Source organism: Pempheris klunzingeri, chromosome 6, assembly GCF_042242105.1.
Source record: "Pempheris klunzingeri isolate RE-2024b chromosome 6, fPemKlu1.hap1, whole genome shotgun sequence".
In the NCBI taxonomy this organism is placed as follows: domain Eukaryota; kingdom Metazoa; phylum Chordata; class Actinopteri; order Acropomatiformes; family Pempheridae; genus Pempheris; species Pempheris klunzingeri.
This window is the reverse complement of record NC_092017.1, coordinates 9,849,388-9,993,566: the sequence shown is the minus strand read 5'-3', so window position 1 is coordinate 9,993,566 and position 144,179 is coordinate 9,849,388. Positions and strand designations below refer to the sequence as shown.

At 42.6% G+C, this 144,179-nt stretch overlaps 1 protein-coding gene across 1 annotated transcript; it reads left to right on the top strand.

Moving 5' to 3' along the window:
- The first annotated feature begins 48,392 nt into the window (after positions 1-48,392).
- ncanb (neurocan b) lies at positions 48,393-143,304 on the top strand. The gene is made up of 15 exons (XM_070832165.1): positions 48,393-48,465; positions 58,721-58,944; positions 59,053-59,221; positions 63,688-63,862; positions 66,008-66,135; positions 69,429-69,722; positions 70,803-71,675; positions 75,710-76,924; positions 94,340-94,456; positions 115,430-115,543; positions 130,222-130,380; positions 133,187-133,269; positions 133,650-133,794; positions 141,569-141,751; positions 143,168-143,304. Exons 1-15 carry the CDS (start codon positions 48,393-48,395, stop codon positions 143,302-143,304), a joined length of 4,089 nt encoding a protein of 1,362 aa, XP_070688266.1.
- The last annotated feature ends 875 nt before the right edge of the window (positions 143,305-144,179 follow it).

The window sequence follows — 144,179 nt, the reverse complement described above, 5'->3', positions numbered from 1 at the left end:
CAATGTGGACAGCACAGGACAGAAAGGGAGAAACGGAAAGAGGGCTCGAAATTAGTGGAATTACATAAATCATCACCAGGAGGTAATTAATGACGGATGGAAGCGATCAATATTATATTCTGATCTGTCACTGCACTTTTAGAACTCAGCCAAGGAACCTCGTGCAGCACTATCTGTGATATTTCCTGTAACTCAAATGGATCGTTCCTCTCTCTCTCTCTCTCTCTCTCGCCCAATGGAAACTCTTTGTTCAGAGGAAACAATTTGTTTAATTACCCCCAGCGGTGGAGCCAGTTAGGAATTTAAACTCAATTAAGTCTTAAGCGTGAATTTTTTACTCGGATTTAGATAATGATGTGTCTCAGACAGGAGCTCCTGTGGAGCGTACAGCCATTCATATGGAGGATTGTGTATTGTGTTTAATTACTCTCTATGGATTTTTCCAACACAAATAAAATATAGTCAGAGGAAACCATTCACATAATTTTTTCAACTTCAACACATTTATTATATTAAACATTGAGTCAGATTATACTTCCTGAGACAATGACAGTGTTTTTTTTACAGCACTGCCTTGATTAGACTTTTATATATGTATTTTTGTATATATATACATATATATATATATTTCCCTCTAACTTTCAAGTCATTGCTAAGGGTTCCTGTGTTGAAGCGTCCCCTCTGAACCCACTGAATCTGATCTCACTCTGTGTAGCTGCACCAACATCCTGATTCTTCATTCAGCCTGCCAAGACCTACATCGCATTGCAGCTGTCTTCAAGCAGCGGATTTCCAGTGGTACCAATCAGCTACTTCATCAACTCTATCGATAATATACGAGACACAAAGTTACGCTAGTACATGGCTGCATATTTTCTACATTTTCCTGGCCAGTAAATGGAAAAAAAAAAACTGTTACCCTGGATGTGCAACACTAATGGACTCCTGGCATCGTGGCTGTGGAGCTGCTGCCAGTGTGTGTATATGCATGATAATGGTAGTGAGTAGAACGACTCTAATGAGCTTTTTTCCCCCTTTGATTACCACCTTTAATCAGCTGGATTGGATAAAGAAGCACCTAGAGTATCAGCCAATTGGATTAGTGATGGCTATATATTTTGTTAAAGTGAATGACCTCTGGCCCTACAGTAGCTGTCTTATGTCCGCCCACACATACTTTCCGTTTTTATGAATCATGCCTCCATGTTGGGGCATAATAAAGTCAAAATATGCCTTTTCAAAAAGCCTGTGCTAGCTGGACTGTAACAGCTGTACAGCCACCAGCTATGGCAGAAATAGACACTTGCAGCAGTCATCGTCATCTGGCCAGGAGCTTTTTATGAAACACATGACGTAATAGTGTAACTGTTTGTTTGCTAAATCCTCCCTGAACAGAGATAGTATCCTGTAATTTATTCCAGCATCTCTGCACTCTGCAGCATCACACTATTCTCTCTGCAGCATCACACTGTTATTATTCACAATTTTCATACCATATTTTTTTCACATATATACTCAGTACATGAGAGGAGTGAAAAGAATTCTTCGTATGTGTCCACGTACTCGGCAAATTAAGCTAATTATGATTGTGATCATAGCTAAACAACCATAAGTAGATATGGGAGCTTCACATTTTTATCTACATGCTGAAGCAGCGTGCATAGGGATGCATATTTAATCGCTGCGTCTCAAGAGTTCAAGGGTTTTTCTTTTTCTTTTTAGCCTTTCAAAAACTATGGTGCACAGGTGGGGCAGGGCTTAACAAGTGGTCAATAAAAGATTATGGTATTGCAACAGCCAAACAAATTGGTATACTGCCAATACCTGCCACTCTCCCTACTTATGACAGAGTATACAGACTATCATGAAATGAATGGTTGGCATGAAACAGTGGCTGCTTACGAGGGTTTAAATTATGTTTCTGGTGCCAGTCATGTTACTCGAGCCGTTTTAGGCTTCAGTATTGAGCCTAAGTATTTGCATTAGTCAGGGCAGATAAAAGCATCAGGACTTAGACTGTGATGTAAACACAACATATTCTGTCCCTCATGTTAATTCACCCTGACAAACACCTCTTTCAGACCGCTCTCCCGACGATTACACAATGCTAAAATGGGGTGAAACACAGTGTGAAGAGGGGGCTCTGCGTGCGAAGATTAAAGCTATGTTGATTTGACAGAAAGTGGAGGTTGTCTGGAGTTTAGCAAGTCAGGCAGACACACACACACACACACACACACATATATATACACACATGCAGCACTGTGGCTGTTTTAGGACAGGACTACAAAGAGTAATACTGGTCCCAGTGGACCCAAATTGTGGATTCCCTTCTGCCACTTCTGTCTCACCATCTCTTTGCCTTTTACCCCCTCTCTCCTTCTACTTCCCCGAACCAAGTCCCCTGCCACCTACCCTCTTACTCATCTTCTGTCTCCTTTCTTCACAATGTTTCTTTTCTCTCTGCCTTCTCTTCTCAGCCAGCGGCATTTGTTTTTTTTTTCTTTTTACCCTCTTGGCTCCCCTCGAGCCTCTCCTCTCCTTCTTATTCCTCTCTGTCCATCTTGCCTTTTGAGCTTTTTAGCTCTCACACTCCCCAAATATAATTAGCTTCATTTAGACGATTGTGGTTTGTCAATATGAGGAATAATCCAGTGAGACAACAAAAGTGTGTCTACCTTCAGAGATGTTTCTATGCCATTTATACTGAGGTAACCATCCCTTCAATACCTCTCTGTACATTTTGCACCAGTATGATGAAGCACATTGAAATCTGCCCAAAACAGACCCATTCCCAGTCGATGATGATTTTATCTCTTGCTCTGTTTTATATATTATGCGTGTCATTGCATATTTAAACAATTAAGGTACTTGTTCAGCATCTTGTTTAACTCGCAAAGCAAAGGTACAGTTTTCCACTGAATACATTTCCTGAACAATATGGAGTCATAGATATTAGCTGAGATTCCCATTAGTTTTTCATGTGTACCACTGGCCTCCCTCTGCTTTCCCCTAAGGTTTGGTAAAAGGCTGACATGACCCAATGTTTAACCTTTCATATAGTCCCAATAGTAAATAATAAATCTAAAGAAACCTTGATGTAAGTTTTTCTTACATTTATCACTGCACTCTGTACATCTGGGGAAGGAGTTCCAGCCAAATCCTTGTGATTGCTCCCAAAAGCTTGTTATTGCACTGCTATGATCAGAAACTAATTAACAATAATGTAAACAGAGATTTCTAAGCACTTCCTCTGTGGTACGTGTGATATTCATTCACCTAGGGGACAATATTATAAAGCTATGACATTTAATACTCCAGGCAGAGTCCTAATATAAATCAAGCCTCCCTTCCAAAGACCCTTTCAAACACTCACAGCGTCATTCACCAGCAGCGTCATTCACAGAGATGTAATTCTCAACACACTTAGATCTTCACATATACAAGACACCTCACTCATGCCTGGGAAGTTTCAAAGGTTATGCAAAAGGGGAAGTGACAGCTTAACAAACAGGGCATGAAGAGGGATCACAACATAAGAAAATGTCAGTTCTGAAGGTGTGGGGTGACTCAAATATGTAAATAGGTGTGTATGTGTATGTGTGTGTGTGTGTGTGTGTGTGAGTGAGAGAGAATGAGACAGAGAGAAGCAGAGCCATTACAACAACCAAAAACTACAACTGACGAGTGTTATTTGCCCGGATGTTTGTTTTAGTTAAGGACAGTTGTGTTGAAAAGTGAGAGGTTCCCCTAAAATGATCCCCTCATGTGTCAGAGAAGTGGTTTACACCTGCTCTCCTGAAGGTCTCTATTGAACCAGAACACGGTGACATAAATCCCTTCCTAAGAAAGAAGAGGGTACTCAACTCTATCTGTGAGCCTCTACCCCCGTGAGCGTCTGAGTCCCGATATTTATTCTCCAATGAGATCATTAGAGGAGGAAGAGCTTGAGGCGACCATATGGACACGACTGCTGCTCAGCACAGTCCATTATTTGAAAAAAGATCCTGATAGACGCCACCAGTAGGCTCTCTCCATGTGTTGGCACGAGCACATATGTGGGATGCATGACAGCGACTTGAGGGCCAAACAAAGTGAAATTTGGAAAGTCAGATTATTTATTTTTGGCATAATTCTGGTTTAATGTTGAAGACAAAAGAACTACAGGATATTTTTTTCTACCGATGGGGGTCACATTGACTTGCAGGATGGAATATTTTTCCAGTTAGAAAGATGAAAACCACAGAGCCGAGATACAAGAGCTGAATAACAATTACATGCAATACTGGTGCAAGCGAGCGCAGTCACTTTTATTAGAAATGCCATGAACAGACAGACGTAACTGTCTGAAAGAAAGCAAAAATGTTGCAAATTTGCCCTGAAACTGCTGCTAGACGTGACATAGCTGTGTTCACAATATTCTCTTTCTTTTTGAGTCATCAGCCCAGAAGTATGTTTAGAGATCAGAGTTTTTTTTCCCTTTAATTGTGCATAAACTGCTCATTTGAGCAGATGTTTTAACATTTAGATTCCAACATGCGTACAGATGTACGTGACATCTGACATTATACATTACTGTAACAACATGATCACCATTTCATCAACAGTGGCATCACCATAATGGAGTCAGTAAAATAGCAACTTGGCTGCTCTTTTGTTTCGTTTGACTCCGGAAGACAAGAGAAAGATCGACATGAAAAAGAAGCAAATTCATATGGCCCCAGGCATGCTTTGCCATGCTAAAATATGCATAGGAAGCTGTGATTATTATGCTTGCCTCTCTCTATGGAAACTAATGGAGCAAGATTATTTGGTTTTACATAAAGTGCAGTTTAGGATGGTGGTTATCAGTATATTTCTGTATGACACACTGTATCTCTTTGTTAGCGAAGGTAACTGGATGAGTATATCCCTATCGCACAAACAAAATTATGTATTTTAATAAGATTATTTATGGTATAGCACATAGATTTGCTGCATTATTTATCATGCTTGAACCAACAACTATTCATTAACATATTTTATGTTTGACAGTGTGACCTGTATGTCAATTTATGCACATTATGAATCTACGAAACTTGAACTGTATTGGGAACTGCTGGAGGTCAGGGAAAGCTAAAGTGTGATGCAAGGGAAATGGAAAAAGAGGGCAGGAGTGAAACGATACGCGTGAAGTAATTATAGAGTCTGAAGTGAATAGATGAATAGAGCCAACCGCCTCCCAATCTCAAATGAATGAGGGGCCCTACAGCTGGGCATCAGGCCTGTGGGCAGAAATATATCCACTCTTTTTCTGGCCCCCGATTGTACAAATTGTTCCCTGCACTGGTCTATCTACACATGCTGTCTTTTCAGATAAAGCCAAGCCAGAGGGGGGTAGGGATGGTGCGCTGCGTTTTGAGGCTTGATTATGCCGAACGACAGACTGAGAGAGGCATTTGGAGACGCTTCAGCAGGCAGATCACTCCTGGGCCTCTACGGGTTGTGTGTTTGCCGTTCAGCATCCGAGCGTCACCGTCAGAACTGCTTCCTTGTTGACTGGCGACACTCAAAACGCCTCCCCCTGGACCGACTGAGCTCTCTGCGGGGAACGTTGAGAAGATAAGGAGGGAAATGGGTGAAGAGATGACTGGGGATTAACAAAGGATGGAAGAAGAAAAAGAGAAAAGTATACACAGGACTGAGAGATGTTAGGAAGGGGTGGAGAGAGGAGCACACTATGGTGGTGAAAAGCACTCTTTAGAAAACCAAAAGCAGGTTCTCCTTCACTTGTTTTCATGCCATTTACCTTTCCGTTTTCCCCTGGAGTCCAACTGTACTACTTTCATCCTTTACAATGCAGTGAACAATGCTAAATACTGCTTGGTTGTTGACTTCCATTTATGAGATTTTTTTTCTCTCATCACTGTCCTGCCCTCAAACTCATCAGAGTCACTGGCGTGTTTGTGGATGAGTCTTCCGCAGTACAGAACTGTGGCAGGCGCCGTCCGTATCGCTCTCTGCGCTGGCACTTGCGATTTGTAGAAGTCACACAGCACACTGATTGCCAATAATGATGAGCTGGCGAAGAGAGGCACACAGAGAGATGAGGTGGCGATTGCTGCTTCTCTGTGTGAGTCAATAATGGAGAATATATGTCATGTGCCATTATGTATCTTACTGTGTGCCTGTAACCCATATGCTAATTAAAGCTGAGCTATGCCTCATTATGTTGATTTATAACAGGTCTGTTGACTGACTGTAGAAAAAAAAAAGAAAGAGTTGGGTCCATTAAAAGACACGATTTTCAGAGAAGCTTTGTTTCACTCCTAAAATGAATTCTACTTCTAGATTTTTTGGAGCGTTATGATGATAAATCTATATCATAAAAATCGGAAACTGAACCAGTGAAGTACCATTCCAGTGGTTTTTACATTTCAGCCCATTAACTACAAATTATGTGTACTTAACATTACTGCTGGCCATTTTTTCTAAACCATAACTTTGACTTCCTACCTCCCAGTCAGTCAGTGGTCTCCCTTCATTCCAGTACACTATGCAAATTAGAGACTTGAAACTTTCTTGAGTTAGGCAGTCTTTCACAGTGAACATTTAGTCGCTGATATGTTTTGATCACACATTCGTAGTGCAAAAACTTTTCTTGGTGGTGCCTTTAGGGTTGCTCTGACATTCAAGATTTGACAGTCAGCTACTAAAAACATCAAACCTCTGCAGTTAAGGAAATGTAAAAGTTAACAGAATGATGTAATGTATGTTGGTAATTACCTCCACTGAAAAATACTGTGCAGGCTGTACTGCTGTCTGCCACAGTGTCTTTTCTTGCCACGACCACTTGGTGTGGCAAAGTTGGGGATTTGGCCTGGCTTTAAACCTGGATTAAAGTCACTACATGCACACTGCCCCAAAGAGGCAACACAACACTGGTATATTATTACCGCATGCAGTTCATATGGCATTCAGGTTGGCAAACAGTTGCCTATTTTCATTGATTTTGAGGTGTATTTGAGGTCACTTGAGAAAAGGAGAGTTCAGTATTTGCTCTCTCTATAGCTTAGTTTTGGTCTCCACCAACTCCTGAGAGAAATATCTGGCGGTATGAGAGCGGTGAGACTGAACCAAAACAGAAAAGTTGTGGCCAGTAAAACCAAAACAATGAGCTGAAAGATGCTAAAACAGAGAGCTTATCGGACTGTGGTAATTCTTTGTAGGTTTGACAGTATGAGCAACACTTTTCACATTTGACAGTGTAATTTGATCAATTGTTAATGTAAAAATCTGGATTAGATCAGCTGTAAAGAAGAGTTTTTAATATTTGGAAACATAGTTTGTGTATTGAATGGTTACATTGCATGTCCACAATAGGATGATAAATGTATCATCCGAATTAGAGACTTGAAACTTTCTTGAGTTAGGCAGCTCATCACATTATCATAGGATGATATGTATGATATGATGATATATAATGTGTCATCCTATGGTTGAGGTGGAATTGTGGCTTCCATTGTTCCATCTCTCACGGAAAATTTGAATATTGAAATAAATCGAAACCAATTACCTGCCATTTGGGAAATCAGTGTAAAATACTTAAGAAAATGTTTTGCAATAATGTAAAACATATGTGATTTGTAGTTAATGGGCTAAAATATGCAAATTCCTGAGATGACTTAACATTAACAACAGCTGCTGCTTTGTAATCCCTTCGAGAAGCAATTTGCGCCACCAAATGATCATACATACGTTGAATTCTAAAATAGGATTTCATTTTGGGCAGCAGACTGGACTTTTGCAAATTAGACGTGACAAGTATGTTGATATTCTGTAAAAAACCTGATCTGGTCTGATCTTTCCACTGTCTTATGACCACGATTCCTCGATTCATAGCTCGAAAGATCGGCTAACGTCGAGCCTTCAGCCCTCCGCACCATGACACACACACTTACAGCCGGCCTTCTCACTGAACCGTCCCTTTGCAGTTTACTGTAACAGTCAGTACCTGTGCATTTGAAGGCTGTGTGGGATTGTTGGGGTGACAAGGCACCTTTTAAACAGTGAGATGATGGCATGGCTCGTAGAGGTGTGGCGAAATGAAACGGAGCGAGGATAGTCTGTTCTCGGGAGAGGAAGGGCTCACCAGTGTCAGGGCTGACAGGGCTGTAGAAGCTAAGCACCTCCTGGTTTAGTTTGTAATACAACCAGGCCTCAGGACTTAGTCTTTGATCATGACATTGTCTTTCTGCTCACAGCTATTGTGTGGAATCGAGGTTTGTCTGCAGCAATGAACAGCAGTCTGTCAGTTATGGAATCTCTCAGTATTGGCCAGAGCCTTTTAGCAGCATTTTTGTTCCAGAGGGGCTGCCATAATTGTGGTATGGCTGACGCTATTAATTGCTAATTGCTAGTAATTGCGTTGATAAGGGCAACAGATAATATCAGCTTGGCTCACAGTAAGGCAAATTAGAAAGCGAGTCTGTTTCCAGGGAATCACAATTGAATATATTGCTGTTATTTATGCGCAGGGTGTGATTTTCTCTGATCACACTTTCCATCTGTCAGCCAGCGAGACGGAATGGAGAGAACTGTCGTGAGTTTTGGATAAGGGCTGCTGGTAGAAACACAGCCAAGAGGTGGTTGCAAAGTACTACCCTCAAAATGGAAAAGACATGTGCTACTTTTTGAGTCCCAAAAGATTAGATCTGGCAAATCGACTTTCTGACTCGATATGCCAAAACATGAAATCATCTATAACATTGCTGGCCTTTGATTTGCCAGGAAATTGTTCCTTTGAGTTAAAATATTGAGCATGAAGATTCATTCTTGATGTTGGCAACGGAAGAAAATCTTGGCGCGGTCATGACCTATAGCACATCCCGACATTCATCTCCATGGCAACTGAGCAAACCTGACCTGACCTCGTGAATCTTATTCACCTTATGCTTCATTGTGAAACTTTCTATCCACACCAGAAGGGGGAGTGTATTGTGTTGTGTACATTGGCATCTGATGCAGGTGCATTTTAGCAGACATTTGACTAGTTTATAGCATCAAGAACTGCTACAACTGGAAGAGGATGAGACACTTACTTACACTGACAATAATTAGCAATCATAGCCGGGCAAATTAGATCAGCACTTCATTCCTCCATTCATTATTAACATCATTGCGCTGATTAGTTGAGTATCGGTGCTCTTGACATTTGTTATGATAAAAAGTTACTGCTAGTTGCTGCTACAGCACAGAGTAAACCAGCTGAAGAGAGCGTGGACGATTAACACCACAGATCGTATTTTTAGACTAGTAGTTTAAACTGGTGGGTTAAAAATACAATAAGTAGTTTCGGCCCATGTGACCACCCCCACATTGTGCATGTTTGTTCCCAACTTTGAGAAATGTATACTGTGCTGTGTTCAGCAATCAGGCCTGCGACTTCTGACTTGTGTTTAGTAGTTTGCTGTAGCTGGCAATGGCAGGAGAGACACATGCAGAAATGGAGCAAACATGAAAACGGGCAAGCAGCACAAGTTTGGTCAAGCTAAAACTTGTTTGAACTGGGTCAGAGAGGTTTTGATTTAAGTCTGCAATCATTTTGAGGCTGTATAATGCAGGATTACCTTATTATGTCTACCCCTGCAGAATTGTACAAAGGACACATCATATTGATATAGTCTGGTTTTGAAAGGAAAATACTGGAAATTATTACAGGCTTTTGTCAATATCCACCATTTTAAACTCTCTCAGCACATCTCTGCTTTGTATTAAGCTCATACCCTGCTGGGGAACATCATTAAACATCAAGCCAAACATTCTCTGCTCCCTGCCTCTCCACCAGGTCAGTCAGAGATTCTCTGATTGGTCGTCTGATTATTATAGACCAAGCAAAGCCCAGCTAACAGCCTCTTGTCTCGCCCCCTCTCAGCTTCATTCATTATGGATCACCTGCCCCCACCTGCACGGCTTCATTACTCCCTCATTTACAGCTTCTCTGGTCTGCTGACTCTTCTTTTTTCCACAGTGCTTCACAGCCCTCCTGGTGCATTTGTCTCAAACCTCACCAGCATCTCTCCACTCTTTGTCTGCCTCCCCTCTCTCCCGCCCTCTTTCACTCTCTACCCCCATCCGTCCTTCTCGTTTTCGCCATTAGGTAATTTAACCCTTCATGGGTCGGTCATTCTCAGTGATGGCAAATGACCGCGTGCAGTTTGTTGATTGCCTTTAATGCTCGTGTCACTTGTTTCTGGGTCAGTGGGCCGCAGAGTCTGGATCGGCACAATGAGTGACCCCCTAACATCTGATACAGACACATCCCTCCCTTTTCCACACACACACACATACATACACTTTGTAACCTAAAATCCAGCACTGTTTTCCTTACCCACTGCTGAGTTACTCACCAGTGTTGCTAACGACAAAGGCAATAAAGTCGATTTAAAAAGCACCTACAGTTATTGGCACAGGAACACAGGAAGGAAGAATCCCTCTCCTGCCTTGTTGAGCGTGTCAATTCAACATGCACTTGGGAGCATAAGAACAACACTATTGTAATAAGACTAACAAACTAATTGGCCTATGATCAAGCTTAATTATTACTTTGACTGACACTTTTCACCAAGCTCCCCGTACAGAATCCACTCTGTTTCTGAGAGTTGGTTTCATTCATTGGCTTTTTCCTTGACCTTGTGTTGTACTCAGCAGAAAAAACATCCAGAGAAAATCACAAATACAAACATAGAATAAGCAAACAGATAGCTGTGCAAGGTTGCCAGTGTGTTTGTACTTTTGTTGATGGAAAATAATTAAAGTATGAGGAATCTATTCAGTTTTCATGCTGTCTCTAACGCGCACGCACACACGCACACACGCACACACTCACATTCAAATACATTAAAACACACCCCAACCTCCTCAAGCATTCATTTGGTTGTTAACACAGGCTAGATGAGCATCCATTTCAGCTTTCTTAAAATGAAGGCAGCTATTGTGAGTTTATATCCTGCCCTTTAAAGGATTAACATCCTTTGTTCAGGATGGTTATGCAACTTATTAAATTATGCCTCACAGAGGCGCTAACATGGCTGAATACTTCTAATGTTGTTGACGTAATGTGGACCAAATGCACAAGGAGGTACACTGTGTATAAGCTCACAGCCAAAATGAGTCATTGGTGCTTTCAAGCGAACTCAGTGGGTGATCAAATGCACATTTGTTGTTTTTGATTAAGACTACAGAGAGGACAAAGCATCTGAGATTGAAAAACAAAAGTGAATATAAAGCTTGAACAGCAGAAGCAGTTTGCCAGGGCGTCTGTATGTCTGCTGACCTTTTCATCCATTTCCACTCTGTCCTGTCAGAAACGTAAAACAAGCAACAGTCAATAACAATGTTTACTTACCTAACAAATGTGTCTTCGTTATATATGGATGTCGTGACTTTGTTGCTCTTTGTCTTGACGACTTTTTTCACAGACATTAAAGATATTTGCACACGTACTTTTTCGGCAGGTATTTCCAGGCAGTTTGTGTGGATGTGAAATGCTGTATTTTTGTCAGTGAAGCTGATTTGGGCTTTATGATTGCTACGCCTTCAGAATTGAATCTTTGTGCAAACAAAAGACAACAACCCCTGTCTCGGACAAGGAGGTAGGAGTAAACTTTATTCCAAAATCCTCTCAGGGACGCATTTCTGTGTTGTGCCTAATTATTCTGTTGGGTTTTAGGGGTGGCTGGACAGTGTTTTAAGAAGCCAGTTTCTCAAGGGATTAATTTCTCTTATGGTTTGCCTAATTAAGACATTAACAAAATGTAATAAACTCTTGCCAGTGGATGCTTCCAAGTAGCGCAGTGCTCATAGCTCCAGCTACCACATCAAATATGTATTTAATCTAAGTATAATGTAGTGGCTACACAAGATAAACACATTTACCCAGAGCTATAAAGCTCAGGGATCAATATAAGCTGTTTCTTTGTTTACTCTCTTGTTTGTAGTTTGATTGCCTTCTGGTCATTCGGGAAGTGGAGAAGCAGAGAGAGAAGGGAGCTTAAGAGAGAAAGGAAGCGCTGTTTTGGTAGTCTTCATCATCTCAGCCATCGTCACCACTAAAAGCAGAGGTGTACGTTAACACAGGCATATATACCTACTAAGCTGCAGGATTTCTGTATTACCACTTAAAAATATCCAAGGATGCATAGCAATATAATTTTGTGAGAGAACCGTCACTTTTTTGAAATGCTCTGTACCCTATCCGCTCACTACGCAAGTTGCGTAGGGCTTCACAAATTACGCCAGGGCCCCACCTCCCCCTGGCATCAAAGCGGGTGTCAGTGTTTACAGCTTCTATGAGGGGATGAAGCGGAACAGTCCTTTTATTTACAAAAAACAGAAAAAACACCTTGCGAGTGAATTGTGGGAGCAAGTTTCCAAGTTTAATGTCAGCTAATAACAGTGACATTAAGTTGATGTTGTCTGTGTCTGTGTCCTGCTGGTTTGTTCTGGGACTTTGCACCTGATAAAATTGTGAGTGAAATACGACTATTTATTACATTGGATAAACGCCAACGGGCAACTGTGTTTATGAACTGCAGCTCTGAAGAGATAACTGCGAGCACGTGTCTATAATTCACGTGCACACAATGAAAGCCGGCCATACTGGGCAATATAGATGCACATCTCTCAGTAAATAATAACAATACCCAGCGAAAAGCCACACTATAAATATTATTTTATATTTAAAAATGTAAAAGGAAATCAGGGGGAACCAGTATGATGCAGCTGATAAAGTGAATAATAGTATTCTTATCTTTAATTTACAGGTGATGTGCTTAAGTTTGTCAGTAGAGGTGATGCTGGATCATCAGTCAGTACGGCATAGACTCAGCTGATCCACATGCAGCCTCTGCCTCATTTTTATTTGACTATTTTTGAGAGATAAAGCTGCAGCCATAGCGCACAGGCTTGTGTTTACTCTGTATAGCTAAAGCCAATTGTACAATATTGTGACGACTGGACTAATTAACAGGCAGCAGAGCCAAAGCTCAATTTTATATGCTCTAAAGTTTCTTGTTAATGTGAATATTCAGTTATTGCAAAAAAAACCCCCACATTCTATCCAATAAATACTGGCTCTGTGTGAATGTGTGCACTGTAATGTATGGGGTGTCGCTCTGGGACAGGTGTGCCCATTGGGGGAAGGGGCGGCGGTAATCACTGTATATCCACTACAATAAACTAGAGTACACCACTGATCAAAAGGTCTTGCCCTTTTGAAGAGTGTGTGTGTAAAGAGATCTGATAAGCACGAGCTTAGGGTGTGTGGAATCCTTTTGGTGTCAAACCCACTGGAGAGTCTGGCCGGCTTCAGCTACTCTTTAATGCTGGAGACCGTCTCAAGCACACAGCCAACAATCGCCGGAGTGTAACTCTCATGTGCTGCTTTGAACAGAATGAGGACTTCAGCCGTCCCCGCAGCACAGCAATTAAGCCATCAATGAAGTGTCTGAAAACATCAGATGATTTGTGCTAAGTGATGAGTTGCGTCTTTAAAAGCCTTCTCCCGGCTGTGATCATTAAAGTCTTGTCTCATGTTGTTTCATCTCATCTTGAATCACATAATACTCCCAATGTCTCTCCTCTGTATATAGACATATCTGCTGCATGCTTGGACTACCATGCATTTCAAAGTGTGATTGGCTAACAAATATTATCATATTTGGCGTATCATACTTGGAATTACTGCACCTCGATCACCAAGACAGACCTATGAGCAGTTTACAGTGATTTATACAATTCAGCGTTTAATGTCTTTCTTCTTGATCTGAGTTTTCATCCCAAAAATGTCTTTTGTAGTTTTAGAAATATGCGTTTCTCTCACAGACAGTTACCAAATAACTTTTGCATGCTTTCAAGTCTACCAGGCTCGAATAACGGTTCCTTTTCTGCCCTAATAAAGCTTTAAATAAACTGCAGACAATACAAAATGCAGCATTACAAGTGCTGACTATGGCCAGAGGAATAGAATACATTATACCAGTCCCTTTATTTGCTGTTATTTTTGTAATATACTTGAAGATACTGCTCATTCTTTAAATAATTCACGGGACTAGTGGCCTGATAGATATATGTTTTTAAAGGGTAAGTCCCATCTAAATCTCTTCAGTATTTGGCCTGTTAGTCGTTCTCTTGGTCAGGACTGATACCTGTGTTGAAGCCTGGTCAGGGACAGGAGACAAGGCTCTTTGTCAGTATGGTAATGTTATATGTTGGAAGCCATATTATAGTCTGACTAATGTTTTACCAGTGCACGTGGGCTATGCACTTTCATGTTTACTATAATGCTACCATGTATATGCAAAATAGAAGCTTGAAAAGTGGAACACACTTAGCAGATGCACAGTTTTGAAAGATGTGATTTTTACGGTGAATCACAAATAGCTTTGTTTCAAATCGGTGCTTTAATGTAGTCGTGTTTTTAAGGCGTGTGATGCATTTTACAGTCCATACAACCTTAGACAAAAAAAAAAAAAACAACAACCATTTCCAACTAAGATGATGGATGACATTTCGTGGTGCAACTTTATTCGTGATTTATTAGATGCTCATGCTCGGCTTACGCACTTTATCTATATTCATGTGAACTTACGTTAAACCAAAGTGGCTCAGCACCACGGACAGCTCCTGAGTCCTGAGAGGCTGCAGTGATTCACTGCTTTTCATGCCTTCACTGACCTTCATTACAACAGTTATAAAAAGCATACTGCTGCTTATGGTGAAAATACGCTCTGCCTATGGAGAAAAAAAAAAATGCTGGTTTTTGTTAAACCAACAAAAAAAAAAAAAAAAAAGAATCATGCCAGCAGCCCCAGCTATGCTTAAATTATAAACTACAACTCTGCTGAACAAAGCGTTAATCTCCCAGCGCGCTGCGCGGCGTCTCACGGGGGATCATTATTCTTTATGTGCAACAAAGCGGTGGGTCTGTGAATGTATACCGGCACCAGTTTTTGCAAGTGACTGCAGGCATCACTCTCCGACTGAGTTTGTACAAGGACCACATAAATGATCTGCATGTCAGCTGCCACGCAAAGAAAGACAACAATACCCAGAAGGCAAAGTTGCTGGAAGTTTTAGGCCAAATTCTCAATCAGGTGAAAAATGTTGATTCAACGTTGCCTGCCAACTAAACCCTGGGCCATCTGAGCGCTGGGCTGATCTGATTTGATAGCCGAAGCTTTGCATTGCACGCGTGTCTCAGGTCGAGGTCATTGCATCGCTGCCAAACAAGGTAATTCTGTCCCTGAGGTTATTAATTACAGCGCGCAGACAAAAGGCAAAATGGGATTATGGGCCCTACGGTGGGGCAGAGATGCCAAATCACGTTTTACTCACCAAACCCTCTCCCTCCCCTCCCGACTCCCGTAAATTACAGCAGGGGATCAGGGCTAATAGTTTTGTGGGTGTCCCACATCAGATCATTTATCACGCTGGATAAACAATAACGCATCGGCAGGTCATCAGTCAGCCGGCCCGAGGGAATTTAGTTGGATAATGCGGTTTTGAGTGAAGTTTTGGTGGCGTTTGGTGTAGGAACTTCTGGTCTTTACGTCAACCTCGGGACCAAAGGCACCCCCCCTCCTCATCCTCATCCCCATCCCTCTCCTCTTGCTATTTGAATAGAGCGCCTGCGGAGCACTCTTTTGTTCAGTAGCGCTCAGCTGCTGGAGAGGTGAGCACCACTCTGGCGCTCATCCACTCGTCGCGGCAGCTGCCTCGGCTCGTCTCCGAAAGAAGCGCGGACGCCTCTCGACACAGTCACCCAACTGCATGCCAAACGACACCGCGCTCCCCGGTCTCCGCCTCCCCCAGTCGACACCCCAGAGCTGCTCCGTTTTCACCCGCACTCGCAGGGCTTTTACGCGTCGTTGGATGGTTCAGCTCCCGGTTCGTGGCGCTACCACCTGCACCGTATCAGACCCGACGCTCCCGTAAGGCTACGGCGCTACATTCCTCTGGACTGGACCTCACTTCATCCCTAAAGGTGAGGGCGAGTTGTTTTAGCTGCTTTTTCTGTTTGGCTTTTTTTTTTTTTTTAATTATAGAATCAGCAAAGTCTGTTTAATGTTGCTGTTGTCCCACACACACGGAAAAAAATGGTGTTTCACAGCTTCTGTCCACTACAGTCAGAGGTGAATTGGAGATGAGCTTGTCAGTGCAGTTGAAAGACAAAGATCTACAGCCATGATCAGAATTACATGTTAAGTGTGTAACTATTGTTAGAGTATGTCTCATACATAAGCAGCTTTTCAGACAAATCACATGTTTTGCCATGTTTTTTTCTACCATTTGATCATTTTCTTGTAACCAAATTCATCCTACCGCCTAACTCGGGGGAATGAATGGTTTTCTTTTTGAAACATACAAGCTTCTGTTGTCTTAACACAGTGTGCCAGTTTGCATTATGTCATGATTATCCAGTTATGCTGCGTCTTTTAAGAAATTCTAAATGTAATCCTCTTAACCTTGTGTTGAGCAACTTAAAAAAAGGATGCTCAACCTCACAAGGTCACTTTAGGATTTGGATCTGCATGACCATCTTTCCACCTCCCCCCCCTGTGAAAGCCCCCTTTCTCCCCCCTGTAAGCGTCCAGGTGAGGCAGATAGGGGACAGAGGGAGCTGTTGGCCTGGGCGAAAGTCGTTAGGCAGCGCAGGCAGGGCTGTCAGCGCCGTCAGCGAACCAAAGGGGGAAACCTGAGACATTATCTTGGATGGCGCTTACACTCCACCAAATGGGTCTCTCAGTTATTTTCTTTTGGAGGAAACTTTGCCGCCGCGCAGCAGCACCTCAAGGCTACAGACTGGTCAAAGTGGAGGAGGTCCGGGCACGGCTGGGTAGCCACAGCGGTGTGCTGCAACATGCCTTCAGTGGGCTGTCTTGCAACAGGGGACGTTGTTGAGGATGGAAAAGAAAACAACGCTGGACTTTGCTTTTTCTCTGTTTGTCTTAATTTTAGGAGTGCATGGCAGTGTGTCAGATAGAGAATGGCAGCGAGAGCAGGAGCCGAGTTGCTCATGATCCCCTGGGAAATTAAGCAGGGATTCAACCAAGCAGTTTGTGAAATGGTTACCAGTCTCTCCCTCTCTTGCTTTCTGTTAGCCTCTCATTCCTGCTCTCAGTGTATGTGTCTGGCTAACCCTAACACACACACATACACACACACAGTCACTCAGACAGACTACCCACAGTATCTAAAGCTGCTCTTGGCAGGATGCATCCCGCACTCCGCCTCTCTGATATTTTATCTCTCTGGCCGTGTCATCGTCAGAGTGATCCTTAATGTGCAAGGCCGAGCCGGTACCTGCAGAGAGGTTGGCTGATGGGATCTGGAGCTTTAGTTTCCCAGCAGATTCAGAGCGGCACTAGATCAGAAAACACCCGGCTTCATTTTCATTCTGCGACTGACTGTAGATAAAATGTTCCCCCTCGCACCGGTTGAGCAGCCATGTGTGTGTTTGTGTGTGTGTGTGTCTGTAATACTTGTGTGTGAGCGTCTGGTCACCCCTGTTGCCAATTCCTGAATTGTGTGAGTGGACTATGGGCATCATCGGCCCCTGTTGCACTTAAAGGAACTCCACATTTAACTGCTGTTTAAATCATTCTGTTGCCTCTTGCCTCTTTCTCCCTCTTGCACGCTCATGCATATTGTAGAAGGTCTCTGTGTTTGTCTTTCTGTCGTTCTCCCCCTCTCATCTGTCTGTTTCTTTCTCTCGTCTCGCTCTATTTGGACTCTATCGCTCTTGCACTGGATCACAGACTCTGCTGTTAACACCATTGTTCTCAGAAGAGGTGCCCCTTTCTGTGGTATTGCCAGTTCACTGCCCCTATTTTCACATTTTCTGTGTGATGAGGCATTACAATGGATGAACAATATTCCTTTAGAGAGGGGTTCACTGCCTCTTAGTGGCTCTGCTCCAACTGTGGTCAAGGCCAGAAGCTCCTCTGAAATGTTGTCATTACACCTCAGGAGAAAGAAAGAAGAGAGAGAGAAAGTGAGGGAGGGATGAAGGGGGAGAAGGACGTAACCGACTGGGAGAATTTCACAGAATTATCTACTCTTTGCATGAGGTTGTGTTGTCACATATTTCAATGATGTCTTTTTTGTGCCTGCCTGCGCTCAGCTTAGTACAGACACTTGTAGCGGAAGACGTGAATGGGCAAGAATTCAATTTTGCACTTGAGTAGTGTCCAAACAAGTGAATAGAAAACTGTGAAATTTAGCAAATGTAAGACATTAATACAATCAACCTTCTGCTATGCTTAAAACAAACAAAGCCACTCTGGCTCGGGATGAAACAAGGGAGAGCAGCCAAGCAACTGCACAGTATCAGTACAGAGGATCTCTGGGCTTGGGTTAGGCTGTCTGACTGGTGAGGGCCTCCAGTTACAAATCCTATAGTTGGAAGCGTGTCCTGCTATGAGTCAGTTGCGATCCTGCTGTTGCTAATAGCTGGCGTCGATCCTTGTTATTCTGCAGTCGGAAAAAAAAAAAGATATTTATTATTGAGTGTTTTTTGAGATTTCAGTGCTGAAGGCTCACTGTATATGTTACAAATGGGTGCAGCTTTTTTGTGTTTTGATATAGTGGTGGGATGGATGATGGTAGATTCCTGCAGAGAGAGACTAATTTACAGACTTAGATAACCCTGATCCAATTAAGCAGTGAAAACACACACAGCGGCTTACACACATATTCAATTCTGTTTGTATAGAGGATCTAGAGAGTGCCTGCTTTGTGCTGTCTGTTAAAGTTCAGATTTGTCTGCGCGCATGCATGTGTATGTGGCAGTAGAGCCCGTTGGCACATGTATGATCACAGTTGGTCTTTTAGGCTCGGCACGCCCGTTCCCCCACTTACAGGGTCATTTCATCAGCTTAATGAAGGCTGTACCTTTGCTCCCCAGAAGACGTCAATCCGCTTGATCGACAGCTCTGCGTCCTTCCGCTCCTCTAGCCTGACACAAGCGAACAGATGGAGCACGGCCTAAGTGGGCTGCTGCTAGCTTTGCCTTGGCTAATAATATAATAGCCTGGCATTAGCCATATTGAACTAGCCACCGCACATAGAGCCAAGCAAATGAGCAGCGCAGCTGGGCCATTGCGGCCAGAGGCTGAGCAGACAAAGCCCAGGAGGCACAGAGGCAGGGAAAAAAAGGTAGTTTACCACAATCCCTCCAGACGCAGCTCGTGAATATTCATCAGTGACCCCCCCCCCCCCCCCTCCAAACCCAGCACTGCACCCCTCTCTTACCAAATGTATTATTCAAAGGAAGCATTTTCCCTATTAAATACTATAAATAAATAATGACATCTGGTAACAGTTTTTGTCTGCTGAATTAATGACAGGGGCACATTTGAGTATCTTCCAGAGATTGGAGGGACGGGGGGGGCGGGGGGTTGGATTTCCTTTCAGCTACCTTCCCTCTCCTGGCCTTTCCTTTGTCTCACCACTTGGGTTATGATGCTTCCTTTGTTCAAATCAGGTGGCATGTCAATAGATCTGAATTGGATTGTGTCTCTATCAGTCACCTCCTAAAACGCCCTGCGGGAGAAGCAAATACTAAATAGCTGTTTGTTTTACCATTATGCCAGTGTTTTCCTGTCTGAATTAATCCTGAGAAAAAGAAAAGCTCCCCGTGGGCTCTTTATGTGGTTTCAGCACCGGACAGCTCCTGAGGAATCGCTCTCATTGCAACTCATAGTTTTTCTTTCCTGGTTAACAAAAGCTCGACAGGGCACATCTTCACACGCAGTGAATGACTGAGCGATGCATCACTCAAAGATATCAAGAATGTAATGCTGGCATTCACTGTTGTACAAACTCTATCTGTCAGGCTCTGATGAGCTGGTAAACAAGGAGTTCTTGAGAGGCCTACAGATGGCCAATGTTTTCCACTCTCGTGTGCCACGGTTCCCGAAAGAGAAGCGCATTTTGTTATGTGTGCGAGAGTGTTCAATTTTAATTTGTAGAGGCACAAAGGAATCCCCAGGATCTGAGAAAAATGGGAGCTAAAGCGAAAGGGAAGCAAGACATAAGCGGCAAGAAGAAGAGAAACGTTAAGCCATTGTCGGTGACAGTGACTTCTGTCTTTCTCTACCTCACCCTGCCTGTATACAACACAGCGGGGCTATTTATGAAGCCAAGGTACCAGTGTGATACTTATAAATCTCTCCTCGCTAATCACAAATCTTGCACTGGGGTTGCCGAAACCAATCACAGGGTTTTATGGGAGAGAATGGAAAAGTGGTATAATTAATTTCATTTAGATCTCCTGCACCCAGGTCGGGCGATTTCATGCATGCTGACTTCCTATTGCATGTGATTGTTTTGTTGATGTGTGTGTGTGTGTGTGTGTGTGTGTGTGTGTGTGTGTGTGTGGGGTGGGGGGGGTTGCGTGTGTGTGAGTGCAGCGTTTGACTTTCATTTCCACTGATGTTGCCTCATAATTTTAAGTCGCACAAAATAAGACACAATGTGACTTTCCCTCCTTTGTGTCATTCAGACAAATAGTGAAAGGTAAATGCTGAAAGAGCTTTATGTGTGGAATGCCTTAGTGCATAATTACTTTAAAATATTGTGCTTTCAAACGGTTTGTTGTCAGTGTATTTTGTTGCTATGCAAAAAAAAAAAAGAAATCTGTTCATTTTATTCCGTATACCAACCAGAAAAAACAGGTTTCTCTAATCCTCCCGTCTGTCTCCCCGTAGGCACGGAGCTGTGAATCACATTTTTCTTAAAGGTTCTTTTTATTGTTGTTGTAATACTGCCTTGTAATATTTTTACATTATTCATTTTTTTGACCATGCTGCTTCATTGAGTCTAATACAGCTAGATACAGACAGATGCATAGGCTATGATATATAGACTAAAAAACAACAGCTAACTTACAGTCATTTACAAGGCAAATATGCATGACAGAAGTGTCAGTTTACTAAACCTTAAGACATCTATTTTGTCAGCAAAGGAAAGACTAGGGGAAGTAATGACTGGAAACACTGTCACCAGGTGTTAATAATGCAAGGGTCAGGTTTTCTTGGTTGCTGAAACAAGACCAAGAGTCTTCAGCCATGCTAGTATGCTAGAGGCTACACTTAGGCACAGTGGAGCTAAATGTTGCCGTGAGAAGAAAACACAGAGCACAGCCTCAGCTGTGGCTGGCTTTGAAGACACATGGTCATAAATAAAAGTATTGTTTTTAGATTAAATTTTAGATCTGATGATGCTGCTTCATGAAAAGTGAGGGGATCACCAAAGTCATTAGGATTCATCATCTGGGGAGTATGAATATCCCTTTTATGAAAACTTCACTGAAAACTGAACATGCAGACCTCAGTGTGAGGCTGGAGGATGAGTCGGGGGATCACCAAGTTATAAGGCTACATCCTCTGGGAACCATGAATGTCATTCCAAACTTAAAGAGCAATCCATCTGATAGTTATTGAGATTTTTCAGTCATCGCCATCCCCGGAGCCACGGGACGAGCACGGCTAAGAACGATAAAGAATGATGCACTGAGAAAGCCATCAATAGGGATTCAGACAGATGAGAGACAGACGGAGGCACAGGCACAGATACGCAGCCAGAGTGAGCAGCGACAGCTGGCCAACCTGCAGCCCTCACCAGGTGGATTTAGTCAATTGTGTCCAAGCTCAGCCTTCAGGTGACACTTGGATTTGCAGCCCATGTCGGTTTAGCCCCCTGACAGATATCAGCAAATCTTCTCCTTCAGAGCTTTGGCCCTGTGTGTATTTAGCAGTTGTGTGTGTGTGTGTGCGCGTGTGTGAGAGAATAGATAGGTAAGTGGTATCTGTCTGTGTGTCTGTCTGTCTGTGCCTGTCTGTCTGTCTGCCTGTCATTACATCTTTTCCCCCTTTTTTTTTTTTAACGTCTTAACATTTTTGTCTTATTTCTGACCAGACTTTAATTCCTTGCCAATATCTCACTTCATCTCCTCCATGTCACCTTGGGGTGCTGGATGAAAAACTAGCGACACCATCAAATTGATTTTGATATGGAATTTGAAAGGCTCACGGTGGGTCAGATGTCCTGCCACTGAAGTCGCTACTCGTTTTGCAGCCAGTAATAAGAGTGCCAGTGCTCCACCAAAGTGGCTTTTACATGGAGCTATGAAGCACGCTGCCTTCAAAGCTCAGAGGCATTAGAGTCAATGGTGGAAGTGTGTGGCGGACGCAGCAGGTGTGTGTGTGTGTATGTGTGTGTGTGTGTGAGCAAGTACGGGCTTTTCAGAAAAGTTTTGCTCAAGGACTGTGCCTAATGTGGTCTTAGTTTGTAAGGGAGCCAACAAGTTTTGAAGAGAAAGGGCTCGAGTTTCTCACTTTGTTTACAAAGAAATTGTCTTTTTAAAGCACAATTTCCATTCAAATTGCTTTTACTGCATTTTTCAACACAGAACAAGCAAAGAAATATGAATACAATTGTTTGCTTTCCAAATCAGGAGAAATCCAGTCAAACACCCGGCCAGCCCACAGCCCGACTGAATACAGAGGTCACCTTCTGTGGTCACAGATTTTAATGCACAAGGCTCTTAAACAATTACCATTTTGCTGCTTTGTGCAGAGGGTCTGCAGACAAATTCCCCTCTGTGGTTATAGTGGCTTTTCTGTTCTGCTCTGGCAAATTCAAAATTAGCTGTTGGGGTGGTTACCAGTTCTGTTTTGTAATTATCTGTCTTGCTGCAAAATTAATAGAGAAGAAAATATATTGTGCAAAACGCAGAAAATGAAGAGACGTTGCTGCAGTCACTCAATCAGTAGTCAGGCAAGAATGATATTAATCAACTGTCTGGCTTGTGTGTGTGTGTGTGAATCTGCGGTACACACATCTGCTCTCATCTCAGTGTGGGCTTCTAGCATCCCCATCTCCTCCCACGACCACCACTAAGATATTGAACGACCACCACCACCACGAAATATATCCCATTGTACATCCTCCTGTCCATTTTCTCTGGGCTTTTCCCCTCTGCAATAATTAAAGAAGTTTTCTGTCTGTCTGCCTGTCTGTATTTCCTGATAATCACCCTTGCTGAGCTGCACCTAGACCTCCTTGATAAATTTGGCAGCCTCTCTCCGAACTGTTGCTGGGGCACCTCCGGTGACTGTGGATGCCTGCGACTGGGCTTGTGTGTGTTTTTCTGTGTCTGTGCATGATAGAGAGGTTCATCCGAGAGCATTGCTATCCCCCTTGTGTCCAGCTCAGTGCTCAGATTGATTGGGGACTGCTGTCTGTGATGGATCACCCTCTGTACTGGACTATTGGCTTAGCTCTTGATCACTGACCACTGTCTGTCACTTTGCATGAGTTACTGTAGCTGCACTATGTGAGTGTGTGTTTATGCTCATTAATAAATAATCATTGTTTTACTCTGACTCGTCTTATCTGTGTTTACTTGCTCAGCCCAGCCGTTACATTAGTGTCCCATCAGCTTAGTGGAGAGCAGCAGAGAGAACAGAGTGGCTTGTTTTTTTTGAAGAACTGTAGTAAACTGCCTCTCTGTGCTGATATCCTTTGTCTGGTTCACTCTACTGCCCACTTGCTTGCTGCTTTTGTCATGCACATACTATAAGCACACATGTGCAAACTCCAAACTCACACTCACACACAGAAGAAACACAAGGCTCTTTTAAGCTCACAGGGCTGAAGGCACCTCAGGCGTTTGCGGTCGAGCCCTAATTGGGCTTTGTCTTAGCGTGACCTTCATTGTTTCGACAGAGGGGGATCAAAGGAAGACACTCGAAAGCTGACGTCCTCTCCTCTCCTCTCCTCTCCTCTCCTCTCCTCTCCTCTCCTCTCCATGTCAAACCACCAGGCTCAGCAGTGGAGGTTCCATGATCGAGCAGCCATTAGCTGCCTCCCAGAGCTTTTCCAAGAGGGTCAAAGCTGTCTGAGGCCGTGTAGTGGATGTTTAGCAGTCACCTCAGTGGGTAGTCTCTTGGTTTGTGTGTGTGTGTGTGTGTATGCTCAACTATATGTGTATTTTGTTTTTGTCCTGACTGTTGTAGCACAAGACAAGTACCCAAGAACTGCAAGATGGTCCAAAGAGCGAGTCAGCTCTATAGTGCGTGATGTGATTTACCACAGAGCCATTAGCAGTCAAGCTGTGTGTGCTTCAGGTGTTCTCCGAGGGGAAGGAGAAAGAAACACTCACCGCTGCACTGCACACTGATTTTAAAAGCTCCCTTGTGATTTATTAGGGAAACATTTCTTTAGACCACCAACCTTCACTTGGTTGCCTTACAACCTATAGATACAGTTTGCACACACTCATACAGACAGAAGTGCTGAGGTGGCAAGAGAGCAGTTTGGAGTGGACTTAAAGTGGCCATTGGAGATGCACAATGGATCATCACTATTGCTTCTCATCACTGGATTGCGTATACAAGAGCGTGTTTTTGTGTATCATTCAAATTCATCATCGTTAAATCTCAACACGAGGAAATCACCCATTCTCTCTCTGTCTCCTGCTTCCTCCCCTCTTGCATCTCTTTGAATGCAATGCATCAAGGTCACAATTTAAGTTTTGGCACGTTTAAGAGGCCCATCCTGCAATCACGCTTCTTGATTGCACTGTTTAGTCTTAATCAGGATCTCAGGCAGGACAGCGTCTTCAACAGCCCATCGCAGCACACCGGAGCAATCACTGCGTTTGTCATTTCTTACGTATTGCTACAAATAGCCTTAATTGCCTCGACCAGGCTCCTTCTACTGCTGATGCTGCTGAAGAAGCTGCTCAGGATTAGTAGCACTTTTTCAAATGCAGACTGGAAATGACATGTAAATGAATTCTCAAGATTGTGATTTGGCTGTGTCATTTATAGATGGCTGCAGCAAATGGTGGTTTTTAGATAGAGATGCTCCATTTCACTCTGTGTTTTTGTGTCCGCCGCTCTGGCTGGTTTCATGTTTGGGCTGAGCTTTGTTCAAACTGCCCACCTGTGTGCCATCCAGCAGTGGTGTATATGTCCAAGCAGCTATTGCCTTTTCCTAAAGCCAGGGGCTCAGGCTGCTCATCTTGTCACAGCCGCACATCCGACTGCCAGCTCCCCAAGCCTCCTGTGGCATCTGCTCTTTGCATTGGCCGCCAGATAAATGAGGTGTTTGCTTTTCTTTGGCGGAGTGGTACCTTTCAGGAGGTCAGAGAGGGGTGGCTTTCGCTGGGGAAAGTGAGCTCCGCCGATGCGGCTCAAAACTCGGCTCTTGAGAGGACGAGTAGTTCTGAATGTGTTAGCCCATTAACCACAAATCATGTATGCTTTAGGTTACTGCCAACCATTTCCCAAAGCTGGCTATGAGTATGTACATGGATTCCCTACTTTTCCCTCAGCAACTGGTTTCTATACAGGGTGAACATCAGAGTAGTAATGTTTTTATACTCTGTGTGTAGTTTTGAAACCTTTATGGAAGGTCTTACATTCGAGATTAGTATCAGCTACTGTACAAACCTACCAAAATTACTGCATCGTCCTGACATACTGCATCTTTGGACGGATTATCCTCCAGGCTTGATGTCCTAAAAGCAGAGTGTCCTGATTTCAATACTTGGTAGCAGCCAATTCTCAAATTTATTTGTGACAGCCTGTTCAGACAGCAGAATTTCATTCCAAGCTGACATGAATTGAAAACAAGGGCCTTGCAGAAGGTTGGATATCATTTCAAAAATATATTGTGTGCTTTTGGAGTTATGAGCACCGTAAAGTATTCAGAGTTTTACCCGCACTAACTGCACGGCTCTGTGGATGGCTCTGTGGCTCTGTCCGTCTGTCTGTTCATTAGTCTTTCCACCACTTTGGTCCACACTAAAATGTCTCAAGAGCAACTGGATGAGTTGCCATGAAATTTCGCATAAACATTCATGGTTCCCAGCGGATGAATCATAATGACTTTGGTGATCGTCTGAGTTTTTTTTAATTTATTTTTTTTACCGCCAGCATGTCAACATTTTCCTGTGAGATATCACAACAGTTATATACATTCATGGTTCCAAGTCGATTAATCCAAATGAATTTGGAAAAGTTCAAGTTTTATAGTTTTGAGTGAAATGTCTCAGCAACTATTAAATGGACCGCCATAAAATTTGTTTTGCTCAGTCATGTCCCCCTCAGGATTAATTTTGAACAGGGTACGACATGCAGCAAAGGTCTCTTGCTGGACTTGAAGCTCGTCATCATCTCTAACTCTGAGGTCACCAGTGTGTCCAATCAGTCTGCACTTTTAACTGCATTCCCACACAGATATTCAGAAGGAAAAGTAATAAAGTAACAAAAAAACAACCTATTAAGACATTTGGGGTTTGGAGGAATCTATTCTGCAAATGAGTCAACCTGTGTATATCTACACAGAGTCTTACTTCTTTTTTAGAGGAGTGCAGAAGCTCTCTTTGTTGTGCCAACATCCTTAGTCGACACATTTCCCTCAGTAAACAGATGTTTTATATTCTTTTACTTCTCCGTGCTGCATCAACCCTCCACTCATCCATTTATCCACAGCTCCATATTTCCCTCCCTCTTCCGTTCCTTTCAATTAAACCTTCCGGCTGATCATTTACTTAACAAAGCTCCCTCTGGCCCCCCGTCACTCCGCTCAGCGTCTGCATGGAACAGCATTTTGAATTAGCGCCAGGTGTTTGTTTTTCCTCTCTCAGTAAATATTGTTTGATGAGTTAAATTAGCTTCGCCGATGCCTCCTCCTTCAGAAAGGAGGCATGGTGCGGGAACAGCGGTGCAGCTGAAGGGGCCTAGTAGAGAGACAGTGACACACTGCTTGAACACAGAGACTTTCAGTTATGAAGGTTCATGGTCAGGCTCTCATCTTTGATTAGCTTGTAGTGCAGAAAGGAAAGCTCATGCTTTGATGCTGTTGTGGTTTTGTTCATTCTGTGGCCTCACTGGAGTTTTTGTCCTGAGGTAACATTTAAATCTCTCTAGGTCAGGATCTAGCCTTGGTTTACAGCTAGCTTCCTCTGTGACTCATCATGGTGAAGCAGCCTGGTCCTTCGTGTTGGTTGTCATTAATTGTACAGCGCCCACGTAATAAACATGCAAAGAGCTCATAGCATTGACATGGGAATCAGAGTTATTATTATGAGTTATTCTTGTTTCTCATTTCATTTGTAATTTTTCAATTTAGTTCAGCTTCAGTCAGTCTCCGGGGTGCTTGTTTTAGTGTAGTTTTATTGCTTTTGTGTTATTGTTTTAAAAAGCTTCATTTTAGTGTAGTTCTTCTTAATTTCAAAATTTGTTTTAGTTCAGTTTTTATTATAATATGGTTATTTGTCAGGGACAGATTTATGAAGTTCAGAATTTGTATTACGATACAAACACCACTTTGTGAAGGCAGCTGGTTCACAGTCAAATGCACCAGTGCCTCGTCAGGCCTGTGATAGATTAGATCAGATTAGAAAAAGTTCACAAAGACTAAAGACATTCCCTGAATATTTTCATTTTACTTAGTTGACAGTAAGTTCATAATATCGTTTCAGTTAGTCTTCATTTAAGTTTTAGTTAACTCTAATAACTTTGGTGGGAACCTTGTCCATTTTACGTTTTGTCTCACTGCTGTTTCTTTGTTTGAGTCTCTTTCACACCACGAGGGAGAGAGTAACTTAACATTTACGAGGCATTGCAAAATAAAAGCTTTTATTTCTTACAAATATCACATATGACACTTAAAGAGAGGGCTGTAAAAGGATCACAAGGGAAATATCTGTAACCCCCCAACCCCATCTGCCTCTCTCCTTTTTCTATTCCCAAATCTCAAATACTGTATTATTTTGTGTGGACCCACTGCACCTCAACACTTTGCACTACCTTTCCCACCGTTTTCCCACCGTCCCAGCCTCAGAGAAGTAGTGTTATGGTTGTCCCACAGCACAACACATGTAGCTCCTGTACCTTGAATGTTACGCTTGCCAGGTGTTATCAGGTGTTCTTCTGTGGTCTTGTATCTCTTTTAGGTAGAAGGTGTCCTGCCCATATGTGGACCAACTTTTTAGTATTATTACGATAGAAGATGTTGCCTGTCAAGTTGTTGTCAGGGAGTTTGGGAAATACCACTCAAAAGACTTGTGAGTCCAGGGCAGCACTCCAAAATTACAATATATGCCTTTTGTTTTGTTTTTAAAGGACTTTTTGGGAATTATACTTATTTTCTGTCGTGCTGCAAGTTAGATGAGAAGATCAGTACAACTCTCATGTACAGTAAATATGACGCTACACCCAGCAGGCGGCTATCTTAGCTTAGCATATAGCCTGGAAACAGGTCGCCAGGTTCTACATAAAGGTGAGAGACTTTTATACTGCAAATTCTCATATAAAAGGCGGTCTTATAATAAATGTTTTGCCAGCATGAAGAGATGTAAAAATGTAAAAATGACTGAATTACCTGTTGCCACCAACAGCTCACATAGAAAATTCTGCACAATATACATTTCCATGGCACTAATACCATCATTACAACAGAAGAGTCATGCTACACCTCACCACTCTGCTGCTCTGAGTTTCTCCTTTTTAACACAATACCTGTTTGAATCGCCTGTTAAAGCCAATTTTTCCACTTTTCTGTATCTCCCATTTCCCGTAGACCCATTGAAGGTCTCGCTTCAGGGGCCTGTCGGACTTTTTCTCTCGACGGCTACACAAACACACACACAAATTAAAAGCCTATCAGTAATAAAATACATAGAATAATTTTTAAAAAGGGGAAAAGTGAAATGACTAGAATTAATTAGTGAATGAAAACAGCATTTCTGTTTGGCCATGACTTATTGATGGGATCAGAACAGTAGAAATAACAAGAAAGCATGGAGGATGTTTAGTTTGGATAATCTGGGACGTAGGTGGAACTAGGAATAAAAGATGATCTCTAGTCCAAGACTTTCTCTACCACTGAGATAAATAAAGAGAACTTTATTATATTTAACAGACACATATGAGAGCGGTATCAATCTTCTCATCTAACTCTCAGCAAGACAGCAAATACGTCTATTTTCCAACATGTTGAACTATCCTTTTAATACATTGTACAGTCCTGTTGACATACTTTCTTCCCTCTGCTTCCAACATTGTGACACTTTGACATATTGCCAAAATGCTCCCTCTGTCTATCTGTTACCTGTTCTGCTTTTATGATACGTTGTGAGCTGATGCCCACGCGTTCTTAAGTTATTGTGTGTGAATGCCCTCAGATTTTACTGAGCTTCAACGTCTATCGGGAGCACCCACACCACAGGCTGGAAAATATGTCCACTCTCTTAACCTGTCCCTTTGAGTCCCTCTTTCCCTCCTGCCTGCTGCCCTGCCATCATTCACCAGAGAGCGAGTCAGCAGAGGAAGAAGAAGAAAAACAAATCAGAAAACATTTTTAGAATTGGAAATGCAAATTAAAAATTCAAAGATATTTGACCTGTCATTCAAAAGCTGTACTCACTGTTTTCTAAGTCTGTAACCTGAATGACATAGAATGTTCCCAGTCATATTTTGATAATTAATTGAACATGTGTGAAGCAGCTATTAAAATCAAAATGTGTCCCTGGGCTGCCAGCGGTGCATCTGGGGGAAAGGCAGGGAATAGAGAAATGAGAGGCAGCCATTGCTTGAACAGTTGGCTGCACTGACAGGACAGCATCCATCAGTGTTTGATGGGCCACAGCAGGTTACCAGGTATGAGCCCAGGGAGAGAGCAGGCTGCACCGATAAACACACATTCTCAAATATTACTCCAATATTTAACCCATCATTGCTTGTGAAATATGAAACGCATCATGTTCTTCCTGGAAGTCATTACAGACCATGTCTGTGCTTTGCCTCAGTTGTCGTAGTGGGACCTGTTATTCAATGCGTGACTCCTCCGGCAGAATGGCAGATCATGCCTGTAAAGTCCCACTATAATGGTAATACATGAGGACTGCTGAGAGAATTTGGCTGTGTGTGGTTGCGATGATATGTGTAATTAACCAAAGCAGCCTGACAAATTGCTGCAGGTGCATGAGAGATGAAGGGAAATGAGCCAGGAGAGAGGTCAGGGGAGGAGAGGAGAGAGGAACAGAGGAGAGAAGAGGAGAGGTTATTGTAGCCCATAAAACTCAAGGTTGATCCAGTTTTGTGCAATCACGCCATCATATTTCATTGTTTTATCTCAATGCCCGTATCTGTGTTCTCTCTTTACAAACGCTATACTCTCTTTCCATTTTGGTAAATCAGGGTAATTCTCATTAAGTCTGGATAAGCAGTGCTTGGAGGGCAGCTGCAGTCTTGAGGATAAATGGCAAGCGGGGTACAAGGCTACAGTATGAATCAGCCGGTTTGTTTTCACCACCAAGAGTCCAGCTGGAAGAGGTGGAGGTTAACATCACCGATCGGGGTAATTAATTGCTCCAATTTGGTCATTAAGTGTTGAGTTGGAATCGAGAGCTGACACCTGCAGGGTCTCTGAGAGAGTCACTAAGAGAGAGAAAGGGAAAGAGTGGAAGGAGGAGGGGAGTATTGACTGTGTTGTGTTGTAAACAGTACATAAACTAACAATGAATCAAAGTTAATTATGCTTGTGAAATAAGTGATATCGCTGCAAGAAAGCAATATTGATTCATCATGCAGCCCATTCTGAGTGTAGAATGAAGCTATGGGAGCTCATGGGTGGTTTCTATGTGCGTGTGTTAGTGCATGCGTGCGCGTGTGTGTGTGTGTGTGTGTGTGTGTGTGTGTGTGTGTGTGTGTGTGTGTGTGTGTGTGTGTGTGTGTGTGACTGCTGAGTGAAATTCTGACAGGCCCCTGGAGTGAGACCTTCACTGGGTCTACCTCTGCCAAGACACTCATCAGTGCTCCTGCAGAGAGGGAGGAGCAGGACAGGAAATTGGATGGAGAGAAAGACAGAGAGAGCGAGAAAGGATGAGAGGGAGGAAGAGTAAAGAGAGAGAGAAATGTGGATGAAAGAAAATGCTCAAGATGAAGACAAAGAACAAGCAGAAACAAGTGGAAGTGCATATGAACCAGATTTAAACCAGATATAATAGGTTGCGTCATAATTGAAGATGTGATTGTTTCTCTGCTCAAATGTTTTCACAATAGTGTAACCATGAAAATGTATATGTATCATGCTAATATATAATTTAGCTCCAGTCATAACAGAGTGTGCTGGGAAAAGCCTTTATTAAACATTGACATTCTTGAGAGATCCTCTTCCTGTGAAGCATAATGTTTGCTAGAAAAACAGGTCATGTCAAAATATCCAATGAAGAACAGCAGTTCTCAGCAGAAAAACAACAGCAGTTGCAGGTTGCTCCTATGCTTCAAATCACTTTTGTTTATATTGTCCTGACTAGTGATTACTTATGGCCATTCAACAGATGTTTTCTCTCACAGACAAAGGCAGACACGGTGTCGTAGAGTATCTGACTTTGACACAGAGTTTGCAGTCAACGTGTGCTCCTTTCTGTGAGACGCCACAGTCTCTCATGACCTTAGCCGATCTGTTTTCAGCATAGCTCCGTGGATAGCAGCGTCAGTCAGTCCATCACTTTGGTCCAGACAGAATATTTCAACAAGTCTTTAATGGTTTTCCATTGATTTTAGTACAAATTATCTATGGTGCCCAGTGGAAGAGCAATAAAGGTAGAAAGAGGATTACGAAACAAGGGACTTAATGAGAAAAATGCTTGAGAAGATATTTAGGAGAAGAAATACAGATGAAGAAGGAGGGAGAGGAATGGTGTGTTTATCCTCTAGTGTCTTCCAGAGAAACGGGCTCTCCCTCTGAGGCTGCTGTGTACAATTGGGTTTTCGCCTAACAGATGGTCCGAGGAAGCTGCCCTGCTTCTCTGTCCCATCAGGTAAACCCGGCAAAGACGAGAAAGATGATGTCAACTTTACGCGCTGCATCTCCTCCTAAATCATCTCCAGCTTCTCTTCTACTCCTGCTTTAGTCCACTTAGCCTTTCCCTCTTCTCTTCCTCCCTCTGTTTTCGGCTCTCCCTCTTTTCCCTCCTATCTTTCACAATGCTCCTGGAGCTCCGTCACCTGCTCCCATTGTCTTCTTTGATGCTTCATAAACCCCATGTTTCCTCTTATGTTCCAGTGCTGAGTAATTACCGTACGGGCTGGAGGAGGTTACGTTGGCACGCCAGCACTCTTTCCCTCTGATATTCAAATGAGCCGCTGCGTCCTTGTTTGTCATCAGTTCAATGATGTGTGCGTTTGTATACGCGTGCACATGTGGCGCCTAATCTCTTATTTGGAGTATCACAAGGGAAAGGCATTAACATCGGTCTGGTGAGAAATTAGAAACGGGGCTGATTAATTCCCAGCAAAAAGGAATTAAAGGGCGCTTTTCCTGCCATCGTCTTTGTTGCGTGAGCAGGATTTACCTGCCGTGTGATTGAAGGTGGCTGCTCTGTGCTGCCACTGTCATTAATAATCACCAGCCTTCAGGAAGATTCATGCTGCCAGCTAGTTGGTTCAAAACACTTAACCATTACACATGACACTGAGGGCTTGATATATGACAGGCTAATAGCTCTGCACTCCAGCACCAATGCTGTTGAAAAACAATAAGGACCATTAAGCTATTGTCAAACAAGATTAGAAGCACAAGTTACAGTTTAGCATAAATGGCATATTGTCATAAGGCTGAATTAAAAATTAGTGGCTGTAATGCACAATCAGTTCAATTTTAACACAGTTTTCCTTTTTATTTGCTTGGATTATATCGTTATAAATTAGGAACCCAGCAGCTGTATACGTCTCTCTTGGACCTGCGCATGTGTGTGTGCGTGTGTTCATATGGTGTGGTGCGACTGCATTGGTTTAGCTCTGCTTAAATCGTACTCATTTAGTCTGCTCACAGAGTAAAATTTAAAAGTCCCCCTTCTCCACTTCTTCTCCTCTTGAGCAGTGCGGAATATAATAAATGTGATCAAATTTACAGGCCGCTAACGCTGTTCTCCACTGTAAAGCAGGTTAATTTGCTTCCAATAAAGCAGCAGTAGAAACTAAATCACTTTATTACTTTATATTCAGGCTGGCGAGTTGCTGCCGACTTTTCATCTGAGCGTGGATTCAGCAGAGATGAATAAGCACTTCATGGCTGGCACTAATTTTCACTGGTCAAGTGTTAGGCTGCAGGTACTAATCTATTTCATTACATTAACTCAGGTGATAAGGCCACTTGGAAGAAAGAAGAGCGTGTAGCACTGCACACCCTCAATCTTCGCCCAAAACTCCTCATGTCTTGGGTGCAAAATGGAAAACAACGTAGATTACAATGGTGTTTCTACTTACAGAATATGGATTCTTTGCTGCAGTGGAGGGCCACATTGACATCTTGCGAGCAACTGCCTGTTGTGCACATGAAATACAAAGGCCATGTGACTTTTCACATGTGCACGTACCAGAGGAAGCATCCGCGATCCGAGGGCTGTCAATTACTGATAGGAACACGATAGAGCTAAGCTGATCAAAGACCTGCCTGATGTAGTCTGGCCTCTTTGTTCCTGTCTCGAGGGATGGGGGAAGGGGAGTATCGATGCTCTGCTACATCTGGTTCACACTCCAAGGGCTTCTCATCACTGCCTACACACATACACACACACCTTTGTCCGGATTAGAAAGCAAACATTGATTGAATGCACGCGGGCGCACTAAAGTTGCACGCACATAAAATGAACACGTATGTGCCGACTCACTCAACCGAACATGAGAATGCCCGGCGACTCATAACATCACGCGTCTGTCCCATCAGTGCGCGCATGCAGGTGCACGAAAAGCTTTAAAAATGTGTCAAACTGATATCATGCATTTTCCTGTTGTGCTCCCAGAGAGACCTGCCGGGCCAGAGCGATGATTGCCATGCCCGAGATTGATTCCGAGGTTTGTCGCTAATTATTTTATGCTGCCGTTTGAACTGTCTGTTGAAATCCAATTATCAGGCAGTCTGTGTAGTTTACAAGATTGGGGCGGCGTCGAGGGGAGGAGAGGATTGGAAGGGCTGAGAGAGAGATAGCGAGTCGCGGGGAAACACGCTGTCTGGCTTCGAGATATGAGGAATTTCACTGAGGGAAAACCTTTACACAATCTGCTTAGAAACACTTATTTACTTTGCATTGGGGGCTATGGTTTCTTTGCCTTTCTAGCCACCAGATGAGAGCATAAGCTTAAAGTAATGGTGTGGCAGTTTGAAAATTATGCTTATTTGCTTTCTGGCAGAGTTCAATGAAAAGATTGATACCATGTCTGATGTCTGTCTGACAAACACATAACTACAGCCAAGAGCCGTTTAGCTTAGTTTAGCATAAAGACTGAAATAGGGAGAAACAGCTTACCCTGGCTCTGTCCAACAGTAACAAAATCCACCTACTGGCGCCTCTAAAGCTCACTAGTTAACAAGTTATATCTCTTTTGTTTAATCCATAGAAAACCCAAAGTGTAAAAACTACAATTCAGTTTTAGAATAAGTGTCACAAGATAGAGACAGTGACAAAGGAGCCTCTGGAAATCTCCATTTTTGATGACGAACTAAAAAGAGGGTGTAATCTTAAGACTGAACTTTTCAGCGGGGAGTAAATCACATAGTTCGGTTTAAATTAATCCCTCTGGTAGCACATTGACTGACTCCTAATTTCATTGCAAAAACAGCCTAAAACTAACAATCAAGTGCACCTCATATGAAACGATGCCCCTCTGTGAAATGTCAATTTTGTGTTGGTTGCCTTGACTTGATTTATGGAGTGTGTGCACAGTCTAGATGGCCTGCTGCATGCTCAGTATCTCTCCCTCTTTTCCACACAGACACACACACACACACACACACACACACACACACACACACACACCGTCAAATTAGTTGTTGTGCCCGGACATTGGGCCCCAGCAGGTAGCTCCATATTGTCAGACAGATGGGGCCAGGGCCATACCAGGCACCCGATAGATAAGTAAATAAACCTTGGCCTTAGGTGGGTCTCATCAATTCTGATTCTCCCAAATGCGTGTGCCTGAGAATCAATACACCTAGGGGATCCCGGTCTGTCTCCATCTCAGACCAGGGAATCGTGCTCGGACGAAGACCGGACCGCGGCGCTCAGCTATAAAGCTGGAAATAGCCAGACTCCACCATCAAAGCCCTGCCAGCCTCTCTTGCTCTCTATTACTCTTCCCCTTCCTCAGTCTCCCGCTATCTTCTTCTTCTTCTTCACCGAGCCGTCTTAACTCTCCCCGCATTCGTGCCACCTCTCTGCATCTCCCATGGCTGCACTCCCACCAGCGTCTCGCACCTTCCTCACCCTCATTTACACTTTAGCAGCACTCTCACTGTTTTGCTGCTCCTAACTGGACGCTGGAACACATCTGCAGACTTTCACGACTCATTAGCCATTCCAAGCGTTATTAGCACAGAGCACGCCGAAGCTACTGCCATTATCAGCATGCTCTCTATTCACCCCCTTCCTGCAGGCGTTTCTTTTCTTGGTGCTTTGAGCGTTTGATTTCTTCCACTTTCATTCTCACTCTTCAATTCTTTTCCTCACACGGTCATCACAGCGTAGTGTCTTTCTCCTTCACGCTGTTTCTTTCCTCACACCCTCCGTCTTCCCCTGACATAATCAGGTTTCCCTTTCTCTGGCCGCAGTGCACTCCAATTCCAATTTCTGCTCAATTCATTCAGTGTACTTTGATGCTCCTCAACTTGTCTCAGGCTCTCATCAGTTTTATAACATTCTTTTCTGGCATATTTCTCTCTCCAAATTCCACTTCATTTCCCTGCCATTCTTTTATATCCACAATCTGGTGAATTGTCAGAGTCAGAGCTGATGCGTTGTCACTGTCTAATAACTAATTACCTCACAGAAAACGGTAGTGACTGGTCTACTGTTGCATCTATCGGTTAGCTTGTTTGTGTCATTGTGCAAATTCTGTAAAACACCAAAATCACATGATAACACAAACAAACTTACTGATTGAGACAGCAGTAGACCATCAACTCCTGTGTAAAGTTATTATATTTGTCAAAGGAGTGTGGTGGCTTTATAAAACGACAGTGTTTGGCTAAATAAAAAGGATCTTACAGGTCTATCTCTGTATGGATCCTCTCCAAAATGTTGTCAGACATTTTGAATCACAATCTGAGCCTGTCAGTGGCAAAAACAGGCACTTATAATGGATGAACATTGCCATAAAAGATTGCATTACAGCCGTTGTAACTTGTTTGCCGCCCACTCTTGGCTGCTGGCTGAGGCGATCTACTGGTCCAACTCCAAAAGTTTTTGTACGTACCAGTCATTTTGAATCTAACATATGTGGAAAAAAAATAGGGCCCATGTTAAAAAATACTGGAGGTATAGTTTAACCCTGGAGAACCCAAGAACCCTTTTCTTCTTTGGAAAATTATGAACTATGCATTAAATGACTGCTATAAGTTCACTGAACACCAACATATCCACTTTTTCAATTTTAACCCTTTATTCCCTAATTTAGGATTAGGGCCAAATTTGACCCATTGGGCTTTAGGCGTATCATTTCAAAGAATCACAATAACAAACACTGTCAATGCAAACTATTTTAAACTTAGGAAAATAATCAGTTAACCACACAGCTACATTTAACAATGTTTTTTTTGCTTTATTTGTTGCATGTTAGAACTGGATTTCAAATGTACAAACACACTTTGGCCAATGGAAACAAGAACACAAGGCCAAAAAACTAACACCATGGGTCTTTTCTTATCAAAAAATCTGTTCTGCTAGAGAGAGGAACTCACACTAGACATTGTGGTAGTCAATTTCTTTTTTTGTTGATGCAGAGAGGAACTGCACATTTTTCACAGTGCATTTCAGTTTTGAGGTCCTTGCACACAGCACATCAACAGCGATTTACTTATTATATATATTTATATATAAAATACGTAATAAGTTATTATATTATTATAGTTATTATAAGTATTAGTCTCTGGCCCTGTACTACCGAGGTAACTTAGTAAAATATATTATACAAATGAATTTATTTCAAGGCTTTAGCCAAATACAGGACTGTCACCATTCTCCATCTACAAAGTCACTCAAAGAACCAAAGGGTCATTTTTGACCCGACATTTTTTAACCCATACACCCAGAGGGTCATTTTTGGCCCATCGCTTTTTGAACTAGCTCAGAGTTGCTAATTTATCCAAAAAGAATATAAAACGTACTTCTAGGCATTCTGCAAGCTAATACTAAATAGATTAACAAAAAATACACAATTTTACCAACCACTGGTTTGCTGAGAAGACCATTTTGTTTGGGTAGGTCAGTCATCTTGTCACTACCACTCTGGCTCATGTCAGTTCAATATTCATCCACTAAGTGTCTCTATGCAGAGGTCAGAAGTGGCACTCTGGGTTTTTGAAGTTAAATTTGACAATTTTTTTTATGTTTGTTCATTTTGGGTAGCAGCAATTAACAGCGGCCAAATTTGACCCTGTGGGTTCTCCAGGGTTAAATCAGTGCTCATACTTCATAGCTTCATTTATTAACTGAGTTCACCCCCACTCTACCTTTTTTAGCCCTGAAATCCTTCACTCATTTACTCTTTTTATAATAGGATCAAGCCAATATGAATTGTGTAGTAGAGATCTTTTTTTTCTAAACAGAGCTGTAGAATTATGATGTGGCCTGCCTTTGTACTGCTGAATGAATAATGCTAGATAGTTTACTTTATAATCAAAAAATGGAGTGAATGTCTTTTTATACATGTAATACATCTGTCAGGCATTTACAGTCACCTATTTGAAGTTCAGTTCATCTCACTCATTTGTCACACATTGTCAGTGTTAACAATTGTGTTTCATAACGCACAAGGATACATTTTAATTAGATTAATAGTCAGAATGCTGTTATAAAAATCAACTTTCATTCAGCAGTCACAGACAACCCAGACAGACAAGTGGTGCTTGTAATCTTAAACACACAGTCACACAGTTTTTAGCCTTTCGTCTCCACTTAACAGACTTTGTTTGAATTAAGAATCAGATTTTTTAACCAAGCATGTTAATGCTGGGTTTGTACAGACACTCATGGTCCTCAGAAGATGAATACTAATGACTTTATTTATCTGCTGACGTTTTCTCTAAATGTGTCAACAACGATTGGATGGAATGCCATGAAATATGGTGTATGGTGTTTTTAGTGCTTATTAGCAAATGTTAGTGATAAACAACATGCTAAACTAAGATGATGAACACAGTAAACCTTTTATCTGCTAAACATCAGCATGTTAGCATGGTAATTTAAAGAATGTTGATGACATTAGCATTTAGCTCAAAGCACCATAACTGCATGAATAACTAAACATATCTACAGACTAATTTTCCCTTTTCTGTCTTCATTGGAATTTAGCACACAGTTGTTGTCTTGTCTTGCCCCTGTTTTGTGTTTTATTGTTGAAGCTAGGTTGTTTAGCCATTAGCTGTCAGTCAGCCAGTAAGTGTTACACCAAAGGTAACAGGACACAGTCCAGCCTGTCTGGGTCCAAACTGGCTCAGAAGCTCCCTCTCAGGTGGCCTCTGTGGTGGATGAGACTTTGCACACACACATACATCCAGCCCCTATGAACATGATACAAACAGACCATCTGTCTGTCTGCCTCCTGTTGACTTGTTTGTGTGTGGATGTGTGTGTGTGTGTGTGTGTGTGTGTGTGTGTGTACGCGTGCGTGTCCTCCTAGGTGCCTCAGATGGATGTCTGTATCTGGCAGTCACTGACGCTGTGATTGTGATGAGATGCAGACTGATTTAACTGCACATCAAAGCAGCAGATTACCCCCGCCACTGGGCTTTTGTGTGTGTTCCTTTGTGTGTGTGCGTTTGCGTGTGTTTGTGTGTTAAGGACACAGAGGCCACAGACACATATGCTTCCCAGTGTGTAGTCTGCTTGTGAGATGATTTAATGAGCAATATAAGTGGATCGGATGGAATTTGGAACTTGAAGAGCTGAGATATTGGACGGGAGAGGAAGAAGAAACGCACGCAGACACACACATACACACACACTGAGTGGGTGTCACACTGTAGAGGGTTATCTCTCAGTACATGCCTCTCATTTTTCACATACTAGCCATGTCTTTTTTGCACATGCTACACACTCCCTCCCTCCTCCCCCCACGTCTCCCAGGCTGCCACTCAACTTATTTTTAGGGAAAATAAACGACAGGCAGCTCTCATCCCTCTGGTAATTAGTCTGGTCCCTCAGTGTGGCTGGATGGCGTGATGAGTCGTGTGGAGAAAAGAGGAAGGGGAGGGAATGTGGCAGGAAGGAGTATTTGCCGTTTTTAGCTCATGCATGATTTATTCTCACACAGCAGAAGTTTCTGTGATAGATGTTAACCTTTCTGCTCTGGGTTCTCGGGTATATCATGTATGATCCTGCATGTATTAAAGGATAAAACACAGTTCCAGCGGTATGGCACTATGACTCTGTCAAGTCTGTTCACCACTTTAGCCTAGACTAAAACAGCTAGATATAAATACAACAATTTAATGGATTGCAGGTGCGGCTTTGCATAGACATTCATGTTCCCCAGAGGATGAAGCCTGCTGTCTATGGTGAGCCTCTGACTTTTCTTCAAGCAGCAACAGCAGGTTGACGTTTTTGTTTTTTAGTGAAAGGTTTCAACAATTGCTGTATGGATTGCGTGAACATTTTGCACAGACATTCATGGTCCCTTCAGGGTGAATTGTACTAACTTTGGTTATCTCGTTCTTGATCAGCCTAGCAGTTTTTTGGTACTACTTAGAAAATGCTGCTATGCATGCTAACACGCTGAACTAAGATAGTGACCAAAATAAACTTTATACCTGCTAAAAGTGTCATTGTTAGCATGTTAGCATGTAAACACTATATGACAAATATTTGCAAAATCACATGTAAAATTATCAAAGTCGTTTAAAACAGGTTCTCTGATAACTCATTTAGCAATTTCCCAACATGATAACACAATATTATCATATCATGATGCAACACCTCTGAAAGACAATAATCCATAGCAGTAATTTGTCTATATAGCAGGGTCAAGAGTCAAGCATGACAGTACACACATGGTGCGATGCCGCTGATCTATGGGCTGCCACTGTGTTTATTATGATGGGGGATCTGGTGCAGGTTTGATAGTGCGGGTTTACTGACCTGCTCCCAGGCCTTTGCCCCACCATGATTCAGTGTCCCTGCACCACTGACTTTGATTAACGGAGGAGTCTTTACAGCCTGCGGGCAACAGCGAGGATTTACTGTATCCCATACTGCACGTCCCTGGGTCGTACAAAAACAGAGAGAGGGAGACGGTAAAGCAAGGCGAGATGGAAAGGAAATACAGACACATATGGGCTGGAGCGGAGCAACAGAGAAGAGAAACAATGTAGACGGGAGAGAGAATGAGAGTGTGAATGAGGTGTAGAGAGGAAAAAGCTGGCAGTCTTCCCAGTGAAATATATGCTGCTTCCAGAGCTCCTGTAATAAACTGATAACGTCCTTTCACCACATTTATGTACGGTTGTATACAGTATATGTTTCCTGTGTTGGGTGGATGTGGCCATGGCTGGTCATTAAGGCCAGAGGCGGTTACAGAAGGGATGATTATGCTTCACTGTGTGTCTTATGGCCTGTGTGTGTGCTTGCTACAGTATGTGTGAAAGATATTGATTAAGAAACAACCATGACAAGGACGGTACCGACATATCTAAGAGTTGTCACACCCTGCTTATGCCGTATCAGTCCAGCTTTAACACCCATGGGTGAGCTGGATTTGTCAGTGTTTAGTCACAGCCTCTGATTACTTCTGATTCAATATCTTTAAATCATTTTATTTCCATTTTATGGTTTTTACAGCATCATAATTAAAATCCCACATTGGGTTTTTCTCAGACACATCCTGCCTGCTCTCATTTAGAAAACAAGAGCAGTTTCAGCCAATGAAAAAAATTATAAAGTAATTGTTGTAGTGCAAAAAAGATTAGTTGGTTAATCAATCAGTGGTCTCATGGAGAATAGAAAAACTTTTTAAACAAAAATGTCAAACATTCACTCGATCCAGCTTAGAATTTCCAGCGTTTTTTCCATTGTATTTTATTGTTGAAAAAGAGCGATTGAAAGACATCACTTTGGACTGTAGGAACTTAAGGAACTAGTTAATTGATAAAAAAAAAACCTCAATTGATAAAATTCCTTGCTTAGTGCAATGATCACACTGAGACATAATAGAAAATCACAGAAATTCAGACATTTGTCCTTCATCCAAATCTACATAAATATACACATGGCCCACAAATGTCTTTTGTCTATGTAAACCCTGAAGGTATTCGCCACTCTGCCTTTTAAATTCTTGTGTACAAGGTGTCGAAACTGCTTTTCCCCTGTACCTTCGTCTCAAGCCACATTTATATTCCAGGCGAAAACAAGCAGGCAGCCAAGGGGACCTTGATGTGCCCAGAACAAGTTTAACATTTGCCTCCGTATAAAGTGGCTTTGCAGCCCGGCAAATGAGAAGTCTCAGACATTTGAAAATTGCCTGGCCACCCTTCCTGCACATAAAAAGCTTTCTGTCACCTCATTTTTCAGGAGAATCTCTCTCTCTGTGTCCCTCCCTCTCCCTCTCTCTCTCTCTCTTTACCTTTCCCCCTCCCTTTTCTTCTCTCAGTACTGTATTTTTCTCCGTATCGTTTCCTTTCTTTCTCTTTCCATCCCTCACTCTTGCCCTCTTTTATTCACATGCAGTGTAGGATGAGCTCACCATTTCTGGCCACAGAGGGCGAGTTAATGTGTTTTACAGACAGAAATGGGTGATACTCTCCTCCCAGGCAAATCCTTAACAGGGTGCCTGGCTGCGTTTGCTACTGGCTGGTGGGTGGGTGCATGTGTGAATAAGGGAGACCTGTGCGGCTTTCAGCTGTAAGTAATAGACTTGTATAGCACCTTTCTAAATAACGATAACCGATACTTTTACGCTGCTAAATGCATAAATCACGATATAACGATAAAGAAATTATCGAACAATAACAATAAAGCACAATAAAAATCCCATGCAGGAAATGCACTGCAAGTTGGTACAAATGCACAAAATGCATTCAAGTGTTGCCTTGAGTTGAGATGTATGCACAGATGTATGTACTAATGAGTTTAAATCATGTGCATGCATACATGTGTGAGTCTGACACACACACAAGCATCTGCCCATGTCATACGCATTTCATTCACACTCTTAAGCGCACAAGTACATTTGCATTCCCATAGGTACTTTGTATCTTGCATATTCAATTTTCATAATATCGCAGACTTCATTATAATGCAGGTTCTCCTCCCTCATAACCTGCGTCGTCTTCATCCTCTCAGGCAGTAGGGAAAATGTTATTGCCTGAGCGTGCACTGTGTGTGCATGTGTGCAGGTGTCTGTACGGGCGTGTGTGTGTGTGTGTGTGTGTGTGTGTGTGTGTGTGTGTGTGTGTGTGTTATGGAATGAAACTCTCTCTGGCTTATGGTATGTGTCTAAGCCCATATGGTGGGCTCTGAATCTGATGGCAATTTCTTCTTTTCTGTGGGAGCCCTGCCATATTCCCTCACACTGGTCTACCAGCTCCCATTCCCTTCCAAGCGTATACATACAGCGGCAAGTCTAGCAAAGCATCAGGGGAAATTTATTGCTGCTTAAAATTCAAGTCCCCCCCCCCCATCCACTCAGGCTTGGCATTTGAGTAGGGCTGAAATAAGCTTTGGCTTTTGTCCGTACTTCTTTCTGTCACCTCTGTCTTTTCCCTTTCTCTCGCATCCCTGGCTGCTCTTTCTTCCCCTCTCTATATGGACTGTAATTGAGTAGCTCATCTGAATTGCACTGGGTGGTATGTTCTGGCCCACAGCACATTCACCTTTTTTTTTAGATCGGTGTTTTAGACCTGCTGTTCCACCTCATACAGGTTTTATAAGCTGGAATATAGCCCCTCACTCAGCCGTTGTTTTCATTTTGTTTTTATACTGTAACTCCCAAGCAACAAAAGAAACCACCCAAGCACAATGCATGCAATAAGACAGGTGCAAACACAGAAACCGCCCCGTTCTTGCAGAAAATGCGAACCGCTAAAGCCATTTATGTATGACACAGTGTGACAGGTTCCTTGCTAAAACCTTGGTAATATCATCCTGGAGGGAAAACAGGCTTTTGTCACTTGAAGGGTAGCCTCATTTTTCACTTTAAGGGACATATACACAGACATTGATGGGACTAACTCCCCCTGCGAAGCCAGCACTATTGTGTACATGAACAACAGCAGTGCGTGTTGATGGAATGACAGACAGCCAGCCTGAGTGATTAATGAGCCCTCTTAATAATGCACCATGGTGAGGAGAGAGTGACGGGACAATCTGAGTGAAGGAAAGAAAATGAAATGCAAGAAACGAAAAGCAAAGAAAGGAAAACAAAAGAAAGGAAGAACAAAAAGAAGAATTTGTGAGTCATGGATAGACTTAGCTAGTCAGTGAAAGTTTTCAAGGTACAGACAGAATAAGGTAAAAGGTAAGATTAAGATGAGATGACAGGCTGGTTGGATGAAATTTCTCCATGAAAGGTTAAAAGTGTAAAGGTCCTTGACTGGGAAAGAAGACAAAATGTAACAGCTTGGCTCTGTGCATTTTTTCAGTGTATATCTGTCTTTTTGTACGCCTGTCTGTCTGCAGCCATCTAACTGTCTGTCTCCCAGTCTGTCTGTCACATCTACTGTATCCTTGACAGGCTGGATAGGGAAGAGTGCACGCGTCTGTCATGTTGAGATCTGGCTGGATCTTTCCAGCTCGTATTACACACACACACACAGCAGCAGAGCTCATACTGACTTTCAGTAGGAGATCACACAACAGCGGTTGGGGGATTAGTTAATAAAACAGTACCAAAGGGTTGAAATGGGTTGTTTTTGATGTCATAAAGGCAAAAATAAAGACACCACCCTCCAAACTAGTATTGTTCTTATTACAGCCCCATGCACACTGCTTTAGATTGTGAAAAAAAACTTCATCTTGACAGGCCTGCGATGCCTAGTTACAGCTGCTAAACTATTGGACAATCTTAGCGAACGTCAATTTAAATAGTCGGACCTCTTTAATATTAAACCCCACCCGTACTGTATGTGTGCAACAGAAAATGCATTTTACATCTTCCAAGATCCTTCAAACGGTGGGATGCACTGCATCCTGTACTGGCTATTGTGCCTGCAGCTGAATTTAGACTCTATGTGGGTGTGTAATGTCAGGTCTGACTCAAGTGAGCGGATGTTTTGAAAGGACACTCACAGCGTGTTGCCTGTCCCATGCCCGCTTCAGCAAATACAATAGAGACAAAGACACACATTGATAAGTCGCATTGTGGAAATACACTGAGGAGATAACCTTGCATCGAAATAGGAAACAGGGGAAGAAGGACGCAGACCTGGCAAGACAGAGGTCGAAAGCTTAAAATGATCTACTGCTGTGTTCCTGGAAGAGAAAAAATAGACAATGGGCACATAGGGCATGGTAAGAAAAAAACAAAGTGAGGGTTACTCTACTTTTGCCCTTTTAATTCATTGTAGTAACAGTACAGTAAATGCCTACATGTGAAACGTAAGAGGAGGCACAAGAAAGCAATGGGAAAAAAAGAGAAGGAGCAATCAATAGCAGAGTAAGTGTGCCACAGCAAGAGAGATGATGTGTGGAGAAAAGAAAAGAGAGAAGTGTACTAGCCCGGTCACGGTAAACATAGCTCTGACCGTGGGAGTACACATGAGTAGCTGCTAATGGAGACGGAAAGATAGAATGAATGACATAGAGTCTGTGAATCAGTTCTAACTCTGTGACAAGAAAATGAAAATGCAGATTTGACCACAGTATCAAACTGTGAGGCAGCATTTCACTGTATACAAACTGTAAACCCTGTTTTTCAGCCCCCACAGGTTGTTGTCAATTTCAAATTCAGTATATTTTGCTTTATATGAAAAATGGCATCATGTTTATCTAGTTTCAGGTTTGATTTCATACTTTTTTGATGATCCAACACTATCACTACGCTGGTTAACGCAGTTTGTATTAGCACAATTTGATATGTTGTGTGGTGATTTATGAAAGTTGCAGTACAACACCCGAACTGTCATTTAGCTTCATTTTTAATAAACCAGATTTGACTTTCTGGTGCAATATCAAGTCTGTTCTTCTGCATCTCCTAACAAATTAGGGCTGTCCAGATCAATTTAATAACGTGAATCATTTGTGAAGGAGCCCCAGTTCTGTAGTCCAAAAGTCATGTTTTTTTCCCTTTCACAAAGCAACAACGTTTTACAAATCTTGTCTTCTCACAAAATAAGCTAAATATCTCACATATTGACTTGGGATACTCTTCTACAGAACCATCTAAAGCATTCTCTTAGGTCATTATTATTATTACCATCATATGCCTGGCAGGAATCATGCATTTGGTCTTGTGTGTGTGCATGTTTGTGTCTGTCTGTCCGCAGCTAATCTCACATACTAATGAACTACTCATATTTTTTTGAAAAACCTGTTTCATTAACTGTTTTATACCATCATTGATTGCCGACTAGGGGTCGAAAGTCATCAACTACTTCAGTTTGGAATCACATAGCAAAAGTTATTTCTGTCAGCCAGCTTGGCTAGTCTTATCTTGTCTGTTGCATTTTGGCGTTTGCTCTCATTTTGAACAGGAGCATCTGCAGATTAATTCCATACCCAATGTGTCATGATAATAATATAAAGTGTCTTTCAAGAAACCCAAGGACGCTTTACACAGTACAGCAAATTACAAAAAAAGAAAAAAAAACTTAAGTTACAACATGGCTAAATCCTTGTTTCTGTTATCTTCGCTGCCATCGTGACTGTAACTGAGCCGGTGTTAACAGCTGTAGTGACAAAGTCAGTTCCCCCATAAGATAGTGTTTCTTGTGGCGTTGCCCTCTGCACTTGGGGTTAGGTGTAGCTGAGATCGTCTGACGGAGATCTGCATTCTAATGAGCGCACTTTTCTACTTGAATGTGATTTCCATACCTTTGCGGAAGCTGGTGGTTTCTGTAAATTTCAACATGTTAATGAAAATTACTGTTCGGATTCATCTTAGACCTTTCATTGTCTTCTTGAGGCATGTCCTCTGTGATCTTTGTTGAAGTTGTGTGCCTTGACTGTTCTGGTAACTCTTTTCTACCTGCCCTTAAGTGCTTGTATGAAAGTAGGACACACTATTATATAAAAAAAACTTGTGGGAGGCTTAAAAGAAATTCACACCAATTTTGTAAAAATAGTTCTTTGAGGAGTAAAGACTGCTCTGAAGAGAACAGTTATTGAGTTACATTACAGCATGGTCACCTTAAAAGGGCCACCCTCAGTGCAACCACACACAGTAAGAACCTTCCAATCTCTGTCTAATTTAGTGATGCCCTCTAAGTGGTCACCAGTTTCCTCAAAGGTGGAGGAAAAGAGGCTAAAAGCAAACCTGAAACAAATGTACCCCTAAAAGCATATGAGTGATATTTAGGTACCAAATAGTAGTTCCTTTTCATCCCTTAAAGGGACTGAACAATTTGTGAAGTCATATGATTTTATCTGTCACAAATAATATGAATCTACACCAAATACTCAGAGACCCTTAAATCGGCCTCCATTCAGCCGCGGCACGGCAGAGTTATTTGGTATGGGGTCAGTGTTTTCGTCCTTGGCTGTACCTTTGAGACTGACTCAGAGCGACCAGCGCTGCTGTAACTGACACTGGCTATCTGTGTTGAGCATCTCCACTACCGGCCGCCAAGTCCCCCCCCCAGCTCCTCTCCCTCCCTCAGGCCCCGCTTGACCTGCCACGTCTCCTGAGATGCCATATTCATTATTTACACATTTACATTATTTCTGTGGCCCCACGGCAGGGGCAGACCTGCGTCATGTGGTCTCTGTCCCTTAGCTTTTGGGACACATAGATTAGCTAACAGATGCAGGTGTAAGGAAATCACTTCAGCCTTGTTTCGTGTTTTTCCGCCTCCTCTTTGCTCGCCTGCTCTTGGCTGCTGTGGGAACTCTACACGGGCAACTCTGAAAGTTCGTGTTGCACTGAGGGTATTTTGACTAAAAAGCATTCAGCCCCGCAATGTACACTGAGCTAGTCACTTCACAATGTATTTTTTATGCTCCACATTAAACAAGTTCCTTCTAAGAATTAAAGTGAAAACCGAGCCAGTGCGCACGTGTAACACTGAATAAATTCCACAGTTGCTTCACTAACTAAAAAATAATCTTTGTCCAAATAAACCTGTGCAGACATGTCATAGAAAGCTGCTGTCAACCTGACTCTCAAACAGATATTTTTCTATGTTTAATGTGGCAGCATCAACGCCGCTTTGATATTTTTCTGCTCGGCAGAGTTTTCAGCACACCGTGTGCAACAAGGGAACCCAGAGGTCCATCATGTTAGATTTGGCTCCAGTGCGCCGATCAGGCTGTTTCTGTTGTTGAATTGCATCAGTATCTTCCCCTGTGGTGTTTTTACCCAAAAAGTCTTTTGTTTTTCTGCACACAGTTTATTCTCCACTGTTACAACACCACATATCACAAACAAGTCTTTATTTACAGGTAAACTGTACATTAAATGTTTCTACCAGAGATTTCGTCTCATATGTTAATTTCAGCTGCTCTTTAATTCAAAATCCAGTCTTTGCTTTGACGATAATCTAGTCAAGAACTTTTCAACAATTTAATCACCTGGATAACTTGTTGTAGCGTTAGCGGCTCAGTGTTTAGCTCTGTTGGCTTCATGTTAGTTTCGGTTTCAGTCCAAAGACATGCGAGCCAGGTTGTTTTGGAAAGCAACGGTATAAAGTGAACATCTGCATCAATGAAAAACCCTGGGAAAGTTGCCAGTCTACAGCAGTCAGTCTGGCTTTTCTCCTCTCCCCACTGCATGCTGGGATAGGTTTAACCACCCCGCGACCCTGAATAGAAATAACCAAGAAACACAATAGAGGACTGAAGCCTTTTTAAATTTCATGTGGGACAATACTCATCTGTGAAGTGTGAAGATAATACCATATTTGTTTATTATGCTCAATCATATTAAGTCGTTTATTTGCAAAGCTATTAAAAGCTCTTGATCACGGTCACAGTTCCAACGTGCTTCAGAAGACTTCATCGCACCCACATTATGAAACAATAAATTAGAGTGAAGAATGAGTTGACGATGCTTTGTTCTAAGGCAACTGGTGCTTTATCCAAGCGTGCAGCGTGTGTCAGGCGAGCCTTACAAGAACGTTGATTCAGTTTCCTTTGTGTACTCACGCCCCCCCCCTCTCTCTTCATCTCTGTCTCCAGGTGCAGCAGGATGCAGGACGCACTGCCTGTGTGTGGACTACAGCCCCTGCTGGCCCTCCTTCTGCTTCAAACTGTGGGCTGTGGTGAGTCCTCATTAAAGAGTGGGACCTGACCTGCAATGCATACAGTGCATAGCTGCAGATAAGCATGTGCACAAACACTCCTCTGGCCAATCTCTCTATATCTTACCTGTCGAAATGGATCCTATGAATGCGTCCCATCTGATTTCAGCCAGTTTAGGGCCATTAGATCTCATATTCTACTGTGTGCAGCCAATCTCCCACATGATGCATGTTGTTATTAATAGTAATAAAGAGTCAATCAAAATGTTGATTTACAATGATGACGTACCAACTTCAGTGCACAGGATGTGATAGATAACGTTCCCAGGTGCAGTTAAACTGGGAGGAATATACTATATCTGCTTTAAAACCTGGTTGTAGAGCATGGAGGGGAGCAGAGGGGCAGGATGAGAAGCAGAGTGATGTGTGATAAAGGTAATAAAGCATGTCCTTCCAATCAAAGATAAGCAAAGCTCACATCACCTCCAGGAAGCACACAATTAGTCTTTTTTATACTCTCAGCTGAGAACTGTTGAGAATGAGTCAAAAAGAAAGAAGAAAATAAAGAAAACATCAATATGGTATCTTGTCAAACCATACTGACGCTATTATGTTTGTGCAGAATAAGTCTCAGGTATCTGTTTGTATGTTCTGGATGATTTTTAGAGGTCAAAACTACTCCACTTGTAGAACAACTTTATTGGGAGGCAGACGTGTTTCATTCAGGCCACAAGTTTATCACAATATTGCCAAATAATCACAGCGGTGGAAAGTACATTTAATTACTTACCGTACTTAAGTGCAATTTTGAGGCACTTGTACTTTAATTGAGCGTTTCCATTTCATACGTACTTCTACACAACTACTTTTGAGAGGGAATATTGCACTCTTACTGCACTATATTTGTTTGACAGATTACTTTTCAGGTTAAGATTTTTTATTTTTTTTAAATGATAAGTGTATAAAACGTAGTGCACTCTTAATCAGTATAGTTGCAGTGGCCTCACAGGAGACATTTCCCCTCGAAAGTTCTCACATAGTTTCATTTCAATAACTCGTAGAGGCCCAAGAGGTGAAATGATCAATTCTATCACAGCATCACAGATCACAAAAAAGTCACTGATCCCTTCTTTAGGAGCCACTTTTGATACTTTTATTGGATTTTAAATGCAGGACTTTTACATGTAATGTAATACTGTCAAAATTTTCACAATTCTCTTGATACTTTTACTCAAGTAAAGGATCTTAGCACTTCTTCCATCACTGCAAACTTTCCACACACCTGCCTCCGTTTTGTTTATTGGCAAAATTATAGCTCACTGTGGCTAACGTTATGCAGCCAAAATGCGGAAAACAAATGGGTATTCATGAGTGAGTGATCACAATTCATGATTGGTAACACTGACATTATCCTTGTCAGCCTGTCCATTCCTTTCTGTTTCTGTCTATAACAGTGTTCATATTTTGAACACTTGGCAGAGCTTTGCAGCTTAGCTACCAGCCCACTTACTCTCCTCTTTCATCAGCTAATAGCCACCCCAACAGCACTTCCAAAAAGAGGCGAAAATATTCGTTGTAAAGGAGAAAAACAATATGAGATTTTCAAATCTCACATTCATCCTCTCAGCCATCTCTAAAAGAGATTTTGTTAAATCTCTGAGATTTTTATTTCAAATGTATATTTATGGAACTAATTAGAATTTGCTTTGATTCAACTGGAAAGCTGGAGTTTAGGATCTTAATCCTCTCATTATGTGTCAGCAAGTTATCTGAACTCTGGAGAGAGACTTGACATTTTACATTTGGTTGCATATCTATTTCCCTGACTTTTCTTAAACCCTCCACTTTGCTAGAGAAGGACAGTGTGACAGGGAAACATGTAATGGGGTTTATGAAAAGAAAGCATTGGAGGCTTCAGTGTCCTACTGCGAATTACACAGAAACTAGTGTGAAACTAAATTTGAGTCATTTATCCGTACGTTTGCACTGGCTCTTCAACAGCCTCTCTATCTGTCTATTTGGCAATTTTGTCTATTTATTCCACAGAGCTCTGCAGGGAGCAGTGTGCAATACAAGCATTCACATGCACAAGTCCTTCTCTCCCCTCTGTGCACTCTCTTTGTACTCCACTTCTCTGTGCATATCTGCATGTGTTTGTGCGTATGCAGGACAGACTGCACGCCCCCTCAGTGCTCTCAGTGGCCTCCCCGAACGTCTGCTCCTTCTGTATTGTATTGTTTCTGCCTTCTGTGAAGGTGAAAAAAAACCCTCAACAGGCCTGGCACGGGGGCCTTTCTGTGACTCAGGGCTCAGGTTCGCAGGCAGAGAGATGATGAAAATGGAGCCAACTCCTCTGTCGAACTCTATGAGTGTATATGTTTGTGTGGAAACCCTCAGGTTACATCTGCCAGGTAGTTTATGCAGCCAAGTTTCTGAGCGGTGCGCATTGTAGCCCCCCCCCCCCCCCCCCCCCCCCCCCCCCCACACACACACACACACACACACACACACACACACAGAGCATCTCTGAGGAGCCTGATAACACAGTCATATATGCACATGTCATGCTAATACACGTTCCCTGCCTGCTTTTGAGGGCAGTAATGTCCCCTGCTCTGTCTTTCTTTCTCTCAATTCCTGCATTTGGTGCTTTCTTTGTGGCTGAGTGACTCTGGAAATAGTCAATGGGAGGTAGAGGACTACAGGGAGGGTTGGCACTAAAGCTCACCCCGTGACACTTTGCTTGACAGCCCAGAGATTGGAAAGAGGGTGGGATGTTGGGAGGGGGGACAGATTTAACAGTGGCTTTTTGCACATGTGTGTGTGTTGATGATAGTGCGAGCATGCCCGCACTTTTGTACAAGCACTCTCGTGCATGTACATGTGTCTATGAATTTTAAAATGTTGGCTGCGTGCCACTCGAGATAAATGTGTCATTATGCTTCAGAAGATATGAAATTAGTCACGGCAGAAGCCTGCAGGGAGCTCCTGTGAAGCCTGACATGGTCTGGTAGGAGTCAGCTCCGACAGGGAGAAAGCTGCAGTGAGATGGTTGATATTTGTCACCAAGAGAGGAGGGGGAGACGAGAGGAGGCAGTCTGGGTCACAAAGGGTTTGAGGGATGATTAGAGAGTACAGTAAGTGTAGGTGAATTGGGTGAGTGAGAATAAGTGAAAAGGGGAGGATGATAAAAAGTGAGGCGAGGGAACCCTGGATTGACGAGAGGGAAAATAGAGGAGGTGGAGAGGAGTAAGAAACGAGAATGAGAGAGAGAAAGAAAAGACAAAAATGGATGCAGAGAAGTAGAGCACAATTAAAAAAAAATAAATTAAAAAAACAGGGAGATGAGAGGAGTACAAGGAGGGAAGGAAGAGGCAGGTGAGAGTTAGAGGGATGTTTTGGGGAGAAGATCTTATGAGAGAAAATGTCAGCATGGAAACATCATTTCCAAACTCTGCATGATGCCTGCTTGGCAGACCTGCTGTGCCTAGACAGGCAACATGAATGTGCCCACACACACATACGCACACACACACACACAGACACTGATGCAGAAAAAGTGTGTTGGTATGGTTTGTGTGTATAACTGACTGTGTGTGTAATGTTGCATTATTTGTGTGTGTGTGTGTGTGTGTGTTTCCTGTGGGGGAAAAGCAGTTGCACTGCAGTGAAACACAGACCAGCGATCAAAAAAGATGGAGGAAACCAGTCCCCCCCTCATTCAATTTACATTATACAGTACATAGCCTTAGATCTGTTCTTTGAAGAGGCCACCCCCAAAGCACATAGTTAAGTGTGTATGTGTGTGTGTGTGTGTGTGTGTGTGTGTTTTCTACCTCTTTCCCCCCTTTTCCCATTTGTGGTGCCTCTGTTGCCATGGTTATCATTTCTGGGCTTGATCGGGGCAGTCTCAGCCCCAGCGTCTTTCCCTCGCTCTCTCTCTTTTACTCTCCCTGAATGATAACATATCAGAGTGTATCAGCAGCTCTTTTCATGTTATTTTCTCCATGTCACTTGTTTTCTCTATCCGTCATCCAAGATCTTGCTTAAAAGGATGCACTGCTCCGCATCCCTCAACAAAACAATAAAGACAGCGAGCAGTTTTGTCAGACCAGCTGCTCGCACAAAAACAAACCCACACTTGCTGCCGCTGTCCTTGAACTGTTTTATTCATATCAGAGGATAAAAATGACTCAACTTCTTCCAACCCCTGTAACAAAGTAGTTGAGTACAGTCGTGTGCATGTAAATACTTGTTTTTGTGTGTTTGTTACTGGGGTCAAGCCAGTAACACTTATGGTTTTACACTTATGGTGCTAATTTCAGAGAAAAATGTTGACATGTAACTATAAATTCATGGAAAGGTTCTTCGTGGTGCTACCTGAGCTGTAATTAAAACATTTACATTAAGTACTATACTTAAAGTAAGTACAATTTTGAGTGATTTCCACTTTATTCCACTTTATACTTTAACTCCACCACATTTTAGAGGGAAACATTGTACTCTTTACTTACCTACTTTTATTTGATGGCTGTAGTTGTGAGCAAAATATTTGTCAAATAAAATTTTATTTATTTTTATTGATTAAACAACCCAACAGTAAAGTAGTAAAAATTGGCTCCATCTCTGCCAGCTGCAATATTAAAATGCTTCTTCTGTGTTAATGAATCAATGATAACGATCCACTGATATAGTATAGCATCCTGAAAGCTGTGACGCTGTTAATTTTGATACTTTAGATATTTTTGGCTGGTAATACTTGTACTTATACTTGTACTACACTTGCAAGTGTGCCCATACTTTTATTACGCAAAATTTCGAATGCAGAACTTTTGCATCTGATATTTGTGTATTGCAATATTATTACTTTTAATTAAGTAATGGAAGAGTAGTTTGTCCATCTTGGCTGGAAGGGACTATGTTACTTGATAATAATTGTAGCAAAAATGGAGAAACTTTGTCTCTCTTTTCTCTACAGTTGCAGACGAACCAAAATACACAGTTTTACCAGTAAACCTTCTGGAAATGTATTAGAAAGTCAATAAAAGTAAAGAATCTGTAGAATACCCTGTACTGACTTTATGCATCAAACCACAACCAGCATGCTCCACATTCAAATTAACCCTGAGAAATACAAAACCAGTTTGACCCGAGCCTGCTGCAGTCCAGTTGTTTATGTTGTGTCAGCTGTCATTTCTGAACACAGTGATCAAGCCTCTGTCAGACAGCTCATCTGTCATGATTTATGACCTACACACACTTCTGTGCACACGCACACAAACACATAATCAGCTGACACGCAGGCAACACGAGTGGAGTGGCGGCGACAGGAAAGGATGCACTCCATCAGTCCTGGTAGCTCTTGACTGGCAGGCTGACGGGTTTGATGTGGGCAAATTGCAGAAAAAGGGGCCTTTATCATCAGAAAACCCATTGCAAGCACCTCGGAAAGAAAGAGAGAGAGAGAAAGAATGAGAAAGAGAGGGAGGGAACAAGGAATGATGTTTGCAATTGTGTCCTTATTACAGTGAAAATGCCATTATCGCCCACCCCGTGTCTGTGTGCAGCTCTGTGCCAGCTACATAAAGGCTCTCCGACTGTGTTCAATAATTCGAGAGCAAAGCGAAGACAGATGGACCAACGGTGGTGATCACGTAGATGCCACTGTGAACCAGCAGAAAGAAAATAAGAAAATCTCAGCTCTATCTGCAAACGGTTGGAAGTGGAACCTCCAGGTGGAGGTGGACGACGTGTCTTCTCACATCGTGCCCTTCTCAACACTCACACAGACAGACAAAGACACAGGACGAGGTCAATTAAAGATCGGCTGTTAACATTTAACAAAGTCTCTCTATACTGGCTTGGACTTTACTAGCCAATATTTCTCAGCGGAGAAGTTTTACTGAGCACACATCTTCTTTTTCACCATTTTTCTCGCCATGTATTGACATTCAGCGATAGTATTTCCACTCCTTTTTATCACCCAGCAACCAGGTGAGCCTTGTTTAGAAAAGGGTGACAAAGAGCAATATGAAACACAGATAGATATCCAAACAAAAGACCGTCTCTTGGGTTTATGCTTGTGACAACATTTCCATCTAAATGCAGATTTGATATTGCAATGGCATTGCATACCCTCACTAGTTTACATTCATTACCACAGAGGAAAAGAGCAAAGTTTTTTTTTCCTCACCTGGTCTCCTTCACAATGTAATTTAGGCTCTTCGAGAGGGGATCTGCAATTGATTTCATTTGATTTTGTTGTGCAAATTGCAGCGCCAGCCGGGAAACAAAGATAAACATTTGTTCAAATAAAGTGGACAGAAAGAGTGAAGGGGGAAGAGAGAATGTGAATGAGATTGTGATTGTAAAGCTTGGTTGGCTTCATTTGTGGCACCATCTTGCTATTGGCAACATAAGTAGCATAATGTTACCCAAATGGTGCTTATCCAGGTGGAACCTGGCAAGGAACTGGCAAGCAGATTAAACATTATTGATGCCTCTTAGCTAAAGAATAAATTTGCCTGTTTTTTGTTTCGAGCAAGCTCTCGGCAAGGTGGTTCAGAAATTGCAGTTTGATTGTCTTCTGGGACCACACTTAATCTATGTGTGTGTGTGTGTGTATATATGTGTGTGTGTGTGTGTGTGTGTGTTTGATAGGGAGGAGCAAATGCGTGAGTGTGTGGTAAACAAAGATGAATGCCACATCCTCGAGGGGGATAAAGCAAAGAGTGACAGCAGGGAGTGGAATCTGATAGACTCTTTCGAAAGATGTGTTTGTGTGTGTGTGTGTGTGTGTGTGTGTGTGTGTGTGTGTGTGTGTGTGTGTGTGTGTGTGTGTGTGTGTGTGTGTGTGTGTGTGTGTGTGTGTGTGTGTGTGCGTGCGTGCGTGCGTGAGAGAGAGAGAGAGAGCATGAATGTGTCTCTATGTCAGTCTTAACACACCTCCTGCTGAATCACAAAAGTGCATCTCTTTTTCCATCATATCCTCTTGACTCCTTTTCCACATCACATCACTCCAATTTCCCCGTTACATATACCTCCAGCCTTTTCCACTTCCATTTTTTTTCTTCATGTTTTTTCCCTCGCATACGTCTTTCACCACTCGCAATCCTACACCATGTTATGCTTGAGTCAATGGTGCCTCTTCGTCCTCTCTGTAGCATCTGTTTTTCTCATTGTCAGTGAGAGAGAGAAAGGTACATTGCGACTGCTATCAAGTAAAACAAATTCAAAAGCAAATCAATTTTCCTCTACACCCTCTCCTATCACAGGGCACATTTCTGTGCTGGCCTTGTGAACTGCAGATTTTGTTGAGAGAGCCAGTTTGTGGTCGACAACGGTGTGTAACTCACAAAATTGTCATTTTAACCTGCAGTCACTGAAGTATTTGGAGTGCCTTTGATAAATGAATTAAATAAAGCCAGCAATTTGAATCACATGAGATGTACATGATTAGACATTGACCAAGATGATAAATAACATAACATTAAAACAAATACTGTGGATAGAAGGTAACCACGGTTAACAATGAATGTAAAGCAATAGTTCAGCATTTTGGAAAGTACACTTTTTCGCTTCCTTGATGAGGGAGTTAGATGAGAGGATTGGTATCACTCTCACGTCTGTACAGTACATATGATGCTACGACCAGCAGCTGGTTAGCTTACCTTAGCATAAACATAGGAAACAGCAAGCCTTCTTCTGTCACTTGTAACAAAATATGGATCTAAAATGTCAGTTTGCGAGCTTTAGAGGTGCTTGTAGACAGATTATGTTAACTACAGACAAAGGATAGTTGTTTCCCTGTTTCCAGTCTTTGTGTTTTGCTAAGCTAACGGGACACTGAATGCAACCTTATATTTAATAGACACAAATGAGAAATAATATCAATTCTTTCATTTACCTCTGCTCAAGAAAAAGCCTGTTTCCCAAAATGTTGAACTATTCCTTTATGATTGTCAGATTGATCAGAAGTGGCGTTCTTGATCAGGGCAGGTGTTATTACCAAGCCCCTCTGCCTATGAACGCCTCATGCATTTTATTGCACAAGTCACTTTACTCGCCGGCCTGAACTCCTCTTGAGTGCAAAGCGAGGAGCCGTTTCAGAGCACAAATCCCCTTTAGTGCTGCCATGCAACACAGATGCGTTGGTGAGGGGCTTTGGCAAGTAGCGTTTGTCTAAGAAGATGTCAGTGGGAGAAGCGGAGAAGAGGGTATTTATGTGTGTTTATGCATCTGTGGGGAGGAGAAAATGCAGTAGGAGGGCTGATGTTAAGCTATCAAGGAAGAGACACTCAGCCTCTTAGCTTGAGCAACTGCAGCAGCACAACAGTAGCAGGAATGAGCAATGACAGCTATTCACATGTCTGCTATTTGTGTATGCTCAAAGGCATATTAACCATCCAATAAGGGATGTAAAATGGTGGCTTCAAAGATGTGTGTGTTTATGTGTGTGTTAATGTATACGTGCAGAGGGTGTGCATTAGGTACTCCATGAATAGCAAATGAGGGATGAGATGTTTTCACTTGACAGAGCATTCCAGGACACACACACACACACACACACACACACACACCAGTCAATCTCCTATGCGTGGCTGAGGGAAAAACCAAATCCTGAAAATAACGCTGAATGTCTTTATACATGGGATGAAGATAAAACAAAAATCAAACTTGCCGATGAAAAATAAGTGATAAGTGAATAACAGAATTGCTCATCTGAAAGCTGGCAGGCGGTCATACTGCGGGGCAGGAGATGGGGAGAGAAATGACAGAGCAGAGGGGAGTGCGGAGAGGTTGAGTGACTTACGCAGCGGTGCGCCTGTGACCGCTGGAAAAACATTGTTCCGCCAATCTGCCATTTAATTACAGACAGGAGGGGCCGTCCCTCTGGCGTGTAGCACTTTAACATGCATCCAATCCAGCAGGAGAGGAGCAGGACACACAGATAGTGTGCAGTGGAAACTGACACTAATGAAAAGAAATCAATAGGCTCATTTTCTCCACTGCTCAACCACACTCTCTGTTCCACCCACCCTGGCTGGCAGTGCTTCTTTCTCTTCTCACATTCTTTTCTTTTTTGCTCTTTTCGTTTCCTCCTCTCTCGCTTCTCTCCGTCTGAACAGCTTGACATTAGATTTCCTACACCTGTTTGATATCGCTCTCACATAACTTTTCTCCAGGTCAAATTATATCAATAATTGGTAGTTTCTGACCGGCACTGTAGGAGATTCATCCCCAGGGGAGCATGAATGCCTGCACAGTAACAGTCCATCTAACAGTTGTTGCGACACTTAAGTCCGGACCAAAGTGGAGGACTGACCACCAGCCCGTTGTTGCTGCCCTTATAGCCAAACTGCTAGTGTGGCTAAAGAAGTGGCTAGCTGATTGAAAATGCACTCACCAATGTTGGGCTTTTCAGGCAAATAAGATTTAGACGTAGGACATGTTTTTTCCAGCATTCTTAGTAGCAAGAAGAAAGGGAATAGAGACTGATAAGAGAGCAGGAAAGGAGTCAGACTAGGTGTAAAGCCTTACTGGTAAATTCACATACTGTGCACTCTGGATAAACAGAAGCAGACAGAGCTGAGAGATGATAACCTGTATTACTGCTTTGTAAGGGTGGAATTCACATTTTCCTTTGCGATGTAAATGAGCCACCTCTGTCTTCCCTGGCAAGGTGACACAGGATTAGTGTCTAATAATAATGTATGATACGACTCTACCAGTGTAAAATGAGTTTTACACTGTTTGGTAGAAAAGACAACAAAGAGAAAATCAGCGGAACTTGCTTCCTGAACAAAACGGCTGATACCAAAGCTCTTCCGTATGCACCGAAGCACATTTTTCATAATGATACCCCTTCTCTCTCTCTCATCAGTTGTTTTTATGAAAGCAATATTTTTATCGCCAAGGTGGCGGTGGTGCTTTAAGCTGCAAAGAGGTGGCTGATATTGATCCCATAATGCATATCCAGGTTTGATGTATGGCTCATGAAAGGACTTTTGATATCTTGCCTCCACAGTCTAGCCCTGCCTCCCACTGTTCAGGTAGCACAGTAATGGCCTGTTGGATCAATGGCCAATAATCAGAGAGATACAATGAGCCTCTGTTCTCTTCCTTTTACTCCACAAGCAGGATAAGCTGATGTTTTCTTGTACAAGAAGCAATTAACTAACGTCTTTTCAATGTAATGAGAAAAAACGTCCCGTGGCTTCATTTAAAAGACGCCATTGATTCTCCTCTCCTCTCCTCTCCTCTCCTCTCCTCTCAGGTGTAATCAACGCAGACACTGTGGTGAATATGCGGAAGGTGACCCATCAGACCATTAGCGAAGAGCTTTCCAAAACCGTTCTCCTCCCCTGCCTCTTCACCCTCCGCCCCAGTTCATCCCATGAGCCCCCCAGGATCAAATGGACCAAGGTTTGGGGCCAGAGAGGCTCTGACGGCCTGCAGAAGGAACAGTCGGTCCTGGTGGCCAAAGACAATGTGGTCAAGGTACAGTGAAGGCTGAGAGGGAGCCCTGCGAAATGTCTAGTGCCAAGCGTTTGGAAAAAATCTGAATGGCTCAGTTGTGTTTTATCTGTTTCTTGCTGTCTTTTTCAGGTGAAGAAGGCCTTCCAGGGTCGTGTGACGCTGCCTGGTTACAGTGAGAACCGCTACAACGCCAGTCTTTCTCTATCAGGACTGCGTTCCAGCGACTCTGGTCTGTACCGCTGTGAGGTTGTGGTGGGCATCAATGATGAGCAGGACACAGTCCCCTTGGAGGTCACAGGTGAATAAAGCGTTGAAAGCTTCCCAATTCAGACAGCCATTTAGATTTTAGGTCACTCTAGGGGTGCAAAATTTCATGCCAGAGCAAACCTTGCTGAATGCTGGTCATATTAAACAAACTAAATTTGGAAATTATTATTGTTATTATTATTATTATTGTTCTGCCTAATTTAATAAAATGTATTTATTTCAAGAACGTGGAGATAAATTATAGGTGGTTCACATTTTGAAGAAACGTGCTATCAGCTAGATGCTACAAACTAGCAATTAAGCAATTTCTTACTAAATGATCGAGAAGAACCCAGGTCATAAATCTTTACATTTGCTGTGCTAAATTCCTCATGCAGTTAGCAAATACCTAATTGACTGCAGATGCTAAAACTTCACTGATAGGGAAGTGGTGCATTGTACAAATAAACCAATACATCCAGGATCAGTTACCACAAAAAATATTGTTAAAATTAAAACCAAACTACAAATGTTAACAATTTTTAAGAAGTTTAAATAAAGAACACTTAATCCCCTATTTAATATTCCTTAAGATGGTAGTTACTAGCAATTGGCAGCCAGGCCTTTCAATATGTGAGCTGAGGGACAACGATAGGAAGATTGGTTCTGAGTTAATTAAAGTTTAATCTACTTTCTGTCATTAATTACCAAGTCAGCACCCATAGTGGGATTTACTCTAATCTGATAGATGTGTATTGTAATGTGTTGTGCTGCAGTATTTATTCTGGACAATCACACCTCTAAAGCATTATTGGACTAGAGACAGAGAGAGAGCTTGATTAAACCTGATTACTTCTGTGATCCAGTATAATCTCTTAGGAAATGTAATATTACAATCATCTGATGAGTAGCGTTCATGTCATTCTAGGCGTTATGCATGTTTTTACCTTGAGGTATTGTCTCAGCGAATCAACGCTCACCTCTTTGGTTGTGTACAGTTCCCCCATTGCTCTCCAGGTCTGCCACTATGAATAATAATGACCCTGTTTTCCATGTCAGGCTAATACAGCCATTACACCCAAGGATGTTTACTGTCCGTGTAGAATGTATGATGATGGGGAAAAGGTGCGGGAACAAGTACACATTAAACATCATTGACCTGAGTCACTTAGATGCTGTTCGTGCCCTGGAAGCTTAATGAAACCAATAAGGTAGGAACCCAGCAGTGTATGCTATTGTCAAATAGTGCTTTGTATGGCTCTCAGTGGCTTAGCTAAGTGGGCAAACTATTTACTGCATTACCGTATCTGTATCCAGGACAGCCATATTTGTAGAACTAACAGACTACCTGGAGGTAGCTCACTGTAGTAGAATAATTACTGTGTCAGAGCTTTCATCAAATTCTTTCCAGGTCACTCACTATTTTTAATAATAAGCTATTATCATAATGACTACAGGGAATCACACAATACATTAGCTACTGTACACACTGTGCTGCTGCTTCCACAAATCCATGCCAGTGTTGCAAACATCAGCTCTAAAAGCCCAGTAGCCTTATTCTTTTTCCCACACACAGCACGCTACAGTGGCTACACCGTCTGTCATTGAGAGTAGCACAGATAGCCTCCACTCCATTGCCGACATATAGCTCAGATGTGAATATGTGCAAGCATGCATACTGTATGTGTGTGGGAACGTTTGCACGTTTCTAGAGGCCACTGTTTTTTTATAATTTCAGTTTGTTTAACAAGCGCGCTATCTGCCTTTGTCAAGCAAGCAGAGCACCCCGTCTTTCTCCATATGAGCAGTTTACATTTAGTGAGCAAGACCCCTGTCAAAACGCTTGGGAGACCATGCGTCCTCCCCCTCTCAGCCAATCGATTAACACGCTATGAAAACCACTCCTTCAGAGAGAAACCAATTACGTAGCTGGCGAGGAGTAGCCATCTCCAGGGCTTAGTCTTAATTGGCAGTCACGCTACATGGCAGACCACAGCCGTTTCCACACTAATTCTCCTGAGTGCTTAACGTATTAATTAGCAGGTATTGATACTGCTCAGCTATATCAATATCATATTAATCCACACGCTCTTCTCATAGACTCATTTGTGTGTGCCTAAGCCCCGATGAGATGTCCTTCCCCTCTTTCCATCTCTTTTCTTAATTTCTCCCCTGCTGCCTCTGTCTCACACACTCCTTGTTTATTCTCCATTTTCCTTCTTTCTCTTGGCACATATTGACTGGTCAATTGGCCGTGTCTCACCAATGAGAACACTGTGCCATTGATTGCGTGTGTCAGCCTCTGTCTATGGTGAGATATGGCTGTCCACTATTAAATGGTGTGAGGACAATAGATAGTATTTCAGCACGAGATAGTTTCAGCAAGGATTTTCGCAGTTGCCAAATTTAACCATTTCAAATATATGTGTGTCATGAATAGAGTTTCTGCAGTCTATAGTTTGCAGATACATTTCTAAATCCCTCTTTTAATATGTGTGCATTTAAATACTGTTTGCAATATGATGGAGAATCTTGTGGTTGAAACCAAAGCAAAACCTCTACCTCATCATACTGTATGTCTGCACATTTAAAGTCAAGTAAATATTAGCAAAAAATATTTACTAAGAAATGAATACCTCCTGATTGTTTTTTAGTTGTGAACTTTGATGATTAAATCATCTAAATTTCATTCCTGTTTTTGCACTGACAGCACCCCTTGGGTTCTCCAGGGGACGTGAAAAGCTAGTTCCAGCCGACAGTGTGTTGACACTGGTACTTTGAATGGTGCTAATACATGTGTTGGTGGAGACACAGGAGGCAGTTAATTGGATGATAACCAACCCCATGTAGGCGTGTTGTGCAAAGGGGGGGAAAAAAACCATATTTAACTTATTTAAATGTTAATAGACTATGCAACTTGCTCTAGTCCATGGCACACCATGATAGTTGATAGCACATCGCTTAGCAACCCTGTCCCTCACATGTTAGTTGACTGATGCTAATGATGGGAAATGCCCAATGACCAGAGGCTTAAAGATTACACACTGTTTTTTTATCTGCAAATCCGTTCTAAAGCGGTTTTATCTTCTCCAACAGTGGAGAAATCAACACAATAGCTATAGCATCGTTACAGTTATACTTTTGTACACCAAAATTAAAGAGAATTCAAATTTCAGTCTGACTTTAAGCAAAGCACGGTGCTACAATGAGGGCATCATACAGTCATAAAGCACCGGCCTAGCCACAAATGGTCCTTTCCTGTTCTTCTCCCTGGAGACTGTGTGGGGATGTGTGAAGATGCAGAGGGTAAAAATAGAGGGATGAGGTACCGGGCATTCAACTCTCATGTGGAATCGGACCGGGTTTCCCACAGCGAGAGGAAACCCATTTGTCTCTCTAGCCTATGTGTTTGCCAGTGAGCTAGCATCTCTGTTTGGACTAGAGCCCACAGCCTCAAAGGAGAAATGAGGGAAACTGAGAAATAAAGCAAGTGAGCAAAAAAAGAGGGGATTTCTGCTCCACATCTTTGTGAGCAGGAGACTAAGACCAATGTGACAGAATGGCTTGATGGACTGCTGGGATTGTGGGAACTGTGTCTGTGTGTGTGTGTGTATGTGACACACAAACACACATTCCCTGTGTGATTTCTTTGCCTATAGCCTGGAGTGCTAATGCTCAAATTGCCACGCAGGCCTCCATTTTGCAGGAACCTCTGTCACTCTCCCAGACAAAGCAAGCGAAGATAAAAGAGCAGTGTTAGTAGCCAGGCGCCCACTGGCTTTCATGTTGCTGGATGCTCCTGGGGGAGCAGGACTGTCTGAATGGCAGGTAGAGGTGGGAGGTGAGGGAACATTAGATGGACACTGCTGAAGCCATTCCCTTCCCATTTAAGTGGAATATATGCTGCTTTTACAGCTAAGGGAATTGTGTCTCACTTTATTACCACTTAATTTTTTTTTTCTGCTACTTCCAATTTTTCAACCTGACTTTTTTTGTATTCCTGCCTTCCTCTCACTATCTCATTGTGGTTCAATGCATGCATCCGCCCGCTTGCAGCGTAGCTCTCTGTTTCTACGTCTGCCGTCTTTGTCTTTTCATCATGAGTGCGGCGGCAGGCGGTGTTCAGCAGGGTGACATTGTGTGCGTACTGTTAAAGCAGTAAAATAAACATCACCACTGTTTGTCATACATTGTATCCAAGGGCAACGCAACATCTATTTTCTGTAGCGATAAGCTGACCGACTGTCTGATGCAAATTAGGCTTGAGTATGCAGGACCTAAACCTGAATGCTGTTGTTTCCTCCTGCACAGATGGAACAATGTCAGAACATGATGGCGATGTCTAGAGGGCTTTGTGTTTATGTATCTGAGAGCGTGTACATGCTCTTGTGTTAATGGCTCAAGGTTGCAGTTCATAAATATGCCTGTGACCCAGAGGCTGCAGGTCATAAATTCATGCCATTAATTTCTGGAGTATGCTCCCTACTTGCTATCACATGCTGCATCTCTTTGCTCCAGGTGTGGTATTTCACTACCGGGCACCACACGACCGCTACGCCCTGTCTTTCGCTGACGCCAATAGAGTGTGTGTGGAGAACTCAGCAGCCATCGCAACGCCAGGCCAGCTGCTGGCCACCTTCGCTGATGGATATGACAACTGTGATGCTGGCTGGTTGTCTGACCAGACTGTACGGTGAGGTTTTTAACTCTACATACGTCAGCACATTACACTACAGTATCAGGTTCAAAAGATATAGTTTGCTGCTGTCGGGGTAACTCTCGAGAAGACCCTTTTTGCCGTCGTTATGGTTAGTACTGTGATATGACACAGCTTTTTAATGCTGGCAGCAAAACTACTTTCCCCATTTTTGTAGTAAAGGGCGTCCTCAAGGGTGATATTTCACCAAAGAAGTATGTATACAAAAGAAAAGAAACGAGAAGGAACAGTGGAGAGGAAGACTAATTAGCCTCCTGGTTAGAGTTGGCATGCCAACAATAAAACATAGCTACTCATTCGTTGTTATGAGCACGGTTATGAGCCCTTCTTTGAATGATGAGAGGACTACCTTTAATATATGCAGTGCCAGTGTCATGAGTCTGTCCTGCATCCATCCACTGACAACTGAGTAGAAATGTCAAAGTGCTGTGACATAATTCCTTTGATTTGATGACAAAATCTGAAATCCAGGAGCACAGCATTACTTCATATATAGCCCCTGATCGTCACTTATATCGCAGCTGAATCTGAATATCCTGTGCGAGACAGCAATTATCCATCTTCGGGCTGAAAGTGGCAAGGTTTGCTGACAGCTCTTGTTTGTCTGAGCAGGTTGCTATTTTAAAATCTCTATCAGACAGCTGTTTCTGCCTAAGATTTCTGATAATTTGCCGAATGATCAAACATTGCAACAAAAATAAATGCACTCTGCTCCTAAGAATATGTCTAAAAGCAGAAAACTCAATGAACACTGTAGAAGTACGAAGCATGGCAGCGTGAAAGTCATTTTGATCAATTTGCTGTTTTTATAAACACAAAACTGTGCAACATAATTGGACCTAATTGTTTGTTTGCACACTGGAAAGGCAGTTAACTACATCTGCCCCCTCTGAGCTGTCTGTCAGGCTGCTGCGTGAGCTTCAGCTTGCCACCTTCCATAAAGTCTCTCCTAGCATTACCAGTCAGAGCTTGTCTCTCAACAGTGTTCTCCATACCTACATTTTAATTACAAATCGCTGTTGCTCCGGTAGCCAGGCAGATTGACTGTTGTCCTCCTGACAGTTTTTCACAACCTTCCTGCGGTGCACCTTCCTTTTCTGTATCTTTTTCTCCTTTCTTACGCTCCTGTCGTTCTCACCCGGGAGCTATCTAATTGGTCCAGTTCCAGGAGGCTCCGACTGCACATCAGCCAGGAGGAAAGTGTCCAATTAATATCGTGGATAAAAACACAGACATCAGCCACCGAGCAGAAATAAAGAGGCCGAGGGCAGGGACACTACAAGACTTAGTTCTCTTGTTGTTATGCTCTGATGAAAAACAGGTTGCTGTTAAAGAAAAGCACTGCAGGTTTATGGTTATGTGCAGGCATGTGTGTCCTCTACATGTATGTGTGATTGTGTGTGATGGTGCATTTGTGTGTGCCTCTCTTTGCCTAGTACTTCATAAATCCCTGTATGCCCAGCGTAATCTTTTAATCAGCCTCTTTGCCTGTGCCCTGGTGCTGCTGGAATCAATGTTCTTGTGGAATAATTGCTCAGTTGGAGCCTGAATATAGATCGCTGTTTTCTCAGCCCCACAGGCATGCCAAGCCACTGAAGGAATTCCTGACTCTTTTAACCTCTCCTTGACTTCCTACCTCTCTTTCTCTCTTTCTCTTTAAAGCTGTACAGGAATTCTTGTATTGCCAGATCATTAAACACTTTCTAAACGATCGTAAGTAAAATGGTTGGGTAATTATTCTGTGAAACTTGCACAGAGGGCAGAATAATTAAAACAAGCAAGCCATCGAAGTGCTCCCTACTGCTGTCCTCAGGTTGTTGTGATATGTAATAAATGTTACTGTATACCTCACTTTGGCATTTCAGCCAGTTTCAGGAGAGATATTTATGTGTTTATTGTTCTTTGGGTAACACATTTGGATAATCTCTGGGAGGAAGAGATACTTACACTCATTGTATTCGAGGCAGGAGATGATAAAAGTGTTTTCATCTCATTTTGTATGCGTGTGAACACAGACTCATTCCCGGGGATCCAAGTTTGTGTGCGACTGCCTTTTTCATGTGCAGGCTAAATTAATATCCTTCTCTCTGCCTCTGTCCTGTCTCTTGGTTCTCTCTGCAGGTATCCCATCCAGTCGCCTCGGCCCGGTTGCTATGGTGATCGCGAGGACTCACCTGGAGTCCGTAACTACGGCAATAGGTCCCCTGATGAGCTCTTTGATGTCTACTGCTTTGCTAAGCAGCTTCAAGGTAGGAGTCCGAAGCTCCAGCCATAAATTTGAGTTTAGTCATGCACGGGTCCTCTAAGCTGTGGGTTTGTAGCACGAGAACGCTGTGTCCACGACTTAATACTCTGTTAGCACAGAAAGGAAGAGGGCAGTAGCAGAGGAGGGGGAGGAGAGCTCACAGAAGTGCCAGGGAGAAAGAGAGACAACATTGAGTCCTGCTGTCACCTTAAAACCTCCCACAGGCATAAACAAAGTGGGTCAGTAGTGTTATCCTTAAACTTTTCGATTTGCAATGCCACAGGAGGTGGTAAGACCTACAACAGACGGACAAAATGCATTTGATCAACTCATATTTGGCTAACCCCTCCCCTGAACAGTAATTATCCCGTCATGTATGAGAAAAATAGTGAGACACAACAGGCTTTTCCAGGTTTGGATTTTTCCACATGCTGAAACAGTGGGTATGGAGCTGGTATTATCAGTAACGGTCTGTATATAAAGAGCTTGGAGAGTGGTATCTTTTTTTAAGCCAAGAAGTAATACTAACCAGGCTAAGGGGCAGCATTATATCAAGAGCTGTGCTGCTCCCTTATGTCTCCTTTATGATCATTAACTGGTGGGGCTGCTGGCTTCTTACTGTAGTCGCAGTTTTTTTTTAATCAGCAAGTGCATATTTGAGGCCCTTTTACAGTATTACCAAGTCAGCTGCAGACAGAGCACATCAAGTCCAACTCTAGAGTTAGCATTAGTTAAGTAACTAGCTTCAGCCAAAAAAAAATTAGCCAGCAACAGCCAGCTTTTGTTTACTTCTGTGTGAAATATGAAGCCCATTGTTTAAGAAAAAAAACCCAGGATTTTTTTTCCCGGTGGTAAATCTGCCAAAACTGTCCTCGTAAACTGCATATGCGCTGTGCTACAGGGGAGAGCTTGACAGGCATAGCAACAGTAACTACGGGAGATGGGGCTTAGCGTGGAATAGTTAAGGTGCTTCTGGGCAAACTGAAAGCCGTGCCATCACTTGCTGTCTCTGCTGCAGCTGATGTCCCTATATTATTTGATAAGCCACACCGCTACCACCTGCATACATCTGTAGACACTGAGTTTAGGTTCCCCAAGGAGAAAATTATTATCATCACTGCCCACTCTCTGCTGTGCTGAGCGTGGTGTTTCTTTGTGGGGAATGACGGGGTCAGAGCCAAAACTCCAAACATCTACACTGCTCATGTTCTGTATTAACATCATAATCAAGTCCACAGTTGACGGACTGAAATGTTGTTGTGAAGTGTTTGCATATTTCGAAGACTAATCCTGAGCACACCAGGTTTTTTAACAGTACAATCAGAGCCACTGCATGGGGTTAGTTTGTCTGTGTCATTTGTTATGAGGTGGTACAACCACAACTGCTATCAAGCATAATAGTCATCAGAGTTACCTGAGCTATCTGAAGACAATATGAACACACTGTGTGTAACAGAGATGCTGAGCAGAGAAGATTACATGACTAGCAATTTACAATATCATTCAGGGAAATTAACAACCTGATTGAAAAAATCAGCAGATAATTGTCTTCAATCAAACTAAAATTACTCGCTGTGTCAAACCTTGTGTTTCCTCTCTTGTTTTGTAAAAATTAAACCAGAAGCTAAAGTACACAACTCAATACACAACTATGTACTTTAACAGATCTTGGTTAAATTCCTAATAATGGTTTTAGATATTGAGTATGCACAAAAATGACCATAACTGAGTCGATAATTCTTCCATTATTACCAGCCGCGACAGCATTGTTGGTGTTGTTTTCACAGTGTGAATCTGTGTGTGTGTTTTATATGATTTTGTCACAGCGATGGCACATACATTCGTTTAAAGCCACAGATCGCTATATCCCATATTCAGTTCCTGTCTACTGGACCAGCACCTTCATTATAACAACTAACAGAAGAAACTATAACATGACGAATGGGCCGATTCCTTTCGGCGCTCATGATAACCAGTTGGGCTGGTCAGACAGAAGGCACAGCTGTGCGGACCTCTGCAGCCAGATCGCAAATCTGCCCACCCGCAATATTTATTGGAAATTATATCACAGCTGTTTGCCATTGTGATTTTTAATTTATGTACTTATGCCACATATTTGTCAGTAATGTGTAAACAGAGAGGGAGAGAGACGCCCAGACACATGCTCCAGAATTGGAAAAATTACTTTTTGGCCAAAATTAGAGACCATGATTTTTGGAAGCTTTTTCGAAAAAACTATTTATATCATACTGAAGAAATCTGCATGAGTTCACCTGTTTTGCCACATTGCACCATGTACACAGATTTGGCATCGCAGCAAGATGGTCTCCAGTTTCTTTTTCATTTCAAAGTCATAATGACTCAGTGTTAATAAGCAATTTTTCACCAGACTTCCAATGAATATTTCAATCATCTTATAGCATTTCTTGTTACGCATCACTCGCCAAATAATCCCTGTCTGCTTCTTTCATCATACATTTTGTTCGCATCTTCACCCTTTACCCCCTCACCTCCACATCTCATTTCGGTAAATCAGCAGCCCCATTCTTTAATCTAGGAATAAATCTCCTGAATCCTCACATCGAACGTGTTCATCTGTTCCCTGCTCCTCATTCTCATTGTCCGCACCTCAGGCTCATATTTTTTTCATCACATGCTGAACTGCCAGTGGATTTTCTGATCATATAATTTTATTTGTGCTGCACAGACAGAGTGGTCCTCTTAAGCTCTGTCCGCCAGGCTTGCTAAAGCCCTATTTTTGCATCACTGCTGTGTTTTATCCACACCAACCCCACCTTTCTTCTCTATTCTTCAGTCGCAGTCTGTGTACTTCTCTTTCTGTTAGATCTTTCTTTGCAACTGCTTTGAATTCAAAGAATTCTTTATATAGTCTGCTCTTTGAATCGCTGGCGTTTTATATTATTTTTAAGCAAAAAATAAAGTGCATTGTTATGCATAGCAAGTAAAACTTTTCTTTCATCACACTACTTCAAGTCTCCACCTCTTATTGCTTTGACAAAGGAGAAATAGAATGGCAAGAACTTATTGCCTTTTAAGTAAAAGACAACTGATAGACTCATGTGCGCACTCACAGCAAAAAACAGACACAGGCTCAAATGTACCGACAACACTTTGTTCAGCCAAACAAACCGCAAGGCTAACTCTCTCAAAACTCTACAACCATAAGCCAACTGAACAAAGACAATGTCAGTATGAATGTTAAAATGCCTTCAGGCTCTCAACCATGCTCTGTAACGCACTAAACTGAACTCTCTCCTCTCCCTCTTCTGCTCCCAGGTGAAGTCTTCCACTCCACAGTGCCAGAGAAGTTAAGCCTGGCCACAGCGTCCACTCACTGCCATTCCCTGGGAGCCCAGCTGACCACAGTCGGGCAGCTTTACCTCGCCTGGCAAGCCGGCCTGGACCAGTGTGACCCCGGCTGGCTGGCTGATGGCAGCGTTCGCTACCCTATCAACGTCCCTCGGAAGAACTGCGGCGGAGATGAGCCCGGGGTGCGGACGGTCTACAACAACCCCAACCGTACCGGCTTCCCCGACACCACAGCCCTGTTTGACGCCTACTGCTACAGAGGTACAGCAAGCTCTGCAATGATTAACTTGATGCATCATCATTGTGGTAATTGCCATGGCAACAAGAGACGGGTCTGGGGACTTGCTTTCTATTCTGGTTATTAATTAGTGCGAGATGTTTGTGTCACACATGAAGTAGCTGCAAAGAGATTGTGTGACATTTGTGGAGCCTCTGGTGGATTTGAGGGCTTGCATGTTGTGTGTAATGAACCCTGAGAGAGCGAGAGCAACAGAAAGAGACAAAGAGAGAGGGCGAGGGGGGGAAAGAGAGGTAGAAAGGGAGAGAGATAAAAAGAGTGAGAGCATGAATGAGACCAATTGGGGTTTGCTGTAACTCTGTCTTTGACCTTGTCTTTTATCATGTGCCAAGTGAGACTAGAATAAGTTAGTTTCATCTTCCCTTTGGATTGACTTTACATCACATTCAGCTCACTGATATTGTGTATTTCATAATTTGTCAAGCGTGTGAGTGTTTTTGTTTTTCTTGCTTCCATTGATTGCAGCAAACCACAGACTGATACTTGACAATTGCATTTTCACAGACAGGAAAAAAATGAATGGTGCTCTCATCATTCACAATGCCGACTTATGAAATTTGCAGTGACATGAGACATCTGCATAACCCAATCATTTTAAATAAACACGAGCAGCATGAGAGCAGAGCAACAGTGCTTTTGTCAAACAGTTGATGAACCTCTTTGCTGTATGCACATTTACATTAACATTCTCAACAAATGATGTCTCTCAAATAGCTAAAAGTGGATAAAAATGGTAATATGTTTTGTTTAATAGCATAGATTTGGCTCATGTAAATAATTTTGTCGATATAATCTCATTAGTATGGCATGAACACAAAAGTGATTGGATTTTGTAGTCAGAAAATCAGAGCCACGAGATAAAACATTGTCAATCCAACACCATGCTCTGAATTTAATCTTGTTTGAGTAGCAGGAGGTTTATTGAAATACGGTGAGAGAGGTAATGTGAGGTTCAGTGCTGTGTTGTGCAGCAGCAGATAAAGCAGGTCAAGTCAAAAACAGTGCTGTTGCTTTTGATAAAATGTGGCTGTTGTGTGTTGCAGCCCACCAGCCAGCGGGGGTCCAGGCTGCAGAAGCGCAGGCTTTGCAACAGCCCGCCGACCCAGCAGCAGAAGCCATCTCCTCAGTCACTGAATCCCAGCAGAGTGCCCCTTTTGCCAAGACTTCCACCTGGACTGGCCTGGTTGACTTGGATGAGGCAGAAGTCCACTCCATCGCTGGGATCAACAACTCCTCTGAGATCTCTGAAGAACATGTAGTCATCCACTTAAGGCCAGAGCAGGGCTGGGATGAAAAACAGAGTGGATCCAGAACCAGCCAACCCAGCCACGAGGAGTCTGATGGCCCAAAGAGTAGCAATATCTTGGGCATTTCTGACCTCAGGAGCCTGGAGAGCCACGGAGGTTCTGCTCATGAAGAAGAAGATAGTGGCTATTTTGGATCATCTGAAACCCCAACATTATCCTCCATAGCTTCTTCCACTCCCCAGCCTCAGAGTAGCAACAGCGTGTTGGCTGAGTTTGTTAACACCCTAATGAAGCCCTTTAGGTACTGGACCGGAGGCGAGGAGGTGGAGGAGACAGAAAAAGGACCTTCAGTGCTTGAGGAAAAAGCAGGAGAGAACCAGACGCAGGGAGAAGGATTCATCAGAAACCTGAGTATACCAAAACCCAGTGGAAACAAGGGCGGCATGGGCAATGCCATCATGGAGCACACAAGTGGTAGTTTTTCCTTCAGGGCTCCTACTAGTGGTTTACAGAGTCCAGAGGAAGGTCTCTCTGAGCAGGAAAAAGAGGTGATGCCACTGATTCGATTAGTGCCTGCAGTCCAAAGCACAGGGCAAAGTGAGAGCACCGCTCAGCCAGGAGAACAAGCCCCCGGCGCGTCTGCCGACAACCCTCCATCCACTGCTAACGGTACGCTCTCAACATTGATTTTGTTTGTGTGTGTGTGTGTGTGTTTTTATGTATTTAGCTTTCACCTCTAACCTTTAAAACTAATAACTGAATGTGGAATTTAAACAGAAAAGAGGGTGAATTGAAACTATTTTAAACAGAGGCATTTAAACGTCGTCAGTAAATACAAGATCTGTTTATGTCATGCTTTTTAAACAGTCTCTCCTCTTTTCCCCCGAATACGCCATAATATATTCCTCTGCAGGGCAATTTCAAGTATCATTGTAGATTTAATTAAACAGTAATTGCAAACAAACAAAAGGCCACACCGCATACAGTAAAGCAAAATGTTGGAATGGAGACTGTTTTGCCTCCGTTCCCATATTTATTGGCTGTGCTGTGTTTACATTACAGGCTGGCAAATAAAAAATACAAGCTAAACTTCAATTTTAATCTACTTTGATGCTATAAAAGGTTTGCTTGCATATGTATTGTTTGTTTAGAACAAGGCAGACCTGCATCACAAGTTTCGGCTTATTTTTAGAAGTCACAGAAGTATTAGACGGAAGAATTGAGTGCTATTCACTGTGGAGAATTAATTACAGGTGAGAAAGTGAGCTTGACCAGGCATGTATAGAAGTTTAAGAAGTCTGTGTTCAGACACAAACAGAGGAATGATCTGGGGAGTATGAGAAAGCCTGACAATGCAGGGGTCAGTTGTTAAGTTGGTGTGTGCGCGCGCTGCAAGCTGAACAACCTGGACACCCTGTCAGACAGGTAACATCCACAGTGTAGTGTACCCTCAGGAATGGTGCGGTACAACACACACAAGTATAGAAAAGGTCACCAGGTTGCTGTTTTAAGCTCATGTCTTCTCAAAAACACCCTGGCACTGAACTTAAAATCACTTCCTCTAGTGTATGACTGCAGGGGTAAAGGCAGACTAAAGATTAGAGGAATGGTTCATGACTGGAGGGTTGCTGGATCAATAACTACTGGAGCAAGACACCTACAGTAAAGGCAAATTACAGCTCAGAAACTGATCATCAGCCAAAAGTAGAGAAATGCGCCAGATAGAAGCCAAAAAAAAAGTGTGACACAGCCTTGGGTGGAAGAAAGCAGCTTTTCTCTTAATGGCCACCACAAATAACACATCCTTGGAATCTGCTAAAGGGGAGGATACAAAGAAGGACTGAAGGCTCTCCCACAGACACCCAGAAGAATGATTCAATAAAGGTGATAGGCTTTTCTCACTGAGCAATTGCCAGCTTTATTAATGTAAATACTCAGTGCAATGCTACCTGAAATCTGATGCCAACCCCCAAGGTATTAATGAAAACCCAAGCTTTAGTCTGCATGCATTATTCACAACCGTATCCAATTAACGTTGAGGTTGGGCTGCACCGCCACTCGCTCTCACCTCCATCTATGTCTCTGCCAATTAGGCCCCAGCTCTCTAAGGGTAGGTGGTAATGATGACTACAACCAGGACAAGGAACACAAGAGGGGGATGAGTAGAGTGAGAAAGAGGGAAGACGGGGGAAGAAGAGCAAGGAATAGTCGCTTCTTTCTTTCATGTTGCCGTGATGGAAAGCTGCCCAGCTGATGTCTCTTCTTAAACTAGCATCAGTGAGCTGAATTAACTCAGTTATTGTACGCTGCAGGCTATCCCTTGGATCTCAGCACTTCTCAGTAACTGATGGTGCCATGTTGCCTCTTGGATTGAGGGGGATGCAAAGCTTTGCACTGCAGACGAAACATCCAAGAAAGATTTGAAGTATTGAATCAAATTATTTTGAAAATTTGAAAAATATCTCTGAATGTAGAACGATAACTTCAATTATTACCACTCCGAATCAAAACATTTTGAACATTTTATTGCGTTGATTATTATTTTGTGTCTGCAATACAAGCATGTGAAATTTGAAGAAGCTTTACATGGAAGCCCCCCCGCTGTCTGTCAAGGAAATGCATGTCTGTTTTGCACTGGTCTTGTCAACCCCAAAGACTGAATTTATGTGATAGAAGACAGTGAGGTCTGTGCGCTGACACTCAATGTAGATGCTGCTGACATGATTCACATGGCCATGCAATAACTTCTCCTCAGTCTTTATTAGATGCCATATCTGCAGATGGGTTGGGGTGGATTGGTATTATCTCTCTTTCTGTCTCTCTCTCTGGATCTCTCTCTCTCTCTCTAGATCTCTCTCCTTCTTTCATTGTCAGCCTCCACTCAGACAATTTAATATCATGTCTGCCTGACCCGAGGGATTCTCTCAGCCCGTTTACTCCAGTAAAGTGGAGTCAACATAGCAGAACCACTCACAGTGGAAGCACACAATTACCGTCTGAACCGGGTTTATTATAAGTTTGTTTTGCAGCATTTCACTCCTGACTTGTGGCTTTTCCACCAACAGTGTCCGAATTCTCTAAACAGCACAGTGAAATCATCCAAACCTATGTCTAATTGTCTCATTTTATTTATTACATGGGTCATTGCATAGATGATCAAACCAGATTAATGTGTTTAATTATTCTCACTTTCATCAGTGTGTGCAGCAAAAGTATGTAATTAGCTATTTGGATTATTAATAGGACAATTACGCCCATCTACATGCCTCTTATGGAAATGAACCACAGGCTCATAAACCTCACTTGGGTATAAGGCAACAGCGGACCTTCTGAATAATTAACATACATTTTAATATTTTATTCATGGACATATTTGTGTATGTTCTCCCTCTCATGGTAATTTGTTGTGCTGGGTTGTGTTGCACACCCCCTGCTGTATTGCTGTGCTATTCAGACATGTTAACTGAACTGAGGACAGCCAGGCCGAGCTGAGCGATGACGATGGGAGCAACACTAGCAGGGCCTCTCAGTAACAGGACTGCTGTGCTGCCCTAAAAAAACACACCGACCATGAGTCACACACGCAGACAGAATGAATTATTGATGGTGTAGACAGTGTCTGGTTTAAAGCCGTAAGCTGATAAGGTACAGTGGACCACTTCATCTAAATAAACAGGTCTAGATGGAGCTTGCTGTGGAGCAAGTCATTTGCTTATCGTGTTGAAAGTGCTCCTGCGTTTTTCCACATGGCTTGTCTCACCACAGGAAAGTGTGCTCCTGCAGGAGGTTGGTTGGGGTAAAAGAATCCACAGGGAATAAGAAAACAGGGACAGAGAAGAGAAGTGTGAAATTACTTTGAATACATCCTTCCATCCTTTTGGCGGGTTTGTGTCTGTGCATGCATGCATGCACACGTGTGTTTCCACAAGGGATGGCCCCCAACTTTGTCTACAGATTCCAGCAACTTTAGTAGCCGTGCTGATGAGCTCCACTGGTGAGGAAAGAAGCCCAAAAACCCCTTACAGTAAATTGCGGTTATCTGCTACTTTCAGTTCTCCAAAAAGTACAGTTTGTCTTCAGCTTAAAACAGAAATTCCCAGTTACGTTTTAATGTCTTCCAACGTTATTTGCATATATATATATATATATATATATATATATATATACATTTGACAGTCTAAATACAATATAGGTTGTTGGGCAAATTGATGTATTGACACATAAAAAGTCATGATGGAGCCAGAGAAGTTCAATTTAAAATGAATATATGTTCACATTTATATTGTGGCATGCAATCTCGAAAGCTGATGCAGAAGACAACATATATGTATGTATATATATGGATCTGGTTTAAAGGCTCTGAAAACATATTTTCTCATCCATCATCTGATGGGACACTCTCCCAAAGGGGGTCCCTTACTATCCTAAATAGAAATTGGTTTGTAGTTGGCCAAAGAAAATGAACATGGAATAAAAGTCAATCAGTGAAACTAATCAGTCCACACAAGACAGGAACCCATAGCCATGAACACAAACACATTTTGAAACTATGCTGCCTGTAAGAGTTATATGGGGCTCATGTAAGCCGGGCTTGAGTTTTAATTGCTAATTCCACATCCAGAAAATTAAATCCACCCCCACCTTCCCAGCCCCTGTAATGGAATCGTATTAATTAGTCTGCTCTGTCTCTTCATCCCCTTTAGAGTTCACTGCATCAGGGCCCAATGAGAGAACACCACCCACTGAACATGTCAACGTATCCGGTCCCCAGGGTCCCAGAGGAGGCCCAGTCTTTGCTTCCGCCCCCAGCAGCCCCTTTCGGTGGGCCATCAAGTCCATGCGTGGCTCTAAACTGGGTCCTCCTGGAAATGTGGCCTATGTGGGTAAACGTCCCACCTGGGAGCCTATGGAAGCCAAAGCAGGGCCACTGGAGGTGATGACCCTGCCCACCTCCATTCCACAGGACAACCCGGAAAACTACTCAGGCCAGGGGAGGGACCAGGACGGAGATGATGCCAACACTCCATCAGCTGCCAGAGCTGCATCAGGGGAGGAGAGGGAGATAGAGGGGAGCAGTGAAGGTAGCCACTTTCCTGCTGAGTTTGGATCAAAAACAAACAAACTGGACAGCAGTGGTGTTAAAGTGAGTCCTAAAATAGAGTCTTCAAGGCTTCTGACTGTCGCGGAGCACACAACTCTGTCCCAGTGGCAGCTGGTGGAACAGCCCACCACTCCTCCTCAGAGCTCCCAGGAGCCACACACAGCAGAGGAAGCCCGGGGAGAGATCCTCTACGTCCACCGGCCTACTGACAACCACTCCTCTGCTTCTTCACGAAGAGGAGAGGTTAGTTCAAATTCAGGTTCCACTCCTGTTTTTAGGAAGAACAGCAAAGGCATGAGCAGAAAGGAGGTTATGACTTCCTCACCTGAAGCCCTAATGGAGGTGCTGACAACCTCCAAGGTGACCACAGTGGAACTTCTGACAACCAGAGACACACAGAGGACGGATGCTACCACGGCAGCAACCACCACAGAAAATTCCCCAGTCAGCGTCACCACCGAGGAGCCATCTATTTCCATTTCGTGGGTTCAGGAAGAAAAAGAGAAAGCAAGCCCACCCAACCTGCAGGGCCACTTCTCAGCTACTCCAGCGCCCAGTGAGGGTTCTCGATCGACTGCGGGTGTCATTCAGCTGACTACCTTCGCATCCTCCAACATTGGCGCCACAGAAATGGAATCCAGGTCTGCAGTTTCCGAGTCCTTCGTGGTTGGAAGTCGGTGGACACCTTTCAAAGGCGTGAGCCAAAAATCAGAGGAACACAAAGCTGCCGTGACAACAGACAACAAAGACAACAAAGACACGAACAACCCTTTCAGCATTCTCGTACCCAACTGGGCGTTTGGGCTCATCCCATCAGGTATGTAAGCTCCCCAGTGTTCCCGATGATTCGCTGTCATTATTATCCTCATGATTATGAGTGATTATTTAATCAATAGCGATTCATTTAATTATGTATGCTGCTCAGTGAGAGACAGACACATAATTCACATCATGAATTATGTCCTGAGGTGACATATAGTACAGTAACAACCGTATTTTAACACTACTGCATGAGTTCACAGCCCCTGCATACCGCCTCAAATATCTGTCTCTTGTTGTTTCACTCTACATCTCCAATTCTCTCTCCTACTGGGATGTACATCATGCATTCTTAATCCAGGCATGTTCTATCTTTTTGCCTTCATATCCTCTTCCTCTCTTCTTCCTTCCTCCTCCGTTGGTGCAGAGAGACAGCTCCAGACAGCGAGGCAATGCACTGAGGGGAGACCAACTAGGTCTTAGTGAAGTAATTAGCGGGTCAGAGTGAGTGCAATTAGGTGAACTGGGGAGAGGCAGAGATCCTAGTCCCCAACAAATCAATGTGGACACAAACTACAAGATGGGACTTGTAATTGACTCCAGTATCTTCTCCTTTCTCATTTTCAAGCTTGTCCGTGTTCTCTCGGCTCTCTCACGTTCAGCTCAACCCTCGCCCCTAGCAGCCTATCCTCGAACTCGCTGTTCACAATAATAGCAACGCCCGTGCTGTTTGTCTCGACATGCTCACATTGATTTCTTTTGATAGTTAATGGACCTGCTACTGTGGCAGAAAACCATAGTAAATGAACATAACAAACGCTGTGTTCTTTAGGCCACTCGTCTCTTCCCCATCAAAATTTATAATCTTAACAACCAGAATGTGTTTGCTTAATGTTTAATTTATCAGTCTAGGATTACTGCAATATTTGTTGTGTGTTTCTGCTGAACTAATGCCGCTCATTCATCCTCAGCTCAGTGCATCTGGTATTTTCTGGGTTTTGACTCAGGTCATTAGTCATCCTGCTCCATATTGTGCGTTTCTAAAACTTATCCTCATAAGTTCAAGTAACTGTATGTTTTTGAATAGCTGCTTTCTACCACTTGACTTAGAGATCTTCTCCTGGGAAGATTCGTCACTTGATTGCCTCCATTGTTTGGTCATTTACAAGCACTTTCTACCAGCAGTGACCGTTGTCTGAGTAGAATGTTGTTACCAGGGGAGCCATCTTTAGTCAAGTGGTGTTTTCTAGTTTACAGGAGATTGTGAGGCGGGGGACTTGCCTTCTCCCATTTAATAACAGCAGGAGCAGGATACTCTGATAAAACTGTGGTTTCAGTAGCAGCAGCAAACCAATAACAGTACAAAGGCTCAACACAGTGCCATCGTGTTTGCTTGAGGTGGAGCGCTCTATTGCTGTATTACTGTGGCATGTGGCCATGAAACTAATCTTATCATTTAATTTAGTGGCCATATGGTTCAGATTTCAGTCAGGAAAGTTAAAAAAAAATGGCTTATGTAATTGCAGCTCAAGGACACTTGCTTTCTTCAGTTTAAATGGTAGTCCTCATGCTCGCAGTATCGTCCCTCTGTGTTTAACACGAGGAAATGAAAACAGCACAGTATAGGGGTACGAGAGTACATTTTTGTCTTTATCAGTATTTCTGGTACGGTGACATTTGAATGGACTGAGTGGCCCTGCTTTTGTTGAGTGATTAGAGGCATGAAACCCCTCCCTCTGAGTGACCTTTTGTAGTTGTCAGTTAAAGTACAGAGAAAATTACAGCAATGGTTGTCTGCCCATTAAAGAGAGATAGAGACAGATAGGAAGGAAAGGGCAGAGGGATGGGCAGCTCTGGGGGGAAGAATGGGGCGGTAGAGGCAGAGGAAGAGAGGGGTGAGAGTGTCCTCTACAACATTGTAGGTGGGAGTACATAAACCTCTTTAATCAATGATCAGAGACTACACTAAGAGTCCCGTGGGCCTCCACAGAGCACATCGTTCCTCCTCATCTTTCTTCCCCTTGCTTCCTTATGTCCTCCTCTCCTTCTTTCTTTCTTTACATTTCTATTCTTCCCTCCAATCTTCATTCATTTTTTGTTATCAGAGCAGTCTTAGCCCCTCCGTATCCTATTTGGCCATATATCAGAGTGATAAGATGCTGGTATGTAATGCCACATCCAGCTTTCCAATTCCCCATTGCTCTGGCCTCCAGCTAAACCCACACAGATGGGTGGTGGACGTAAACACACACACATAAAGACATAACGGCGAAATATATGTGAAGAGGCACCAGCATGCCAAGCTTGCTCAGGAGTAAACCTCGAAAATCCATCCCACATGTCGCACCATGGCATCTAAACACACACACACACACACACAGAATATGTCTTAATCCTTCACTGTGAGAAAGCAAATGCATTTCATTTTATTTCTTTTTCAGTTACTCATAACTTCATTTCCATGTTGTATAATCTTTAAAAATGTATTTATGGAAGTTTGTAACACCACAAAAATGTTACAAAACTTATTTCTAGTCCAGAGAATCCTGGAACATTACCGAATGGCTCAAAGCACTGACATCCAGCAGTCTGGGGTGACGAAGATGGGTGGATACAGTAATGTCGGCTCTCAGTCCAGCCTTTAAATTACCAGAGACCAATGTCTGATACTCTGGCAAACAGGGAACAGGGTGCCACTGAGTTATAGCCATCTTGACTAAAGTCTTGTCCCGGGCTCAAGATGGATCAGACCACTGGCCGCATCAATAACACGGCAGGCAGCCCTCAACCAAATTATAGTGTTAAATTTGGTGGAGAAGAGCCACTAGGCTGAAGTGAATGTGTGTATTTGAGGGGGGGAAGAAGGAGATAAATGGAGACAGGGACAGGCTGGGGTGGCACATTATCAGTATGAGTCTGTGGATAGATGTTGAGTTTGACTGCTCCTTGGATAGGCTGTCTGGAGCAGAGACACGACACGTTCTCCATGCTGCATATAGAAGCCTATTGATTTTCCTGACTCTCCCTCCCTGTGTCTCCCATCCTTTTCTTCTCTATTCCTCTTTCTCTTTCTTCTCCGTCTCTCCCATACCAGCTTTTTTTCCGTCTCCCTCGCTCCCTGTCTCTCTGACTTTATGTCTTTTATTACTCCTCTGGTCATTGTTATGACTCTCTCTGGCATAATGTTTTGATAGCCTCTTGAACTCCAATGTGGTACAGCACAAGGCAGTCAATTGCCGTCTAACCGTATCTGTTCCCTGTGCGATCCTCAACCTCAGCAGGATCCTCGTCACTGCCTTTTTAAAAACAGTCACCTCCCTTAAATCCATCCGGTGCCTAATCTGTCATCCTCCTTTTCTGCTTGTCATCTCCAAGTTTCTCTTCTTCTTTCTTTTCATGGTGTAATTCTACCATTTTTCCATATCAAACACTCCTGCTGAATCTAATCCTGTGCCATTGGCTGGTGCATATTAAATGAATGGAATTTGTTAAAGAACAGCCTTGAGGGACATTGGGCTGCATCGCGGTGTGGGATGAAGCAGCGTTACAAACCACTCTGTGCTGACTGAGCATAGGCTCTTTGTATCCAGTTAACCAGGGGAATAACGAAGCAACCAAAGTGTTGAAAATGAGCTTAAGTACTCTGTGGTGAGAAGTCACACTGAGCCTTTTGTGTACATCCCTGGCTGTTAATAATAATACTGCACACCAGCTTAAAATCAGCTGTGTTTGCTTTAAGTCTGTAGTGTCAAACTCTCCGTAAACATGCTCTCAGCAGGTCAGGGCTGCCCAAGAAAGGAAACCTGTTTATTAAAAAAAAATCTCATCATTACCTCTGACAAATAGAGGCAAAGAGATGAGAGTCAAGTAATCAGTGTCGATTGGTGAAGTCAGATGTCCAAGCCACGCTTTTCTTTGTGACCTCTGAGTGCTTAATCTTGTGTTGTTGGTGCCAGCATTGATGACAGCGTTGCTAAAGCTAGTAGTGTCGTGAGCCTATGTTCCCCGATTCTCCCTACACAAAGCCAGCACCTTCAGATTAGCCTCTATGTGGGAAGCTCTGGCCCCGTAGCAAACATTGTTAGGCTTGCGATACGAATCTGACATTGCAGGTTTCCGTATTACTAGCGTGCATTGTTTGGGTGACTGCAGACCAGACCACATAATTAACTGGTTTCTCTTGTGAGAATTTTCATGCCACAGAGCAGTGAAACATAAACTCTGCATCATCTGCCGATAAAGGTTGTGCTGATGCTATGGTTGACATGCCTGCTATCAAGGCTGGGGCTAAAGCTTTCTGGAGTTTCTGTAAAATCACGTGGAACTTCAGCAGAGATAAGATGGTCTAATTTATGAACATGTCTGACGTGTGTCACAGTGTCATACATCATGTTGAATTTGGCATGTTTAATTTGTTCTAATCACAGTTTCGAGCCGCCGAGAAGTGCTGTCTACGTAAGCACAGCTGCTCAAGATAGTCAGTCTCTCCACAGACCTGGTTAAGTGCTGTGCCTGGAAAGGTCATTGAACATTACAGCAAGCAGCGATATAAAAAAAAAAAAAAAAAAAAGGCAAACATTTGCAGTTTAGCAAAGTGCTGTTAGTGTTTAAACTGTTAAAGTAAAATACACAGTGACTAAATAATTCAGTGAGGGATTTACTGTGTAGCAGGCAAAAAGCTCAAGCAAAATATCACAGTGTTCACTGACATTTTGGGTAATACAAAGTGTTGATTTATACATGTAAAAGTCAATGAAACAAACAGCACATGTTTGTAAAACTAATGCACCATCAAAATTTGGGTTCAATATTCTGCAGTGAGCCTGAAAAACACAGAAAAACTGTCTTAAACAGGATTTTTTTATGGGATCGTAAAAATGCTTTATTATCTTTGCTGCCACAACAAAACCTAGTGATTATTCAGCCTCCAGGAGCCCCATCACAGGCAGCTGTATTTTATTTTCTAGATTGTATGACCCAGAGCTCCCATTATGGCAGATGAATGACTGAATCTCTTGACTGTTACTGGTCGCAGATCCGCAGCAGAACTGAAAAACAAGTTTTGTTGTTGTTTTTATGAATATTTTCTCATCTTGCTGCCCTCTAAAGATCAGTGGGGCGGCAGACCAAAGTGCTGTGTTAACTTCAGTAACACAGCAACAATGGATGCTAAGTTTCAGTTTTCTGTTTCCCTGGGCACAACATATGCTTTTTAATCATGTATTTGTTTTGTTAGCACAGAGCCTTATGCTCACATATGCATAAAGCATTGTTGTGAGAGAATTAGCGGTCTGTCTCTAACGTTCAGCTTTCCATAAACTTGGATTGGAAGTTCACTATAATCAGTGCTATTCCCCGATCAGCCAAATGTGGTGAGCATTTACTCCTCTTGGCTTTCAGAGAAGTCACAGTCAAACCTGCTGGCTCAATGAGGAATGAAACTGCAAACTCAAACATTCAGCCACACAGCAGCTGCCATCAACTGCTTGTTGAAGCATTCAGGCCTCGTCATTTTATTGTAGTCATTTTCATTTAGCTGCATCTGTAAACCAGATAAGAGGAGACCTCTGCTGAGCCATATGTCACCGCATTAAAAACACAGTCAGGGATTCACAGAGGAAGATTGTTTTTTATTTCCTCCCTGATGTATCCCTATCTGAGGTTTTATTGTCAGGTACAGCCTTAGGGCGCCTGAGGGTGCGTAGAGTTTCATAAAGCAATGAACAACATCACCTCTGTGTGCCGCCAATTGGGAAATGATGGGGTAGGGTGGGGGTGGCGGTGGGGAGGTAGAGACAGAGAGAGCCTGGCAGGGTGCTGTCAGAGGAAATATAATCTTCTGTTTGGAGTCATTGTGTGGCTGTGCAGAGCTGGACACACTAACCTGGTCAGGTTATGTGGGTAACCGCTATAATGGAGCATTCAGGTGCTATCAGATTAGACGTCAGGAATCTGCTTCCTTTAACTGAAAGAATATTTCACCTCTCTATCTGTATCTAACAGGTCTGTCCTCTTAGAGGACAAAGAATGGAGGCGAACCAGCAGTACACAGCCATGTTGTTTTCCAAATCAGTTCCTCTCTGCGCCAGCACGCTGCTTTTATTACCACTAAGCTTGAAGGATCTGTGTGTATATATATATATTCATTACGATGTGAAACCGTTCAGCAGGCACAGTGGAAATAGGGGGTCTATTATGCCTGCAGTACCCCAACAAGATTTGAATAGCAACATCCCTGAGATGTTACTTTGGCATTTACATTCTCCATTTGCAGAAGTACAGTACACACACACACACACACATATCCATCAGCGACTCAGCCCCTCACACATGCAGGCACACACAGCTGAAAACGGAGCCGCCTGCCATCAAGGTTAGCGGTGAAATGTATGATTTCAAATTGAGGTATTTTCTAGCTACCGAAGAGTGGCAGCGGAGAGGATGGCTGCACTCAGCTGGGGTTTTCGAGCTGCCAGATTGCCTGACTGACTTTCCTCCTTCTCACTCTCGCCGACGCTGAAGGCAGAGGAGAGTAGTGGCAAGGGTGTTTTGCTCCCAGCGTCAGTCACAACGCATCATGCAGCAGCCAGCCCACAGCAAGTGGAGGGGTTGAGGGGTCCCTTCATGTAGGGCTTGTCAGACACACCTACAGATCTGTCCCAGCAGGGGGGGGGAATTCATAGACAGAGAAAAGTCTCGAGGGGTAGAAGGTTTCTTAAATGGCGGCTGTGTTTGATAAGAAGATGTAAAATTACAGAATCGGGTGTGCTATAAAGAGAAAGGTTTGCAAATTTCAGCGGTGGCTTGGAGGAATTTTGGGAGGCAGGCTTCTGTTGCGGAGTCTCTGCTGGCAGGGGCACAGTGAGGTCATGTAAAGTGGTTCATCTTTGTTGAGTTTTAAACAGGTCTTCAGGCAAAACCTCCTGCCCACAGCTTGCTTCTCCTAATAGGGCGGCTCTGCTGTCAGAGCAGCCTCTTGATGGAAACCACAGTGGAATATGAACATGCATGCAAGGGAGTATGAGATCCCCAATCTGTGTGTGTGTGTGTGTGTGTTCTGCTTTTTCATTCTGATTAAGGGCTCTTTTGTGGTGATATACTCACATCAAACTCCACAGCACGCTGGGTTATACGTGCAAGGTCAGTGAAACTGTGTCCAAGCATACTTGTTATTATGTTTATCACAACACAAAATGAGTAAGAGGTTTGGGAGGTTGGGAGATTCTAAAGGAGGGTTGGGTGATTAATCATTGTCCTCTCAGTCAGTCACGTTATTGGTCTCATCTCCTTAAAGCAGCTGTGCCTATCACAGTGGGACATGATGGAAATGGCTCACCAAATAGAAAGAAGGCAAGAGTGCAAATGCAAATAGGGAAATTGTGTTGCTTTCTGTGAGCTGCAGGTTTAAAAAACAATGTTTTGTGAAAGGCAGACAATGTGCCTTTGTTGAATTTATATTTGTGGTGATATTAAAAGTCTGTTCAGCTTTGTTTTCATTATGATGCATAATTTCATTTTGAAACACAATGATGAATACTTATTTTGTGCATGTATTGCTGGATTCCTGAATTACTCAAATTATTAAATTAGATTTGACCAAATCACTCACACAGTCACAGTTTTTACAATTACAGTATATGGCATATATTAAAAATTACATTTTAAAAATCAAGCAGAGGAGCTACTTTGCTCATGTGTCCTGTGTGTTTTCTCACTGTAACATTATTAATAATAGACTAGATTCCAAGCGTCTTTCATGTAACCCAAGGAGAATTTACATGGAGGAAAAACATCTCAAAAACTATGTTAATATTAAACCTTGGCCAAAAAGATGAGCCTTAAGTCTAGATTTAAAACAGAGATGCTCTCTGCAGCATTGCAGCTTGAGGTAGGTAGGTAGGTAGGGCAAGTGTTTCACAGCACATATGCACAGCAGCTATAACCTACAGACACATGAAGAGTTATATCAACTAAGTTGATGTACACTGATGCTTGTGTGGTTGTTTTGCAGCAGCCTGATGATGGCTGTGTGTGGTTTTATCATGGTAACCACAGTGATTATTTGTATAATTTTTGAAACTGTAGATGCATGTCTGTCGTGCTGCCTTCAGGTGGCTGTAGGGATTAAATCAGCTGAAGGAGAAGGCTTTCATACAATCTACAAACAGTGGATGAGATAACAGATAGAAAGACATACTCATAGCACATCCTGGCTTTGATCACTTTGAAGTTGTATTTTTGATGTTCAGTGAAGTGGTTGGAGAGAATTTAATCAAAATGTTGATGTCCATTAAACAGAGTTATTATGTAATGCCTCACATTTATACTGCCAGCTCGTGGAATCACGTTATCATCTGAGTGACACACAGACCCACATTTGCAAGGAATACCAACGCCTCTGCTTGCACAACTTGATTTGCATGTAGCTCTAATCTTTTGCATCTCAACCTCCACCATCTCACCATACAGCACTTGCTGCACAGGGCAAAATTAAGAGATCAAGGTCAAGAGCATACCCATTTGTCTTTGGGCTTCCTGCACCACTTTTTTGCATCATTATGAAAATGTAAACGTCTACTTGTCAAATTATAATTGACATTGCAAGTCAGCCGTCATTTGTCTGTTCATGCTCACTTTAATTTGAAGGCATATCAGTTGTGCATACATGCATGTTCATTGCACTGTGGCATCACATGTAACAATAACAGTGCATTCAGCAATCATGTGGAATATGAATAATGAATGGGAATTCAGGATGCATCATTGACAGTAATTGTTATACCCTCTTTTTTCTTCCTCCTTTCAATCGTGTGTGCATATAGAATATTGTTGGATAATTGAAAAAAGGGGGAATATGGTTGATTTAATATTCTCATTTCACAAAGCTCTGAAAATTAGAGCAAAGACACACTGAAGAGATGAGGGGGGAAGAAAATCCGAGGTGCACTGAATGTGTTTGTGATGATAAGCCAGGATGGATTCTTTTCCTGCCACTCTGACAGCCCAGATAATGCAATTTATTTAGAATGAACGGAGACACTACAAGTGCCGCTCTTGTAACAATAGACCCTCAATTTCTTCATCAGTCTTGCCGTGCAGGCCCGCTGAATTAGGTTGTATTGAATTGCTGGCATGTTACTCCTCCGTGGTCCTCCCCAGGCTGATTCAGTGTGACGCTCGGTTCACGAGGTGCTCACTAAGAGCGCTTCGGCTGCTTTCTGCTGTCTCAGGCTTCTGGCACTGTAGCTAATTGCAAGGGTCATGCTTTTTCATAGTCTGCGTGTGTGTGTGCATGTCTATGTGTGTATGTGTTTGCTTGTGCAGAGAGGAGGAAAACATTTTATGCAGTTGAAAAGAGGTGAGGCTGAAAATGGGAAGGACTGTAAGGAAAACTCTGTTCAAAGATCGTCTGTGTGTGAATTTTATTATTTATGTATTTTTGTATATTTTTAGTGTGGAAGTTTGTTGTAACTTATAAGTGTATCACACTTCTTTCCGTCTTGCACCTCCACAGCTCTTTCTCCTTTATGTCACATACACCTGTAGGGTTGATTTACGCCATGAAGATATGACTAAAATGGATAATGGCACCATGTAAATAAATAATAACTTGGAACAGTTAAATGTATTTGCATGGTAGTCTTAGTCATTTGAGTAATCCAGTGTTGATTACAACTTTCAGCATGCTCAGTAATAATTAATGCACCGCTGTAATGGATCGCTGTACACGTGCATGTTTGACATTCCCGACTGCGGTCTACATCCAGTGTTGTTTTCACCCCTTTCACCCCTGGACACACACTCTCACGTACACACAAAGGTGGTGTACTGTATATGCAGCCAGACACGGGGCACCACATGCGGTCACACAGACAGAAATAGCTGCTCCCTCCCTTGCACTGCTCATCAATCCTAGTTTGTCAGAGGCTTCTCTGCTCAGGCTCGGTACAGTAATCACATCACTCCACCTGCTCCATCTACAAACTTGCCTTTAAGACATGAACACAATCCCAAAGGATCCAGGGTGGCGTCTGCAGCCTTTCAAGTGGTAAAGCTGGGTTCAAGCCCTGATTCAGCAAGAATCCAAGTTGTCGGTTGTCCTTGAGGGCCGACTTCTTGCCAGCTTGGGAGCGCTCAGTAGCTGACCTGGTACTCTGATCTCCCTGTGGTGAGGAGATCAATATAGTATTACGTTATTATTCTTTACCACAGCTGACTTTATACTGTAAATGACCCCTTGGACTGATAGTGCTGTAGTTATGTGGTCTTCACAACCACATGTCCACATTCATTTTATCACTACACACATGCACTGTAAGGCTTCTTTACACTGTGTGGTTTTAGGCTGAAATCTTTGCTAATCAAAAGAAGTGGCCCTCGATCGCTCTGAGACATGTCGACGGAGAGCCAATTTAGAGCTCGAGATACTGAAGACAGCATGTGTCAGAGATTTGGGACCAAAATCACACTATATAAGATACTAATATACTAATATAAATAATTAACTTAAACTCACTTTGCAGAAGTGCCCCTTTTCCCTGGCTGCAACTCTTACAGCCCTGCCAGGCTTTCATCGCAAAACTGATACAGTCTGAGACAAACTGCAATCTGCGATTCTACTGGACCCATCCCAGACAGTGTCACATGCAGTAGACTTGCAAAATTGTTGTTATGACAAAATCTGTAGGCAACATAAGTTTCTCTGAATAAATTCAACACTATACTATGATTCAGACTCCATGACAGATTTCCATTTCTTAGATCAGTGGTTACCTTTTTGGCTGGGACAAAAGTCATAAAATATCAGTAAAAAAATAGACCATTTTTTGTGTCTTTATAACGGAACATGTCTGTCCTCTTTTCTATCCCATGATTCATCTTGCATCCCTTTGGATTTATCTTGCATACGCCTGGTTTAGACTGACATTTGGTGCAGCAGTTGGTTAAAGGGAAGAGGTTAACGCCTGGTTTCAGGAGGGCCTGATCCTCCCTGCTGTGTGTATGACCTCATGGGCTGTAGGGATGAAGAGTTTGTTGTAGTAGCCCACACTGCAGACTCTCAGCCTCGGCACACATTAGATTGTCCGACTCTGCAGATTGAAAGCTGGGGCGCTAACATCAGCAGCGCAAACCAGAACAGCTCCACCAACGAAATGTAACCTCTGTCCATCTCCATCTCTTCTGCTTTCCTCTCCCGACTCCTTGCCTCCCCTTTCTACCCTCATGTACCTCAGGTCTGTAAATCAATCACTTTGAAGTAATCTGAGACTGCATTGGGGTCTGAATCTTTGTGCTTGAAAGAGGTGTTATCTATATTTCAGCAGAAATAGGTTTCATATATCCCCGGTGTGTATTCAGCTGGCCGTGGCAGTAATTCTAGCTCATCTGCAGTGAGTCACTTGGATGTCTGGGGACACGTTGATACATGGATCATATTCCTACCTGTGAGCCTCTCTGCCTCTGTCCATCCTGTCAGGTGAGAGGTGGAAACTTGGAATCATACAGACGACTCAGTGAACAGCACACTTCTGCCAGTCATTACATCCAATTATTAGCTTTGCCTAAATGGAGTTCCAGTTGAGTGCTATTTTATTATAGAGAAATTCACGTTTTAACATTTTGCTGTTGTTCACCACAGTATTATCTTAAAGGCGATTCCAGTTTTATAGAAACGCACTGTATTGTGTACCATTTCCATGGTCAATAATAACATTGTACACACTGCTGAGACCTAGGAACATGCTGACATTGCTAAAAAAAAAAAAACACAAGCACCCACTTATGTTTACAAAATGTTTGAGTTACCTACAGAAACCCCTTAACTTAGACTTGCTCCAGATGTGTTGTTGGACGTGACATAGGTGACATTCAGCCCTGACAGGGCCACTTACACTAATGTATTATGCATGCCTTTTCTTGCTCTGTATCGTCACTAAACACATTAAACACATGTTCAGTGCAGCCATCATGCAAGTGACAATATGAATATTTCACACTGCAGACTGCCATGACAGTGATGACGACAAGAACTGTACTTATACGTACTTAAGTACTTATAGGTACTTAAAACCTATACTTTGCAGTTTAGTGCAGCCATCCATATGGCTTTAACTGTTCAGTGTGCCGCAGTACCTTTTAGGGATGTACTGTAGCATTAAATTTTAACGGGGCAGCTCTTGCTGGGCCCAGGTGATGGCTTATCACGCTCATAGATGGGGAACACTTGAACAGGCCACGGCATGATCTCTGTCTCAGCAAAGCTATTACAAGGTTCAGTGAGTCCAACCACAGCAACACGGCGGGTGATAAGCAGGTGTATATACAGTTAATGTAAGTGCGTGTGTGTGCAGTTTTGCTGTGTGTTTGTGTGTGTGTGTGTGTGTGTGGCACGTGTATGCGTGCAGAGTTCAGTGTTTCTGTCAGCACAACCCTTTCTGCAGACTTCCATTATGATGAATTTGCTAACCACTCAGCTTCATAGGATGCAAGACATTTCCCTTATCACAATCCTCTTTTATGGTCCATTCTAAATCCTGGGTGTACGTATGAGTTGATATCGGGGAGTAACTTCCGAAATATGCCACAACGCTAACATAATCTCCCTCCTGAGAGGCTTAGAAAAATCTTAAGATGACCCCATAGAGCAATAAAAAGTCACACAGAGGAACATATTTTAAGAAATTCTGCCCAGGACTGAAGCGATGTTTCACTATCTGCTCAGTGTCAGGGAAGAAGACTTTACATTATCTGTTTTGTGAGTATAAGTGCACAGCTCAAACATGAAAGCTGAACCCATTTAAGGCCAAATATGTCTCTTTTTCTCTATATCTGCATGTCTCCATGTGTCCATTGCATAAACTGGAGCGTCGCCGTCTTCCCTCCACTCTCTCTTTGGCTTCCTCTCTTCTCTTTTCCTTTCCGTCTTTCACAGAGAAAAAGGAAGAGGCGACCTATTTTAAGCCCACTGTGTAATTAATCATAAGCTAGCAGCAAGCATTAAGAGAGGCGGAAATGTGTGATATCTCCCTCTGTGACTCTCTGTCCCTCCCTAGCTGACATTTTTTCCTCTCTCATTCTCAGTCCATCTCTCTCCCCCTTCTTCTCTTTGCTAAACTAAAATGTGTGTCTTCCTTGCTTTCCCTCAGACCAGGCACTCTCTCTCTCTCTCTCTCTCTCTCTCTTTCTCTTTCTCTGTCTCTTTCTCAAGCCTTTTTAAGCAGTTTTTCACTCGTATATTAATTTTTAGTTTCACATCTTTGCACACACACACACACACACACACACACACTTTTCTGATTAGGAAAACCACGAAATGTCATCTAAAGAAATAACTGCTCTGACATGAATGTTTAAACACTAAACCAATCACATCGCATTTTAAGTTACTTGTTACGTGGCTGATTCCAAGCGTGTTCATCTGTTCATGCAAAACATTTTTTGGACTGAGATGTTGGTGTAGTCACACAAGCCATATCTGCTGTCTCCTTTCTATACACTTTACATATGATGTCACCACTAATGCTAAGACTGCAGGCTACTGTTTGTGGGCAGATGGTGAAGAACACCATTTGTGTGTAATAAGTCGTTACTAATTGTCTGCAGATTGGATCAATGTCCTATTCTGCTACATCTCGGCTCTCAGCCTGTATTGTCACAGTCGGCACGGCCGCCGTTTATCACTACTGGTAGATGGTGGCTGAGAAAAGTCCTTTTCATCTCATTATTAAGGTAATTTTGCTGGAACTGGCCAAATTACATCAATAAATGTTTCTTTTGTGCAGGAAAACAGACCAATCAGAATACACTTTAAAGTATTAGTGCTTGCAGGCCCAAAGACATGAATAAACATGGATGTCACGCGCTTGATTTGCTCCAATTTTCCCTATCAGTTGGTGATGCCATCCACTTAAATCCTAAGGAGCTTATGGATTATTTTTTAAGATTTGTCACTTCCATTTTCACAACAGCAAAGAAAACCTCATGTGGCCCACTGTGGTGTGACTGAGTGTGAGGATAGTCATGAGAAGTTCACCTTTTGGCTACTGAAGTCTTCCTCACTAAGGCTACTTGATGACCCGGTCCTCAGCTGTCAGTCACACTATGTGCATCACTGCCCTCTCTGCTGCAGAAGGTACATCCCTGCCTGGGCTGTGATTCAAAGTGGAGAGACATTTGTGTAGCTGAGATTTCATATCAAAACTGCATGCAGAGAAACCCAGATGTCAGACTTATCTTTGTGCAGTACAAGTGTGACTCAGATAGATTACTGCGTAGAGAGGGGTTTATGGAGCACACAGGTATGCTTTGAGATGTTCTCAACTTAAATGTAAGCATTTAAAGTAGTAGTGGGCATATATTTTAGAGTAATGCGCTTTTTATGTGCCCAGACTTCTTAACATGTCATTATTTCAGGTCATTATTTCCATGATAGTGAGCCTAATATGTAGGTTCTTTCCGGGGTAGAGTGTATATTTCATCATGTATTTATTACCCAACTGATTGAGCAACACAGTTATGTTGTTTTTAGCCTTTAAGTAGATATTTATGGCACAGACATTCATGTTCCTTAGAGGATGAACCATACGAATCTGAATCTAGTGCCACCATGAAGTAGACCTTTGTGGCTTTGAGAGAGCAAGTATTTTATTGATTACTGATTATTTTACCCAAAGAATCATTGCAGTAGAAGACCCAGAAAAGAGAGGGGGGGTGGGGGGTGTTTCTTTACTCTTCCTTTTGATGAACTGTGCAAAGTGAAACTGCAGTATCCACAAACTACTAGTTCAAACACCATAAAATGTCACCTTGATCTTTCAACATAGACATTGAATTTCACAGTGGATTAGAGAAACTGCCCATTTGGAATTGAAGGCAGTGTGTGCATTTTTGAATAAAAGTGACACACAATCTGCCTTGAAAAGCATATTCTCCAAAAATGTATCATTTTGAAAATGGATCTGTCACCCAGAGTGAGTGTAGTCCAAGTCTGAGTCAAAATAGCTTTCCGCATCACATCACCTTCAGTAGTTTACTGGAAGAGTTGCTGCAAACAGCTGCAGTTAAAGTAGATTTAGGTTCTTGTTGATAATATCCCGCCTCTATATATTTTCCCCCATCAAAGCACACTGAAGTTACTGCTGGCGACGGGCTTTTTTCCACTCTTGCTTGATGCGAACGACCGAATGACTAGTCAGGTTGTGACAATGCGGCGAACAGCAAAGCAATGATATGATATGAGCGTGCTTTAACAACACACCAGCCAGCAGTCAGGTGAAACACTTGGAACTGTAGCTAGTGAAGCTACAAGCTACCCTCCACTGGAAGCAGTTGATGCACTGGAACACCACACTTTTCTTGAAAGTGGCAAGCTTTACTACAAGCTACTCAGAAAACAAAGCTAAATAATTGCACTCAGTATTTTGTGGTGTAACCTTCAACACTACAAAATTCATTATTGTGGCCGTCAGACCAGTGCAGTGTACTAATATACAGTTTACTGCTGGCACACAATTAGAGTAGAACAATAGCCAGTTTCAGTTCTGTCTGTCAACTAAATTACTTTTTTTTTACTTTTTTAAGTATCGTTAAATTAATCGAAGGGTGAATGTGCATGGTGTGATGTGGCTCTTTCAGTGGGACTATTTTCTGGCCTTTAAAGTCCACCTGCTTGGCCCCACCAGTAACAGAATGGTGCAGGATGTAGGGACCAGTACTATGTAAAACTCTGTGAACCCCTCGAATGGTGTTTCCCACCCCTTCAAATAACTTTTGCTATAGCGTAGTCGTCTGCAACGCTAAAGCTAAAGCAGGTTATAGTGAGCTGTGGAAGCATCTTAGCAGAAAAAATAGCTTGCTTTGGGAGATGTTACATGAATTTAAAAATGTCTACATTACCCATATGCTGCTGGGAAACATATCTAAAGTAGCAGCTGCACTAGTTGTAACGTTGCTGCTTCCCAACAATTTAACATTAATTTATCATGAAAATATGTTTCTTCTAATATATTTCTGCAGTCAAACTGTCAAACTAGTGTGTCACATGTACACTTGACTAAATGTCAGTTCCATCATACCAGCTTACGTTCACACATCTCATTTCTCCATTTCCTCTCCTCCATTAGCTGACATTTTTAGACCCAATCAGGTGCTCAGATTGACAGATTTTTATTTTAGGTTTTATTTTATGTGTCCTGCACTGCTCAGCACTTGCAGATTTTACCATCTCCATCAGTACATCATTAACCTTTAAGCAATCTATGTTTTCAACTCACGTACAGTGTTTTTTTTTTTTTTTTTTTTCGATTCCCCGCTGTTGATTTAAGAAATGAGCCTCTTCTCTCTAATGGTTTTTCTCATTCAGCGAATCACTTTTATGCATTTTCAAAGGCAGCCTTTCCATCATCTCCCCTGCCCAGTGTATCAACAGCAGCCTCTCTGCAGCAGTGGGAGTCTATCTCCCTGTTTCACAGGAAATTGAACACACGCTCATGTTACTGTATATATCACCAGCCTGCAATGAGTCAGGGTCAGACAAACATCCAGAAATGCACACACATATGCATTAACACACACACACACACACACAAATGACAGTATTCCCAGAAGGGGAACTGCACTCTGTGTTCTGCATAGCGTCTCTCTGCTCATACATCATTAAGTGAGTCTGGCTGTTATTATGGAGAAGATGCAGTGTATTAGATGGCCTGACAGATTTTGTCAGGGGCTGCAGTCCTATCAGGATTGCATAATAAAAAGACAGTTAATCTCGCCAGTTTCCTACACTACTTCTTTGCACACAGAATAAAAATTTCGGATGCCCGCTCTGCGCTCTAACTGTCCTTGTCAATTCTCCTCCTCCCACCATCCCATCCTGAAATATAAGAGCAATAATTACAACTTAATCTCCTCAATCTCCAGCATTCATTCGCCAAAACATGTCCCCTTGAAGAGGCATGGAGTTATAGCCTAGCCACGTAAAATGTTTATTACCTCCTGTGCAACGCAGTAATGTGCCATAAAAATCGGTGCCCGCACCAATATGCATGACTGAGCTATGATCAGCTAATTTGTGAGGACCTTGGCTCATCAGTAGGACCTGGGATGAGAGGCAGAGGAACGGCGGGGGGTGAGCGGGGCGACTCGGTGTCCTTCGCCTGGCGAGCATCAGTCATGATAAACAGGGGCACGACAGACGCAACAACAGCCAATCCGTCACCTTGGAGAAAGTCGTAGAGACAGGGACGAGTCTGCGTACCGTCTGCCCACTCTGCTCTTCCTCTGTCTCTGTCAGAGAGCAGCGAGAGGATGGGCTCAGTAAGGATAATGAGAGGGGCATAATGTTGGCTCACTGCCTGTTAAAGTTTGTCAACATTCAGAGCACTTTTGTAATGCTCTTTCTCTGTAGAGAATAAATTATAAATTCAAGTTTGTAACTTAACCCCCTCCCCTTCTCCCACTATGTCTATTTTTACAGTGGAGAATAATCCATGCCAGACCAACCCCTGTCTCCATGGAGGGAGCTGCCTGCAGGAGGGTGATGGCTATAGCTGCTACTGTCCTCAGGGCTTCTCTGGAGAAAGCTGCGAGATTGGTGAGTCACTGCCAGGTCAGGGCTGAGAGAGGAGGCCTCAGAGGTCAGCAGCTGCAGACAGAAGCTGTGTCACTGTGGCATAAGGGGAAGAGACACAGGCATATGTTGGGTTACCATTTACCAGATGTACTCAGAAAGGAAAAGAGAAGAGAGGAAACCAAAGAGAGAGGGGAGGGAAGAGGGCGACTCTCCATGCAATGGACACATGGAGAGATGAAGATACAGAGAAAAAGAGACATATTGGGCCTTACATGGGTTCAGCTTTCATGTCGGAATTTTGCACTTCTACTCACAAAACACATAACGTAAACCACAGAGGCACCAGTGTTTTTGCCTATGTGGGCTTTGTTTCCTTGTTTGTTAGTCGGATCCAATCTCAGTGCACTCAAACCCAAGAGGAGCTTTCCTGTCAGGTCCAGTAGTTTTGGATCAAGCTCTCTGACTGTAAGTGAACAGGGAATATCCATATGCTGCAAGTCAGCCAGTTGTGACAGAGGTTGCTGAATGTGTGCCACGCGTGCTCAAGTGTACGTGTGTGTTTCTGTGTAAGTGTGTGTGTTCACACCTTGTGCCCCAAGAGTAGCAGGCAGCTTATCGTTCCACTCAGCTGTGCGATTGGAGAATGTGTCAGAAAATGGCTGTGCACTGTTTTAGGTGTGTGTGTGTGGGACAGAGGGATGCAAGGACACATGGGCCACAGAGGAGCTATGAGCTCAGTAAGTGCTGGCAGCGGTGCATGATGCTGCTGATGAGGGAGAGCAGGAAAATAAAGAAAAGAAGAAGTAGACGTGGCATTGGCAGAAAACATCTGAATGACTTTCTCGCTCTGAGGGAGACTTGTAGAAATTTAGCAACATGAGCCCCACAGGGTTCGACTCTGCTTCTGCAAGAACTGTGCATTAAACCAAAGTAAGTATGTGATTATACACAGAAGTTGTACTCTTTCTGATGTAATGTGGGTATTTAAAGCTCTAATGTTACATTTTTAGCTTTTAAGTCTTTTCTTCCTTTCTGCAGCCTTTTTTTTCAAAGCATGTTTTTAGCACTGAGCTCCCTTTGCTGTACTTAAGGCCTTGGAGTAGATCTGAGGTCGTTCCCTGTTTTTATGATTAAATATACGCTGTTTATCTGGGTGAGATCAAGTGTAAACACTTATGAGGAAGATGCATCATCAGAATTCCTTTTCTTGTTGAATCTTGTCCGACTCTTTGAGCTCCGTGCGTGCCATGCTCATGTATATGAAGACAACAGGCAAAGCAGAGGAGTCATTATGGAAAGAGGTCAGGGGTCAGAGGTCAGGGGTCATGAGAGGCATATTGTCAGCGGTGTGATTATCAATAACCTTTTATTCTTACACCCCAAAGTACATATTATGCCACAATTAGGTGTGCCTGTGCATTAACACCACTAGAGATCAATCAGCAATCTGGTGTTGGATCAATAATGGGTGACAAATGCATGCTCACTGCATGAGTTACACCCACATGGAGTTTGTAATGATTTTCTGTTGATTTGGTTTGGGTTTGTGACTGAATGAGACAAAAGTTAATGGTTGTTCCAAATGCAATCGGAATAAATTTCACTTCATTCTCCTAACATTTCTGCCTAAATGCAGTCTAAAAAGCACATTCATAAAATATTTGTTATTTGCTGATTACTTCGGTGCCTTTGGCTTTCTTCTCTCAGGGGTGTTTAATTGCCTTTCCCGGTGTTACTAAAATTCAGCTGCCTATCTGATGTATTTAATATTAATCACGGCCATGGCAAAAAGGTTAATTGCCTGTAACAGTTAATGCTTGACCACAATTTTAATAACTTAACACGCTGTTGTTTCAGGAGAATTAGACCGTAAGAAAAGTGTACCCTAATTTCTATGTTGCATCTCACATCTGCAGCTCCTATTTACCTCACTTCATCATTCATGGTTGACCAGCTTATTGTATTGGTCTTTTTCTCTCTCCCTCAATTCCAAACAAGTTTAGATACATCCACCAGCCCCATTATAGCCAGAGAGGCATATAAACCAATATCCTCTGCACTGCCTCTGCTCTCCTTGTGAAATGATTATTTAGGCAAAATGAGGCAGTGGCACCACAGCTGCAACACACCTTAGAGGCTGTCCCCAGGACTTGACTTGTAGCTGCAATTATTTGGGAAGAAGCGTTTTGGGGAGCTTCATTATTGATGGCCTGTGTTTCTACAGTGGGTCTGTAGTTAATATTTATGAAGGTGGGGGGGGGGGGGGAGAGAGAGAGAGCGAGAGAGAGAGGCTGTGGACATCTCAGTGTTAGCACTCCAGCTCCACTAGATCCTCATCTTTTGAAAGTCCTTCTCTTCATTTGTATTCCTAACTTCATCTAAATTGATTCAGGCCTGTCAGGAAAGACACATGGACAATAATGTGTAACACCCTTGTTAAAACTCTAAGTTCTAAAGTTATAGTATCCCATTGATCGTCAGGACCGTTTGGTAAAGTCTGGATCCTTTCTTGCAGAATAGGTGATTAATGAAGCACAAAACAGCCTGTCAGTTTGATGGTCATGTGCTGAGATACAGTAGTGAATTATATTTTCCTCCCCCACAGCTGGAATGAACATTTGTTCACAGATATGAGAGAAAAAAATATAGCCCAAAACAAAGTTGTAAATTAAACGCAATTCTCGAGGATTCTACTCCACTGATTATTTCCAGATAAAACAGTCAAATATTAAAGCTTTACTCAAGGTTGTGTGGGCGTGTACAGAATCTGAACCCGTCTGTTAGTTTTGTTGAACTCGTTATGATGGCACAACTTACATCAGTGTTCGTGTCGGTACACAGAGACTGGCAAAGTCATGTAATTCCTAGTGTAGCTCCACCCACCTTCACCCGGAGCAGAAGTCTAATCAGTCAGAGTCATCGGAATCACACGTGTGGGCGTACGGACACGTTAAGTGGACTGAAGTTCAATCCAACTATGCAAAACAGCTAAAGTATCTCTCAAAGTCTGTGATAAATCTTCCACAAAGTTTACCAGATTTTTATATATCCTACAAAATAATTCAGATTAAAAAAAAACCCCACTTAGTATGCAAGAGCACATAGTTTGTAACCATAAGGAAACAGCACTAACAGTGTGTAACCTGAGCAAATCAATGTGTTTGTTTGTCATTACTACAGTTTCCACATTGGGAATTTTGCTTGCTAAATATACAACATTATCATAAGAAACAAGGTTTTACTATGGTCGACCTAAAACATATAAGCCTTTTTTAACAGAAGACGCATTGTGACATGTCACAGTAGGAAAAGCACTGGTGTGTTTAATAAAAGTAATGACTACTGAATGCTTCAGTTTCAAGGTCCTGTTGTTGGTCATGACGGTTCACTGTCACGCTATCATGAATTACTGGAGCAGCGGTGGGAATAGAACAGAGCCATCATTAATGCCATTACTAACACCCGTGCTTTTCCTGTCATGACGAGTCAAGATGTCTGCTTTCACCCTGGAAACAGTAGTTGACAAAACAGTTTTGGCTCAAGGTCCATTTACTCACTGGCTCTGGAGCTGTCAGCCGCTTTACATGCTCCTCATCAGCAGATAGATTTTGCTCAGTGTTAGCACGGACAACTTTATTCTCTATATCAACATAAAAGAGACCAGTAGCTCAGAATTACAGAAAGTTCCATCATTTATAGTTCAATGGCACCTGAGCAAACCCAGTCTGCTGATGAGGACCATCGAAAGCTCCACAAGTGACCAAGTGGAGTCTGTTTTGCTAACTTCGCTCTTGTCTCTATTTTCCAACAGAAAATGCAGTGGATAATTATTTTTTCTTTCAGTACAAGCACTCCCCAAACACAAGGAAATCGAGGTCAGCTCAACAAATTGTTGCCTAACAAGGAGACGTGAGAGCATTGTTATATCCACACATTTTCTTTTAGAACCTTATTTAAAAGGCTTAAGGTGGGTTCGTAATTAAAAGATTTTTATTTAATTTCAAGTACCGGCCAACAGAGTGATGAGGTCGTCAGTCTTGATTTATTGTTATAAAGATTAACATACATCCTTGTTTTAGATCTTTTTTCCTTTGTGTGTCTTAAGAATGAAATTTCATTCTGTTTGATGGCTGCAGCTCTTCCTGTGTAGTTCAAATGTGATTTATGTGGCGAAAACCCATTAACCCGTCTCAGTCTATCGCTGAATGCAGGTCAACCCATCATTGTGATTCTAACTTTAGCAGGAATTTGAGAAATTATTTCTGGTCAACTGCTGTTTGTTCTTCAGAAAGACCTCAGTCAGTCAGTCAGTCAGTCAGTCAGTCAGCCCGTCAGTCAGTCAGTCAGTCAGTCAGTCAGGAGGAAGACGAAGAGCAGGCAGGTAAATGATTTTAAGCTGTAAGATAGTCGTATTCATCCGTACGGGCACATTAATGCAGTGTCTTCTTTATGGCGTATTGCAACAGAACCAAAACTAGGAGCTGGTAGATGTGAGCTTTTTGGATTTCAGATGCAGAATGTGTTGTGGGGGCGAGGCGGTAAATGATCCTCTTAAAGGGAGGAAATTACTTTGATCGCACTATTCTCTCTTCTTGTCTTTCGACCCCTGTCCCTCTTCCTCTCCATCCATCTTCCTCACGGCCCTGTGTGGATTCCCCTCCTCCGTTTCCTCCTTCATTTGCATGCTGAATTAGAGGAGATGACAGCAGCTGAGCTGCTTCATAGAGGCTCAACGATTTGGCCAAAGTGAAAAACAGAGTTTTCTTTTCCACTCTTCTTTTTCCACTTTCACTTTCTTTCTTCTCCCTCTTCAGCGTCTCTGTTTTATTCCTCATCAATTCCTCAAGCAAAATAGTCAGAAACAAAAACCAGAGTGCAGGCAGGCATAACTGTGTGTATATGAAGGCATAAACGCCTACACAGCCTCATCGTTATCTAACAAACTACAGTTCGGTCAGAATCTCAGGTGGTTTGAAGAGCTCCCAGGTCAATTTCAGCAAAATAAATTGAATAGCAACATCCTCTATCTGTGCACACAGCAATGTCCTCAAGTTGGTTTTCTGCTTGACAGGAAGCACACCTGATGCTTTTTTAAATTATTTTGCACCTCCCCACGCACTCATTTCCAATCATGGTGATTACATCTATAGATTAGAGTTCTCTCTCCCCCTTCCTTCCCCTCTCTCTTGGTCACCACTCCCGTTCTTTACTCCTTTATCAAATGTGACTTTTCTTTGCCTTACATTTATTTCCCTGACAACATCTTCATATCTTCACCCCTCCCCATCTTCTCATTATCTCACTGCTTTTATTATTCCTTCCCTTGTATCACTCTTTTACTCATTTTTCTTTCCTCGCTCCTGTTCAGTCCATCTCCCTGCCCTCCACTCTCTCTCCCCCCTCACCCCTCCAGCATGTTGCTCTTTGGCAAGATCTACAGTACAGCACTGTATTGAAATTGCACCGCAGTGCAGAGATTGGGGTGAAAACAAGCCTGTAGCCCCCCAGCATTTCTCCCAAATAACACATTTCATTTCCTGCCGCACTTCCTCACTCACCCCCCTCCCCTTCCCTTCTCTCTGGCTCCATGCTTCTGTCTCTTTCTCTTTCTTGCTCCGTATTTTCCTGTCAAAGGCCAATACAATTATTCATACAGAAATGCCTCTGTACTCATGCATAAAATGAAACTTATTCAAGCTCACACGCTCACTCACCTGCATACTCGAATTGCCAAATCTGCTCACAAGGGTGTGCTTTCTTTTTTTTTATTTTATAACTCTCCTCCTCTCACACAGATCTGGCCTCCCACACACACTGACACACACCTGTTTGGGACATATGAAGTCTTATATAAAGCCAATATATACCCAAGACTATATGAAGAGCTAATGCATAACTCATGTCTAAAGAGGCCAAGAGAAGCGCCCCCCGCTGGGTTTCTGTATTAACTAATTCATCCTCTGAGACCCTCTCCTCTCACATCAGCTCATATGATTGAGCTTGAAACATTCATGAAGTTGAGGCTATTAATACCCCCGGCCCCTAGCCCACCTCACCAGTGTGTCCACAGATCTGAGCAATGAGGTCAAAGAGGATGGGGAGGTAATGGAAAGGACAGACTCTGGTTAAGGATAATGGATGTTTTATTGGAGATTACACAAAGGCAACTGAGGTATTTGTCAGCAGTTCACCCACCAAAGCTGGTGATCTGGGGTGACTTGAGGTAAAATGTGAAGCTGGCATGCTTAGAGTTAGTGGTGTTGTATGCGATAAAGCTGAGACATAACCAAAAGTGTAACACAAGTGTAAGACGAAGAAAGAAAGAAAGCTGCAGATAAATAGATTCTCAGTGAGTTGCAAGGGTGTATAGAGGAAGACAGATGGAGAGGGCCGGTGCTGCCATGCTGCTCCCCTCAGGACATCCCATTCACTCCTTCAGTAATGATGGAATGGATTTATGTGTTTGGCTCCAAATCCTCCAAGTTCCAGTGCTTAGGTCAATATGTTGTGGAGTTTTACTGCTATTTCCCAGCTTCTACTTTTCCTGCAAGGTTACATCTAATGCTGGCCACTGGGTGAAAGAATGCACCATTAGAAAATTATGATGCATGTAATGATGATTGCTCACATACGGTACAACAGACAAACATAATTGGGTTGAATACTGGAAATGGAGTTTCTGGTATTTACTGGAAAGTCTTAACACAATCTATCCCTTTTTTTCCCCAAGTGAAACACCACTAGGAACCCAGTATTTTTTAGTTTGTTTGTGCTTGTTTGAAGGCTGTACTTAAACAAAGACACCTTCTCTAAACCTTGTTAACACTAACCTGAAACCATTATAACTGCATACCAAAGTCTTATCTTTAAAACATTTTTTTTTAAGTAATATAACCGGATGAAATATTCAGCAGCAGTACTTAAATTCCAATTATTTACGTGTGAAGGAAGCAAAAAATCCGTAGACAAAACTAATGTTGGCATTTCAACAAGTGGCTTAAAGAAACAGGTTCACATTTTGTGAAATACACTCATTTGCTTCCTTGCCGAACATAAGAATGTTGATCATATTTGCTGTGTAAATATAAACACAACTGTTGGGTTAGCTTAGCTTAGCATAAAGACTGGAAACAGGTGAAACAGTTAGCCTGACTCTGTCCAAAAGTAACAAAACCTTCCTATCACTAACATTTTATATATCATTTGTTTAATCATACAAAAACTGAAGTGTAGAAATGTCACACTAAAGTTTTGTGCAGGACTATTTCTTGGCTGGGTTCAGCAACGTCCTGCTGTCTCTTCTGGTTGCCTGAGAACTTCATGGTGACAACAAGACTCATGCTAGCCAGGACAACAGCACGTTGCCACTCTTTATTCTAAGATAAGCTAATCAGTTTCATATTCACCACAAAGACATGAATGATATCTTCTCATCTAATGTGAGAAAAGAGCCGATAAATGTATTTTCCAAAATGGTGAACTATTCCTCTACCTGTAGGCCTCCATCCCCAAAATCAGTGAGCATCAGAGGACCATTCAGCCAGGTGGGCATCGCATGCATAAGACATCTTTAACGTTGCCAACTACATGTTGAAGAACAGCATGCCAAAACGGATGTATGGTTGGCATTCACCTCAAAGACAGTGTACTTGAAAGAGAAATTTAAAGAGAAATTGTTACTAAAAACCATTTCTGCATAATCTAAATGTCATTATAGGTGAAATATTCTGGTTTTCTAAACAACTAAAGCAGCCTGACAATGATATAACAACATATGACTCAGCAGCTCTGTGACTTGGATGAACCCTGCATGAGGCTGGATGTAACAGCGCGTGTGCAAATGGCACAGTATGTGCTTTTTGTGTGATTGATGACCAACAGTTTGTCACAGTTTGTCGGCAGCTGAGGACCTCGAAAAGGGCTATGATTGGCTGGCTCAGCCCGTCTCCATACGCCTCATTAATTCATCCATGCCACTGGATTTCTCACCCACCAGCATGATTGGCTGCACTCGCCCCCGCCACCACCACCAGTACTCTGCCAACACCACCGGGAGTGCCTGATTGGAACTGCCCGACTTGTGGCTGACTCGTCTGGCAGTGATACGTAGACATTTGCATGCACAAAAGCAGCCATATACACAGTAAGAGACACACACACAAAACCGGTCAATACACACAATTTCAGTCATGATCTAAGCCGATAATTCAGCCACAAACACAGACACGCGGAAGTACACACGTATAGCCTCGCACAAATACCACCCAAAGCACCTGCAGGTGTGTACCAGTGTGCAGTTAAACTCTTTTCTCATACTAAGAGATGGCTGGATGGCATCATTCCCCAGTTTTCAATCAGTGTGGACACTCCTTCCTCTTCAAATTCCTCAGGACAATGAGAAACAAAGGACGAACTGGCTGCAGAGCTGAATGACAATGAGCTGCAGGGGTCTGTCTATGTGTGTGTGTCTGTCTGTGTGTGTGTGTGTCTGTGTGTGCTGCCTGTAGTATCGCAGTATCTCTTTGGTATAAGCACACCTGCAGATTAATGAGCTGCTGGCCAAGTTGCCAGGACTCACCTGTCTCTCTTTATCTCTTTTTCACTCTCTCTCCAACACACACACACACACACACACACACACATTCACATTTCCACTTTCCCATTCACACACATTCACAGACTTGCCACCTTGAGTTGCCTCATCTTTACTGCTCTTCTTTGTAATTTACTCGTCAGCTGAAGTGTCGGGTATAGTGAATGAATATGCATGCGTGTGCCTGATATGTGTTTGGTTTAGCTCAGCATGTGTGAGTGTGCGCGTGACGCGAGTGTTTGCGTGAGCGCTGTGCTGGATGGATGGAGGCAATGACTCTGTATACACTGGGTGACAGTTGTAGGAGGAAGTGAAGCCTATAAAGTCTGGCCTCGTAGAAAGCGGGACAAATTGATTTCCCATGAAGACGAGGAACTGGGTTTTGCACAGGAGGGGCTTATCAGCACTCCAGATACACTCGCACAACAACACACACATTCAGACACGCAAACACCTGCACACTGGGACACAAACTTATATCATCACGTATAAATGTGGCTTCTATTATAGTAAATTCATATGAGAGGGCACACAAGCATAAAAACACTTGAACACGTGCATGTATGCAGAAATATGCACACAGACAGTATGTTTTAGCATGATAGTTCCTGTTAGTGCGTTTTTGACTAGAGCAGTGTGTTTATGAGTGGGTCCATGCTACAAACACAGCAATGTGCCAACAAAAGCACTGAAGAAGAGCTAGCTAGCAAACATGGACAATGCACGACTGAACGTGTTTTTTAGTCGTGCATTGTTCACATAGTCATACTCGTATTGGATCAATCCCACCTGAATGTTTCCTGCTGTTTCCATGAGTTGGCAAAACTATGAAAATGTTGCCTGGTTAATATGCTCATCATTGCACGTCAGTGTGGACATTTTTGTCAAAGATGGTTTTGTGGAAGAACAAATACATGCTGTATCATTTTTTGTGTAGATGCTGTTTATAAAAGACCATCATAGCGGTCTTCATGTGTGTAAACAGTCTGGGCGATCACCTCATGTCAGTTTCAGAGAGTTAGCTAGCCAGATAGCTCGATCGCTATCAAGTGTTTTGTTTTATGCGCATACTTTCATCGCTTTGAACTTCTAACCTTAAAAGCTCTGAATTGAGACGTTTCACAGGGTCAGAAGTCTGCAATATCCGTCAGTGAAGCTAATGGTAACGAATGTTCATTTAAGAAGCTACAGTGCACAACTCTCAACCAGCAGTAGGCAGCTTTTCCAACAATAAAAATAATGTCACTTTTGAATATCGTGATTATACATAAATGTTGATAATTCATGTCAATTATGCCATCGGTGAAATATCTCCATAAATGCTTAGTTGGACTGACTGATTTTAAGAGAAGCCTGGGGTGGATTTTTTTTAAAAAGCAACATGTAGAAAGAAGATGTGATTTTGCTTGTCGCAAACTTAAATTGACAAATACAGTGAAGTCCATGAATGTGAGCCGATATTTTAATCATGGGCAAATAATTTCAATTTCCACCCACATTTTCATGAAATAGATCAGCCCTAATCTAACTTTGACCGTAAAGAAAGTCCTGAGCCTAAAACATCCTCCTTAAGAAACAGACCTCATCTTTCTGTCCTTGTGAGGATGTGTGGATCCTCAGAGATGTCTAACCTCCACATACAGTCTATACATGTTACACATACTGAAGACACTGTAGTGACCTAACCAGGCAGCATAAAGGGGATTTTGTCCCTATCTCCATGGCAGCAGGTTAGAGACATGAACAAGACAGAGAGAGATGAAGCACGAAAGCATGAAAGCAAAAGAGACAGATCAAGGATAAAGTCCTTGACTAGGCCTGAGTATGACTGACTGCCAAACGCCAATGAGCTGAAAAATAGTAAATAATTCGTCTTTAGGATTTGCCAGCGGACGTTTGTGAGCCATTGCTTTTCAGATACAGATTTAAAGATTCAACATCAGAGCTTCCTCCACTCAGAAACCCATGCTTATGTAATTTCAATGTCAGTGATTAATTGATCCTGACAGCGCTCAGGAAAAAATAGATAATTTCATTCTACCATTTCCTCTTTAAGTATGTCAGGAATAGAGACAGGAGGCAGAGAATAGCCTTGTCATTCACCCCTCTGGGGAACTGCTCTACTTTAAGAGTAGAGTTATTGTATTTCTTAAGTGTGTACACTTTCACAAGTAAGGACCAAAAGAGAAGGAAGGGATGGAAGGATGAACAGCAAGAGGGAAGCAAAGGAGGGAGAAAGCAATAGATAGAGCAATGGTGTCTGAGGGATGGTGGAAAAGGAAGGAAGAAAGGGAGGAAGGCAGATGGAGGATAGAGGAAGAGGAGCAATACTGTGATGGAGAAAATTAGGAATTAGGAGGTAGAACAAAATGAGAACATAAGCAATCCATTTGAAGGGTTAGACCTGTAGCTCCTTTAAGCTGTGCTGAGGTATCTCGGGCAGATAAAGTTGTTAAGGAGAGGGCCAAACCCTACATGGCCCAGAGGGACACTACCTCTGCTAACACCAGGAGCCCTAAAGGGACACCTGTAAACCCTCCTAACTCAAAGGAAATTAGCCTGGTAAGACCCACAGGGCATAGGAGGATAAACTTGCCATTTAGACATCTCCAGAGGGAGGGAAAGAAAATAGAAGGCGAAGAGACTAATGAAAATGAATCATGGAAGGCGGCGAGGAAAGGAGGAGAAAAAGAAATGACTGTGGAGGAAGAGAAATAAATGGAAGGAAATGGATGAGAACAGAGGGAAACATAAAAAAAGCATCTGTGCTGATGATTCTCTTTCTGCATTTCCTGTTAAAGTCCTCCACTATCTCCAGCATCCTTCTCTCTCCTTCTGCGAGGAGCCAGAAATAGAGAGTGAGGCGGTATGATACTGGTGGCACTGTGGCAGCTTGCTTGGCTTCTTCCATCCCTGTCTCCTTGTTCCTGGCCACTGGTCCCCTCCCACACAAAATATAAACAGACACTAAAGATGGAGCCAATGAATACACTCACTCACACACACACACACACACACACACACAAACACACACACAGCATCAGTGAGTGGAGTTAGGCTGTCAGAACTGAAGGCTAGCAGACCGATGTGAGATGTTGTGACACTTTACCTCATTACATTTTCCCAGGCTGTTATGAATGTTGCAGCAGCGCTGTCAACCAAAGCGAAGACCTGTCTGAAACATACTGTGGGCACACGCATCCTCACACACGCATGCCACTGAGGCATGCACATTCACATATCCACATTGCAACACTTGAATTAAGATGAACCTTTTCCTGTTTTTATATTTCATGTTGCGGTGTGATTTTTTGGGAAATGTCTACAAGGCAGGTTTCAGGCTCACTTTGCTCGCTTCCCCTTGACGCACAAGAAAATCTGGTAAACCTCGACAATTTGGATTGTTGCTTGCGTGCGGCTCTCAGTACATCGTCAGGGCTCCTAGATATAATTGCGTCTGGGTCTAGTGGTGAGGTAACATATCCATGTTTATCCTAACATCTTAGCCAAGTAAAAGGGATGAAGCATTTTCTCTATTTTCACCAGAAACCCCTGGATGAAGGACTTTTCTCCAGACGCTGGATCTACTGATAGGTTGATCAGCGCTGCGCTGAGCTCTCTGGAGAGCAGCACAGAGCCTTGGGCTGTACCAGAGCTGCTGTGTAGTCTGCCTGTTTCCTCTTCTCCCTGCTGATCCTGATCCCTTTGTAATCCACCCGCACCCAAACACAGCTGAAGGCCTGGGACTCTACAGTGTGCTGCTCGCACAGACGCACACATAAGCACACAAACATAGAGACTCAAAGAGAGGAACGCGACTCACACGTCCATTCAGATAAACACACACATTCAGAAGCTGGCAGGTACAAAGGTGCAGATATGTCCAATATGTATTGCATATTAGATTAAACCCATAATAAACACTGAAAAAGTGAATTATGTAATAGGTGAGCATCACTGTTTGTTCTTTACCTCCATTTGTTGTTTTATTAGCTTTTAGTAGCAGTTTTCAATCAAATCCCACAATCTTGACCAGCAGAGGTTTTTCCCATTCAGCATTTTTGTCTTAACAATTTAAAGGCCGTTTAGTAACTTCTACTCTTGGGCAAAGATAGTAAAGATCATGTGATATGATCAAAATCTTGACAAAAGCTACTTAATAGACCATGAGCTGCGATTGTTTCGTCATCTAATCATATTTTAGATTTCTCTGCTTGTATTAAGTAATACCATATACCATACATACACTTCTATAAGCTTAACGCTAACACACACACACACACACATTGCAAAATCAAGTCAAGTTTGATTTTAAAAAAGTTCCTTAAATATAGTGTTTCACTGGAAATCCCGAAATGCATTATCTATTACAATTCTATACTAACCTGATAGTAATCCTATAGTTTTTATGGACTAAACCCCTTGTTCCCACTCTTTTATATCTTTTAAGTCGGTCATTTTGATTCTCAAGCTTTCGTGTTGCAACCAATGAATTTTAAGTGTACAAAATATGGAGGTGAAAACGTTCAAAAGAACACTTGTTCTACTGTATTCTCAAATCTCCTCTGCCGGGCTGCTCCAACATCTTTTTCCCTGAGATGGCAGAAGAAACTAATCTTAGGACAAGACAGAAATCCATTTTTACACGGAGAACTCTTGTATTATTTTTCGGCTGCTACAAGGGAAGGATGTCTAATGGTACAATTTGATGGTCCCAACTTCAATGCTGTCTCGACCTGGACCTTATCAGATTTTATAGGCTGTAGCTTGAAGTAGTAAGTTTAAATTTGCTCAGAGTTGCCATTATATTTCTCTACCACAACCACACAGCAGTCATTTCATTGTTAACGTGGCTCTCTTTACCTCTTCATGTACCTCTGTCAGTGGCTCATACTATTATTGTAAGCTGTGGAGAATCACTGTGTTGTTAAACCTGTTGTGGCAAACCTGTTAGCAATTTTTACACATCCAGCAGACCTCAAGCAGCATTAGCATTCATTTGATTTTGTATTTCTGACCATGTGGTGAATGTAAGCCCAGTGCTTGAGCTCTTTTTAGTATTGTGTTGGTGCTCACCAACTCCTGAGAGAAATATCTGGTTTATCAGCTGCTAAATACTCCATTATATTCACCGGCTAGTTGTTAATTGTCTGAGAGCTGTGAGGGCTGAACCAGAATATTAAAGTGGCAGACCAGAAAACCAAAACAATGAGCAGACAGATGCTAAAAGACTCTGGAGAGCTGAGGGAAAATGCAGAGCGAGGTGATAATTCTGTCTGCGTTCATCACTACAAGTAACTCCTTTCACATGACACATGTCCATTTGATCCATTGGTAAGTAAAACATATCAAATCGTGCAGCTTTAAGTTATTGTTGCCGTTATAAGTGCGCGGCAAGAACACCACTCGCTCCCCATAGCGAGTGACTTTGCATTCACACACATACTTAAACACACAAACACATCAAGTTTATGCTTGCAGCTGTGGACATCCATTCAGCAAACACACACACACACACACACACACACACAGGAATACAAACATTAAAAGAGTTTAGAAACTCCTTCTGTCCTGCACTCCTCACACACACAATCGTTGCACAAACAGAAACAGGCAATCATACAAACATACAAAGAAACATTTTATGCTCATTCTCATTAATGCCACTGCACACACGGAGCACACACCAGCATTATAGTTATTGACACAACACAACATGGTCCATTGAGTGGGCATGCTGTTTGGACGAGCGACGGCTCAATAGAAAGGTATCCATCTTTGTAGAAGGGCATGGAAATGTCAATGCCCCTCAGCTAGCTAAAGGAAGTCAATCATCCAGGGTCTCGCACAATGAAAGATGACAAACACAAAGAGCCTTTCGGCAAAAACCTTTGTGTGACAAACATTTCCATTTCAAAGCCTGCATTTTACAGGATGTCATGTCAATTTATTTTTACATAATGTCGGCTGTGGTTTGGAGGCAATTAGGAAAATGTAAAACGGGTGACCAGATCTGTCACTGCTGTGGTTTGATAAGGGGGCAGACTGGCACCCAGTGTGTTTGTTAGAGAGTGTTTCTGTATGGGTGTGTGTCACAGATAGAGTGATTGGGAGCAAGCCTGCATGAATGCAGGTTTTCTTCCACGTAGCTGGTGAAAGCAGTCTTCCTCTGTCGCATTAATAGTGTCCCTTCATGCCCTCCATACCACCCTGTCAGATGTGAAGTCTCCAGGTGGCATTTACTGGTTCAGAGGTTCTCTGTGTAATTGATCAGACTACTCTTTGATCTGTACGTCTGGCATTTAGTCTACATAGAAAAATGCTTTTCCAGCTCTGTTAGGACAAACTGGCTGGCTTGCAAACGTCCGTGCCTGTCACCAACAGAGGTTTGGTGCAGATGGATTATATACAAACGTGTAATGTTATTCACCTTCCACCTTCCGCTCACGGACGTGCATAATGACATGTCGCACGGTAAATATCTGCACAATAATATCTTTCATTTTTGTCCTCAATGGATGTATTCCCTCAATCTTTGTGTGAATGTTCGTATTCTCCTCATGAATGTGTTTTTGTCTCTATAACGCTTTATTTGTCTCGTTAACTTTTTTCACCGTTGCTGTCCTCTTCACAATTTGCGGAAGCAATTACGCCCGGGACATTTGGATTCAACAGGACTCTTCAGCACTTCAAAAGTTCCCCTCAAATGTTAAATAGCTTTTAAAAAAAAAAAGTCAAACGTAGCCCTGAGTTTCACTGCTCCCGCTGCTGTTTCAAACAATCACGAGGTTGACAGGCAAAAAGCTGCAGTCTTGACCCTCGCGATAGATGTTTGAAGTAGTTTTGCCATTCAAAAGGGGAAGCTGGCCCATTTACTCCCTCTCCACTGCACTCCAGCTACATAAAAAACAGAAAAAGCAGTCACATAAAACTACATTCAGAATGAACCTAAGTAAATCTCATGCTGAGGAAATTGTAGCTGTTTTTGTGTCAAAGCCAACAAATGCCAAGTGAGAAACATCTCAACTGTTTCTCGCTTTGACATTTTCTTTTATTTGATGTTGTGGGTGAATATTTATAAGCATTTTGAGTAGAGAATTGGACAAAAAAAGAAAAAGAAAACTCACTGCTACGCAATCAAAAAGATGACCAAAAGAAGTCATACAGCATTCAGTTCATTTTAATGAGCAGAGATAATAATACAGACCGTGGCTTTCATCAGTGAACTAGAAAAGGCTTTGTCTGTGCAACTAAGGGGAGGTACTGAAGCCCCTCTAAAGTTGGCCTCCAATCTTCAGTATTTCTCTATAACATTAAATATTCAAATAAGCCACACTCAGTTTAAAAATTAATTTGAGTTATTTATTATGAGTTAAACTCCCAAAAACTCAGAAATAAGGAAAACACTTGTGTGAAATACCCCAAACTTTAACTTTAACTAAAACCTTAGCAGAAAATTGCATATTAATCAAATTGAGAAAATTAAGTTCTTAAGACCAAATAGTTCTTCATAAAGCCTTCACTTGAGCACTGAAAGGCAAGAATAATTAGTGGCTTTAAAGACTCGATTGTAGACTTTATATCTTCATAATCCATAGTGTCATGTCAGAATTTATCGATCTCTTCTCATTATAATTCACTGTATAAGAGAAACTTTTGGTTTTATCTCCATGCCTTATGCTGCTCAACTGACACCTTAATAGGAGTATTTTGTGCTGTAAAAAATTGCCAGCAGCTTCAAATCCACCAAGTGGTGCTTTCATGTTGTCATTTGTGTCGAATGTGGGCTTTTAATTAATCCATAGACCTCTCAGGATTCTCTAATACTCGCTAAGAGTCCTGATACGCGATTTCAAGCGAATATCTTTTATGTGGAGACGAAGAAGCCTCTTAAATCTTCTGGAAAATCTGCCACAGTTATTCTGATTATTTGAGCACAGGATGTTCTCCACTTCCTCATGATTGAAAGGAAAACACACTATATCTAATATGTAAATTTTCATGTTATTATCCTGTAGAGTTGACAGAATTTGCACTTTTCAAAAATCAGTTCCTACTTAACAATGTAGGACGGCAGTAGAAAGTTACAGTAGATGACATTCCCTTATAGTATGTAACCACATTGTGGTTTTTATGGTATAGTTACTTGGCCACTAAAATAATATACCATGTTTTAATGCATGCAGGTCGTTGCCTGAAATATCGATTCCTTTTTTCCGAGCCTTTATAACCCTCTGAGTGGACTCTCCCGCTCTCTCTCTGCTAGACTCTTGTTGGCTAAACCCATAAGGATTCACAGCCATGAAATTGCCGATTGCAGTTGAGGTCTCATTTATAAAACAGAGAAAGTGCTGTTTACTTTTTATTTGGCCTGAGTATTCACAAATGCTGTGGCGCGGGCAACAATTGAAAGCATAAATCTCACTGTTGTAAAGTAGAAAAAGAGCCTCCAGAGGTGGCAAAGTCATAGAGAAGACAGAAGGGCGACGGTGTTCGGTGGAGGGCGGGCAGGTGATGGAGTTGATCTTAGGCTGGACATTGCTCTGGTCAAGTACACAGGTAATAGAAATTTAATGTAATCTATTTAACTGGCAAATAATCCCAAAAAGGAAATAGAGATAGTCTGACCCTGGGCCTTCTCACACCCGATTACTGTTTGCTCTCTGTCTCTTTCTTTCCCTCTGTCTCTATCTCTGTCTGTGTCCCTTTTCAATTATTCATACCCCAGTTTCGACACATGCCTGCAGTAAGCCTCTAGATATTCTGTCAACCGACACCACCCCCGGTTTGTCTGGCTGCTCTCTCACTATCCTCCCCCATATTCCTCCATCTCTATTTCCCCATCCTCCATCATCAAACTCGCCAGCTATCCTCAAACACACACACAGAGGCGGGGATAAGCAACAAGAGCAGGTCACATATTTATCCTGTAATCAAATGTTCCCATCCAAACTATGTATTTTTCAATCAGTGCTGAACCACATTTACACCCCAATTTCATATTTGTACCTACTCTGCCTTTTTGTTAAACACATCAACTTTTCACATTCATTTGCTGGCCCTCGTGCCATATTCAAATTAATAATGTTGGCTGAAAGAAAAGCTGGTAGCGTCACTAGTGTGTTAGCTGCACCCAGCAATTACCACAGTGGCTGGCACCTGTTTATTCCTCCATCCATTTCTCTGCCAGCAGATAAGTGGAGCACTGCTCTCCTCGACTCCCTGGAGACTGAACTAGTGCCCAGGCCTGATTTTGTTGTACTGGGGAATGAGCCAGGGAGTGATGGACGCACACATACAAATGCACAAGTAACAGTCACAAAAACACACACACTAACACCTGCTTAAGTTGGATAGTTCTCTCATTAAGCAAGTTGGGCAGAGTGGGCATTGAGTGGACTTTGAGTGGACAGGACTGCTGCGCTGTTGCCCTCATCGCTCCGTCTGAACGGAAGCGAGGAGAGTGGACACAGACAGACACCAAGGGACAATGTGTCATCACGGCCATATGGTGCACAGTGGTGACAAAATGGTATGTTATTCAGAGTTGTTTAGATTTAGCATGCACGTTTAAGTAGATCCCCACTCTTATTGTTCAAAACACAGCAAAAAGGAACGACGGCTACCAGGCTGTAACCTGAAGCTAGTGTTAATCTCACATTGCCAGAGCTCCATCTTGTCACGTTCAAAGTGGCCGTTTGATTGGTTGTGAGTGAAAATGCCCATCTCATACGGTCTGTGCTAGCTGTGGCACTGGTGTAGCTTGGTACATATTGACCATCTTTGTGCTTGAATTTCCTCAGACATCTGTACACTTGATGAGATGAAGGTCAGTCTATGCCGGGTGCCAATGCCTAGAGAGCCGCTATGTTGGTTCCTGTGACAGATCACTTCTACCTGCCTACTGTGGGTCCTCTAATAGCTGATGTTCAGAGCTGTACTTTATTAAACCCAGTGCTTCTTAAATCCATGGGGTTCCTTGACTCCTTACCTCTGTGCTACAGTGCTTAATGAGGCCAGATGCTCATAGTAGGCCCAGTAGCTGTGTGTGTGTGTGTGTGTGTGTGTGTGTGTGTGTGTGTGTGTGTGTGTGTGTGTGTGTGTGTGTGTGTGTGTGTGTGTGTGTGTTTCAACAGCTGTACTGGCAGTCTGCTCATCTGTTGGTTCTTTTGTTTTTTTATCAGTGTCTATCATACATCATATTTCAATGGAGTTCCTCAGAGGTTCACTCAGGGATCTGTGTTCATGTAGTCTTTTCATGTTTTCTTTTTCAATGAAAAGAATTTTGCTAAAATTGTTCCGTGTTTTATATTCATGTCATTGCACATGGACTCCTGCAGGCAGTTTAAGTGCCTCAGACAGGTCTCTGACTTGAAGCCAGGTTGGACTGAAGTACTACTGTTTGTCCTTTCAACGCCACACCATTTAACACCATTAACTTAGCTCGCCTCTCCCTACTGCAAGCATTGCATAGTCAATCACTTCAGAGACTGAGGGCTCTTGTTTGATGGCAGTTAACTGTCACAATTGGCCGATACAGACTAATGTTTTCACTCATTGGTGATTAGTGACTGCTGGGTCTCAATGATGAATTGCATTTTAATTATCTCAAATAACATTATGTTAAGTTGTAATAAAGGCTTGTGGTTCTTGTAGCTTACATGACTGGCATACCTCTTGCAATTCATTATTATTAATCAGCCCTAGTTTGTCAGTGAGTTACCCCTGACTATCAATTATACTCTAGTCTGTCAACAACTGTTTACTTTGTGACTGCTGCTACTGACGTCAATCTAGAGGCGTGTAAAAATGTGAGCTCCTACACTGGCCATTCCTACACTTCCCATGATGCAACCCAACAGCATCATTCACACACCTGCCTCCTAAGTTTCCAGCATTTTCAAAAAACATACACCTACTGTCTGTACTGCAGTCTCACCCTGAGATACCTCTCATTACAGGTTTTCACAGGCTCAGAAGTGCTCCTTGTGATGAGTAAACTCATGGATAAACGTCTGTATAAATTCAGTGGAGTGGCCTTTAAATCTAAAAAAGTGATCAAGCCTTTTCTATTGCTGCCCATAAAAATGTTTGATCAGCCCTAGATGTCAGATTATGTGAAGCACATTTAAAATTCATAGTCACTTTGAGGGCTGCGAGATGTATGTGGCTGTCTTGCTGTCCCTGCTTTGGTATTTTCTTCTCTGCGTGGATATACGGCGATACACTAAACCAACACGAATGCCATCTCATTCTGACTCGTCCGGCTGAGTCTCTGCCTCCTGCATCTAATTCTGCCTTTAATATCAGCCAGCCCAAAGCGGGCACCAGCAATGAAGCTGTCAAGCTGTTTTATCCAAACAGACTCTTCCGCCCCAACGCTGTCTGCCTGCAAAGCCTCTGTAATCCAACCCCGAAACTTGCCAACTTCCCAGACCCGCAGCATCATATCACCTCTCCTGTGACTTCCCCCACCTTTGTTTTTATTACCTCTCATAACGCTATTCTCCATGTTTCTGAGCATCTCTCTGTCCTCCCCACATCTTTCTTCACACCTATTCCTGCCTCCCCCATCTCCATTCACCTTCCCTCCCCTCCCCTCCCCTCTCCTCCCCTCCCCTCCTCTCCCCTCCCCTCTCCTCCCATGACCTCTCACCAAGGCCCTAGGGACTCACTCAGTTGTTGGATACCAGCTGCAGTTTTTAATGATTTTGCCCCCAGGCCCAGATCAGCCAGGGAAATACGGTAACCATTTTTCAACAGAGTGAGCACTCTCACCCTTGGAACGCCTCTGCAAAATATGCATGTGCAAATGTGAGAATTTGCAAGTGAGTGTGTTATTCACAAACATTTAGACTTGATATCGATATTACCTTTATGAGATGACATCTGAGTTGTTGCACCATTTTGGCCACATTAAAATGGATTTAGTCACAGTTTTTGTACCTACTAGCGAGACGGCTGGTGCATCACCGCGGACAGTGTTGTTGTTGAAGATGGAAGCTAACCCAACTGAATGTCCTCCCTCCATCTAATCTCCACATCTCTCTTTCTCTCTCTCCATCTACCTTCCATCCCGCTCTGTACTCTGTCTCGCTCTTGCGGCTCAGGTTTGACAGGAGAACTGTGGCACGTCCTGCAAACACATTGCAATTAGCATCATGTGCTTCAGTGCATCCCAAACCGCTCACTGATGAAGTTCAATCAATTCACTTTAATTATAACTTTCTCAGAAACACCTCTAATCTCTCCAAAAGTTTGATCTCTTGGGGTTTTTTCAGTAACAAGCTGCGGCAGGTAGTTAAAAAAGTAGCCATTTGGAAAGCGCTGTGTGTGTGTGTGCATTTGTATCTAATCCGACTCACCCCCTCTCTTTCCCTCACCCCTTTCTCTCCCTGTAGACATTGATGACTGCCAGTCTAATCCATGCCAGAATGGAGGAACCTGCATTGACGAGATCAGCTCCTTTGTGTGTCTTTGTCTGCCCAGCTATGGAGGAGCTACTTGTGAGAAAGGTAACAATGTGGATGAAACCTCTGCTTTTGCTCATTGGCCCACTTAATAAAGGGGTGGGGGGAAGAGGATGGGGAAAAGTGGATTAATGGAGGAAGAGGAAATGATGAAGAGCAGTATGAGGAGATGGCAAAAATGGATAAAGAAAGGCAAGCCGGAGAAGGAAGAAAAGGATGAGACAAAGGAAGTGGACAGACAAGGTGATGTGACAGCCGAGAGGTAGCAGGATGAAGATAAAGAGAGGAGGCAGAGGAGTATGAGGAGGTGGCAAAGGAGAATACGATGATGAAGAGCAGGATGTGGAGACAGAGGTGGAGAGAAAACAACAAGGTTGAGGAAGATGGAGTTAATGAGGATGTGTAAATAGAGATGGAGGAGGCAGTGGAAGAGGGAGGATATGAATGTAGACAAAGAAGTGGAGGAGGAGGAGGAGGAGGAGGAGGAGGAGGAGATGAGGGAAGCCCTGCAGAATAATGTATCAGGTTTATACAGAACACCTGCGTCCAGCTGGTTTTGTCTCTCATTATGGGAATTCCCCAGTGAGAAGGGGGGCCATGAAGGAGGCTTTTCACAACCTACATTTACATGAAAACATGGCCGACATGTCAGTGCAAAGCAACACTGAGGAAAACCAACAGCTGTTGTGTACATTAGGGTTGATCGTTTGGGTTTTTGACCATTTTCATGGGAAAATACCCTGATTTTTTTGTTCAAACAGTTTTCACCTGGATTTTATGTCCCCATGAAGCCGAAAATGTTCCCTGATGTAAGAAGACGGTGATCACTGTAGCTCAAAGTAAACAACATTTTGTAAAAATGCTTCTAGAGGAGAAAAATTAGGAAGTTCACGTTTCCTATTATGTGCCAGATGAACTACCAGCTGTATGTGCTGCAAAAAGTATTTTGAAAATCTAATTTTCAACCAAATTATTGTGTTTCTTCTATCTGATGCTTTTCTAGTTTTTTTTAGTCTGATAAATTCCCTGATATGTTTTCTTTAAATAAAAACTAAATAATGAGTCTCAGTAAATAGTATGGGTGAAGGCTACTGACTTATGCAAACTCTCCACCCCTTAAATCACAAGATTTTAAATAGCAAAATGAAAAACTAAAGAATTAAAACAAAGACAGATTGGTGGGGAGAGGGAGACGGCGTGAGATTTTAGCAAAGGAGACATTTATAGGAGATGACAGCAGGGAAATGTAGGAATCCGGACTGGCCTGAATTACAGAAAACCAAGACAAATTCCATCTGTCTAATGTGACCTTTGACCTCCACTCTCAGAAGAGTTGTGACTTTGAATATCTGTCTGGCTCCCAGTGTCTCGCTCGGCTTTTTACTGCTCTGATCTGGGACTCTGAGGGCAGAGCAATCGATAGAGAGGAAGTAGTGAGGAGAGCAAAGCCTGAGAGAATCAGCAGCAGACTAAAGCAGGACATTTTAAATGCTGTAGTTGCAGTTTTGGCACACTCTAACAGAAAATGGCATGTTTGTGAAAAAAAAAAATTTTTCACTTTGCTTCTTGTGCGCAGGCTGGTTGGCTCAACTACAGTAGTTTGGCACATGAACACCTCCTGACACACATCAGCTACTGACTTAAACTGATTTCCTCCTCATGCTGACTCGTGGAAAACCTCCTCCTTTTTTACATCTCAGCACTAACATCTGTGGCTAAATCCTCCAAACCAGCCTCTAGAAATTCTCTAAATTTAACAAAAATCACCTTTCAGTTGAAGTCCTCATAGCTCACAACTAGACTGGCATAAGAGGTCATAAGCCAATAAGGTTGGAGCCTGTCTGCCGTCGTGACTTAGACATACCATAGTCGTTTTATCCCTGTCTCTCTCTTTTTGTCACGCTTATTTTTCACCCTTTACATATGAAGATCAGCTCACTTGTCGTGAGGAGAACTTCCCAGCCTGTGAAAACAGTTGTACTTGTCTTCTGTGGCTCTGGAGGAGCTTTGTAAAGTCTAAGAATCAGCTGTCATCAGCTTCGTTGTGGAGACTGTACATTTTTAAAAAGAAAGCCTGAGTTACAAAGTGACACTGTGGAGTTTGAGAGATGAGAGCATTAACTGGGCAGGGAGGGTGTACTGAAAGAATGGTATTGAGTTGCATTATGGGAAGTGTAGGGTCCAGTGATTTTGGTGCCGGACCCATTTAAGGGATTGAAAGTCCGGATGTCTCTGCCTCCGCTGCTTCACTATGATCGTTCTTTGTAAAATCTGTGGCTTGAAGGTCCACCGGCTTTATTTAATAGTGCAATAGTACATTTCTCAAGTATCTTTCAGTCTTAGGTGCCCTTTTTGATCTCTCACCACAGCAAATGTAACTTGGTAACTGCTTGTTGTAATTTCCCAGCAGTCATGTTTGCCTCTTTAACATTCATGTCCCTCCTGCGGTACAGATCATAAGCAGACCGACAAAATAGCCGCAGAGACAATACAGTATATGAATGTGTACTTGGCTAAAAGTGTGATGAGTAGAAACATTTGATCGATTCAGTCTCACAGGTTCTGATTTTACCAGCCTTCAGTATTGCAAATACTACCTATGAATTGTGTTTTCTCTCCCCTGTCTTTCTCAAACACACACACACACACACACATCTCAAGAGTGCACCTCTCAATTAGCATGCAGTGGTGCTGTGCATACGTTTCCTCTCCTGCTGCGTCGCTGCCTTAATGGCTGATTTGGAGCAGCAGGTCTGATTGTGTAAATCTGAAGCCTCTGTTTTCCTGATGCTTTTATCTCTCCCTGCTCCGCTCTCACAGAAATATAGGATTCAACTGTGAAAAATACAATTCGCAACAGGCGCCGATCTGCCGTTTCAGCATGATCCCAGTTTGGTATCCAGAGGGGGGTCTGAACTGCGTCACGAAGGGTGGAAATGAGCTAATTTTTTTCTGCCGCGGCGTCCGTCCATTTAAATGTCATCCAATTGGTCCCTGTCTCTCCAAAGTGGTCCAGTTCTGTCTCTGTCATTTGCTGTGTGTTTGTGCACGATCGGGTGCATGCGTTTGTGAGCTAACAGCCTTGGATGCTGTGTAGATCCGGCCCGCTGCTGGCTCCCTCTGGCCTGTTACCATGGTGATCCCATCAGAGAGTCAATATTACTAAGTTGTACTGAGGGAGAGGAGGAAATGAAAATGTTATCCTATGATTTTAACAATTATGTTTCAAATCTCACAACTTTCACTTTTTCTTTTGAGTGTTTTCTTTTGTCGTTTGTCTGTATTGCACTCAGAAACTCAAGAGCTTTAGAAATTGAAAATAAAGTTTTCAGCAGTGTTCATATTATTTGGATTATCAGCTGTGCAGAACAATGCAATCTATCCTCCTTTTTTTTAACAGTTCTGTATCAGCACTGACTGGATTTTTCTTGAAAAGGCAGTTGCGTTTTGAGTAATAAAGACATCAGCCAGTCTCCTCTCGTTCCAGCGCTGATTCTTTCCTGCTATTTTTTTGGCTTGCTGCCTAATCAGTGGAAGCAGAAACCAAATCTTTCTGAGCCTGACTGCAGTGAAAAGTGACAGAGTAGGCATTAGCTGGTTTCTTCTCATCAGCGTCTTTCCCCCAGCCTGTCTCTTTATCCATCATTCACTTCACGATTTATGTCCTTCAGTCTTTCTAGGCAGAAAAATGACATAATGTGTATGTTTAAGTGTGATTTAGTTACTTTGTTATTCCACTACTGTAGACACCTCTGTTTCATGTTGCCTTCCTTTTTTTCTTTCCTCTCTCTACCTCTCTGCTGTCACTCCCTGCACTCCTTGCATCTTTTCGTGCCTCTCATCTCTGGTGCACCGCAGGAGGTTTTGTCACACTCTGCAAGAGTGTTTGTGTGTGTGTGTGTGTGTGTGTGTGTGTGTGTGTGTGTGTGTGTGTGTATCCGTGTGTGTGTGTGTGTGTGTGTGTGTGTGTATCCGTGTGTGTGTGTGTATCCGTGTGTCGCTGTGTTAGAGTGTGTCTGCACAGGCTGCATCTGCTGTTTTACAGTGACAGCGCGCGTGTGGATGTTTGTGATGCTTTAACGTTTCTTAGAGCTGAGAAGTTGGAGATCTTTCCGCTAAGAGACCTTCACACAGCCTCACAAACACATATGTTTCTACTTGTGAGGACCCTCGTTGACACAATGGATTCTTCAGTCCCTAACCTGCAAACACAACCCTTACCTTAACACCCTCAAACATCCCTTTGAAGACATGAGGACCAACCAAATAATCCTTACTTTCCCCCCAAAAAAATTCTCACTGTTTCTCCTCAAAAAATAGAAATACAAAAGCATAAACAAACAGTCATTTCCCATTTGCTGTTTCTATTCTACTTCGGTGACACACAAACAAAACTCAATATACCTACTCCTGTACCATTCCAAACATCAAAAGATTTCTTTCCTCTCTTTTTATTCAGCAGAAGCTTTGATGGCAGTCATTCACTCGGTGTAACAGTTGGGTGCAATTTCTCGTTGTTACAAACCAACCAGCTTAATAAAACAATAAAACAATCCACAGGAAATAAGTTCTGACTCTCTCTCTATCTGTCTCTCTCTCTCTGTTACCTAACAGAACAAATAATCTACAAATTGAGAACAAAAAGCCCGTGTTGAAAGGATTGTGTAGCTAATTAATCCCAAGGTGTCTGGCTGCTGCTTGGTTATCTGTGAGGAATATGTTTGCTTTCACCCGTAACTCACAAACAAGGCTAGCGTTATATCCATCTTCTCTTTCACCTTCTTCTGTTCCTCAGCCTGTTTCCATACGTTCCATAAATCATTAATATTTATTCATTTTTATCTGACTTTTGGTTTTGGTGGGGGGGGAACTGCTAAATCCCCCCAGTACGCCTGCACAGCTGTTACTGGCAAGTATGACAGGCAACTAATGGTTGAGCAGCATACACAGGATAACACAGAGGCGAGCATGCTAATGAGTTTAGCCTGGAAGTGTGTTGGTGGGGTTAGCAGCCTTCAGACAGTGCAGTGAGACCATTATACACCACAACTATCTATTGAAAACAATGGAAATCCACTATAAGTCAAATTGTTCCAGGCAGGATGCTTCACTCATTCTACTGGCATGGGATACTGCTGGTGTACACACTTTCCAACATGCACACAATACACATGCATGCACAGACACACTGTAGAAAAATTGCATTTGACAGGAAAACAAAAACTAGACAGCGTTAAAGAGAACCTAAAGGAAAGTAGAGCACAACTTCCCCCCAAAAGAGGATGGTGGGTGAATCTGGGGCAGGCAGATACGAAGACTTTTGAGTACGTTGACGCCAACAGCAACACCAGTGCTGCAGATTGGAAGCAGGCAGCAGACGATAGTGTAGCCTACACAGCGAGACTAATGAGGAGGAGAGCAGACTGAGCTGACTAACAGCAGTGGGAAGTGTTTCCGAAAGCACCAGATGCAGTCCTTCTGTCACGCCGTTACCGTGCACTTTTTATCACTCTCTCACTCAAACTCATCCAATTTCATAATCTAGCCTACCTTCTCTTTCACATGTGCATGTTTTCTTTCTTGTAGTGACGATTATATTTTATGTAGGGCAGGACAATGGAGGATAACTGAAACCACAGAACCATATCACAACCATAGTTTATTTGCCCCAACCACAGTTTTTCTGGTTTTCTTGCCTTAAAGGGGAAGTGTGCTGGTTTCACACATCAAAGCGTGTTTGCAGGTGTTGCTGAGTAATACAGCATGTGTGAACAAAGTTATAAGGTGTAAAGCCTTAAGTGGCTCCAGAAGGAGCTGTGCAAAATCTGATAAATGTCCTCAAGTGATGTCACCTGAGTCAGCATTGGCTAGGGCTGAGGACAAGTTTGAAAATGAAACAAATGGGGGCATTTTGAATTAGAAAGACGTGACCTTACCAGAACTCTGCAGCCCAGTCCTCGTCTCCGCTTGTGGCCATGAGCTTGAGGCTGCATTAGCAGCTTCTTGCATAACACACTTTGACCAGATTGTCAGCAGCTGAGCTGCATTGTGGATAATGTTGGTGACAGGTTTTGACAATTAAGAAAAATGCTTGAAATGACAAAAGATGGTATCTGTGGTTCTGCTGCATCGATTTTTATGCTTTTCTTTTCACTGTTCATGATGGGTCTGACAATTTTATGGGAGAGCAGTGCTAAATCGGTGGAGTATACTTTTAACCATGTTGTGGGTGCAATGTGCAGTTAGTGTAGGCAGCAAGAATTTTGAAAACAATGGCACTAAATATATCATGTGCCTAATTTAGCAAAAATGTCCAATGGTGCGTCCGGGGATGGGGTTGGGTTTCAAATGAGGTCTCCACCAAACGTGGGTCAATTAGGGACTCAAATATAGTGAAAGGACAAAAAGAGAGACATTTTGAATAACATATTTTAGGTAATTGTGCATTTTTGAGTGGAGACATACTTTAAAAGTGTGAATGGTCTTACTATATTTATACCCCTCTCCTTTTTCTGCTACTCTTGCTTGGAATACAGCTACAATGTAGGTTTCTGCTGATTCGGGCTCAGACCAGGTTTAGACTACCATAGGTGTCAGTCACTCTGCCTTTATCGTGCCATTTCTTTTGGGTCAGTGGTGTCTATTCTTGAAATCCCATTGGTCAATTAGATATGTCACTCCAAGCTTATCTCCTCTCTACAGTCTTGTTCAGCCACAGTACATGGAGCACATTGGATGAACTTGTGATCTTCAAGGTGCAGCTTGCTGTTTAATATTGGAACATAGTTGTTTGTTTATTTGTTGAATTTATAGTATATGTTTGTTCTTGGAGTGTGCGGTTGACAGAGCTGACAGAGAGGCGCCTCAGATCGCCAACGTTGCTGCAGTATCTCTCTGCTCTGTCCCTGTGTCGGCTGCCATTTTCTAAACTGGCAACTCAGCAGAAAGCTCAGCTCAAAATTAATTTTTGTGCATCCTCCGGGTCTTTAGAGGCTATTAATGCTAATGAAGATTCATGCGTTCTAATAACATATCGAGAGGGACACGTGCCAAGACTGAGAAGAAGCTTCTTGGTTTACTTTGCCCACAGTGGGCTCCTGAAGAGAGAAATACAGACAGACACACATACACACAAAACACACTCACAGGCAGGTGCACACATAAAATATCCCAAAACTTTTGCCTAAGCCTGTCAGAGGCTGTTCACATGGAATAACATCACTCCCACATCACTCTTATATATTCACCACTGGCCAATTCTCCCTCCTAGAAGGAAAGCTGGAGAGATGAGAGGGTCATTTATTCTCATTCAAGGTGCTTAATTAAACAATGTTCATGAAGCAACTGTCATTTTCTTCTCCTGAGCAAAGGAAATTCAGTCAGGAAAAAAAGTTAAACAGTTAAAACGCCCTTTCACTGGACTAAGCTGTCTCACCGCTGGCTTGCCTCTGCTGTGGATTAACAGTCCAATCCAAAAGTCAAATCAAAGAGGAGAAGACAGAGAGAGAGATGGAGGGAGACAGAGAGGAGTGTCACAAAGGACACTTAAAGGAAGGAAAGAAAGAAAGAGAAAGCATCAGAGCAGGTGTTATCGTAGGTAAAAAGAGCGAAAGATGGAGGGACAGAGGAGAGTCTGTGTTCCTCCGCTGTTCATTAGTGAATGTTTCCAACGGAGAGGTGGAAAACACTACTTTGAACCGAAGTGGAGGTTTAGCTTGCTCCTGTATTTCCCCATTCTGATATTCCCAAGAAAATTGCTGTGATGGCCAAGTTATGAAGCCTCTCTTGTACCTTCGCACTTCCTCTTGTCTTTCATTTACTGTCATCCCAAGATTATTTCCACCACAGGAGGTTTTGCAGCAGCCTTTATAGGAACTCAGGAAAAAAACCTGGATTTCAACCACAGGCTCTTGCCCACCAATGTGTCCATTTTGATGTTTTTGATGTGGTGCAGCTGACTTCCAAGAATCCCAACTAGTCTAGAAAAGGGCCTTTATTTGCTAATTGTTCTAATGAGCCTAGTGTGCTCACTGTTTTTCAGACTTGGTAGGAACGCTAACACAGATGTGCTTAAGTACTTATTTAGCTCTGGAGTTTAATTCCTAGTGTTCTGGGCACGTTATTTGAAAATCAGAAACACTTACTAATCAAATATTGGTAAAAAAAAAAAAAATGTAATTACAGTACTCAACAGAAACAGTAATCAGTTATGTTAACCCAGTATATTAGTTTTGTTACTCCACCAAGCTCCATCCCACTCCAGTGCCTCTACAACCAGTCACTGACATTTTGGTTTTACAAGCAGCCAGTCTACAAGTTGGAGGCATTTATTGACCGTAAACACCTAAAGCACCAGTGACTGACCGCATGCAGCTCTGCAGAGAAGCACACAGTTACTCCTCTTCTGGTAGAAACCGACTTCCCAAGACCGCTTGGACCAAACTAACACACCTCACAGCAGTCTGTGAACAAGTCAACTCCAAAACTGTCTAAGCAATGGAGCGTTACTGGGATTATTAATCGTTATAACTAAATTGATAATGACTGAATTTCAAATTGTAATCCCAATACACTACTCAATACAGAAAAAAGTTATTACTTTTAGCAGCACGAACTCCCCGATGAAGCAAGTTGCTCACATGAAGAAACATGCTCACTTTGCATTAGCCTCACGTTCAGGGTCCATTACTCCTTCTAGAATAATACAGAAAAAGATGCAGGTCGTGGAAATACACAAATATGCCAATTTGTGTGTACTGTGGTCACCTTACACTAGTTACACACTGTTTCCATTTGAACACACTGGACCGACTTGTTGCCTGTTTACTGTAAGAGCCTGTGCTGCCCTCACTTTTACCTCTTCCATCAGCATCAATCTGCAAAGACACGTCTATGGGCTAATTATGCAGAATGAGCCTTCAGACTGGCAAAAAGTCATTCATGTTGCACTCTGTAGCTGTTTTACTGTAACATCCATTACTCCTAATTGTGAGGATCATACTATTAGGATGTTCCATTAATCAACACTTCACTCATAATAGACATTAATAATTCCACAGCCGTTCTCACAGTCTCCTCGCTTTCTCCTCACATTCTCACCTTTTGTCACCTCCCTCGTCTCCGTCTCTCTCTGTGTCTCTCACTCTCTCACTCACTGCCTCTCTCTCTGGACTGCTGTCATCTGCCCTCTTGCAGATGGCACACTGAGCTGTCAGCCTTCAAAGAGTCACACGGGGAGGAGGCAAAATGGCAGCGCACACACTCGTGCAAATACACACCGTTTCATCATTCAGGGGATCTAAAAAAGCCGAGCGGTAGAAATATCACTTGGTGATGTGGATAAACGACCCAATCAGTCAGCTGGAAGTGTATGGCCTTTTATATCCTAACTGCCGCTCACTAAAGTCTGTGGGAATATTAATCGCTGAAACATACCCCCTACCCTCACTCTGAGCCTGACAGAGGGAAAACAGGAAAAAGAAGACGTCTTGAATAATGTCTAAATATTTGAAGAGGTTGATGTGATGTCGGGCTTTGAGCCTCACTGTCAGCAAGTGGGAGAAGAAATCAGCAGAGACTAGGCTGAAGATCTGAGAGGGAGAAAACATGCCTGTTTATTTTTTATTTCTGCTCTTTCTCTGTCTCTCTCTCTCCGTCAGTCTGTTTCTGTGACTCCTTCATTTCCTCACTCTGTCTCTCTCTCTCTCTTTTCTGTCCTCCCACTCTGTGGTTTACAGTGTTTGATGCACTTAGCTTGTCTGTCTTGAGTTTTTTTTGTCCTCCTTGGACGTCAAATTATTTCATATATGACCGAAAAGCCCAAGCAGGAATCAAACCAAGTCTGCATTTGTGTGTGTTGTTTGGCGTTCCTGTTTTAAAGCCATTGGCAGGGCTTTAATGTGGTCAGCACTAGCCTTGTGCGCATACAGATTCTGGGCCGACTGCCAGTCTGGAACCCACTGCAGTCAGTGTGTGATTCAATGGAGGGGTGGATGTTTAATTTTTAGTCGTGCGTATTTGTGTGTGCATTTCTCTCTGTCTCAGTGACACCTACCCTGACTCTCCTGTCCCTGTTCCTGTAGATAACAACCCATTGTCCACCCCCATGAGCCAAACTGGACCCACTCCCGATGCTAATACAATGTACCAGCTGCCATGTGGGCAAACATTTTGAGCAGGTAGCTACCAGGTCTGATGACAGAGTGAAACAGCAACTTAGTAGTCAGGAGAGAAAATTAAAGCAGAAACGACTGATTTTGGTCCCACAAGACCAGACATAACAGGACTGTGAAACTGTGAGCATTTCCAACATAAGACAGACTTTTCTTTAAATGTCTTTTCATTTTAAAAAGAAAAATACTGTCTTTAGGATCCTGAAACTTATTTCTGTGTATTTTGCGACAAACAAAGGAAAACAACCTGCACTGGTCACCATGTCCTTATGGTGGGACAAAGAGAGATAGAGAGAGATTTCATTTTTCATTTTCTGGTTTCACGGATTGTCATATAATGTTTTTGTTTCCACGTTCCTAATTAGGGTTGTAAGCTAAAAAAAATACTTGCAAAATGAATAAGTTTTCGGGAAAAAAATTACCTTACTGCACATCAAAAGACATGGTACTTTACATAGTGACAGGTTATTCCTACTCGTAATATGAACATGTAGGCAGCTATACTGTATATTAGGAGCTTAACAGTTACCTGCAATAATAGATCTTCCATCTCTTTTGTGCTTTTCATTATCTGTAAAGAATGTCAACAGTGATATTCCTGAGAATGTATTTGTCGCAGTACTAATCTTTGCGTTGGCGGCATAAAAAGACACTTTTTTTATCTGTACAATCTGTAAAAACAAGTCCAAGTTATTTTCAAGGTATTATGAATTTCCCAAAGTGTCAGCTGAGCATTTGTCCAAAAGGATTTTCATTAATCTCCAAGCAATGGAAAAGTTTGAATAAAACCATCTTCACTAAATGTTACTAATATGTATCCAGTTCTTTCTCTTAAGTGACTGAGTTACTTCCTTTTCTCCTCTAGGGAACATAGGCCAATGAGACATGTGAACCTCTTGTGCTTGTTCTTTGAGGTTCCATTTCAAGGCTTGTCGAGAGACGTTTGTGGCAGGTTTCCTGAGGGTGTGTCCAATCCAATTCCACTTTCTCCTTCAAATTTGTAAATCAACGGTCCATATTGCTTACTTTGTCTCTCCACCAGATGTTTTGTACTCTCCTGCGGCAGGTGTTTATGAATGTTTGTGGCCTGATTGTTGTGAGTTTAGTTGGACTAGATGTCTCTGATCCATACAGCATCATCAGCTTCACGTTGGACTTTTGCTTCACTATTTTGGTGTTGATTGAGATGCGTTTTGAGCTCCAGACCTTCCTGAGAATGTTTAACACCACCCTAGTCCTATTGATCCTGCTTGTTACGTCCATTGATGTTCACAATACTGCCTACGTATATGAGTACAGTGCTCTGCTTGATGATGGGGTTGCTGGTTTCAGAGTGGATCTTCATCACCTGGGTCTTTGCTGTTTGGGGTATAACACCAAGTTTCAGCTTGATAGAGTCTGTTTTATCCTGTATTTGCATCTGTGTGTGTGAAAGGAGAGCCATGTCATCCCAAAGTCAAGGTCGTCTACCTGCCCCCACATTGTCCACTGAGTCCCATTTCTTTTCCCATCAGTTGTTCCATCATGATCCAATCAATTGCCAGGAGGAAGGGATTGAGTTGGTCCGGGCATAATAGACAGATACTCAGAAGTATGAGCAGATTAGCGTTCTCGCTGTGCACAGTGGAAGGAAATCTATTACAAAATGAAGAGGTCAGTCCGAATGGGAAGTAAAACCTTCGCTCGTCTTGCTGTTAAGGCAACAGGGCAGACCACTGAGCTACCCAGAGGAGGCTGAAAATGTTAAAGTGGCTAATTGGGTTTCATGTCATTAGCGTGCTTCGAGGTCATCAGATTAACTCCCCAGACTACCAGGAGAAATCTGAGCAGGCCAAGTAATGAAGCAATTCTCCACATTTGCATTTACAATAATCGTCAGAGCAACTTACATCACTGCTCAGAAGACATGACAAGATCAAGTAAGAATAGCATTAAGGCGGCAATCCAATATCCCCACTGATTATCTGACCTGAAGTTCAAGAGGTATTCAGGGACTAAGCTTTTGTATTGGACGAACCAACAAACTAATTGTCTCGTGCAGCTGGAACACAAGAGTTTCTATTTTTCTTGCTGTACTTTTAGTTAAATGTCAGGACAAATCACGAAGTGCTTCTTGATTTGGGGACACGAAATGCATCTGCTGAAAGTGCTACTTAAGTAGTACAACAGCAAAACTCTGAGATGGTTCTAATAACACTGGTAAGTACTCTGTAAATTCGCTTTAGTCAGATAAATGACAGGAATGCATTTTTACATCATTTTGGTCATATTTTTATGTGCCTGATGTGGATTTATGTTCTCAAAATGTCCAGGATGTGATAAACCTCATTTCACATGTAAATAAATGCAAAGATTTATTTGTGAATATTAGTTGATCCGTGTTTTGTGTACGCTGGAGCAGTCGCAGTTGTTGTGAATAAGGTAGTAGTCATCAAGCTCAGTTAAACCCATTTTTGCTCATGTATTGCATGGTATTGTTTGAAATTTACCAACACTAGTATAAAATGCAATAACAAAGTTTGGGCACGGGTACCAAAATAATAGTTTTTGATACTTTACTTGAAATATAAAACTGTTTTTGTTTTCTTTTATTAACAAAAAGCTGACTTTGTTAAAACAAGCGGCCATGTAAAACCTTTGCTTATGTGAAATTCTCTAAAACTGGACACATTTTGATTTGAATCACAAAGTATCTGATCAAACAACAAGTTAAAAAAAGATGACATGCCAGCTTTCACCACTTGACAGTATTTAAGTTTTTAGTTTTGAGGTTCGTTACTGAATCTACCACCTGTGACACTGTGTGAGAGTGGAAATAGGCTGCTTCTATAAATAGGGCGCCCATTCTCTCCAGGGCTACTGTATGGGACTGACTGCGTGTCAAACAGGCCAGTGATGAATTTCAATGAATCGCACCCGAGCATCAAAGAGTGATTAACCCGGACAGACACTTGCCTCAATAAATTTCCCAGACGTATGCAAACAGCACTCTGTTTAGTCCTCATGTCTCTGTCTCTCTCTGCATCCAACATGCATGTGTGAAATGGTTGCCTGTCAGAGCTCTAGTTTGCTGTATGAGACGTGACAAAGCAGTGACATTGTGCGAACGAGACACAAGTATTTTGCAACCTGCTGTTGCAGGGTTAACACACTGCGGGTTTTTTTTTTTTTTTACACATCATGTGTTAAGAGTGTTTGTCACTTTTTACGCCTAATGGAGGCACTTGCTTTGCTTCTCTGTTAGCTAATGCATGGAGCCTCGGGAGAGAAAATATATTTAAAGACATGTTGAATTAGCAAATGTACTGATTCAAATTAGAGAGAGGATGAATTTGCAAAATCTCACTCTAAGAGGCAAAATGTAACTCCACCTGGGGAGGCAGTCTTGAAATGACCCACTGAATTTCGTTTTGTGAAATGGTGTCATTGTACTTCATCAGCATAGTGAATGGAGGAGAGCTTAACAGTATGAAAAGCACTTACACTCTCAATGTAGTGCTAAGGTTTCAAGGCCCTTATTTCAAATTACAGTATAGAAGGGCTTTCATAATGGACAACCTCTCCTCTCCTCTCTTGCTCCTCTTTCCGCGGCCCAAACTGCATCTCTCTGCATACTAAGCAGGGCCCCATACGGCCCAATTTGCACTGCCCAATTTACTGGTGTCGCTTCAGATTTGTTGGAGGAAAAGCTGAGGCCTTTTCCCTGATCCTTGCACTGTAGGGAGGGAGGGAGGGGGCACATGAGGGGGTGAGGGGGAACTGGAGGTGGCTTAGCTGACAGATCGAGCCTGAACCTCGGCAACCACACATATATTTCCACATTTCCAGACATACACACATTTGCACACCCGCATCGAGGCACACATAGACAATCCAGCATGGAACCGAAAGCCACACACACATCACATTTGAAATGTACAGCTCACAGTCACACAGCTAACCCCTTCAGTCAGATGAGGAGCGATAGATGAGAAAGATGAAGGGAGAGAAGGAGGGAGGGATGGAGGGAGAGCCAGTGTGCTGACAGGACTGTGACAGGGCTTAATTACCAGGCGAGCGCTGTGCACTGGAAGCAATTTCTAAGGATTGTTGTCATTTGAATAGATTAAAACGCCCTTTCACTGGACTAAGCTGTCTCACCGCTGGCTTGCCTCTGCTGTGGATTAAAAGTCCAAGTCAAATCAAAGAGGAGAAGACACAGAGAGAGATGGAGGGATGTAGAGAGACAGAGAGGAGTGTCGTAAAGGGCACTTAAAGGAAGGAAAGAAAGACAGAGGGGTAGAGTAATATGTAGATCTTGTGTGCTGCTAGGGGAATTTACCAAGACTTTACTAATTCTAAGAAATAATGGCCATATCCCTCTTCTTCGTCCAAATCCTCCTACTCCTTACTCCCTGTGTAATGCTATTATTTTTTTGCATCTGTCAGCTGTGGGTGTTTAACTATTAAAAAGCCCACAGTTTTCTTCCCACATGGATTTTCCATTGACTAATCACTGTCTTTTTCAATTACACCCTCCAACTTTTTCCCAACGCCCCTGTACACCTGCAGACACCGAGGGCTGCGAGCACACGTGGAGGAAGTTCCACGGCCACTGCTACAGGTACTTCAGCCGCAGACACACCTGGGAGGATGCCGAGAAGGACTGCAGAGAGCACAGCGGTCACTTGGCTAGCATCCACAGCCTGGCCGAGCAGAACTTCATCAGAGGTGGGTGGAGGTTGAGGAGAAAGAGAGGACACGGACACACTTGGCACAGACAGTGCAGCCCATGTAAATGTTTCTTTGTGTTTTTTTTCTGAACCGATTACGCAGCAGGAAATCTTAAATTGGGCAGATAAGTTTGGGCATGCAGTGTTGTGTAACTAAAAGTCCTATTCATTTTCTGCAATGTTAGCCAACTGTTAGTTGGAGCATAAAACTCTCCTTGTAAAATCTTCAGTAAACAGACTATAGAGTCTACAGCCATGCAAGCAGCTTTGTAAGCTTGAACTAAGGCCCTGTTGTGTGTCTTTGGCTAAATGCTCATTATGATTGCTCTTTCTTGGCGCTCTGAGTTAATCCTTGTAGAAACCTGACAATACACTGCATTGCGTACATTACTGCAGCTCAGATCAGTTCAGTTTCAGATTATAGGTCAATGTCAGATTTCTTCGGCAAGTGTTTCAGCAGGCTTTTTGCTCCCCATTGCAATAAAGACGCATTTCGAATTTGCAATGGTTTTGATATGCACCTTGGACAAAAAAAGAGGATTTGTTAGAAATAATTTGAACTGATGGACTGATCAGGAACCTACAGTACATTAAATTGTAAATTATCCAGGAGACTCACATTCCTTGTTTCTATGAAGAAGAAAGCTGAGAAGAATGGAAGTGTAAAGTGAATTTAACCAAGCTCCTAGTTAATTTAAATAATGACAATTACATGGTCTTTATAGTCTTACCAGCTCTCACTCTGCTGTCCGGCTACACACTGCTTTTACTGGCTGTTGATTGATATCTACTGTTCTACCTTCTTCTACAATTCTATTATTACCATACTTGGCAATGGCAGCTCTCGCGTTATGTGTATTCCATAACTCAGTGATAAATGTCTGTCTGGTTCTGCTCTGAACGGCCCTTGAAGGAGTTTATTGCGCTCCCCACTGAAAAACACCCTCAGGAGCCGAGCCCGTTCAGCCAAATAAATGTGTATCACCATTTGTTGCAATGAAATGGTGCTACAGACGCTGACGTAAGTGTCTGTGACAGAACATTTAATATACTATCATATTCTTTCAAAGGATGTGATTTGTCTTGAAACAGGTGAAACATCCCAACAAAAGGGTGAGGTAACTCCATTTGTGTCTAGTGAAGGAAATCACAAGTGTCAGTATGATGAAGCGGATTAAATAAGGCCGGTATCAAGACAAAAATGGTGCTTGATTTAATTTAAATTATTGCTGCTTTGTGTGGGTAAGATATGAAATTGTCTCATGCCATGGGCAGATTTTTCCACTCTTAAATTTAGAAAAATCAGATTTTAAGATTCACTGTTAGATTCAATGGTTGCCATGTGTAGCAGAGTCCACCCATTTGATATTCTAAGCACGCTGACCTGAAATATTTGCAAATGTTGTTTGGCACGCTTGTTTTTTTGGGTCTACCGCGGTTCATTGTGGCCTTAAATATTTGAGAGCAGTTTATCCGTGCCAGGCAGCATTACCAAGCAACTACACATACAGTCTGTCTGTGATGCCTCGTCAACCTTCATCTCCTCAATCTTAGCCTAGCTTCCCATGTCAGTGCTTTACAGCCACATGTGTTTTAAAAGGGCCAGATCACCAGCAGCAAGTCCACTGTATTATTTGATCTCTCAGACAGAAGCCAGGACACTGATATCCATCCAGCACCCATCTTCAACACGCGCACAGTTACCAAAAAGTGTGTTTAATTGCCTCGAAAATGGACGTCTCCACCCCTGCAATAAGGGGATCAGAGCCATTAGGAAGATTAATGGGCCTTGTAATGATGTTAATCAGATACACCATGATTGAAATTCCATTACATATGTGCATGCGCACGCACGCGCCTGTACAAGCGTGCACACAGACAGCCCTAAACACACAAAAGAGATTAACCCAAAACACCATTAGTGAAATATCCTTTCACACGAACAAAAATGTCATCACCAGTGCATCAGAGACAGAAACAGTACATCTCCATTATTGTTCATCTCTCAGCTGAGGCCGGAGAAAGACGATCTCAGAGCTTTGTCAGCCGCCTTTCAGCTCCAGGACTCATGTGTGGATTCTGTTGCCTAAAGGAAAATAACCTACAGCACAATATGTAACATTAATGAGCACTCCGTCGACTACACAGCCACAGTAACGCTCAGTTTACCGGTCTTAGGGAGCGCTACTATAAAAACAGTACAAGTAAAATGTTTTCCATGACTGTGGAGGAGCCTTGTGAAGTCTGAGTAAATAATCCTGACAATAGAAAGCCTGCGTCAAAAATTGGGGGTGTCAGATCTGAAAGATGTGGGAATTTACTGGACACGGGTGGACTGATAAAAAAAAATCTATTGGTTGCATTTTTGGAAAGTGTAGGATCCAGCCTTTTTCTCATACATGGATTAAAAGCTGGGATATTCTTTGTGGACATTTTTATTAGGTGTGTGTTTAGCCCCATGAGTGCATCCATTTCTTAGAGGAATTAAACTTACTCTCTGGCCTTGGTTGATTTTGCACTTTACCCACAGAGCAATATAGTGTACATGGTTGGGCACAATGTAGTGAAATCTATTGCAATCCAGAACAATAATTTATAACAACCTCTCTGTAAAAGATGCCTCCTCTCTGTTGAGACCATATGAGAGATGCCTTAGTTCACCCTTATAGAAACTTTCTAGACCCATATTTGTTCCATTTTTGTATTAGATTGTGTTATGCTCTTAGCTGTTACATCTCAGACGTTTTTCTGTGTATGTCTGAGTTCTCTGTATTAATTCACTCTGTGTGTTCCCTCTTCCTCAGGGCTAAGCCATGACAACACCTGGATCGGGTTAAATGATCGAACAGTGGAGGACGACTTTCAGTGGACTGACAAGATGGACCTGGTGAGGATGCAGCTGTGTCTTTTTTTGTCTCTTACTGAGCCGTCCATCCCAGTGAACTTGTTTTCTCATTGTTTACTTGTATCTTGAGAGATTTTCATGACCGTTTTTTTTTTTTTGCATTACAGAATTTCTTACTGACAATGATGCACTTAGAAATTCACTGGTTGGACATTTTTAGCTGTCAAGAGTTGTGTTCTCATTTTCCGTCATTATATTCAACACAAAAACATCAAACATCAAATGTTCCGCACAGAATTTACTATTTTTAAAAAAAAAAGTAGACTACGTGATCAGCGACTTTAAAACGGGAGAGTAGTATTGATTTCCCGGGTTTCCTTTGTCTAACTGTATGTCTGTTTTCTTGGCGTCTGTGTGTGCAGCAATATGAGAACTGGCGTGAAAACCAGCCAGACAACTTCTTCGCTGGAGGAGAAGACTGTGTGGTTATGATTGCTCATGAGAACGGCAAATGGAACGACGTGCCCTGCAACTACAATCTGCCCTACGTCTGCAAGAAGGGAACAGGTGAGAGGAGAGGAGAGGAGAGGAGAGGAGAGGAGAGGAGAGGGTGGCATGGAGTATGCTGTAACTTCAACAGGTGATTAAGATGACTGACAGAGAGGTTAGAGAGTCGCAGGATGTGAAAGAGGAACACTGAGAAAGAGGAAGAGGCTGCGAGAGGCATCAGATTTAGGCAGAGTGAGACTGAGAAAAAGGGCAAAGGAGAAACAACCTCGCTGTGCTGTCGGTTCGTCAGTCTGAAATCCTATAAGTAGAATCGCAAGATACAAAGTGAGAAAAGGTGACAAAATATTCTTAAAACTGTTTTTTTTATGTAAATCAGCTCACAAGTGCCTATTTCTGTTGAGACTGACAGCGCATACCTTCAGGGGATTCTGAACATCCTTGGTATGTCACACTTTACATTATACATGCCTGTGCAGCAGAAGGGATTAGCACCGAGCCTCTTCTCTCAGTCTACGTACTTCAGACTCACAGTCATTACTGCTCACCAACACTCCTTCTTCCATCCTCTCATCATCCTCCAGCTTTAAAAAGTTCTCCACACACTCCTCATATCACAGTTCTCTTCTCTCTGCCAAACGCTTTGTTATAGTAAGATGACACACGTCATGGGGCAGAAAGTGCTTTCTGCTATATGTCCAGGAAACTCAGCAAAATGAGGCGAACGAACATATTTGGTTGGTTAAGTTCCCGTATATCTTGCTATCTGTGCATGATGTCCCCCGTTGCAGCTGGCCCTTCTTGTGAGTTTTGAGTTAGGCCACCACATGCTCCTCTGAGAGCCTATTAGAGCTTATTTTTGCCACACATTTGCATACAGGTCAGACCCATGACCAATGGCAAGGAGACAGATGCTTTAACGGCTGGGTGGAGACTAACAGGCTGGTTTACGGAGATACTGGGACGCCAGGAGAAGCCACTGGTGGCTGAAATCCCCAAACTTTCCCTGGAGCTTTCAATAGGACCGGCTTTCTGTTTTAGCTGTAGATGTGGGCCTATATTTTTCACACCGCTAAAACTTAAGTGAAAGATAAAAATACTTAACTCTTACTTCTACTCACAAATACAATAGATATAACAATGCATTTATCTAGATATAGATATAGATATGACTATTCACAAATGGTAAATATATTTTATTCATTCACATCACTGAGAAAATGTAAGGATTTATTTAGAATGAAGGGCAGATGTGGGGTGAATCTTTGTGTCTGATTGGTTCGAGCTGCTCTCAAAGGTTATTCCTGCACTTCATTGTAAGTAGATCATCACTCTTCATAACTGAATATTGGATGACTTTTAATATAAAAGCCTTAAAGGTCTTAATGCTCATTATGTTAATTTAAGCCAGTTGTTTGAGCTTTAACAGATGGTTTGTCGTCAGAAACCACAAGCGTATAGAACACACGTCTACTGTAAAGCCTCCAGGCCACAAGTGTATCTCCTGAAATACCCAGATGTATTCTGGTATGAAAGGAAAGGTATTTCCCTCATCAGCAAGGTGTTGCACCATCTCTAATTCACACTGTCACAAGTCCCCAGCATCCAGCCCACCTCTGACCTTAATCAGTCAGTTACAATCACAAGCATCTTTTCATCTCCCCATCTCTTCCCCGTCAGCCTCTTTTTCACTCTGGGTAACCTCATGTAATGTCTTGTCTTATCAGCGGAGTTTGTCAGCTCCATGCTGAGTATTCCCTACCTGGTTTCCAATGCTCGCAGCTCATGTGATCGGTTTGTCTGCTCATCAGCAGCCCCTAGGCCTGATTAGGCGATAACAGCGCCACGTGAGCACGTATCAGTTACCTTAGTCAGTCACCCAGGGGCCAGTTGGGGTGCCGTGTCATTCAGATAGTGATGATTTTTTTCATGCAACTTAAAAGAGGCGAGACTGTCATCTGAAGAGCCAATGGTCAGATTTCTCATCGCACAGATTATTCTCTCAATCCACTTATACAAGCCTCCAATCATTAATCACACACATATTGTCCCTTGTTAAATCTGCTGATTTTTGAAAAATTGCCATAGACTTCACCTTGAGCTATCTACTCAGCTAAATATCTGCACAAAGTTGAAAAAAATATAGACCTGTCCAGCTGATGCACTGTGTCGCCATTGTGGTTTCATCTCATTACAACAGAACACAGACTTTTCCCAACAAGATAATTTGATTGCTTGGTCACCGAGGCATAAAAACAGATATATATTAGATAGATTTAATGGAAAACAGTAGCACAGATCAATTTATACGTTCACATTTGGATTTTGGTGAAGAGAGAGTCACATGAGAAGGACCTCAGCCACAACAGGACATGTAAGTATCAGAGAATTATTCCATTATTTTGATGGGTTATTATGTACAGAGGCATGAAATCTAATTTTGCATGACATGCTCGGCGCGCTCTCAGAGTGCTTTGGGAAATGATAGGCTGTTGTCAGTGCCCTGAGCAGTTGATGTGTCCATTGGTGTGTAATGTAATCATTGCTGGATACACGTCGTAGAGTAAAACTGTCATGCTGAAATGTATTTTGAAAGTAAGAGAAAAAACTTGTTTTATGTCTTTGAGTAAGGGGAGAATGGGGTTGGTTGTCACAGTGTATATTACACAACCAGCCCCAATAATGTTATATTCAGAATGATTTGCTATGAAACTATGGTTTTGATAAAAGTGTAAATTCCTTCATTTTACTTCTCATTACAGAGAATAATAATGATTCACGTCCGTGGCCTAAACAACAAATACACTGGATATTATAGAGATGGTGATTCTGGTTTGGTGTCTGTAGCTTAAAAAATTTTTTAAAGGTGCAAATGTTTTGTAACTAACTACAGGGACAACTGACCCCATACACTCACAATGTGTAACAGCTACTTTGATAACTTGCTGTTAAAATGAATTATAAGAATGAAAGAGATGCCAATTTCAGCCGAAGTCCATAAGCTTCCTACTAATGTAGGAATGACTATTGTAAGATGTGTTGATGATGAGCAGTTCTTATGAGAGTAAAAAAGTGTGACAACAAACCCCAGACTCCTTCCCACCCAGCTAGCTTGCACTTTGCGTGTGTTTCAGCTAGTGTACTGCACAATCCCCTCAGACAATTGATATTTTTGTTCCGAAGGGACTGAGAGGGAAAGACAGGTTCATCTGAGCATGAGGAAGCCACAGAGGAGGGAGGGTCTCTGTGTGATGCCCTCCCTGTGCAGAGCTCAAATTCATACTTCCTGTATCATAATAATCCTTCCATTTGTGTTTAGTGCTGGAGATGAATATGTCCAGTCACAGACTAAAAGGAAAGGAAGAAGAACCTCAATCTTGTCATTCTGTAGACATTGCTTCTACAGATAGTTACATCCTCCTCAGGGAGGTGCGCGCAGTCCATGACTCCCCCAGACCTCTAAGGAGCTGCTCTCTCACTTCAATGACGGTGCCCAGCGAGATTTTTATTTAGTCACTGTGGGAAATATGTTTATTTTCTACCTATCAGCGCCTTCTAAGCTCATTAATTTACGTTAGTTACATGGCAGGAGTAGTGATTTGTCAGCACTGTGAGGTTTTTTATGCAGAGGTTCTGGATGGGCAGATGAACCGTTTTGCCAGCCCTATTGTGTAGTTTCTTCTACAGCTACAATTTTTTTTTTCAGGGGATTTTGACCCTGTTTCTAGTCTTCAAGCTGAGTTAAACATCTCCTAGCTCCAGCTCCATACTTAACGGGGGCATGAAAGTACTATCAATCGTCTTCTAAAATAAATAAGTGTTTCCCAAAATGTTGAACTATTCCTTTTATAAGGAAGTCAAGTGTGTCAGTTTAAGAGCCCTAATATAATGTGCATGTTGGCTCAGTGGCATGGCTTACTGACACACTTAATTGCAACAGAGCCATCGTTAACGCTATTGTTGGCAGCGGGGCTCTACTTGCCGTGACAGTTTAAATCGTTTTGCTCTGATGCAAATAAAATCTGAATAAATCCGACTGTGCACCTAACTTTTGTCTCTCTCCCTTTAGTCAGTGCCTCATGCCTGCTACACAGTGGGGTATACAGTACTGCAAATCAAAAAGACATTTTCTCTCAGGTGGTCTTGGCTGTCAGTGGTACCTCTGCAAACATTTAGACAAACAACTGCTGCAATTTGCTATTTAATAAATATGACTGACTGTGTCCAGGTCTTCTGTTTCCATGTAAGACTCACTCCCAGTAGCTTCTCGGTGAGAATGAACCATGAACACACTTTCATGTCTCTCTGATTCACTCTAACAGGATTGGCAATAGGTGTGCGGATGCTTTGAGGCCACGATGGAGTGCGGAGAGGAACCAGCATCTAACTGTCTGTAGCTCTCCCCGTGCCCCTGATTCACACTGACTACCCCCTGCCACACAGACACAGGCACACAGTGACAGAAAATACCACTAGAAACGTGCTGTTTTCAAGTATACATCTAAAGCACACATACTGTACGTAACCTGCATGCAGGAGTAACCTCCTCTTAGCTTCTAGTCTTGGCGAGAGAAAAATGTCTGTCTCTTTAGCCGCTCAGTGCTCCGCTGTGGTCACCAGCTTCTTGCGAACTTTGTTGGCTCGGCCGGTTAGTGCCGAGCAGGAAGCTACAGTGTGTCGCTCTTTTTTCACTGAAAACAACCGTCTGCTGTGTCTTGAAACATCGCTGATGAGAGTTAACCTCAGCAGTTAAGTTACAGGCCGTAAAACTGAAACAACAAAAGATGCTAAGATACTGAGTAGAGCTGAGAGAAGACACAAGGAGCGACACCCTTCACATTAAATATATTAATTTCATACATTATTGATGTAAAATATTGATTAGTTCAGTTTTAACTATAGCCACCATCTTGACAGTAATGTGTACAGCCTGTACACAGAAAACAACCCATAGCAGGAGAGAGTAAACATTATTAGAGACATAGGATCTATAAGATAATCTCATCATCTAAGTCTGACAAAGTGTGTGTGATCTGCTATCAGACACACAGAGATGCCAGTAGTGGCTAAATCTTTTAGTCTTAGATAATCAGCGGTCTCTCAGAAATCCACACTTGTATTTTAACAATATAAGTCGATGCTTAAAAGATTGAGAAGCAGCTTTGTAGTACTTTGAAGTACATTTTTTCTGAAAAACCTAGTTCCTCTCTCGGTAGCAGCCCTTTCCATCCTTCAGGCTTTTTTTTCTACAAAAGACCTTTTCTGACTAAAAGTATCGATAAAATCACAGTTCCATTTGCTTTTTCTGAGATTAGTGACATTTTCTTTTATCCCCACTTCTATACTTTCTGACTTTGCTTGCTCCTGCTGTGAGAAATCATTCAAGTGTACATAGGTGAGGGCTAATGGAAAACTACCTTTTAGCCCTCCATTTGTGTTGAGTCAGTCATTGTGAGGAGGGAAGTGCTTATTGCCCCTTCCTTCCACAACACATTAAACTGTAAATGTGGCATTAAACCTTTCATCAGAGTTAATGACATTGCTTTCCCTTATTAAGAATTTAAGAGGTATTAGGACATGGACAAGGGAATTACGAGGGATTGTGAACATTTTGTGATTGCTGATTAAATCCTCTCCTCTCATGACCACTTTTAGCACTGGACTGTGTAAATCACTTTCAAGGGTGCAATCACTGGTAGATTCTGGTGTTTGCAAAATACTTGGGGTACCTTTGATAGGGGCAACATGGACGTTTTTTCCGCCTCAATAAATTTTCACAACCCGTAGCCCTTGAGACCATTAGCCAGCTCTTATTATTTCCTCTGTCGAGTTGTGTAGAGGTCAGGACTGGTAGCTCCACTGGCATCAGTTGGGTAAGCTAATAGCACTGTGTATAGGGCGATCAGATCCCCAGAAACCAAAAGTAGGACAAAGAGAATGTTTTTTACCAATGCTGAGAGGTAGTCTAACATTTTGACAAAGTATCTTGTGCTCGTAGTGCATTAATTAACATTAATGTTGTTAAGATACAATAATAATGATGATGATAGGAAAATACATTCCAACATGTATTACATTCATTAAATAACTTTATAAGAGGGCCAAGTTTCAGTTCAGTTTTTTTTTTAATTTGTGTTGAGGTTATAGAGATAATTTTTCTAGGATCGAGCAGCCTGTCAGTGAGAAAGCAGCAATTAGCACCTTGATCTTGTCTTTGTTTCCTGTTGATGGCAGAAGTGCAGAAGTGCAGTGCTGAGGCTGCTGTTTTCAAACGCACACTTCCGTAACGCTTCAGTATCTCTGACAGCTACAGTGCAGTTGTTGATGGCAGCCTTCCCTGATTTCTCCACAGCCATTGGACAAAAGTCAGATTTAGGAAAGCATCTGTCTTGCAGTGGTCTAACTTTTGAAGACTAGAGCCAACCAAAGTGCAGGACATCGTCTCAATATGTGGTACAATGGATGTTTGTCTGTGATGATCACTGTCGATACTTGTCATAGCTTGATGAACCACTTCACTGCAGGAGCCTTTACAAACACATGCAGTTTAAAACAGTTTAGATTGTACAAAGATAGAGCGGTGACTCTACCCAGTAAAAAACAGGTAATTATACTACTTAGGTAAATTATACTAGAGCGCATACTAAGCTTGAGGGTGGACACTCCTGGGGGGGCTATAGAGCCATTGCTTGACCAGGAGGAAAAATGTGGATCACAGCAGACATGTGACGGATGTAACTCTTCACTTGATTGAATTGCTGCACTGCATCGGTATAAAATTGGTAGAACAGAGCCATTGTTAACAGTATAAGCCCCACCTGCGCCTTTACCGCCAGTATGAGATGGACAGACTTCCAACAAGGAATAAAAGAATAGAGGTGGATGCTCATCAAAGAAACACATCAATCAGATCCACAATATAAAGATATACCTTATTTTGCATCCAGCTCCCCTGGGAATGTGGCAGCAGCCTCCCCTGCCTTTTGTGTGACAGCTCCAGCTGTTTTTCATTGCACAACAGAAAATTTTGTGAAAAGAAAAAAAAGCAGTTTGTGTTCTCTCCAGTGTTTCCTCTATCAAAGTCAACTCGGCTCCTTTTGTTCCCGACATAGTTGTAGCTTATTTCTCAGTTGAAATATCCTCAGCAGTGCACTGAACTAGTGAGAGAGCTTCTTCCACCTCTGACCATCTGATAATGGGCTCTCTGCAGTGTAATGACTAATAACTGCTTTATTGTCCACCCAGCTAATTTTCAAGTCAAAGATTATCATGGGTGAAATGGCAATTCAAGGTGATGACTAGAAACTCAAAACTTGTCTACGGTTTTGGTGCACATTATGCTGCAAGGCAGGAGGTGCTTCAGCGGCAGGACTGGGACATCTAGGGACCAGAATTACTAGAAATTCACCTGCTGCCTCCACCGGGGAGAGTGGCAGCCCCTGACAGGAGATTTAAATCTGTGAAGTTGTTTGAGTGTCTCCCTGAGGCTTGTCCATCCTGTCAGTCTCTGACCAGAGTGTCAGTCCTCTCTCCATCTAAGCCTGTGTAAACATTTCTGATTCTGCCTCGACTCTTTAAGCGTCTAAAACGCTGTTTTAATTTGACAGCCGCCCACTCACTCACACACTTGGACAGACACGCTGTCCCGCAAACACTAAATCCACATTTTGATGTGCTGTGAGTGTTTTTGGAGCTGTGTGTGCCCTAAAATCAGACATCAGGATACACACTGATGTGAAAACCATACTGTATGTACTTCTCCCCCAGGAGGATGTGAAAGTCAACAGAAGTGGTTCATATTCTGTCTGGTCTGTCTCTTTCCCTGCCCCTACAGTGCTTTGTGGAGCCCCGCCCACCGTGGATAACGCCTTCTTGATTGGTCGGAAGCGTTCCCACTATGACATCCACTCTGTGGTGCGCTACCAGTGCGCCGACGGCTTCCTGCAGCGCCATGTGCCCACCGCTAAGTGTCGCGCCAACGGCAAGTGGGACCGGCCAAAAATCATCTGCATAAAATGTGAGTTTTGCACAACAGGATGTTCACAGAGCGAGGTGGCGGACAACAAGACTTTAAGCAGTATTTCCATTTGTTAGGTCATTTCCACATTTACATTTTCTTATTTTTAGTATGCACATCACCATAGGTCCATAAGACGAACCTCCTCCATGAACTGCCCCGGGGAGCTGCTGTCACCATGCGCGTTCAGGCTTGCCATCCCGGCTCTCATTATTAATAATTGCAAGCAAAAAGATTACTGTGGTTGCAGACTGAATTAAATCCCCTGAGCTTACTTAGAAGTGGTAGGGTCTCCTTTGAAGTGCTTTATGCTTGAGGTGGGATTTATTTATTTTTTTTCTAGACTTTTTAAAACCAGATGACCGTTCATTAAATATAAAAGGATGTTTGCTAAAATAACTAAAAATGTTCAACCAAAGTGAAATATGACTTTTATACTCCACTTCAAACAAGAGCCTGTGTGCATAAATAATAAAACACTTGCGAGTGCGGCAAATGTTCTCATATCTGACCACAGAGGTTTTCAGATGGAGTGAAATGATGACATTGCAGTGTCACTGCGGTCTCTCATTCATGGTTGAAACACATATTTTAGAGCAGTTTAGTGTCTGAAACCTGTGATAACAATCGATTATGCCACTCTCATACACCTTATCTCCTTCGAGCCTTAAAATAAACATTATTTTTCCTAAAATGATTTTAAAGAACTCACTCACAGTGACAGAATAGACAGAATAAATGTCATAACTTTTCAGCCTAATTTTTTTTGCTCCTTCAGAGAGGAGATATAAAGGGTAGATATGTATAAATATTCAACAAACTGCATTTGTATTTCATTTCACTCAGCTCACAATGTGACAGTAATGATGAAATACTGAAATAACGTGGCCGCTGTTGAAAGTGATAAGAATTATTTCTCTAACAACTCTCTATCTTTGAACATAGAGTTGTTTTTATGGCCCAGAGTTATAGTGTCGTTATCATTCATTGCAGGCGACATTTCTTTGTTGGCAAAGCCAGAAAAGGACAGAGCAACCTAATTTGGCAGTACACCCCAGGAACAAGCTTATACTGAGGCTGTGAGTGGGTGGCTAGCTCAGTGTGCTCTTGCTAAAGGCAAGATGAAACAGATTCCTTCAGTGTAGAAACAGTTGAACCCTCTACAGAGAACATGTGGTTTTGACCTTCCTGCGTTTTGATCCCTTTTTCCTCGCCTCTTACCTGGTTTCACCTCCCTCCGACTATCCGTCTGAATGCCTCTGATGCTTGTCAGTGATTCATCTCCCTCGTACATGAGTCTCCACTCTTTCCCCTCCTCTTATTCCATCTCTTCACTTTAATAATTCGTCTGCCCTTTCTTTTATTTCACCATCTCTCTCTCTCTCTCTCTTTCCTCTGCTCCGTTTGCTCCACCAGCCCGACGAGCCCACCGTTACCGGCGCCACCACCACAAGGGCAGGAGGGAGCGCAGAAAGCACAAGAGGCACGGCCACAGAGAGGGGGGGCACCACGGAGGAGAGCCGGGCCAGGGCCACAACCACGGCCACTTCTGAACCAAAAAAAAAAAACCAACCCTTTTCCTTTTCTCCTCTGCCGCCAACAGCAGTCTGCCTGTCTCCCTGTCGTCCTTTCCTCTCGCCCCATTTCCCCACTTCACAGCCTTTCAGCCCGAAACTGTCTGCCCAGGCCCCCTCCCCCCACACCGCACTGCCCTGCCCTGCCCTTAGCTCCACGCCTGGCTCTCTGAGTCAGCCTGTATCATAGTCAACTCTGAGGCCTGCCAAAGTGCTGCCAGGCATCACCGGGACAATAACAAAACCCCTTTGTACTCTTTTTACTTTCTTTTCTCTGTTTTACTTTCTTGTATAACTTGTCTGTCTCTCACCGACCCTCTAACTCGACCCAGTTACTCTCCCTCCGAGCTCAACGATGACCTGAAACATGGGCTACGCTGACCTGTTTTTGAAAAAAAAAAAAAAAGAAAATCGTACCTTTGAGATCCACTCCGAACATTCTTCGGAGAGAAGTGGTTTAGTACAAACTATAAATAGGCACGACTTCATTGAAAATGCCGTATCAAAAACAGACGAGTCAAGGAAGACGTCCATGTTGTTGACTTGAGCCGTTTGTCTGTTGAACACGCATTGTTTTTTATTCAAATACTCAGTGTTTATTTCTTGACTCTGCTGCTTTTGGTTTGCTCTTTGTAAGACATCGTCCTTGACTTAAAGCAAGTTATTCTGAAACAGATTTAATAGATTTACTTTGAATCAGAGGCGGTTGTAATTTCATTATTTGATTGTTAGCGATGTATCTTCTTGTCAGTGTGAGACAGTTACTTTAGATCAGATGAACCCCCAGAGGAAAATGGAAAACACATCACATCGCAATGCAGTTTCATCACATCACATCACATCACAGCACACAT

Excerpts from the sequence above, each read along its gene's own strand:
- ncanb (XM_070832165.1), top strand. The coding sequence starts at position 48,393 with ATGCAGGACGCACTGCCTGTGTGTGGACTACAGCCCCTGCTGGCCCTC. Across the intron at positions 76,925-94,339 it reads GTTTGGGCTCATCCCATCAG|TGGAGAATAATCCATGCCAG; the intron begins GTATGTAAGCTC and ends CTATTTTTACAG. Across the intron at positions 133,270-133,649 it reads GGACTGACAAGATGGACCTG|CAATATGAGAACTGGCGTGA; the intron begins GTGAGGATGCAG and ends CTGTGTGTGCAG.